We start from the raw sequence: 144,179 nt of genomic DNA, 5'->3' as shown, positions 1-144,179 counted from the left end.
CATAAGACTCAGCTCCTTTATGGTTTGTGGATACCAGCTTCTTCTGTTAACGTTACAATCCTCCGTTTGTGTCTTTGAATAACATAAGGATAATGTTGCTGTACTAAAATAATTGGAACAATTACATACAGTGATAATAAAAGCATAATGTCTGGACCCAATAATTCACAGATTTATCTAAATAAATCCAATATGAATTACGTCTGCATGATAATCCACTGTCAATGAAACTAGCAACACCCTGATCCTGAAAATCACACTTCACAGAACAAACAAAGAGGTGAATAAAATCAAATATACGAACAACAGACACATAAAGAGTGAAGCAGGCTGCAGAGCAAAGAACACACAGATTATCAGAAACATTAGGACAAAAGAACTATGTACAGTAACAAGGAGAAAGGTACTGTCTAATGCAAGGCAAATTCAGGATTGGCTTATTAATAGATATGAAAACAGCTTTGTCTTATTAGTCAGTTAGCTAAGAGAGGAATACTGCACCACTCTTGTCTTTACTATTTTGGTGCAGTTTATCAAAAGTAAATGGAGCCATTGTTTATTGTTAGTATTGCATTATTAGGATGGTCTCTTAAATTCTGTACTAAACTGCAGCAGTCATTCCTAAATTAATCATAATCTGATTCTAAAATTAATCTAACCCAGTACACTGCAGAAACTTCATTGCAGAATAAACCTTCTCGCACACCAATGATCACTCGGGCAAGGTGAGCTTAAAGCCACCGATTAACATAAAACACGTCTGTGAGTAAGCAAAACTCCAAAAGCCCTCAACAGACAAGAGAAGAATATGTGGCTGCCCACAGACTTAGCCGTGGATGAAACAGGAACCTAGACCTTTGGTGATGTGAGATATCAGAGATAACCACTGTGCCTCCCTAAATGATGCTATGTTTAAATCACACACATATTTGTAATGCTGGAATTAAAACTTGATTTATAAAAGACTTTACAGTGCCCCACAATATATTAAAATATCTGCTATACGCGTATCTTAGTAAGTAAGGGTTCTTTTAAAAGTGTGTGAGGGTAAGTCAATAATTATCTGCTTTTTGTGATCATTTTATTTGAGTTGGCTCTACAGCTTTCCTTGCACACATGTTGAAGGATTCTTTGTCTGTGGTCTCAGTGGTAAAGTTTAAAGTGTTTATGAATGAATTTGAAAGAAGGAGTGGGATGTCCATCCACGACAACATTTAGAAAGTATATATCATGATTCCAATGAACTGACAAAGATTTCAGCCCCAGGTACACCTTCACTGTATAGAAAGTGGAGCACTGCTCACTGCTTTTTTTTGGTGCAAATGGACAGTGGAAAAGTCATGTTTATTACTAGAAAACAATAGAAACAGTCTGATCAAGGTCGAAACTTTACCACTGTGACCACAGACACACCATTTTTCAAATATGTTCAGGGAAAGCTGCAGAGCCAACCCAAACAATATTATCACAAAAGTGCTTATAATTATTGACTTTCCTTTGTAATTTTACAATCGCTTACTAATCATATAGCTTTATTCTTGTTTCTTTTTTATGTGTATCTTTTACAGCTATTAACTTCTAAAATAAGGTGGTTACAGAATTCTTTGTATACAACTACAAATGAAAAAGAAGAAACAGAGAAAAAATTCCCTGTGGTCTATCTGATCAATGAAAAATACAAAAAATGTCCACTACATTTACACATATTCATTCGATATTCAGTCTCAACATGGTGATGTGAAGTCCTCTCCTGCATTCCATCAACACCTCAGACCATGACCTTGGGAACAGCTCTAAATCATTTTGAAATCTGCTGATGAAATAATGGTGTTGGGTCTTGTTTCCAACGGTGACAAAACTAAATACAGAGAGTAAATCAGAGCCCTGACACACTGGTCTCAGGAAATCTACCTCTTCCTCAAATTAGTCAAAACTAAAGAGATAATAGTGTACTTCATGAAGCAAGGGGGCGTTTACTCTCTTATCACTATCAACGGATCCACATTGAAGAGGGTGAACAGTTTTAAGTTCCTCAAAGTACACATCATTAAAGACCTAATGTCAATTGTTTACACTGAAAAAATGTTGAAGAAGGTGCAACAATGCCTTTTTTTATCTCAGGGGGTCAAAGCAGTTTAGGATGAGCCAGCACCCCCTCAGGTCATTTAATACCTACATCATAAAAAGCATTCTAAATGGTTACATTACTACCTGGTATGGAAAATGCACTGCCCACAATTGTAAAGCCCTGCAAAGGGTAACATGTTCTTCCTAACAAAGCATTGGAGGGGATGTTTCTCACCCACAAGACATGTTAAGCAGTATCTAAGGAAAGCCAGGAAAATCATTAATAAGCCCATCTATCTATCTATCTATCTATCTATCTATCTATCTATCTATCTATCTATCTATCTATCTATCTATCTATCTATCTATCTATCTATCTATCTATCTATCTATCTATCTATCTATCTATCTATCTATCTATCTATCTATCTATCTATCTATCTGAGCACTACTTACTTCAACTATCTGTTTTGAGAGAGAGAAGGAAAGAAGAGAGGAAAAAATATTTAAATGCATTATTCTAACACCAAATTATGTTCACAGTATCAGATAATGTGAATAGAAACAATTGAAAACGAAAATAAAAATACATAAGAGTAAAATGTAAACAAGCTCTCTCTCTCTATCTGCCCCCCAAAGAAAAAAAATTATTTTCATAAAGGATTTGACAGGTAAGCTATTGTAAACAAAATGCAAACACCTGAGAATAAAGATGACACTTGTTTCATGTGTGACCTTGTGTCCATTTTGCATTTGAAATAAAGGTTTTGCTGACCAGCAAATGTCAACTGCAGGCTTTTGGATTATCTCTCTATTATAAAAAAAAATCCTGGAAAGGAAAAGCAGAGCGACGAGACGTGATCTTCTCGGAAGACACTTAAAAGACCCACGAGACACAAACAATATCAAATAAGAGCACGGTCAGCAAAACACTCAGTCATGTAAAGGCACATAGCACACATAGATCCTGTGCTCTCAGCACACATAAAACGTATAAGGACAATATGTTCTAGATGAAACATCAACGACTAAGCAAAAAAGAAAGAGCAGTGCGGAGTAAAGAGACCCAAAAGCGTTGTCAAGAAAAAAAGGCAGATAAGAGATTATGAAAGCAGTGGAATTCAAAAGGCTCAAACAAACACGATGGTGCGATACACATGCAGAGAAAGGTAAAGAATATGAAAGCAGTAAAATTCAAAAGTATTGTAGTGTCCCAGCCAGGCTGAAGCCTTTTTTGTTTTAAGTGACTGTTAGGTCAGATTGAGGGAGGGCAGAGTACAGCATGGAAGACTGATACTGGGGTATTGATTGATGCGGTAAGGGGGGGCGAGACCAGGGGGATGAGGGTTTGGAACGGGTGCTAGAAAGTTGTGTTTGGGGTTATGAAGTCGGCGATTGTTCAAGTAAAACTTTTGTGACACTTTATTACATCAGTCGCTACAGTATCAAAAAAAAATAGTAAAGATTGAAAGGAAATTAATCATCAGGACCAGGTGTAATTGAAAAAATAGCAGGACAAAGTGAGGTCAGAAATAAAAGGCAAAGAGCAGAAAACAAAGTCTTTTAACCTTCACATCATTCAATGCACAAAATGTAGATTTACACACTAATTGACCATACACTATGAGAATCTGTGGTCCCACAACAGTTAAGGCAACAACAAGTTTAATTTCAAAGAAAACACTATTCGATCAGGTGTATATTTATGATCACAGAGAAGCATTCACAACACGAGCAGCAGAGAAACGAAGTGGCAAAAAGGACAGCGGCTGTACAGGCTTTAAAATGATCAACGCTGCTCCCTCTTCACAACGTGAGCAGCGTTATACGTCCTGCGAGAAAGACATTTAACCAATGTCCGGGGCTGGAAATAAAGGACAAGTATTGTTTTTACAGTGTCATGCGAGACAAGGCAGTGAGCCATCATTTTAAACAAGTCCACGGACATGTAACCTAGCAGTTGTTGGATTGCTTTTGGCAGACACACTTCATGTGCTCACAGCTCTTAAAACAACAACATGCGACAAGCAGAACAGGCAGCTCGCTAGCAGCAGAAAGACAGCAGATGATGTGACGGCATCTCCTTAGCGTGTGTTCAGCCGCCCCCCCCTTCACAACACGAGCAGCGTTATTTGTCTTGCGAGAAAGAGATGTAACCACACCCGGGGCTGGAAATAAAGGACAAGTATTGTTTTTACAAAAGTTTTTAAAGTAAAAATGGAATTAATGCATATGTAACAATTCCCATGAAAATAACAATCTCTTTAAATTGTATATCCGGTAAACCAAACATGGAGGTGGGCGAGCGAAGCGAGCAGGGGGCTGAGCCCCCTAGTATATAATAAGTGCAAAAAAAGCCAGCAGCTCATCACAACTGACATCAGACCACATGTGCACCCTGTTTTTTGGTTTCAGTGTGTGCTGCTGGATTAGTTGCTCTGCCCATCAGTCATAATTACATCTAACATTGCATCAGTGGACTGAAGTTCTGTAAGGGATCATTTGGACCTGATTCATCTGTCTTACGCACTGAAAATCAATGACCAAACATTTTCAAAAAGCACTTGTGTTAACTCATACACATTCAGAAGTGGCATCACAGTTTACCATTTGTGTAAAATCATCACCTACACATGTTTGACTATCACTAGAATTAGAACTTCTAATGATGTCAGAGACCATTGGACCAATGCTATTATAACATGGCAAATCACCTTCTTCTCTGTGCACTTTATATTCACACATCCCATACACAGCTCTACTGCTCCTGCAAATACTGTTCCAAAACCCACCCTCCATCACTAGCTGCTATTCATTTGAAAACAAGTAAACTTGGGGACCTAGAGGTGGAAGAATTGTCTCATGGATAATGGTAAAGGGGTTAAAGAAAAAGAATATATTTTCAGTAATCTGAATTAATTTTGGAGCTCCTGTAGTCAGTGTAAGCTGAATTGTGTTTTATTTTTAATAACATAGAGTAATGCATTTCAATAAATTGGTCTTTATACTGTCTGAGAGTGGCAGTGGGTTGCATATTACTTGGACATGCCATGTATAACTATATTGCGCTTTAATAATGTCAGTGCTACTACTTACCAAATGTAGTGTTTATATATATATATATATATATATATATATATATATATATATATATATATATATATATATATATATATATATATATATATATATATATATTTATATATATATATATATATATCTCTTCAGTTATTAAAATCACATATATAAAGTCATAAAGTTTCATTTCATAATTTTATTTGAGAAAGCTTAAATATAAAGAGTGGTTCTTAAAGACACTTTTTATTGGTTATTGCTTGAACACACAATTAAGAATTTCACTTCACTCTGTACACGTAACAATGCATCTAATATTAATTTATTTGAGTTATACTAGTGGAATACACAGACCTTTGATCCTCAAATAAAAAGGAATTGAAAGGGCAACACGTAGGCACCGTGTCTTTAGGTAGTATCAATTGAGGCTGAAATGGATGACAAAGATAAGAGGTTGATGATACTCTTTGTGTGTGGTCCTCAAATAAAAGCGAATGGAAAATGTGGAAGTACAAAATAAAATAAATGTTTTATTGAGAAAAATAAAAGAGCATGGAAAACACAAAAAAGCAATAAAAAATATGATGAAACAGACCAAAACTGTGTGCACTTTTAACTTGTGGAAGCTACATGATGTCTGTCTGTGTTTGTAGTTTATATTCTTGTTAAGGTAAATTCTATTTGTAAATGCTTAGGCAAATAGACTGAGGAAAGCATCCACAGTATGGGGATCGTACAGGAAATCAGCAATAGCAGTATTCGACATTTTTACAAAGGTGATTTAAAGTTTGTTCAAAGGAAAAAAACAGGTAAAAATTAGTATGAACTTATTATACTCTGGGGGCGGCACGGTGGGGCAGTGGTAGCGCTGCTGCCTCGCAGTAAGGAGACCTGGGTTCGCTTCCCAGGTTTTCCTGTGTGGAATTTGCATGTTCTCCTTGTGTCTGCGTGGATTTCCTTCAGGTGCTCCAGTTTCCTCCCACAGTCCAAAGAAATGCAGGCTAAGTGCATTGGCAATCCTAAATTGTCCCTAATGTGTGTGTGTGTGTCCTGCGGTGGGCTGGCACCCTGCCTGGGATTTATTCCTGCTTTGCACCCTGTGCTGGCTGGGATTGGCTCCAGCAGACCCCTGTGACCCTGTTTTAGGATATAGCGGGTTGGAAAATGACTAACTTATTATACAGTGGGTTTGAACAGATGTCTACCAACAAAAAAAAAAAAAGTAAAAGTTAGTAATTACTTTTACTCACTGAAAAGTACCATTTTCCATGACATAGGTCCATGAAATGTATGACTGTTAGAAAGTTAGAAAGTTAAACTCGTGTGTATGCTTCATTTGAATAGAATATAATTTTCTTTCATAGTCATAGACAATGGTATAGTCTTTTTCCCCTGTAAGTTAGTATGAGATAGAACTTTCTTGCTACTGTGACAGATAGGGGTTGCTGTCGTCCCCTTAAACCCATGGATCAGACGCCAGACACTAGATAGAAGTCCAAATTATGAATTTATTTAGACAATATAGTGCACAAAGCACCCTCCACTCCACAATACTCATAAACAAATACCAATAATAAATCAATAATCCTGCACTCCCAGACACGTTGTTCCCTTCCTCCCAATTCAGCTCGCCCATCTGGGATCTCTCACAGTCTTTTATAGTCCTTGACCTGGAAGTGTTTCTCTCTCTCTCTCTGTCCATGTGACTGGCAACACTTCCGGGTCAGATAAAAACTCTTTTTCTTTAACCCAGAAGTACATCATTTCTTCTGTCCACGTGATTGGGACGTACTTCTGGGCTGTAAGGAAAATAGTCCTTGATCCTCCCTGCAGCGTCCTCTAGCGGCCCCCATGGTATCCAGCAGGGCTGTGAATAAACACTCCATTGTCCATGATTCCTTGCTGGCATTCGGGGCACCTCCATGCTGCAGGGAGGGCTCCATCTGGCAGCCTGGGGGTATTGGCCGGGATGAATGTCCGGCCATATACCACACTATGTATATGTTTAGAACAGGGACTTGAAAGACCCATTTTCAGCTTAGAAATGCAACAGGCATGCAGTTTTTTGACCATTTTGAACTGGTTCAGAAATGTTTTGAAGTGATTTGTAACGATATGAAATGTAGCAAGATTTAAGCTTTGAACAGAACTTTTCTTAACAAGAACTTTTCTTTTTTTTTGCTGTTTCAATTTTCTCTTTTTTGTGTGAAATGTTTTACTTTCAATTTTAACTAAAACTTTTAAGAATGAAGATATTTTGTCTGTGGAATCATTTCAGAGCGTCTGGGTTTTGTTGAATCCCATTTTTTATGTTAGAGCTGCTGAACTTTGGCAATTTTGGGAAAATGCAGCTACAACGATGATGGGATGAAACTCACTGCAAAGATGATGTCACATGTAACATAGTAGTGAATAGCAACACTTCGTAAGCCACTTTTGGATTCATACATTTCTCCAAAAATGGTGTACATGAAGAAAAGGGGAGGATGTGTCTGTTATGAATGCCATTTGGCTAAACACAACTGATGAGAGAAAAAGACATTGTGTAAGATAAAAGCCTTAATTAAATGAGGCAATGAAATGTTTTCAAAAAGTGGTTTAAGAAAGAAAGAAATGTAAGATCTGCTGTCTTTGATGACAACACGTTTTTGCCATTGTAGATGGAGAAGAGAAGAATATATGGAGAGGAGGAGGGGTTATAAAGATTAAATATGTGTGTTGCCTTATCAGATTCGTGAACTTGACTGGTCTAGAAATGGCACACGTTAGAGGTTGCTTTTGAAGAGTTGAATTGTAAGTATTTTTGTGAACTGAGTTTCGCTTTAATTGCTGGTACGTCATTGTAAGTTAAAACTAGGCCAGGGCAGAGTCCAAGTGGTCCCACTGATTCCATGATGTATGACTGAGCATAAGTGTCATGTGCGTTAATGAAATCCTGAACTTGACCAAGGAAAGGAGAAGAGACTTCTATAGTTTTAAGTCATAAAAGTGTTTGCTTAAGAGTCTAATCTAATCAGCGACGTATATCATTTATTAAAGCTATCAGTTATGTATGCAGTGTTTGCTGTTTTTGTCCTCAGCTCATTTGAACACATAGGCAGTGTGGAAGAATAATTTTAGGGTAACATAGCATTCATTTTAAAGAAATAGCATAGAAGCTTACTACATGTCAGAAACCTGTACAGGCACACCAGAAAACCAGATAAAGGTCAAGTGAACCACAAAATGTAAACTGAAATATAAGAACTGCTTTAGTAAAAATACTGAGAAATAATGCACCAGAAGAAAGGTTGATGTAATATACAAAATGTCCTGAAGGATGACTAAGAAATGAAATGAAGAATAATCAGTGGATGTCCTATAAACGAGAATGGACAGTTGTTATATGCACAGAAATTTCAAGGGTGGTGGCTCATCCCAAAAGATATAAGAAGAACCAGAATATAATATAACTGACTTTTATTTGATATAAATCAATTGGGTGTAAACCAATGAACCAACCAAAGTAAAATGTATGCATTGATTGACACTGTATATAAATTCAGTAGTTTATAAAATGAACCTCTATTCTTTGTTTTCTCTGACCATTCTGACCATGCTGTAACAGACTGCTTTTGAAAAATGCTCCCTCTAAGGCATTTTGCTGAGGAGTAATTAAAAGATACAATGAACAGCTTTTCTCCTGCCTGATAACCGAGTTGTCCTTTTAAGGGATGTTTCTTTCTTAATAAGATGTTAAATTTCGATCACAGTGGTTTGTCAGAGGAGATTATGAATAGAGGCTCACATGGACATTAAAGATAATGAGCTGTTGATAGTGTGTATCTGTGTATGTGTCCTACTTCGTTTATTCTTGCACTTCCTGTGGAAGTTCAGTCTGATCTTTTGCTTTGGTATGTGTGGCAGTGTCTTGCCACCTTATTATTTATCGTTTGGCTGTCATTATTAGTTTTGCCTGAATTTTGTGTCCTGCAGTTGACGATTGTGTCATTGCACCTTACTGTTACTTTGTGTATTAGTTTGTTTATCAAAATCTTGCGTTGCATTTTTCATGATAAATGCTGTCATCTGAGACCAACATTAAGCTACAAAGTCCAGGAGTATGGACATTTTTCTGTGACAATTATCCCATACAATTTTATATATACAGATTTTTAGAAACACGGTACACTCATGGTGCACATAATGCTTTCAATACTTCACAGTCTTATAATGGACAGAGTAGGATACAGAATTGGAATGTTGCAGGTCACAGTGTTCTTCTATTAAGCATATAAGCACCATTGTTATTCAAGTGTCTGCTGGAATGTTAGGTCATGGAGTACCTCATAGACGTATAGAATCCTTATTGTCCCATGTGCAGAGTACTGTGAAATTGTTTAATGCATGTGCTAATCAACATGCAACACATCCCCTCTCTCCAGCGCTATTACTTCAAACAAAGAAGATTTCATACAAAGGTGTCTATTACGGTCTTGAGAGAAGAGTGTGAACTAGATCTAACAAGGACACAAAAAGAAGGGGAAGGCCCAAATGCACAACTGCAAAAGAGGAGAAGGACATTGGATTTGGCAGTATGAGGAACAAATGGTATACAGGTCCTCACTTGGCTTTATTCTTAAATACACAACAAGCAAAAGTGTCATCTGCAACAAAGAAAAGACAACACTGGGATGCTGGATTAAGAGGCAGACTTTCAAAGAAAAAGCTAATTCTGAAACTGGCAAATAAAAGGAAAAGGTTAAAATGAACAAAAGAACATAGACATTGGATAGAAGATGACTGTAAATGCACTTTTGCAGATGTCTCTGGTTTGTGGCGAATATTTAAGGAAGAAGGCAACTGAGGACCTGTAAGGCATTTGCTTCTCAAACCGTTATTCAGTTGAGCATCTCGACCTTCCCTTTCTTTTTTCTGCCCTGGTCAGATCCATTTTGTCCTCTTCTCTCAGAACCGTAATATACACCTTTGTATGAAATCTTTAATTTCTTGGTAGTGTGTCCCATTAAATACATTCATTCTGTAAAAAAATAAAAGAAAAAAAAATGTTGGGAGTGGTCTCCTCTTGACTTTCTTGTATACAGTACTCAGATATGGGGATGGATATTTGAGGACTAAACTGCAAGACAATGATTATATTTTTATAGTATGTACATTAAAGAACCATCAACAAAAAATCAAATCAAATTAATAATAGAACAATTATTATAAAAGTAAAGTTGAATAAGCTGCATGAATATATGGTAAAGTGCCATATCCAGTTAATGGAAATATCCCAAGAGCTGGCAGAAATCTACGTTTTATACCTTATACTTGTATGCAAAATTTAGTTGACCTAAGTGAAAGCATACTCAAGTTATCGTGTTTACATACACACACACCCACACGTGTGCACACACACACACACACACATAATTCCAAAAATGTTTTTTGGTCTAAAACATAAAGATTTATCAAAATCTAAAAATGGAATTTTTGGAGGATTCCAATACTTTTCCTATACTTTGTATACAAGAAAGTAAAAATACGCTGATGGTTTTCTTGAGAAAGCTGTTTCATTTTGGCCATTTCTGAACCTGGAACTGAAACTTCAGAAATGCCATTACCTTGCATCCCAAGTGAACATAACAACAGGAGTCAGCCATGCTAAATACAAAAGGTTTCCCTAATAACCAAATAACATTTAAAGGTGAATAATTAAGGATAAGTAAGCAAGTTGACCATTAGGACACTGAAGAAATGGTGGCTAAAAATAGGGCTTTGTAGTCTTTGTAAATACAGTAATCCCTCCTCGATCACGGGGGTTGCATTCCAGAACCCCCCACGATAGGTGAAAATCCGCGAAGTAGAAACCATATGTTTGTATGGTTATTTTTATATATTTTAAGCCCTTAGAAACTCTCCCACACTGTTTAGAAATATTCTCCGCACAGTTATACAGTAAACCCTCGTTTATCGCGGTTAATCCGCTCCAGACAGATAAATGAATTTCCACGAAGTAGGATTCTTTATTTATAAATCTAATATTTTCGCAGTTAGAGCATAGAAAACCTGTTAACGACCTTCTAAATATGTTTTTAAACATTATTAGAGCCCTCTAGACATGAAATAACACCTTTTAGTCAAAAGTTTAAACTGTACTCCATGACACGACAGAGATGACAGTTCTTTCTCACAATTAAAAGAATGCAAACATATCTTCCTCTTCAAAGGAGTGCGTGTCAGGAGCAGAGAATGTCAGAGAGAGAGGAAAGTAAACAATCAAAAATCAATAGGGCTGTTGGGCTTTTAAGTATGCGAAGCACCGCGATAAAGCGGCTGCAATGAAGGGATCAATGTGAAGGTAGTCTTTCAGCATTTTTTAGAGGAACGTCCATATCTTCTAAGCAAACAGCCTCTGTGCAAACAGCCCCTCTGCTCACACCCCCTCCGTCAGGCAGAGAATGTCAGAGAGAGAGAGAGGCAGAGAAAAGCAAACAATCAAAAATCAATATGGGCTATTAGAGCTTTAAAGTGTGCGAAGCACCACGCGGGGAACATATTGTATATCATTGAGGAGTTTTATTTAATACGTAATACGTGCTCTGATTGGGTAGCTTCTCAGCCATCCGCCAATAACGTCCCTTGTATGAAATCAACCGGACAAACAAACTGAGGAAGCATGTACCATAAATTAAAAGACCCATTGTCCGCAGAAATCCGCGAACCAGAAAAAAATCTGTGATATATATTTAGATATGTTTACATTTAAAATCCGGGATGGAGTGAAGCCGCGAAAGTCGAAGTGCGATATAGCGAGGGATCACTGTAATAAATTAAAGATCAGTTATTTTAAGCAGTAACAGCCATTAGCAACACTAGTAATGTCCTGGCTTTATTTTAAATAAATGTAACGGTATCTTGGTAAAAAAGGTATCAATTTCTAGCAAAACTATGAAACGTTCTGGGTGTGTCCAAACTTTTCACTTGTACTTTATGTTGTGTGTGGTGAATAACAAAACCCTCCTTAGCATCTATATGAACATTCTGTGCCTTGTTCACATCTTTTCAATAGCTCCATTTTGCATCTGGGATATGTGATTTGCCAGCACCCTGTTATGTTCTGCTCACTTATAGGAGAATCACCCCGGAGCTCATACTGACTATGTGATGACATCAGCCAATAGATATTGACTAATTGTACCTAATGTGCTACAGATGAACACAAACAAAGCAAAATCCCTTCTTTTGGGATCCACAAATTGACTCAAAAAGCTTAACTTTAAATCATTTGATCTTGATCCATTAGGCTTAAAGGGTACAGAGGTAAAGAATTTAGAGGTAATTATTGACTCTGACCTAAATTTTAAATCACATATTAATCAGATTACTAGGGCAGCATTTTTTCTCTTAAATATAGCAAAAAATTAGACCCATTATAACTTTGCAAGATGCTGAAAATATATTTTTAGTTGACTAGATTACTGTTACACACTTCTCTCAGGACCACCCGAAAAAGACGTCAATCGATTGCAACGAGTGCAGACTGCAGCTGCTTGAATCTTAACTAGGAAAAGAAAATCCTAGCACATCTCTAGTTTTGATATCACTACATTGGTTACCCGTGTCATTTAGAATTGACTTTAAAATACTGCCTATGTTTTACAAAGCCTTAAATAATCTCATTTTATCTTATATTTTAGAATGTAATACCTTACACTCCAAACTGTAACCTTAGATCTTCAAATGATTGTCTGCTTATAATTTCAAGAGATAAACTTAAAAGAAGTGGTGAGGCGGCCTTCTGCTGTTATGCAAATAAAATCTGGAATAGCTTACCGATAGAAATTTGTCAGGCTAATACAGTGGAGCACTTTAAAACACTGCTAAAAACCCATTTATTTAACGTGGCTTTTCTGCCTCACTCCATGCTGGCTGTGCGACATGGCCGCAGAGAGCTTAAACAACTCGGCACATCCTCATAAAAAACGACAAGGGGTGAGCGAGCTTTCTTGAAGGCTTTTACTGGACGTACCTTGTTGTAAACTGAAATGTATACAAAAGAAACATACAGGCATTTATAGGTGTACAATCAAAGACAATAAAGAATGATTTACAGAGCAATACATAGCAGACAGTGTACATTAAACAATAAAGCTTTAAAAGACATTTACAAGGCGAGTGATTTCTACGGTTGGATCAAGACAAAGAGAAGCGCGTAGACAGAGGTTCAAATTGCTGCATACCACAACTAACCAGACCCAGAGGTTTATATACCCTAAGGATACGTTTTGGACGTGACCGAAACAAGAGATAAAGGGGTGCCTACGTGAGAGACATGGGGTGTATTGTATTCAAATGTTTATAATGGGACCTACGTGCTTTATGTGAGTTTCATAGACTTTTATAGCACCACTGTGAGTGTGGGACGTGACTGACAGGTGTGTTAATAAATGACAAGATGAAGGGGGACCACAGTCCAACAAATAACAGTCTCAACTAACAAGATGTGGGGCAGAACAATGGCTTTCTCATAGCTTCATTTTAGTGTAACCCTGATATTCTCTAAATGCATTTAATTATTATTTTTTTTCAACGCTCCAAAATCCATACTAACTCCTACTTTCTCTTCTGTTTATTTTCCGATCTTCTGTGGTGGTGATCTGCACCACCACCTCATCAAAGCACCGTGCTGTCCCTACATTGATGGATTAAAGGCCAGAGGTCCAAATGACCGTCATCATCTAATTCTTCCATGTGAAGCCTGAAAAACATGAGGACTGATTGAGATCATTTATGTTAGGTAGAATGCCTAGAGGGGGCTGGGTGGTCTCATGGCCTTGGATCCCCTGCAGATTTTGTTTTTGTTTTCTCCAGCCGTCTGGAGTTTTTTTTTTTCCCTGTCCTCCCTGGCAATAGGGCCTTACTTTATTCTTTGTTAATTAGTGTTCCCTAATTTTTATATTTATTTGTTTCTTCATCTTGTAAAGCACTTTAAAGTACATCATTTGTATGAAAATATGCAACATAAATAAATGATGTTGTTGTTGTTGGATTCTGTAGCCTTTTCTCACCATATGCTGTCAGCAGCCTTAGAATAATCATGGCAAGCACTTTGATCTTTGAAAATTATTACAGCTTATATGCAGTAAAAAAATACAATGAAAAAAGGTGTGCACGTACTTTTGGTCAGAATATATATTGTCAGACAGTATCAGATTTGTTTTGGCCTTCAAGAAAAATATATTATTCTGTTAACATTTGGCTAAACAGGATAAGATGAGTTTGATAATTTTATACAGTCGACCTTTGATATACGACCGGCCTGAGATGCGAACAATTTGATTTACGACCAACATCTTGCGTTACAACCCGAATGCAGTCACGTGTATCCGCTTGTGTGATTGTAAACAAACAGCCGAGAACGTTCGTATGCGTCAGTCGGGGCCCAGATACATGTGCTTGTGGACGTAATTTCGGTCAGTGCAGTGATTTATCTATATATATATATATATATATATATATATATATATATATATAATTCACTACGACCATGGCAAGCAAGACACATAATTGCTAAGGAAGGAAGAGAAGGTAACGAAGGTAAAGAAAGCGATTGTTAAGGGATGTTAGCTAGCGGGCTGGCGCGGCACATGATGATGTCATCAGGCAGAGTCAGCACAGGCTTGCTTTGGAGTGTATTATTACAGCAGTTCACAACGCGACCAGCTCGACTACTGTCATTATTAACTTGAGAAACAGCGATCACAATCAAAACGAAGAAGGAAATTGTGTGGAAATATGAGAGTGGTGTTCGTGTGACCGATCTCGCTAATATGTACAGCATGTCGAAATGCACCATCTCGACAATTTTACAAGGAAAAGATTTGCATAAGGAGGCTCCTTCTAAACAATAACCACCTTCTGTTTCATGCTCCTCCGCCTCACTTCCTGCAGCCCAAAGATGTCAAATTAAATGGTGAGTACAGTGTGAAATTGTTGTTTCTGGTAGGCTAGGCACTTTTTATAACTTTTTGGTTAGTACATTAGAAAAATTTTTGGTGTTTTTGGTAAATTATGCACATTAAACAACCCTTTTTTATTATGAAAAGGTTAAGTAAGTGTTGCTGTGGGAGGTTCAGAACGCATTATGGGGATTTCCATTATTTCTTATGGGAAAAATAGTCTTGACTTCCAACCAACTTGAGTTACAACCAGCCCTCGCAAACGAATTGCGTTCGTAAGTCAAGGGTCCACTGTACTTTGAATATCTACAAGTAGTATTATGACTACTGACAAACAGAAGCTTAAGAATGTTTTTTTTGTTATTTTAAATGTTTTATACATTCTCTGTGTGCCTTCGATTTTACTATGATAGTAGACATTGTCAAAGAAATAGTAATAGTTGTAGCACTGTCACAATAACAACATCCACCCATCCATTCATTCTTCCATCCATCTGTTTTCAACACCAAGTTTAAAACAGAGATGGTGGTAAGGGTAACTGGAGCCTAATGCAGTAGCACCCATCACAAGACACATGTACACACTCACTCTGACACGAATGCACACACATATCCCAAGTCAGTAAGCTAGTATTCACAGTTTTAATATGAAGGAGAAAAACTAAACACTCAAAAAGAAAACCCACACTAACACAGGGAGAGTAAGCAAATTCCACAATGTTATCATCTCTCTCTTAGTTATCTTTCCATTTACAGGGAGTTATTTTTAGATTGGTATTTTAATTTAATTTGCATGTTATGATAATAACAGTGATGTTCTGACAATGTTTTACTTTTTGTGATTGCTGAAGTTTGTGTTCATTGGCTGTGGATTCTGCTATATTGTTAGTAACAGCTCCATTGTTTGTCACGTGACTATTGAACAATGACACCTGACATTATCATATTGGCATTATGTAGATTTTTAGCACAGATAAGTACATGTACTAGTTCTGGAAAATCTAAGGGAAGTCATATAAGGGAAAGTATGACTTAGCAAGGGTTTCTTGACCTTTTTACTGTTATTTTCAGCAGGTGTTTTGACCCTTATTATTAAGTTCAAATCAAAGCTAGTGAAGTGTACATTGTACAGTAGATGCCACATGAGCTGGACAGATATCCAGGCCAGGAAAGGATGTGGACCTGGAAGGAAGAGATTGATGGACAGCCCCTATAAAAGTAAAGATGTTACTAGGGAATTGTTAGTTCCCCAACCTGCTAGATGGCAGCAGTTCCAGATATCCACACCCAGTGGGAAACCAGCCGGGAAATGTAGTCTGGCAGGGCAGCCAAGCTGAGGTCACAGGGTGCCACAGGAGGGCGTTGCAGAGAAACAAGCTCCCTACTCGAATAAGTGCTTACAGTATGTTCATTTTAAGATGAAATGTAGCCAGAAGAGATTAGATGAGAGGGTAGTCATAAGAAGTCTGAATCAGTACACAGAAATACCATTTGCCAAATCAACAAATTAAAACATTAAACAAAAATCAGACAAAAGCTAAGTTCAAAACACTAAATGAATTCTTTATTAATTGATGTATTTATTTGTTTTATTTTTTTCCTTAATATATTAAAATTCAAACATGTCATTCAGAGCACTGGCATCTTTTAGGAAAATAGCCACACAAAATAGTAGCAGCAATAGAAAGAGAAATGGTGACAAACTCATTTCCATAAGATAATTGTTAAAATACTTCTACCATAAAAATGACAAGTAATTTTACACAAAAAATAACTCCAAATGAAGCAGACGTAGATGTAACCAATTCACAACAGCTAGTGTATGACCCCTCTTTTGTTTTGAACTTCATTGATGTGATTCCTTTACTCAACTTGAAATGATTTAGTTGTCTCTTGAAATAAAATAATCTGACCTGAACTGTTGGACTGTAATGGTTGCAAAGTAATAAACAAACAACCAAACAAACCAAAAAAAAACATACATTTTATTTATAAGATTATTGATTTAAGGGCCTTAAGGGTTTCATAGTGGTTTTTAACTTTTTTAGATTTCATTTCCTTCACATGTTTAATTGAACCCAACAAAGCTCAACAAGTACAGTAAATAAAGCCAATAAAAGATTTTTCACATTCTGAAATGTGTTTTTCAGCTTGAATATTCCACAAAATTTAAAACTTTGAAGCAGAACATGGGAGCAGCTCCAAAGCACTAATTTCAGGTTTGGGACAGAACCTGTCTTAGGAAAAAATAAATTAGTGTATCACACATCGCACTCACTTTAGGTAACCTACTTCTGATCTGTGAGAAGATCACCAAAGACATCAAATGTGCCTAATAGTAGCCTTCTTTACAGCTTTCTTCAGTGCTTCAGTTAGTTACTTGAGCTCAAGATATGCTTATGCAAGTCCACCACACTTACATAACAAGTCAGAGCTGTCAGAGAGGTACATGCCTACTGTTCATGGTTACAAGAAAAAGGACTACTTACAGAATCCAAGAGGAAACAAGCATTACATTAAATGGTACTGAGGGAGCTTTAACCAGATATATGTCATTAGTTATTAACATGAACCTGTGGACCTAGTAACAGTATTTTGAATTAAAAGCACATATACAGTATGAATACTTTCATTAGTGCATGCACAGCCGAGAATTGTACTAACTCTTGTTCAGAAGAAAAAAATGTCAAAATGGATAATGAATGCCTTTCATTAAGAAACACTTAGTTTTTTTCCCAATTAATGATTTTTGGAACTTCCGGTCACTTCAGAATAGTCCTGGTTAAGAGAAACCAAATTTCACAAATTAACATGAAGTAAGAAAAGTAACATTCTAGAATAATGTTTATTTTAAAACCTGACTGCAGAAATGTAATTATATGATTTACTCGGCCTGAAAACCTCCCTGCTTGCCACGATGATTATCAGGATGTGTTTTGGAAACAAAAATCAATCAAATGACTCCATCTCATGTTATGATTCTCGAGGAGAATTATTACCTGTTGCCTTTGTGATTATAAAGGTCCCTTAGGCTAATTTTACACTGAAACACAGAATTTGGTTTGGAATAATTTGCATGGTTTCACTCCTGATAACTTTGGTGGTGGAAATGTGTTTATGTTTATTTATTTAAATATATTTCCTTGTAAAATGAGAATACTAAGAAACAACAAGTGCTTCAGCTTTCTTTATTATAACTAAAAATCCATTGCTGTTGACTACTTTTTGTATATGTACATTTTTACAATTAACACATCCATCTTTCAAACCTGAACAGGGTTATGGGAAAGTATCAGATGCAAGACAAGGTGCCAGTCCATCACAGGGTGAACACACAGATGCACACACACATATGCCAGGTCAGTTTAACATTGGCAGTCGACCTAATCTACATGTCTGTGGATTGTGGGAGGAAACTGGAGATATCTGGAGATACCCATGTGGACATGGCGAGGATATGCAAACGCCATACAAAGAGCATCAGGGAAGTGAACTCTCACCTCCTTGTTGCAAACAGGATTTTTATCTGTTATTTTAATCCTTGTAATATTTTCAGGTTAACATGCATCTATTTCCTTAACTGCTTATCCAGGGAAGGGTCACAGGGAAGCTGGAACATATTTCAGGCAGCACCCAGAAGACCATGCTACATGCTGCCCATCACCAATACATCTATGTATATAAACTGATAAGAGTTGTCTGTCTGTCATGCAAAAATGTGTGAACCAAGGGACCTTGAACCTTGTTCTTGTTTGTATTTGAAATCTTAAGATATTGTTTTTGCAGTGGTATGAAAAAATTGATGTGCTGGCTACCTTGCTAAAGTGATTGAGCCTTGGGTACTTCTGGTGGCAAGCTGCAGCTTGAGCATGTGCAATGGCAGGCAAAAAAAGTAAATCAGCATGTGCGTATATAATACCTGATAGGAAAAACAAAGTGACAATATGATCACAAAACATGGCTGACAGGAAAAGAGCAGACACGTGGACTTGGCTAAGACATCTGCTGGCATGGCACCGTGCCCAAAAACAACTCCAAGAACCACGTTGCACAGGCCTTGTGGCACAGGCTAACACTCCGATCATTAAAGAAAATCATACACAAAACCTAATGGCAAGAAAAAGAACAAGAACTGCTACCTCAGCTTATCATTAAACCAGATGGAAGAGATTTTTCACTGACGACAAATGAGAAACGGTGGGATGACAGCAACAACAACTACAACATTTATTTATATAATATGTTTTCATACAAATGATGTAGCTCAAAGTGCTTTACAAGATGAAGAATGAAAAAAGAAAAAATATAAAAATTAAGCAATACTAATTAACAAAGAATAAAGTAAGGTCCGATGGCCAGGGTGGACAGAAAAAAAAAATAAACTCCAGAGGGCTGGAAAGAAAAAAACTAAATTTGCAGGGGTTACCAAAGACATGAAACCGCCCAGCCCTCCCTAGGCATTCTACCTAACATAAATGATCTAAATCACATACTAAAGTTGCACATACTAAAGTGACAGGTCAGCACGATGAACAACACTAAAATATGAAAGTTTGGTGATTGAAAGTGGCACCAGACCTCATAGTGTTCCTCTTGTTGGCGCAAAAGTTCAAAAATGCATGCGGCGCTACTGGTTTACAGTACATCGAGAATACTCACTCACTAAAGTCGGCAGCATATTTTTTTTAAAGAACAAGGGAGCTTTGTCCCCTGCTTGCTTCGTTTGCCAATCCCCCCAGCCTGCTCTAAAGGAAAGTTTGTTGTTGCGTTTGTGAATTTCACTTTCACCAAACAGCAATTTTTTTAATTCTCGCGGACAGGCCTCTTCATTGAGAAGAAACACTACTTTTCCCTGATGGCAAGCTGAATTAGATGATCTACAAGTCTCCGACTTAAAGTTTAAATTGGAACAATATATTCAGTCTCTTTTCTCTGTTCCTTTATTTCACTGAGTAATATTTTCCATTTGTTTGTGCAAATGCGATTTTTAATATTATTTTTTTGAGGCTTTCAAATTTTAGTGCTTTCATTGTCTCTAACCTTCTCTGCATGTGTATCACGCCAAAGTTTTTGAATTCTTTACAATGTTCTACTTTGTCATCTACTCTTTGTCTTTTATTTCCGGTCCCGTGCGTGGTTAAATCTCTTGGCATAAAGGCTTGTCTCTTGGGATGTGAAAGTATCTCTCTGAAAAAGTCACGTTTTGTCCTAGGATATTTTTATTGTAATAGAGAGAAAAAGGCAAAGAATAAGCACGTAAGAGTTTAATTTACTTTGTACAAATAACAATCATAAATACATGGAGAGAACTTTCAAAATTCATGTAGACCCTGACACTATGAGGCATGATTAACGACTCTGCATAACCTGCAGCAGCCAGCATTAAAGGAGCTTCACGATCAGCAGCACCAAGCCACAAAGGCAGATGGCATGTGTTTGCAAAAATGGTGGAAGCGGCTGCTAAAGCATTTAAATAAGCTTAATTCATAGTGAAAACATATACACCATCTTCTGTTTATCTAATTCAGTTATTATTGCCTGGTGTCATAAATATGAGACAGAGTCATATAAAGGTTTGGGGCAGCCACCCGTATATTCTGGTATCCTGGCTGCAAAAGTAATGTTTTAGAAAATACAGCACTGATGTGCACAAAACCGAGTCCAAAACAGAACTGAGGGACTAGGGAAAAGATGCAGGTTTTTAAAGGGCAAGACGGAAGTGAGATCATATGGATCAGGCTCATGGTCTTCAGCCATTGGTTCAAGTCCGGACGTGACATCACAGGGGCGGGGCCGGCAAGGTCTTCTTTCATAGGCTCGGTCCCGGAAGTGACGTCAAAAGAGCCAGGTGGGATCTCCCGTGAATGGTCTACAGGAAAGGGAGAAAAAGAGTCAGTGCACTCTGCCACATCCCGGTATGCTTCGGAACTGCCCTTACTCAAGCCCTTTAGCTGCCTCCCATGTGTACGTGTGTGACACTGGCTATTTACTTAGCAGAGACAGCAATTCATATCTGCACATCAACAATCAGGGTAAATGCTACTTAACATTGTACAATTTTTGCCAATTGTAGCAGCATCACACAATTAGAAAAGCCATTTTTGGTGTTGTTTTTCAGATTCTCATGAGAAGCGTCACAATTGGTTGCTTTTTTTTATTTTTTTTAATTTTTATTTTTTCTCCAGCCGTCTGGAGTTTTTTTGTTTTTTCTGTCCCCCCTGGCCATTGAACCTTACTCTTATTCGATGTTAATTAATGTTGATTTATTTTGTTTTATAATTGTGTCTTTCATTTTTCTATTCTTTAATATGTAAAGCACTTTGAGCTACTGTTTGTATGAAAATGTGCTATATAAATAAATTTTGTTGTTGTTGTTGCTTCCTTCAGATCCAGCTTGGACACAGATCCAGGAAGCACAGGAAGAGAGAGAATTTAAGCCATACAAGTAAACAAAATTTGTATCAGCTGCTCATCTATGATATGTTTTATGCTAACCAGAAAATCTTATTTTAGACCAAATCAGAAGTACAATGCTGCACTTTCATCAAGTGATGAAGATGATGACAGACTGCCAGCAGCCCTGCAACCTCCAAGATTTTAATTTAAACAAAAAATAAAAGTAAGATGTCTTGTCAGTTTTAACTGTTAAGCACTAAATGGTTAACATGTGATATTTTTAATTTATATTTTTTAAGCTGGATGGTCCATACTATCATTATGATTGATGCAGCTATTCTCAGGACAAACATGGAAAGATACAATAATGGTGTCATCACTATGGAAATGCGATGTATGCTTTCAGCAGTTTCTCACCTGTTTGGCCATAGGCATGGCACTACACATACTGAAGGTATTTTGTCTTTCCTCAATTTACTCTCTGTGCTCTGTAAACATTCTGTTCATTCATTCAAAAGAAAATGTATATGCATGTTGATGTTTGATGAAGATATTTAAATTACACTTTTTACAGCATCCAAACAAATGTACAGCCCCACAGACAGGACAGCCTCTTTAAACATGCAGGTATGTACAGCACCTGTTTTCAGTGAACGTTGTCAAGATTTGGAAATTGGTCAGTTCTGTGGGGCCTGCAGCTCAACTGTCTTTTTTTCCAACAAAATGAATATCCGTATTTAATGAGCAGATTGATAATGTAGTGAAGTAAACATTTGCCCTCCCAGTATTGCATTTTATTTTTCAGGTCTAAGTTGTGCTTTATTCACCACATCAGCAAGAACAGCAGTTCATCTGAAATGTACTTCTACAATGACACATACAAGATTGCATGGGTATTATAACATTTTAATGTGCTGTGACAAAATATATATATTTTTTTAATTGTATTTATATTATTCCATGCTGTGACTAAATATTTTTTTAATTTTTTAAATATTATTTTATAACAAAAACACATCAGAATATCACTACATTTTGATATTTTGATAATTTCTCATTCTCAGGATCACTAGTACTATCATGAACACCATGTAAGTAGCTTGTGACTGATGTAGCCATTCTCAAGACAAAGATAAAATAATAGTGTGATCACTATGGAATGCACTGATGTTTGCATTTGGTAACCTCTCTTTCACCTTACTAGAATTGTCAATCAAAGTTTGTCATATTACTTGCTAAGTTATGTAACGTCATTTTAACAAGTTGCAGTAGCTCTGAACATTGGCGAATCCCAGCAGAACCTTCCTGATCACAATGCACTTGACAGTGAGTATTGTGTACACATAGTAGACAGAGTAGTAGTCTACTTGTACTTTTGTAATTTTGGATATATCCTCTTTTACATTAGAGGTTACTTCAGAACAACCATGACAGTGATGAGGAAGATGCAGGAGGAGCTTACAAACACGATCTTTGACATCATACAGAGACTGGACAATACAGAAAATACCCTGCAGATTACAAATAATGAATATGTTGATGTGGAGCTTCATTTTTCAACACAGGGGAGTCTCTGAAGGATATGGATTCCATGCTTGTTCAGGACCAGGAGCTTTGAGAGAAATTGGTAATTTCACAATCCATTTGTCAGAGATTGTACAATACAATTGTGGGTATTTGAACAGCTGTTCTAAGACATGCATGCTAAAATCTGTTGTTTTCCAACAGGGGCAATATCTGTCTTTTAAAGGAGGCAGGACAGTCAAAGAATCCATCCATCTATCCATTATCCAACCGGCTATATCCTAACCACAGGGTCATGGGGGTCTGCTGGAGCCAATCCCAGGCAACACAGGGCGCAAGGCAGGAAACAAACCCCAGGCAGGGCACACACACCAAGCACATCAAGCACACACTAGGGACAATTTAGAGTCGCCAATACACCTAACCTGCATGTCTTTGGACTGTGGAAGGAAACTGGAATACCCGGAGGAAACCCACGCAGACACGGGGAGAACATGCAAACTCCATGCAGGGAGGACCCGGTAAGCGAACCCAGGTCTCCTAACTGCGAGGCAGCAGTGCTACCACTGCGCCACTGTGCCGCCCAGTCAAAGAATCAATGAGGCAAATGATTCCCTGCCTAATGACAAATGCTGCTGCCCAGTTGTGTAGCCGGACAGGTGTGGGAGAGGAAATCTCTTTCAAGAACCTCAACCTGGAAAGCATCAACCACAGCATGGAGGTTTTTACAGCCTCTAACAAGCATCAATCCTTCTGGATGCCAAAGTCAATATAATTGTAAGTCAGTCTTTATTATTTCACTGGTGCCCATTAATACACTGTGTTTAATAAATAGTGTTTATACTAAATGCTGCTTTACTTGATCCTTGCTCTTATACCATCACACATTAATTATCATTTTTTTTTTGTTTTTGCTATTTTTGTACAGGTGGTATTGTATGTGAAAGGAGAAGATTGTAGATAAAAAGGTGCATCAAAGTGTATAATATTTGATTATCATTATTATTGTTGTTGTTATTATTATTGTTGTATACATTTTGCTCTAATAAAAATATTAAGAGTTGTACTAAGTGTGTTTTCTAGTTAATTGTTTCCTTACATGAGTGGTGGCCAATTAATGAATTGCCAACAACAATATTTGATATTAAGATACAATGAAAATGCATAATGTGGCTAAAGAGCTGTTTGGTTTTGGCTGCTAACGGTCCACTAGTGGCCCACTGGACCTTTGATATCAGGGAGTGTTTATTCCAGGCGTTACCTGTTTACATGTAGCCATAAATGCTCAAACATTTGAATTAAACTTTTTTGTGTACTTAAAATGAATAATAAAAGGTCCAGGCAATAAACTTTGGAAATGTTCCTTGACTGTTATAGTTACATTATGGTGCAACGTTCATACATAATGTTCTATGAAGTCAGAGAAAACTCTACACCTTAACGTCCCACTAACATTAAAAGATAATGTTATTGCAACATACCTAATTTCTATTACAACATTCAGTTGTTTACTGGGTTTAAATTGCAAACTATGAAATCAAGTTTTCGTGAGACTGTAAGAGGCGCTCGTTTTAGGCAGGTGTGAGTGCGGCTTGGAGCACAAGATGGAAAAGAATGGTGTGCAATAGCTGATAAATATGACAAAAGTAAACCTGCCATGTGACAGAAAAAACAAAAATGCCTATATTCTAGGGTCACTGACTAACCGTTCATGATGAGACTTGTATACGTTTATGTATTCAAGCCGTTGGTCTTCTGTGGCTAATAGTTCACCTCTTTGTCTGCACTGCTGCATGCCTGCCATGAGCACACTCACTTCTCAAAGACTTCTGATTGTAGCAACTGCTGTGCCTTCCAAGCCTTCAAAGTAAACTGAATACAACTCCGAGTCCTGCCACATGCAAAAATTCGCTGACGACACTGCTATCATGGGCTGCATCAGGAGTGGGCAGGAGGAGGAGTATAGGAACCTAATCATGGACTTTGTTAAATGGTGTAACTCAAACCACCTACACCTGAACATCAGCAAAACCAAGGAGCTGGTGGTGGATTTTAGGAGGCCCAGGCCCCTCATGGACCCCGTGATCATCAGAGGTGAGTGTGTGCAGAGGGTACAGACCTATAAATACCTGGGAGTGCAGCTGGATGATAAATTGGACTGGACTGCCAATGCTGATGCTCTGTGTAAGAAAGGACAGAGCTGACTATACTTCCTTAGAAGACTGGCGTCTTTCAACATCTGCAATAAGATGCTGCAGATGTTCTATCAGACGGGTGTGTTGAGCGCCATCTTCTACGCGGTGGTGTGCTGGGGAGGCAGCATAAAGAAGAGGGACGCCTCACGCCTGGACAAACTGGTGAAGAAGGCAGGCTCTATTGTAGGCACAGTTAATCATGGAGAATTCACTGTATCCACTGAACAGTGTCATCACCAGACAGACAAGCAGCTTCAGTGACAGACTGCTGTCACTGTCCTGATCCACTGACAGACTGAGGAGATCGTTATCTCCCTCACACTATGCGACTCTATCTATCTATCTATCTATCGACTTCATGAGAAAGTGAGGGCTTAACATTGAAGAGTCATGACATAACTCAAACTATGGAACGGACTCATTCACTTGAACACAGTTAAATGTGAAGCCTGTTTTTAAATGGAAGTTTTGCCACATGATTAAACCGTTTTTTAAATGAATAGTAATTTTTGTATTTCTTTACAGTTCATGTAGATCTTTGAATTGCATATTTCCTTGCTATGTGTTTCATTTAGACTTAAATTTGCTAGCACCGTTTACTCCTGCAGTGTGGCTAATGTCTGCTGGGATAGGGTCGTGCTCTTGATAAAGTGTACAAAATGGATGGAAATTTCAAAAGTAAATATACTATTCATTTCAGGACTCTAGAACTGCTTTGGTGTGTGTCTGTGTGTGTGAGAGAGAGAGACAGACAGAGTGATAGTGGACTCTCATTGATTGTCATCTTGTGTAAAATATCACTCTCTCTCTCGTAAGTGTTGTTGCTGGCTGAGGACTTAGTGATGATTCAGGATACAGTAGTAGGTAGGCCGATTTTGTTTTTAAAGAATTTTAACAAAAGAACCCCTACTGAGAAGCAATGGTGAATCTTTAAAAGATAAGTGTAGCATTTTTAGTTAATTAACTATAAATGTTGTAGCATAATGATAGAATTTAAGTCTTTTCATATTGCATTATGAAGATATTTTTAATATGCTATTGAATTTATTTAAAATCAAAAAGCATTCCATACAAGCAAGTCACATTTTACAAAACTAGGCTCAAATAAAGCCAACAGAGTAAAACTTAAATAGTAGGAAAGATAAATAAATAAATAGAAATAGAATAAAAATAGGAAGAGAATCCACTTCCTCAATTTAACTTCTTATTCTAAAATGTTATTGATTAGATCCTGCCAGGTTTTGAAAAGGTTTTGTAAAGATCCTCTAAGTGAGAATTTGATTTTTTTCTAGTTTCATGTAATATCAGTTACCATTGACTTCAAAGAGGTGGGTTAGGATTCTTCCAGTTGAGTAAGATAAGTATATGTGCTAATAGTGTAGTAAAGGTAATTACCGTTTGTTTGTCCTTCTCCACTTTAAGCCCATCTGGGAGTACACCAAACACAGCTGTTAGTGGATTAGGAGAGATTGTGACACCAAGGCTGTCTAAAATGCATTTAAAGATTTTGGTCCAAAATGATGTTAATTTGGTGCAGGCCCAAAACATGTGGCTCAATGAGGCTGGAACTTGATTGCAACATTTGTAGGTTGCATCTTGCCCTGGAAACATTTTGGACAATTTTAAACAAGACAGATGCGCTTGATATATAATTTTAAGTTGAATGATTGTATGCTTTGCACATATGGAGCTCGAGTGAACTATGTGCATTGCTACCTTCCACTCCTCCTCTGAGATGTTGAGTGAGAGATCCTTTTCCCATTGTACTCTGGGATCTTTGAAAGGGAGGAACTTTAAAAAGTTTTTATATATTATTGAAATGCTATCTGAGTCCACAAGACTGATCAATATTTTTTTCAGAATAGAGGTCGGTGGGAGGTGAGTTAAATTGGGCAGGTTTTGTTTAATAAAGTTTCTAATTTGAAGATATGTGTTGCTGGAAAGTTAAATTTGGAGTGTAATTGTAGGATGCAAAGATGTTGTCTATGTACAGATCTCTAAGTGATTTAATCCCTAATATTTTTCAAGAATATTAAAAACTGCGTATGTTTGAGAGGGTGGAAAAAGGTGGTTCTCCTGCAGAGGTGCCACAGAAAAAAGCTTCTCTGTCTTAAAGTACTTCCTACATTGGATCCATATTCTAAGTGAATGAAGCACAATTGGGTTATTAGTATATTGCCAATGACTTGTATTTATTGGGGTACAAAGTAAGGAATATAATGAAGTTTTATAGGATTTTATTTCTATTGCAGACCAAGCCTGTGTATGTTCATATATTTGTGTCAATGTCCATGTTTTTATAACTTGTATATTTACCATTCAGTAATTAAAAGTTAGGTAGAGCCATGCCACTTTCTGCCTTAGGTCTTTGTAGGGTTGTCCTTTGGATACGTAGATGTTTTGATTGCCAGATAAATTTGGTTATGATTGAATCTAACTTCTAAAAAAATTATTTATTGATGTATATTGGAATGTTTCAAAAGAGAAAAAGAAGCTTAGGAAGGATATTCATCTTGACAATGTTAATTTTTCCAGCTAAAGTGAGAAGAAGGGTAGACCATCTCTGCAAGTCTTGATTAATATTTTCTATGCAGACAGCAAAATTTTGTTGATAAAGCACTTTATGTTTACTTGTGATGTTTACCCCTGGGTATTTAAACTGATCTGCGGTGATAAAAGGGAGGGTGTGTAATCTAATAGTGTTTGCATGACAGCTCATTGGAAAGAGCACACTTTTATTCAAATTGATTCTGAGAGCAGAATATGAGTGAATATTTTACATTAAACAGGCGTCAAAGATTGGAAGCTAAGTGTCTGCCTTTAATAGATCCAGTTTGGTCTTGTGATATTAGCAAAAGAAGCACTTTCTCAATCCTTCTAGCTAGGACTTTGGAGAGTATCTTAACATCATTATTCAGAAGTGAGATTGCCCTGTATGATGCACATTGTAATAAGTCCTTATTTCACTTAGGAAAGAAAGTAATTAATGCTTGGTGAAAAGTTAGAGATAAAATTTTATTGTCTCTAGCTTTTGTAAATGTTGCTAATGAAATGGGAGCTAACTTTGAGAATTGAAAATTAAAAAATTGAGAATTGTTTATTAAATTCGGCAGGGTAGCCATCAGGGCCTGTTGCTTTCCCACTCTGAAGTGAGTTTATAGCATCTAGTAATTTTGATAGTGCCAGAGATTTATCCTATTCCTCTGCACTAAGGGTATCTAGTTGTGGTATGTGTAATGCATCCAAAAACATATTAGGTTGTGTCTTTTCTTCTTTAAACAGAGTAAAATATAAGGACTTATAACAGTCTCTAAATGTTTGCATTATATTTTTATGGTGAATGATTTTGTCTCTGTGTTGGTAATTGCTGGGTTAGCATTGTGAACTTCCTGCTTGTGGATTTGTTGAGCTAAGATCTTATTAGCTTTCTCTCCGTGTTCATAGTAATGATGCCTTGATTTAAAAATTAGTTGTTCTGTTATGGTGTTATTTCAGTGCCACTATTCTGAGCGCACGTAAAAAAATATTGCAAGTGCAAGTGTTGCATTTTGAGGAGAAATTTATTTTGAGCGTACAAAAGCTGAATTTGAGTGAACAAAATTCATTGCTGCGTGCAAAAAATGTATTTCAGTGTTTGCGCTTATCCATATACACACACACAATAGCACCCCCTCTCGCTCAGTTTTTCATTTGCTTGCTGCATGTGTTGCTAGCGCTCACAACATTCTCTGCTGCGAGCGCTCAACTCTCTGTACACCGTTATAAGTGTGCCACAAAACCAACCAATCACAGACTTGGTTTCAAAAATTCTGATTGGCTCTTACGGTCTCCAATCAGCTCGCTAGCTGCTGCATTCCAGAAACAGTCCGAAATGTAGCTAAATCCAGCTAAACTCAATTAAACCCCAATTTGCGGATAATATCTTTAATTATTTTATTTTAAAATTGGGGAAACACTGAAATACATTTTTGCACGCAGCAATGAATTTTGTTCACTCAAATTCAGCTTTTGTACGCTCAAAATAAATTTCTCCTCAAAATGCAACACTTGCACTTGCAATATTTTTTATGTGCGCTACAATATTTTTTTACGTGTGCTCAGAATAGTGGCACTGAAATAACGCCATATTCTGTTTCTTTAGTTGTCAAGAGGCTGAGTTCTATATGCAGAGCGTGTCTTTTCCTAAGAAGTGCCTCATTTGGATACTTGGCATGTTCTTGATCTATTCTTGTAATTTCACTGATTAGCTCAAAAGATGAAAGATGAAATAATCTGTCCCCTTAAGAAAGCTTTCAGAGTTTCCCAGAGTATTCCTGCAGAGACCTCTGAGGATATATTTGTCTCTAAAAAATATCAATCTGCTTGGATATAAATTCTGTACAGTTCTCGTCTGCTAATAAAAATTGGGTGAAGATGCCAGCTGTAAGATGAGTATGTGGGGCATAGTGATTTTAGCGACATTGATCAAAGGGGCATGGTTGGAGATAACAATAGCGTCGTACTTACAAAATTTAATCGTAGACAAAAAAATTGTTATCTATTAAGAAATAATCAATTCTTAAGTAACAGTGATGTACTGGTGAATAGAAGGAATATGCTCTTGACTTTGAGTTTAGAACTCTCCAGGGGTCTGATAAATTGTGATCAGTTACAAACTGTGTAATTGTTTTTGCAGTGTTAGATGCCATATCCCCTGTGGCAGGAGACCTATCTATGTCTGGATTTAAAACATCATTAAACTCCCCAGACAATATAATTTTATGAGTGTTCACATTGGGAATGGATGCAAATATGTTTTGGATGAAGTCCCCATCATTCACATTGGGTGCGTAGGTGTTTAACAAAATCAGTTATAGTTAAATAAATTACCCATGATGATCACATATCTCCCTTTGGAATCAAATACTACACCTGATACTACAAATGAGATTGTTCTATGTTTATGAATTACCACACCTCTAGTTTTCTTTGCAAAGCTGGTATGGATTATTTGTTCAGTCCAGTCTCTGTGCAGCCAAAACTGATCCTTGCTTAATAAGTGGGTCTCCTGCAAATATACTATTTTATCATTAAGACCTGTTAGGTGAGAGAATTCTTTCTCTTTAATTCTTGATTGAGACCTTTAACATTCCAGTTCACAAAGTTAACTGTTTGGTCATGGAGACATTGGTTCTCAACTTTTGTTGTCATTTTGTAGTCTTAATTTAAGATAAAACAGCTTTGACCTTAATTTCCAGTTTTTGCCATGAAGCCTATTGTTACGTTGGCACTTATAATTATAAGGATTAAAAGTGTAGATTAGAAATAGATTGCTCTCTTTTTCTTCCCCCTAGTCCTCCTGCCCCCACATTTTGCCTCTCCATGTGAAGCTAGACCACACTTCACAAAGTCCCAGTCCACTGACATACTTAGAGACAGAGTACGTCCAAAACAAATCAAGCCCCTCAGCAGCGGCATATGAGGATTAAAATAGAGATATGTATTCACAATAAAGTCCAAATACTATAAGCAAAAAATATAATCTTAAATAGCCCATAAAGAGTAAACCCAGAGAATGATGTTAAACAGTCGCCCTAGATAAGCATAGTAAGCACTAATATAATAAGACAAGGATATGATGTTAAACAGTTCCCTTAAAAAAAAATAAAAAAAATTACTCATACATACATATATGCATATAATTGTAATTAAAACATAAACAGAGACTGGCCGAGAAGGAAATAGGATGAATAATTATGATATGAGTATCATTGCAAGCGAATCAAACAGCAGGTAAGATCTTCTTTGACATGTCAGGTCGGGATGCACCTCACAATTGTATTTCAAAAAGTTTTGGGATCAATTTTCTTAGATTTTTTTCTGCTTCCTCTTCAGAAGTAAAAATGCAGAGTTTGCCTTGAATGTTCACTTTCAGTTTGGCAGGATACAAGAGGCTGTATCTGATCTCAGCTTTCCGTAAGCACTGTTTAATGTTGTAAAATACAGCACATTTAGAAGCTGTTGAGGGAGAGAAATCAGGGAAAATACGAATGTAGTTATTTTCAAATATAATCTCTTGTTTCTATCTGAGAAGTAGCAATGTAATTTAAAATGTAATTTTTCAAAATGCGCGATGACAGCCCTAGGTTTTGAGGTATTTGATCCACATTTGCGGTAAGCTACTGCTATCTTAGTGTCTGATTTGAAGTCCTCTTCGATTATTTTAGAGAATAGTTCAGGTATGAATTTCACTGGGTTTGAACTTTTACGATTCTCAGGGAGACCATCAATTCTAAGGTTTTTCCTTCTGCTTCCATCTTCTAGTGCAGCTAGTCTGTCTCCAAGCACTTTGCATTCAGAATTTGTAGTCGTTGCTTTTCCATTAGTGGTATATACCAGTTGTTCAGGTATTTCAATACGAGTTGAGAACATTTGCTTAATGTCTTCAAACTGAGCACCAAATACTTTAAGTTTATTTTCAGATGTAGATGCATTTTCCTGTATTTTTTCCTCAACTTTTTCTAGCATACAGGGCAATCTTGGTTCACGACCATAATTCGTTCCAAAACTCTGGTCGTAACTCAATTTGGTCGTGAACCAAAGTAATTTCCCCTATAGGATTGTATGTCAATAAAATGAATCCGTTCCAGACCGGAAAAAAATGAACATTTGAAAAATACGTAATTTAACAAACCACCAAGAAAGTAACATTGCAACAAATCACACTACGAACCGCTTGCTAAAAACACTTTTTTTTAATGAGTTTTAAACACAGGGAAAAAAATGAACATTTAAAAATATCATAATTTAATAAACCATGTCTTACCACACTATGAATGGCACTTCTTTTGCAAAACTTTTCAAACCATCCTCTACTGGCTTTAAATTCCTCACTTTCGTCACTCGTAGAAGGATAGTTTTGCAGCAAATCACTATGAATCTTCCTGGCTTTCTTTCATAACATCGCCTCTTTTACACTGTACCCTGCAAGTTGCTTCGTGTTCAGCCACATTAGCAACAGTTTTTCCACATCTTCCAGCACTTGAGGCCTCTGCCTGGCTAACACTGTAACTCCTTTTGCAACATGAGCTGCTTCAATGGCCTCTTTCTGCTTTTGAATAGTCGAAATCATAGATTTTGACTTCTTGTACTCAGAGGCAAGATCAGTAACACGAACAGCACGCTCATACTTTTCAATAATTTCTTTCTTTACTTTGATTTCAGTTTTCTTCAAACCTTTCTTCTCACCAATCTTCACTTGCTTAGAAGCCACAGTTAACTGCAAAAGCACATGAAATAATGTAGAGCAGAAAGAGTTCACATGGAAAGCACGCACGTCTGACTGAGAACAATGCACAGGGAGAGGCTGAACACGTGCTTAAATACAGTAATCGGCACGTATGAACCAGAAGGGAAACAAAATAGAGCACAAAGAGTTCACAGTGAAAGCATGCACGCACATACAAGCATGCACGTCTGACTGAGAACAATGCAGCACATGCGGAAATCATCGGCACGCACAAACCGAAAGGGAAACTGACTTGTTCGTATACCAAGTGTGTGGTCGTGAACAGATACAAAAGTTTGGCGAACTTTATGGTCGTAAACTGATTTGTACGTGTTCCGAGACATTCGTGAACCGAGGTTCCACTGTACCTTTAAAGGTTGCCACAAAGTGATTACTTAAACATTTTTCCTGATCTTTAATATCCTGAAGCAGCCTTCTCGTTTGTCTTGTGTATGTCCTTTATTTTTTTTCTTATGTCCTTTATATCACATTTCCTTATATAATTTCTTTCTTTCTTTACAGTATATCATTCCTGCACTTCTTTATGTCTTGAGTGGTGGCCATTGCGGTGATCTTTACCTATCATTTCGGTCTTCTTCATGCTCTGAGGGTAAAGTGGCAAGCTCAGTTGGAGTTGACTTTGCTGACTCATAAGGAGTAGTTGACAACGTGGAAGGTAAGGCCATTATCAGTTTCAATGCGTCTTCTGGAATCGATGAGTTATCCTGGCCTAACTCGCTTGCATATTCACTCCCACTTTTGCTTTTGGCTGGAGACAATGCAGCAGCGTAAGGAAATCTGTGCTTTCTCCTATCTGTTCTATGTCAGTCTCTGGCAGGCCGTACCTTGAGCTTGGACTTGATGCCTGTGCAAGCTTGGATGAAGCCTTAGCTGTCTTTTCTATCTGAGCCTTTTTGTTGCCGCTCATGTTTGTATATGCCTGCATATACTGTAATTGAACCCCCTCGGGTTCAGTAAATAGATACCTCGGGATGATAAAAAAAATAGAGACAAAATCACACTGCTCCTAACTGAGTTCCGCTTCAGACATCCGTTTCCTGTAATGGACAAGACCAAATAATGAGTCCATGTTTAAAAGACTTCCTACTGACATTGAACTCCTAACTGAACATACAAAGCTGTATTAGTACATTTATAAGTGGAATTGCGGATGGGACAGTTTTTGCATTTTTGGATCACTTTATTTTCTCTGTATATTAAGGCTCATAAACATTTCGTTTTTATATTTGGTTGCTTTCTTTATATTCACTCTTTCATTACAAGTAGGGAGGAGGTGACATTAAATAATGTTTTTTCTATAAAACCCAAAAGCTGTCAACATGTAGAAAGCAATAAAGGTTATTATTACTTTTGTTTTTCTTACTGGATGATCTTAATGCATATATTGCATATATACCATAAATTTCACTGTAATTCAGGATCTTAGATTGTACTGTGGTCATTTCTTGCTGAAAATCTAGTGAACAAAGAATAATGGTCATATATGGAACACAATGATCAGGGGCCTCATGTATGAACAGTGCGTACGCACAAAAATGTTGTGTAAGAACGTTTCCGCATTCAAATTGTGATTTATAAAACCTAAACTTGGTGTAAAGCCACCCACATTTCCACGGTACTTCATACCCTGGCATACGCAAATTCTCCGCTCAGTTTTGCAGACTGGCAAATCAGATCCACATCCCTGACGCGGCTTTATAAATACACTGAAATTAACCGCATATTATTTATTAGTTTAATGCATCTGATTGTAATTAACCAGTAACAATATAATGGCCCACAGAATGGTCAAACTATTCTAAATACAATAGCTGCTTTAGTGTTGTTACTCTCATTGCACCTTCTTCTTCTTTCAGCTGCTCCTGTTAGGGGTTGCCACAGCGGATCATCTTTTTCCATATTACTCTCACTGCACCACTCGGAATATTTATATCACTGTATCTGAGTGTGAATCCCAGCTGTACAGCAGCTGATTGGAAAGAGAATTATCGGTATACAGCATCAAGCACACGCTGCCTCAGCTATGCTGTTTATTGAACTGCTTTCACACTGCAAATGTTTTAAAGCCTTTCCTGTATGGACCTCGCGGTTCAGAAACAGTTTCATCCCAAGAACTATAAACACAGTCAATCAGTCCATCAAGTGCTCCTTGAAGAACTGTTTGTACTTATAAGTACAATCACCCCACTGTAAACTTGCACTACAGTTATAATATTGCACAACCTGAGCCACTTTATAAAGCGCGTATTTACATATGATGACGATATAATTTTAAAGATGAAATGCAGCAAAATATGTTTATTATATTATACAGATAAAACTTTAACTTCATTTAAATAATCTATATTGGAGCCAATCCCATCCAACACAGGGCGCAAGGTAGGAAACAAATCCCGGGCAGGGAGACAGCCCACTGCAGTAATCTATATTGTTAATAATTAAACATGCCAGGAAACAGTGCCGCAGAGCTAGCTAGGAGCTTGTGCTCCGTTCACGGATTATTCCTGCCTCGCACTGTATTCTTGCTTGTGCTGACACAACACTGGAAGGATAGATGGATAAAATAATTAAACATGTACTACGAAGATATTTCAATGTTCCTTAAAAGTTTTGAAGAATTGGCATTCTAAGCTTACAGATGACTTAACGTCTATTAGAGAGCTGATTGTGTGGCGATTGGGTATTTGGAGAAAGAAAAGTAAGGACATGAATTGGGGGTTAGTACGTTTAAAAGAGACAGTACTGCTGCAATAAAGTATTTCATCGAAGGTCGCGCAAGGCGCAGCAAGCATCTTGCATGAGACATGAACAATCACTGCGCCACCATGTTCCCACGTTTAATAACATGCTGTAACTCCTATCATCATGAAAACGATATCACGTGTACATCTCAGTATTTTAATTATTCAGACAGCTGTAATATCACGAATTTAATGGATTCTGTGTCCTGTCGGTGGAAGAGAAAGCCTGTTTAAGAAGCACGTAGTGATTCACACACAGAGCACAAAGAAGATCAAATACAAAACAAAGCATTTAATGTGTTGCTTTAATTACAATGGGATTTGAGAAACTAGTAAATTAAACGATTTTAAGATTAAGTTTATGATGTTCTACTTTAATGACAAAATAAACTACGTGATTAAAGTGGAAATTTAGAGATTAAAGTTCACATTTTGTGCTTTTTTCCCCACTGTGTGCCTATTTTTTTTCTCTGTACCCTAATAAGCTTTCATAAGACACTCAGACGGTGGGCTATGACTCACCTTTTCACAGCGACTTTGATATCTGACAAGTTCTTTTTTATTTCGGGCATTGTGCAACTTTGTGAAATTGAACTTTTGAGTTTCTCCGACACTCTTTCACTCCATCAACTTCCTTTTCTTGTTTATACCACTGTTTAAACCAACAAATAGTACGTTTTACCTTGCCTCCACTTGGTATTCACTGAAATTCTGATATTTTCCCCCATGCTTTTCCTATTGTCTTTTCACAGAAGGCTGAGCTTAAGGGATATTTATATTGATTTGCATATTCAAAGAGGCATAATTCTGGGAGGAGTTGTGGCAGGACAGCAGGCGCGTTCACGTGCATTACTTTTCACGCTGACTGGGATTTATGCAGCGGAAGAACGTGGAAGTTTGCGTACGCACAGATTTATGCATCTGGATTTTTCTGTGCGTACGCACATTCCCGCTTTTGTGCTTACGCCACATATATTACATTACATAATAGTGTGAGTTCTACACACGGCGTTACACATGAGGCCTCATTTCTGGTGGCTTCCTGAAAGACTGACACAATACAGGCACTTTATGGAGGAAAAACACTTTTTTCCTTCCTTTTGTTTTTTTGAACTATTTTGTATTTCTTGTAATTAAATAGAAATTCCTTTATTTACTCTTTCGTCTTGTTATGGGGTCTTATATTACAAAAATAAGGTATATGTGCAGTAGAAGAGGTGCTGCCTGTTTTCTGATAATCTGATATAATCATCCATCTTGGACATACATTTTTGACAAGTTTGTGAACATTGTAATGGCCCAAAAAACACAGCAATAAAAGTAGACACTAGTCACTACTTAAAATGTAACAAATCCTGTCCTTTAAAATTCCTCTACCCCCCTTTTGAGTTACTCTCCACCAAAATATCTGTGCATGTCACCTATGGATAGACTGAAAGACAAAGTGCCTGCCCTCTACCATTAATGCATAGATTGTGTGTTCTCTTCCACAAATACTCCTGATATTCTACAAGCATTGCATCTTATCTAATGGGATGGAGACTAAAAAAGAAGCTGTTCTGATTCTTCCTAATTGTATGCAATGATGTTCTTTCTAGGAGATGTGGAGTTGTTTCTCCAGCCTTGACTCAAAGGAAGTAAATAAATATATAGTATATGATAGAAAATATGTTGCAGAATTGTAAGACCTTTACCCTCCTCTGTGGAAACAGCTATCTGTTTGAGATAAATAAATGACAGCTCGTTGCATTTGTTTATTGATCAAATAGGTTGAAATACAACCATAGTTTATACCGCAAGCACATCTTGGTTCCACCTAAACAGGTTAGGCAAGCTTCAGGTTTTTAGTAAACAAGACATCTATTTATTATAACATACAATCTTGTTTATTATAATGCTGCGACAATTTTGCAGATTTTAAAATATATACAATACCAGTCAAAAGTTTTAGAATACCTCTGTTTTTTCAGTTTTGATGGAAATGCATGCAGTTTAATGTTTTGAGATTTCAAGAAATCAAGGCATAGAACACATAAACAATGGTAAATTAAAAAAAAAAGTTGATAAATCATTAGGTTTGCAAAATTCTATTCACATTTTTGATTCATCTAAGTAGTCACCCTCTGCTAATATAACAGCCACACTGTGGTAACCCTTTTGATTCAGAATGCCAGTCACTTTGTGCAAGTCACCAACTTTGCATTCAGCAAATGAACCCCAGACCATCACACTTCCTCCTCCATGTTTGACAGTGGGAGTCACACATTGAGGAACCATCCCTTCACCGACTTGACTGCATACAAATACCCTGCGTGATGAACTAAAGATTTCAAATTTTGATTCACCATTCCATAAGACTTTCCTCCAGGCAGCAGTAATCCAATATTTCAAGGCACTGTTTGTCCTTTAAGGAACGGCTTTCTTACTGCCACTTGCCCTGTCAAACCTGCAGCACAAAGTCTTCTCTTCACAGTAGAAACTGAGACTTGCTTTTTTCGACCACTGCTAATCTGTGCTTGAAGCTGTTGTGCTGTGAGGTGTCTATCACACAAGCTGGTGACCCTCAGAAACTTCAATTCTGATTGGGTTGTGCTTTGGGTCTACCATATCTCTTCCTATCAGAGTTTATCTCACTTTCCAATTGCCTTTGGACTATGTAGGACACCAAACTCACTTACATTTCAATTTTTTTTTTGCAATTTCTCTAAATGAAAGTCCTACAGTTCTAAGGGTAATAATGCTTTGTTTAATTAAATTTCTTAGATGCTGTTCTCTTCCCATTATCACATGGAATATTGTCTAAGTAGTACCTCACAATGTGTAGTAACACAGTCTGTTAAAGTCTGCTTTATGAAAGACAGAGGATGTGCTGCTGCTCTGTATGTAAAAAAACAGGTGAATAACCTTTTGTCCATAAGACAATAAATGAGTGAACTTGGATCAAAATCTCTCAGGACAGAATGAGTGACAAATTCTCTCAAAAACTCCAAATGTTACCTTTTGGTAAGTGGGACAAAATTCCATATGCTTTAAAAAAAAAAAAAAAAATCCAAAGCTGCATACTTCATCACCCACATCATTAGGTACCACTCAAACATAGACCATGATGTAAGTAGGATAAGGTCAGGTAGTGAATAATTATAAATGAAAAGCAAACTAATGCAAACAGGAATAAACCAAAGCTCTTTTGAAGGGGATGCTTTTCAGGCTGTTGAGTGGCAATTGAATGAAAAATGTTTCTGATAATTATTCCATTTACATAATTATCTTGTGCTTAACATGAAAGAGTTTCTTTCAAGCTATCCTTAAATTTACAATACATACATATACTGTATATATTGATTGAACATATTATGGAAAATCTTTAACAACAGCAAAACTCTTAGTCAGTGTTTTTCTTTCAGACTTGTGCTTTCCACAGTTTTTGTTTCATAGAAATGTTATTTCATTTAAACTAATATTTTACATTGGTGCTTAAATAATTTTCTAATAGATGTATTTATCTTAGTTCTTTTTCCACTATGGATACTGAAAGGAAAAGAGAATGTTTATTCAATTTTTACTGTGGTAAAAAATGAAAAATGAAATCACTAACAGTATAATACTGATTAATATACAATATTAATGTTCGCTTTCCGACAGATTATTTCATGCATCTCCAGAAATCTGTTCATGGAAGTGCTAACATTTGAAGGTAAGTAACGCTTACACAAGGATTTCACAAGACATAGAAAAAGGTTTGGAGGCAGCCGCCCATATACTTGAAATAGGAAGTTCAAATGGTACAGGTCTTAACAGACTTTAGTCCAAAACAGAACAGTACAGATGTGCAAATATGGCAGTTTTAAAGCCTGGCAGGGGAAGTGATGTCATCGGGGCCAGAACCGGAAGTGAGGTTATTGGCTGCAGAACCAGAATTGATGTCATCAGGCCTGGAACCGGAAGTGATGTCATCGAGTCCAGGTGAAATTTCCCAAAGCTGGTCTGCTGAAGAAAAATAGGAAGTATTTGTACACCCTGCCACCCCTTGGTCTGGCATGGAATTATCCCTTTGTTGCTGCCGTTCATGCTCACATGTGTGACACAGCCCCTCCCTCAGCTCAAACCCATCAGGTCAGGTGTTCCTCACCGAGGGGTCATGAACCCGAGAACCACCTCTTGACCCACAGGTTTGACTCTGTGTACAGCCATCCACTGTATAGGTGCATGGTCTGTAACCAAGGTTAACTCACAACCCAGGAGGTATTACCACAGCTGTGTTAACGCACTCTTCTTTGTGAGATTAGTCAAGGGCGCCGATCTCTCAGAAAACCAGGGTACTAAGCTGAGAAAGACTTGGACTGCTGCTTGATCTTCAGATGGGGCTAATTCAAAATGGCATCTACTTTAGTACACTGTGGTCTCACTGTACCCCAGCCCACCAGGTAGCCTAAATATTTTGCTTTGAGAACTATTCAATGGATTTAGATCAGATTTTTGTCTATAATTTGCTTGAACACTCCGTTAATTTTGTGACTTTCTTATCATGCTAAGTACTATAGCTCATTTGTAGTACTGATTTATTAGCGCAAATCCAACAGAGACACATCAGGCTGCGGGGACAGGGGTGGGGCCCGCCTCACTCACGCGTCTACCTCAGGGTGTAACCTTAACTCCGCTTCGTCAACGAATGAGAGAACTAATTAACGGATTTAGATCTTTTTTTTTATATATAATTTGCTTGAATATTCCGATTGATTTTGAGACTTCATTCATTGCTTTAAGAGTCATAGTTCGCTTGCAGGAGCGATATTCGCGCTAGTCTGAGACAGAGGCCGTAGGCCGAGGAGAAGGGGAAGAGTGACATTAGGAGTAGAGAAGTGGGCTGGGCCCTCCTTACTGTCCTGTTTCACTAATACGCAGGCGATATATATATATATATATATATATATATATATATATATATATATATATATATATATATATATATATATATATATATTGTGGAACGTGGCCTGAACACAGACAGACATCGTTTTGGCACCTAACACACTTATTTATTATATAAAATGTTTACAAGTCACATCAGTGCACAACCCAGTGCCTCCAGCACCGATCCCCCAGTCCAGGCCTCTCTTTGCAGTGCCTTCCTTCTGGCCGCCTCCACTCCTCTCTCTCTTGTCTCTCGTCCACTTTCACCCGACTCTTGACTCCGAATGAAGGGAGGCGGCCCCTTTTATAGCAGCCGGGATGGGTTCCAGCTGCTCCCCGACACTCCTCAGCGGACACTCCCCTGTGTGGCGGAAGTGCCAGCTGCGGCCACAGCCCTCCGGGTGTCCCCAGTCTTCTTCCCCCTAGCACTTTCTGGTGTGGCAGAAGTGCTGAGGTCCTGGGCTCTTCAGGAACTGGACCGCCCCCTGGTGGTGACCACGGGCCCCTACAGGGTTGATCTTCCAAGCTCTGCACCCATCATCCTCATTGCAACCAGGGCAATCGCCCCCTCGTGGTCTGGAGGAGGCATAAGCCCTCATCCGGTCCTCCTGGGCGTATATATATGCAGCTGAAGATCCACAAAGGGGGAGAAAATGAATCACGTATCATAAAGTAGTTTTTATTCCTGAGCTTTCAACCCCTACCAGGGGTCTTCATCAGAGGATAATGCTTAGACTTACAAGAATCGAAGGCAATATATAGCAACAACAACAACATTTATTTATATAGCACATTTTCATACAAACAGTAGCTCAAAGTGCTTTACATATTAAAGAATAGAAAAATGAAAGACATAATTATAAAACAAAATAAATCAACATTAACATCGAATAAGAGTAAGGTTCAATGGCCAGGGGGGACAGAAAAAACATTGTGGATAGGGGTGGCAAGGTCCATGTGTGTGTGTGTGTGTGTGTGTGTGTGTGTGTGTGTGTGTGTGTGTGTGGGGTATTGGGTGTAAAATCTTGTTTATTATGAATAAGTTCTTCTTAAGTTTGCATATGCTGGATTCATGTCCAAGTGTCTGTTGATGGCATTCTCATTTGATAACCAGGATTCGGCCAGCTCTCTAGCACTTTTAGTATTGGCTTTAAATTTTACTTGTACATCGTCCCAATTAAATGTATGTCCTGTTGATTTAGTATGTGTATAGATCAATGATAGTGAGTCCTTTCTTCTGACGGTGTTGCGGTGTTCCTGTATATGTGTTGCGATTCTTTTTGAAGTTTGTCCAATGTATACCGCTGAGCACGAACTGCATGGAATGCTGTACACTGCGTTTCGTGTTTCTGCAGTTGATTTCTTGTTTTTAGCATTAAAGAGGACCGTGCGCAGATTGCTCGTGGGTTTGTGTGCTATTCTGATGCCTGACTTGGCCAGGATGCGTGCTGCACCTTCAGACACATTGTGGTGATAAGGTAATGAGTGCCAGATGGGGTGGTGGTTCTGATTCAAGTCAAGTCTCAAAGACAGAATGAATCCCAAAATTAGTTGGAATGCTAAACCGGCCAACTCTATTTAATTTCAAAAGTACCAGGGGCCTCATGTATAACGCCGTGCGTAGAACTCGCACTATAACATGGCGTTAGCACAAAAGCTGAAATGTGCTTACGCACAGAAAAATCCAGATGCAGGAATCTGTGCGTATCCAACTTCCACGTTCTTCCGTTACATAAATCCCGATCAGCGTGAAAACTAACGCTCGTGCCCACGCATTATGTAACGCCCCAAATCCTCCCATAATTATGCCTATTTAAATATGCAAATCAATATAAATCGCCCTTAAGCGCAGCCTTCTGTGAAAAGACAATGGGAAAAGCACGGGGAAAATATAAGAATTTCAGCGAATACCAAATGGAGGCAAAGGAAAAACATACTATTTGTTCAAAAAACCGTGGTATAATCAACAAAAGGAAGTTGATCGAGTGACATAGCGTGTTGGAGAAACTTGAAAGCTCACATTCACAAAATCACACAGTGCCGGAAATAAAAAAGAAGTCACATATCAAAGTTGCCGTGCAAAGAAGAGTTGTAAGCCCACTGTCTGAGTGTCATATGAAAGTTTATTAGGTACAGAGAAAAAGGCACACGGTGGGGAAAAGCACGAAATGTCAACTTCAATCTCGACATTTCCACTTTAATCACGTAGTTTATTTTGTCATTTAGTAGAACATCATAAACTTCATCTTAAAATCGTTTAATTAACCAGTTTCTCAAATCACATCGTAATTAAAGTAGCACGTCAAATGCTTTGTTTTGTATTTCATCTTCTACTCGTATGTGCTTTATGTGTGTGAATCACTACTTGCTTCTTAAACTGGTTCTCTTCCTCCAACTGGACACAGAATCAATTACATTCATGATATTACAGCTCTCTGAATAACTAAAATACTGAGATGTATACGTGATGTCATTTTCATGATGATAGGAGTTAAAGCACATTATTAAACATGTGTTTCACTTCGATGAAATAATTTATTGCAGCAGTACTCAGGGGCGGCTCTAGGCTTGTGGTGGCACTGGGCAGAGGAAGAATCGGTGGCTCCTTCCGCCAATGTCAGTAAGGTAGCTTATTACGGTGGATGGCCACGTCCGTTGCGGACACTGCATAGCAGCCTCGTGCTCGTGACACAAGCATTTAACTTTTGCCAAAATTTGTCGCTGCGTTTTAGCTGTGTTGTTATTTTCTCTTTCTGTTTTATATTCAATATATATTGGCGTAGCTGTCACTGCAGTCAGTGCTTTTCTTTCCCCAAGTAACCGATCGCCACACAATCAGCTCTGTAATAGACGTTAAGCCATCTGTAAGCTTAGCCCGATTCTTCAAAACGCTTAAAAACATTGAAATATCTTCGTAGTACATGTTTAATTATTCTATCCTTCACGACACTCCCAGTGAAGAATATAGATTATTTAAATGAAGTTAAAGTTTTATGTGTATAATTTAACAAACATATTTTGCTGCATTTCACCTTAAAAATGATATCGTCATCATATGTAAATACATGCTTTATAAAGTGGCTCAGGTTGTGAGATATTATAACTGTAGTGCAAGTTTACAGTGAGGTGATTGTACTTATAAGTACAAACCGTTCTACAAGGAGCAATTGATTGAGTGCATTTAAAGTTCTTGGGATTAAACTGTTTCTGAACCGCGAGGTCCGTACAGGAAAGGCTTTAAAACGTTTTGCAGTGGCTGAGACAGCGTGTCCTTAAAGCTGTATACCGATAATTCTTCCGATCAGCTGCTGCTGTGATTCACACTCAGATACAGTGATATAAATACTCCAAGTCGTGCAGTGAGAGTAATAATGAAAAAGATGATCCGCTGTGGCAACTCCTAACGGGAGGAGCTGAAAGAAGAAGAAGAAGAAGAAGAAGGAGAAGTGAGAAGTAACAACGCTAAAGCAGTTATGGTATTTGGAATACTATGGCTGTTCCCTGGACCATTATATTGTTACAAGTTAATTACAATCAGATGCATTACACTAATAAACAATATGCGGTTAGTTTCTGTGTATTTATAAAGCCGCGTCCTGAAAATAATGAGTAATCACACAAGAACAGTACCATTGCTTTGAACGCTGGGTGCCGCCAGTTTGCAAAACCGAGCGGAGAACTTGCGTACGACAAGGCATGAGGTACCGTGGAAAAGTGCGTGGCTTTACACCAAGTTTAGATTTTATACATCGCGATTTGAACGTGGAAAAGTTCTTATGCAACATTTCTGTGCGTACGCACCGTTTATACATGAGGCCCCAGGTGTGCTGTGGTGCTCATATGTAAAAAATGCTGGCAGACACCTCCATTTCGCCCACTGGTGGTCATTCTGAATGTCAACTGGATGATAATTTGCATACAAGACCATAAGATCACCCCCCACCCTACCCAGAAGGGGGTGGGTTAGGACTGATTTCGCCCTACAGTATTTTTAGTCGACCAATGAGGAACATGTGTACCAAGTTTCATGAAAATTGCTCCAGCCGTTCGGACGTGATGCTGGAACATACATACACACACACATGCATTGACTTTTATATATAGACTAGCAAAATACCCGCGCTTCGCAGCTGAGAAGTAGTGTGTTAAAGAAGTTATGAAAAAGAAAAGGAAACATTTTAAAAATAACGTAACATGATTGTCAATGTAATTGTTTTTTGACTGTTATGAGTGTTGCTGTCATCAAGGATTTGATTATCATTATTTCTTTCAATCAGGTTCGTATTTGTAGGATGTGTTGTGTTCAAGTTACATTCCGTGTTTGTCAACCGTTGTAAAGATAACAGGTTTCATTCATCGAAGTGTTCACTACCCAAATCGGTACTCATGAATCTAAGATGTTTAACAGGCATTCCTGGTATTAAGTTGTGGATTTGCCTGCCAATATTTAGCAGCAGTGTGTCTATGAACTTAATTTAAACTTAAGCTATACACCTTGCTTTCCTATCGATATGTCTACAAAGGCTTGTTCAGATTCAGAGGGTTGTTCCTTTCTTACTGCATCAATAAACAGCTCATCTTCCTCTTTATCTGAGACATCACACAGTGCATGCACAGGTTTACCTTTCCCAGTCCTGCAAACTTCAGCGAAGTGGTTCAATTTACCACATTTTTTACACTGTCTTCCTTTAGCTGAACGTTGACTTTTTCCACCATGTGCTTTGTTTCCGCAGTAGCTGCACTTATGAATATGCTTGTATGCGTCACTCGCTTTATATTTTTTTGCTGCCATCTGAATTGTGTAATGCGTTTATTGTTCAGCACTCTTTGGAGCTCTTGCTTGTTCTCTGCGTACTGCGTTCACAGTCAGTTCACGTGAGCCGCTCAGAGTACATGCATTGAAGGTTCTCAGCTGTGCTTGTGCTATCTTGTGTGATCTTGCGATGTCCACGGCTTTATTTAATGTTAGATAAGACCCGGCACTTAAAAGTTTCTGTTGCACTTTCGCTGAGTTTGTGCCAAAGATTATTCTATCCCTGACCATCTCATCTTCGTTTGCATAAGCACAGTCCTTCACCAGCAATTTTAACTCCTTTACAAAGTGATCAAAAGTCTCGTTCATTCCCTGCGTCTTCTCATTAAACTTCTATCTCGCGAATATCGTATTCGTCTTAGGCATGACAAACGCCAGCGGCAGCGTGTCTATGAACTTAATTTAAACTTAAGCTTTACACCTTGCTTTCCTATTTGTTTGCATAAGCACAGTCCTTCACCAGCAATTTTAACTCCATTACAGCAATTTTAACTCCATTAAAAAGTGATTAAAAGTCTTGTTTATACCCTGTGTCTTCTCATTAAACTTGTATCTCGTGAATATTGTATTTGTCTTAGGCATGACAAACGCCAGTGGCAGCGTGTCTGTGAACTTAATTTAAACTTAAGGTTTACATCGTGCTTTGTTTCCGCAGTAGCTGCACTTATGAATATGCTTGTATGCGTCACTCGCTTCATATTTTTTTGCTGCCTTCTCAATTGTGTAATGCGTTTTTTGTTCAGCACTCTTTGGAGCTCTTGCTTGTTCTCTGCGTACTGCGTTCACAGTCAGTTCACGTGAGCCGCTCAGAGTACATGCATTGAAGGTTCTCAGCTGTGCTTGTGCTATCTTGTGTGATCTTGCGATGTCCACGGCTTTATTTAATGTTAGATAAGACCCGGCACTTAAAAGTTACTCTTGCACTTTCGCTGAGTTTTTGCCAAACACTAGTCTATCCCTGACCATCTCATCTTTGTTTGCATAAGCTCAGTCCTTCACCCGCAAATATTTTGAGGCAGCATGTCTATTGGATAGCTGCTGACGGACGGCCTTATATGGGCAGGCACTCAATTACGTGGGAGGCGTGATGATGAGGGACACAACTCCGCCTTACATGGCGACCGAGCTGCAGGCTATGGCCGTATATATGTACGTAAGTAGGTTCCAGTTATGACCGTTACGCGTAGAATTTCGAAATGAAACCTGCCTAACTTTTGTAAATAAGCTGTAAGGAATGAGCCTGCCAAATTTCAACCTTCCATCTACACGGGAAGTTGGAGAATTAATGATGAGTCAGTGAGTGAGTGAGTCAGTCAGTCAGTGAGGGCTTTGCCTTTTATTAGTATAAATTAGGTCCACTTTCAAGCTGACAAAATTAGTTACAATTAGCATATTCCTAAAATATTTTTTTTACAATGATATGGTGGTTTAAAGCCAGGAACACTTTTCTGTAAAATGGGCAAACAAAAATAAAAACTGATGTGCAATGCACATTAACTAAAATGATCTGTGAGGCTTGCTGGACAAGGATGTGAACATTAATGTAGTGCTTAACACCAAGTCCTTCACTGTAGATTCCATTTACCGTAAGCTTAAACATTTTCTTGTCCTTGCCTTCTATAGGGAGCCTTTCTGAATGAATGGATCAATGGAGAGCATTCTTTGTTATAAAAATGAAATTTGTTTCTGGTCAGTAGTCATTTTTGCAAGCTGAGATATGAATACTTGTAGACATTGATGAAAATATAGTACAAAGCTGTGATTTTCAGTCATTTTAAACACAGTTTCAATGATTTCTAATAATCTATTTGTGTGTAATGTAGTATTTTTTACATCCTGTCATAAGAAGCATATATACTGTATATCTCTTCAACTTCATGAATGAATAACATGATTGAACAACTTAAAAAAACATTGAATCTAAATAAATAAATTAAAGTGAATGGTATGTTGCATAAAAAATTCAGATTATCAGATCTGATTATATAATTATATTGCATAATACAGTAGTGCTCACGGTGTAGTGCAACTGATCTTTAGAGGGAACATTGCTCTCGAATGTCCCTCCATCTTCACTAAATAGCTATGCAGCCTAATGAGCACAACAGTTGTCAGCTTTTTAGACAGAACATGCTTTTAACATGGACACACAACAATGAATTGGAGGAAAATGGGAGAATAGTGTCTGGTGTCACACACGTGCGAGTAGGGGGACGTTGTGTGGACCAAGTAAAGGTATTTCCACACCAGGCCAGGGGTGGGCAGGGTGCACTAAACCTTCTCCTGTTATCTCTTCAGACCAGCCACGGGAAAACCTATCTGAACCAAGAACGTCACTTCCAGTTCCGGCGCCCAGACTGATGCCAGGAAAACATCACTTCTGGTCACCCTACATCACTTCCTGTCTGATCACTTAAAACCGCCATCTTTTCCATCCTTCATCAGTTCTGTCTTGGACTCTCTACAGTCAACTTCATTATTGAATGAAAAACAAACCTTTGCAGCTAGGAATTTTATACGGGTGGCTGCCCCAAACCTTTTTACGTGTGTCAAGTCTCTTCCTTTTTACACTGGGAACACTTTGAGTCTCAAACTGACGGTAACGAGAGGAAGTATATAATTCAAAAGGTGGTGAACTGGTGTATGGATCTCATTTAAAGTGAAAGAACCCGGCAAATGCAACAATACTCTGAAACTGCTTTCATAATAAACAGACTTCCCAGACTGTCTTAAGACTGCTGTAGTTAAACCCCTGCTCAAGAAAAATAATCTTGACCCCTCTGCTTTTGAAAATTTTAGACCCATCTCTAACCTGCCCTTCTTAAGTAAAATTCTAGAGAAGACAGTCATTATGCAGTTAAATGACCACCTCAATAAACCTGCTATGCTTGATAAATTTCAGTCAGGTTTTAGAACAAATCACAGCACAGAAACTGCACTCGTTAAAGTAGTAAATGATTTGCAGGTAAATGCAGACAGAGGCCATTTATCTGTTCTCATCCTTTTAGATCTGAGTGCTGCATTTGACACCATTGATCACAATATTCTTAGAAATCGCCTTAGTCAATGGGTGGGCCTCTCTGGCAGTGTCTTAAATTGGTTTGAATCCTATCTGGCAGGTAGAAAATTCTTTGTTAGTTGTGGTAATTACAACTCAAAGACACGTGATATCCAATATGGTGTTCCACAAGGCTCTATCCTGGGTCCGCTGCTCTTCTCAATCTACATGCTTCCGTTAGGTCAGATTATCTCAGGGCACAACGTGAGTTACCACAGCTATGCTGATGACACACAGCTGTACTTATCAATAGCACCTGATGACTCTGATTCTATTGATTCACTAACACAATGTCTTACTGGTATTTCTGAATGGATGAATAGTAATTTTCTCAAACTAAATAAAGAGAAAACTGAAATTTTAGTAATTTGCAATAATGGATTCAATGAGGTTATCAGAAATAAACTTGATGCATTAGGATTAAAAGTTAAGACGGAAGTAAAAAACTTAGGGGTAACTGTTGACTGTAATCTGAATTTTAAATCGATATTCATCAGACCACTGGGACAGCATTTTTTTACTTAAGAAACATAGCAAATGTTAGACTTTTATATCATTGAAAGATGCTAAGAAATTAATTCACGCGTTTGTTTTCAGTCGACTAGATTACTGTAACGCACTCCTCTCAGGACTACCCAAAAAAGACATAAATCACTTGCAACGAGTGCAGAATGCAGCTGCTAGAATCCTAACTAGGAAAAGAAAATCCGAGAAGTTTTGATGTCACTACACTGGTTACCTGTGTCATTCAGAATTGACTTTAAAATACTGCTTATGGTTTATAAAGCCTTAAATAATCTCGCTCCATCTTATATATCGGAATGCCTGACACCTTATATTCCAAATCGTAACCTTAGATCTTCAAATGAGTGTCTCCTTAGAATTCCAAGAACAAAACTTAAAAGAAGTGGTGAGGCGGCCTTCAGTTGTTATGTACTTAAAATCTGAAATAGCCTGCCAATAGGAATTCTCTAGGCTAATACAGTAGAGCACTTTAAAACACTACTGAAAACACATTACTTTAACATGGTCTTCTCATAACTTCACTTTAACTTAATACTAATACTCTGTATGTTCAATTCTTCATAATAACTATTCATGGTGGCTCTAAAATCTGTACTGACCCCAACTCTCTCTTCTGTTTCTCCAGCCGTCTGGAGTTTTTTTTTTTGGAGTCTACCCTGGCCATCGGACCGTACTTATTCTATGTTAATTAATGTTGACTTATTTTATTTTTTACTGTGTCTTTTATTTTTCTGTTCTTCATTTTGTAAAGCACTTTGAGCTACATTTTTTGTATGAAAATGTGCTATATAATAAATGTTGTTGTTGTTGTCTAGGATGCTTTCTGCTCACTGTAATTCATGACCCTAGTTATCTTTACAGTGTGAAAAAAATGGATACTAGAGCTAAACAATGTGTGTTTATTTATATTACTTAGTCATTTAATGAAAAAAAACTCAATCAGTTAACAAAAGAAATCCTAAAGAACTTGCTGCTCAACAGCAGTAAACGTAGAAGCTAAATCTAGTTTATCATATCCATGTAAACTAACAAAGAGTATATTAAAATGTCACCAGCATCCACCGCATTATAATGAATTTTATATTTCAATTCAGTCTGCTGTAATGTAAGAAAGCTCAAAAATATTGCTTGTATAGATAAGCTTGTCAGGCAGATACAGCTTGGCGACACTCATTATTTGCTTCTCTCTTCATGGTACAAAAACTCTTAAATCTAGGCCCCTGACAATCAGTGTTAAATCATATTTAATAAAAGTCTTGTAGGTAAATATTATTTTTTGTGCTATGCTTGCTATGTCAAATAGACAACACCAAAGTGATCATTCCAAATATGCCTTAAGGACAACAGAGCACCTGGTGGAAACCATCAGTAACACACTAAAAACAGCTCTGAATGTAAGATGTCCTCCAGGGTAGCTTCAAACAGTGAGGTCATATCTTCCTTGAACTGCTAATTTAGATTACAGAGTGGTTTTAATGTGACAGGTTGTCTTAGAAAAATAAATAAATAAGAATGCCTCAAAAATATTGTTGAGATTGTTGGTGTTTTAATAGACAGCAGGCCCCAAACTCTTATTGCTATCAAGGCATGCATAGAAGGATGGATCTGTTTGAAAGCAGAAGTACATCTAACCTAGAATAAAACATTTCACTTATGTTTCAGGGCCAGGGGCTGCTGTGATAAGTTGCATGTTCCAAGACACGATAAGAGAAATTTGAAAACATGAATAACTTTTGATCAAAATAAAATGTTTAGATTATCATTATTATAGTACATTCACTGATAATGCACCTCCTGGTGGGTATTGTTTTACTATTTTAATTCGATTTGTCTTGATTGTAGTTATAATTCAGGGGTGGACAAATTGTAAATAAATATGGTAGTCTGCTCCGCTACCAGTGTTGTAAACCTGCTGGCCCAGGTGATAGAAGCATTGTTGGAATATTCAAGACATCACATATGATCAACAAGGTGCTGAATATTTTAGGTCATTTTCTCAACAATAGCTTGAAAAGAGTTACCTGTTGCATCACTTGTACATTTCATGAAATGACTCAGCGCTGTAACAGCATTGGTTAGATCTTTCATGCTAGCTAGTAAACAGTCTGATGTTACTGTGCTTTCTCAACATTTCAGTCCTAAAATTAGTTTTGCCTGAAAGCAAAAGATCTCTTTGCATATAGCACAATATATTCTATGACATGGTTGAAATGCTGTCTCCTTCCTGCAGCCATTGCTGTTTTGTGGAATATCTTCTGTATTTAATCTGCTAAAAAATTTCTTCCAGTAAATGTAGAGAAAAGCCAAGCAAAATGACACCTTTTATTAAAAGGATTACAATATGCAAGCTTTCGAGGCAACTCAGGCCCTTTCTTCAGGCAAGATGTAATACATAAGTGTCACCTACAACCCACATCTTGAAACACTTCGAAAAATTATAAAAGAACTTCAGCCAATGTTAAACAACGACCAAACACTGAAAAATGTATTTCCTGAACGTCCCCTCCTGGCATACAGACAACCACCAAACCTTCAGCAACTAATTGTCCGATGCTCCCTAAATGAACTGACAGCAAATGTCACATCTCCCTGCCTACAGAAAAGATGTAAAACTTGTGTTCACATTTACTATACAGACCGTGTAGTTTTACCACACTGCCGACTTGAACATCACATAAAGGGATCACTTTCCTGCAGATCATCTAATGTGGTCTACCTAATTCTCTGCATGAAATGTCCTGACACTGCACTCTATGTGGGAGAAACTGGACACACACTCCACCAGAGAATGAATTTACACAGAGTCCACATTAAGTGTGGCAACAGAGATGTTCCTGTAGCGGCCCACTTCAACAGCCATGGACACTGTGAGAGGGACTTTAAAGTCACAGTGCTTATGGGCAACTTCAAAACACAGCAAGAGAGAAAAGAATGGGAAGTTAGACTCATGTTAAAATACATTACGACATGGCTTGAATAAAGACAAGAGTTTTATAGCCAGATATGAGGATTGTTTGCATCTCTCAGACTGACACAGACAACCTGACTACAGACCCACATTGTTTTGAAAAACTGATTAGAAACTTCAAAAGACTTTTTTGGACAGTTACCTTATCCAAAGATCTTGACCATACATTCTTCTTCTCTCTCTTGTTAAATTAACCCTAGCCTTAATGAATCTATAAACTTTTTACATTTAAGATTTCTTATTTAAAGGTTTTCCAATGTTGTTTCTTGTCCTAGTGTGTGGATATAAACACAGGGAACTCCAGTTTCTGTATTCCATCTTGCCTGAAGAAGGGGCCTGAGTTGCCTCGAAAGCTTGCATATTGTAATCCTTTTAGTTAGCCAATAAAAGGTGTCATTTTGCTTGGCTTTTCTCTACATTCATAATTCCTAACATGGTACAACAGGGGACTGGGCGGTCTCATGGTCTGGAATCCCTACAGATTTCATTTTTTCTCCAGCCGTCTGGAGTTTTTTTTGTTTTTTCTGTCCCCCCTGGCCATTGAACCTTACTCTTATTCGATGTTAATTAATGTTGATTAATTTTGTTTTCTTATTGTGTCTTTTATTTTTCTATTCTTTATCATGTAAAGCACTTTGAGCTACTGTGTGTATGAAAATGTGCTATAGAAATAAATGTTGTTGTTGTTGTAGTATTCCAGTAAATGAAAAGTTATTTTTTATTTATTTTTATCATAATTGTGGTTGTAATTATAGTTACTTCCACATCCTAACTGGTATTGAAGCAGTAAAAAAGTAGTTCTCCTTGTCCTCTCCTCGTTTATTTCAAATAAATAACAAAGTAGTAGTTAATTATCACCTTATTTATATTGTAGCATTGTTTAGATGCCTCCTTTTGTTTTGATGTCGCACCTTTCACCTTTGCAAAGACGATGTTCCCAAGAGGACTGAGGGGGCAGCAAAGTCGATCCTCTGAAACTATATTAAACCGTTAAGTTATACTGTATACTGTAACACTTTTTCATAGCATAATGGACTACTTTCGGTATCTGACTTGAAATTTTACCTTTATTCTCTCATCTTTGGATATTAAGCAACCAGTCAGTAAATGAAGAAGTTCTTTGAGCTGCCTTTTAGAGGTCTTTTAATTTTTTTTTCTTATTCTTCCTTGGCATCCTGTCGTGAGTGTAGCAATTAAAAATGACTAATTCATCTCACACTTAATGCAGACGTTTTATTCCTCCCTTTTTCACATGGAGGTTATGACCATTGATGCAAGTGCCTTTATCATATAAAAGTAAAACAGAAGTAAAATTAAAGTAATGCTTACTCATGGTTAGCCACGATTAAAAAAATCCATTCTTGCTACAAATCTAGAAAACAGAAGCTGCAGGTTCATAGACTTTCTTAAGTTTATCAAAGGGGTTTTGCCCCCTGCTCGCTTAGCTCAACAACCGCTGTGCTTGTGCTACACACTAGCCTGTTTGTGCTACTGCCGCTCGCATATGGGGATGCAGATGTACAATTTACTATTTTACATTTCAGCGAGTAATTAACCCTATTAAAAATATTAAAACGTAATAATTTGAATGTAAATTATGTTTCATGTTTCATGTTGTGTTAGAGTTATTGGTTGCATAATATGATTTTGTTTTGCTTGGCTTTGAAATTAACACAAAACAAAAACTTACACTTTCACTATAAAACGTAAGTAAAAGCAATTTTTTGAATTAAAATTTTATCAAAATTGAATTGAATTGTGATTCTGTGTTTGGACTTTCATCGTGAAGGCGCCACATATAACTGCACGTGATTGAATTTCGTTTCTTTCTCTCTATTAAATCAAATTACTTTTTTGAATGTTTGGCTCTGAGATTTGTAAATTGTCTTAGCAAAAGCTATTCTAACGGGAAACTGTTAACGTTTTAATACGAATGGCATATCAAGATCTCTTTTGGTGTCTAATGTTATCCCCTGAAGATGTACTACATTACCTATTTTGGATACGTCCTTCTTTCTACAGTAATTTGTGCAGTGGAAGACTGGACGGTGTTAACGGTTTTAGATGTTTTCATCTTCTGCACGATCACCACCAACTGTTTCAGCATAGTCTATTGATACGCATTTAACCAATTTGCTGTGTAACCGACTGTCATTTTTTGCATTAATTCGTTTAACTTCATCGTTTCTCTGTGCTAGGATTGCCCGTGAACTCATTTTTACTATTGATCACCCTTCGTGATGAAATCTCTCTATTATAGTACAAAAATTCTGTGATGAGATGAGATTTGGACATAATACGTCTTCTTTAATTGGGAACTTAAAGTGAGGAAAACATTAAAAGTTATAAGTGCTGAGAGGACAACTGTTTCTGTCAAAAGCATTCACACGAATGAAAAATGAGTGTGCCATGTGCGCGGTTTTCTATGGTTGAGAGGAGGGCATGACTTGAAAAAATCTCATGGTCAAAGTCTCAACTTGCAGGACTTGAAAAAATCTTCCAAAAAGTCTCGTCTCGTTGCAGGACTTTTTTTATTATAATAGACACATATGCAAAACTGGTGTTCACTTTTCACTACGTTTGTGAGAAATACCTTTTATACACCAATCATTTTGTGGTTAGTTTTCTAACATATTGTAAAATAGATGATAATAGTATGGAGTATATTTGATGAAAATAATATTTTGCATTAAAGAACTTAACCTTTGCGCTAGAAACACCGATTTCACATAAATGAAGCGACTTGTTTGCTCTTGTTCAAAATTGGTCTCTACTATTTTTTCAGTGAGTACAATTTATCCAATTGGTTAAATTCAGGGTGTTCAGAGTGCACATATTAGCTGCACAATCCAATCAAATTCAGTCCAGTCTAACAGCATTCACCTATCATTGGTTTAACTGTGTGTGTATTGCCCAATCCCCAGCTCATCTGTTGCGAAGATGATGGAAGTAGTGAGATTGCAATGATGTAAAATTAAAAAAGAAAAGCTGTGCAGTTCAGCAGCAAAATATATGTGTATATTATGGATCACCAGGGAGTATATAGCCACTCTAACGCTGACAAAGACAGGAAGGACATAAATTGTCACACAACACACCTTTATTTATAGGTGGGGATGCGCTTTCTTCACTCCCCACAAGAGCACAATGTCCACAAGACAAAGCAGTCTTTACCTTCTCTCTTCACTCCACCTCCACTCCTCTTTCAGCAAGCTTAGTCCACCTTCTTCTGGTTCCTCGAATTGAGTGAGGCAACAACCTTTAATTCTACTTCTGGGAGTGCTCCAGGTGGCTCATCAGTGTTACCAGGAATCACTCCCAGGTGTGGTGGAAGTCCATTGAAGGGCTCTGCAGCTCCCACTGGTGACCCCCACATAACCCAACAAGGCTGTGCCAAACTTTGAGTCCCAGCATGCCCTGCAGGAATACGTGGTGCCACAGCCACCCAGAAGGGTTGCCCTCTAGTGTCCCAGGGGAGGTAGTGCCTCAAAAATGCTCTCTCCCCCAGTCCTTCCATCCAGCTGGCGTAATGGCCAAGGCTGCCCGTCACTATATATATATATATATATATATATATATATATATATATATATATATATATTTCAAAGTATCAAAGTGCTTTTGAAATTTTTGGGTATTTAGTTTTTCAATTGGGGGTGTACACCTAAATACTGATGTCCTCTCTTAGTGGCTGCAACTCCAGATGTATTATTTTGTCAAATGTCAGTTTTTTAATTGAACAGAAAATAGTGTTGTTGTTGATGAGTGAGTCAGTCGGTCAACTTTGCATCATATATAGTATATATATATATATATATATATATATATATATATATATATATATATATATATATATATATATATATATATATAATTAAGTTAGTTAGCCACTCTTTCATCTTCTTCTGTGCTGCGTCCCCACCAGGTTTCTTCCCCTTGCCCCTCTGTCTCTTGCCTCCTCCATCACCATATCTTTCCACCTCTTTCTTGGCTTTCCTATTTTTCTCAATCCTACTGGAAATCATCTTTCCACTCTTCTTGCTGTCCTCTTCTGTCAAAAGTTCTTGAGTGTGATGTACCTTCCCAACTCACCAGTTACTTAACTTCTAATAGATGGAACCCTTTCAGTTTAGTTTCAGAGCTCAGCACAGTTGTGAAACTGCCCTACTTCAGGTAACCAATGATTTGCTTATGGCAGCAGTGTGATGATGCGGGTTCACTCACAGCATGCTCTCATCGTCCGTCTGGGAGCCCTTGAACCGAACACCGTCGGCAATGTCACCGATGAGCTCGGCAGTGAGGCACAACAAATGGAGCAAGGGGATGGTGTAAAAAAGTGGCAAGTGCTTTTATTAAAAACAACCAAGAAAACAAAGCCCACATTAAATAAGTGCAGTGCATTCAAATCATTAAATAAATAATCCATAAAAACAGAAGTGAAAAGTGGAGGTTAAAATCCATTAGAAAAAACTCTTTTAAACGTGGGTAAAACAATGCTGGAAGCAGACTCCTTTAAAAACCAAAGCCCAGTGTCTTCATTTATCTGGCGGCTCTCCTGCTTCTTCCATCTGGGCCCCGCAACAGGAGAGTTGCCTTCTCAGCAGCTGACCTTTCTACTGTCTGGCTGTCTCCCTGGCTCTGTATGGCTCTCTTACCAGACCAAGACCTGGGGTCCTCAATGGCCAGGTCTCTCATGCTGAGGCACACCTTCCCACGACTCCTGCTGCCATCTCTGCCTTACGCGGCCAGCCATGCTTCATACCCGGTCACTCCAGCTCCTTGTTCACTTAGCTGGAGCGACCGCTTCCTTCTGCCCCACAGAGTGTCGGCCAAACACCACTGCTAGGGCTCACTGTTCAGCTGCTTGCCTACCTGCCTGCGATCACACGCTTGCTCACACCGGTTCTCTCTCCATACTGCTTCCTGCAGCCTCCGGCTCTTTATCTTTTACCTTCTGCCTTCTTTCTTTCTCATTACTTTTTTTCCCCCAAACTGCCTTGCGCTTCTATTTATTAAAAGGAAGTGGCAGCTGTAGCAATCAGCAGCTCCTGGGAACAATTATGGATGTGGACGGTTTCTCACCTGTGCACTTAGGTAAGGAATGCCCACACCACAAATGCCCCTGGAACTGCTTCAGCCACTCAACCCCCACGCCCCCTTGCTAAGCTGCAAGCGCGGTGATTATTTATTTAAAACTGGCCTCTTGACGTGAGCTGTGGACCCACTATACCACAAGCAGACACTGGACAAACCAGCGTATTAATTCTGCTAGACCTCAGTGCAGCTTTTGACATCATCAGACATGACATTCTACTATCCAGAATGGAGAACAACTCTCTCTTCCGTGGTTTAAGTGCTATCTGACTGACAGGTAGGAGTTTGTTAGTCTTGGCAACAGCAGAACCAGCTCAGCGCCAGTCACACAAGGTGTTCCTCAGGGCTCGGTCCTCTGCTTTCAAGCGCATATATGCCACCCCTTGGTCATATCATTCAATGCTATGGACTGGGTTAACTTTTTTATGCAGATGATACTCAACTCTATTTCAATGTAAAAAATGAAACTTCATCAGAGTTTTCTCAGCTCACAACTTGCCTCAGTGAAATTAAAACCTGGATGGAGCAGAACTCTTTGAAATTAAATTGCAACAAAACTGAACTCCAGCAAATTGGCACTAAAGTGCAATCTAAGAAGATGAACTCCTTCTCAGTCACTCTTGACGGTATGGAAGCATATTAGGGCAATGGAGAAGAAAAAAAATGCAGACTCAGTGAAGAATAAAAAGTGTATGTTGTAACAAAGGCGCTTTATTGCGCCCGACCTGACACAGATGGACACTGAGGCACGTATGAAATAACTAAACGTTTTTATTTTTCTTCACCCGTGAGCGCACGTCTTCCCCATGACCCACAGGCAATATACAGTCCAAAAGCACAACAAACCCCAATCAAAACACTGTTCCTTTACCACCACTCCTCCTCAAGCTTCATCTCCTTCCTCCCAACTCTGGCTCCTTGAGTGGTGGTGGCTGGCCCTTTTTATAACCCACCCGGAAGTGTTCCAGGTGCTTGACCACCTGGTCCTGATTGCACCTCCGTGTGGGGCTGAAGAATTGTCCAGCCAGGCTGCTGATTCCATGCAGCTCCCCCTAGGAGCCATCCGAGCCCCCAACCAGGCTGTGGAGGACTCCATCTCCCATGGAGCCATGCGACAGGCTGGGGGATCAGTGTCCGCCAGGGAGGCTGCCACCAAGCGTCCCGGGGGAGGTACTGAGCACAGATGCAGCAGGGGCGTCTCTGCCAGGCATTGGACCCGGCTGTCCGCCACAATGTCTAGGTTTATTCTCAACATTTCCACTTTAAACCCTTGTTTTTTATCTCTCTAGTTTAAGTTTGCCATGTCGTTGGAAACTTCATCTTAACATCAATATTTCATTTAATAGATATTCTCAAGCTCCGTCATAACTAATGTAGTACATTAAATGCTTTATATTAACTGTTCCTCGACCCAGTTGTTAATCACTATGCACTTCTTAAACTGACTTCCTCTTGCACTGAGGAGGCGCAGGCAGCGATCGCCGCACATAATACTCTACATTCACTTCATGATATTCCTGCTCTCTGAACATTTACAATGCTAAGATAAATACTTGATATCATTTTCATGATGAAATGTATTAAAGTATTTATTAAACATGCAGGGGTGCGGTGTTGCACACTGCACGAAGATGCTGTCCATACACAAATATTAAATACTAGTAACGGCGCACTGCACAAATACACTTGACTTGAGCATTCCTAGTTTTCATCCTCTTTCTCTGTATGTTTAACATTCATTTGCTCAGGTTGATGCACTTGCTGCTTTCTGAGCAGCTCTTCTTTTCTCCATCCTAGCAGCACGCTTCTTCTCTTCTTTCGTCGTCATCTGTTCACGTTAAAACTGATTAAGTCAGTGTTTGTGTTGCAATTACTTAGCATGTTTTCTTTAATTTTTCACTTAAGCTGGCATTTAAGTCTTCAATCTGCCTCAAGAATGATTTAAGATATGAAGACGTAGGGGAAGTGACGGCAAAGGTGGTCGGGATGAGAACGGCACCACACAGCTACCCTGCTGGCCGCTGCTGAGAGTTGTTTCTACAATAAAATAAAATAAAAATAAAAAGAAGAATAACCTTGGAGGTCAATCATCACCCCAAACCACATTTCAGGTCAGTTGTTCAAATGGTTTGCGAGTTACAGGTGATTTAAAATCCTGGACAGACAAACAGACAGCCACAGTAGCGTATTATATATAAAGATAAAAATAAACACATGAATAAGCTAAATGTTTACAGCATCTTTTTCAGGTTTATTTACTCAAGAAAAGTGACATTTACAAAAGAATGATCTGTATTTAATGCTTAATGTCAATTATCCCAACACATTTCTGAAATCTCAGCATTTTATATTATCATTAATATTAAGAAAACTGAAAGTAAAGTTTCCATAAAAAAACGAAAGCATCACCAAATATAAGCAAAATAACACGGGTAGTACTTGCAGATAGTTTTGGCTTCAAGAAGTACTGCACTTTGTTTTGTATATTGCTTTTATTTAATACAGACAGAAATCTAAATCTAACAAATTATGATTTTTATTTTTTACATGCTTAAACTTGTATAGATATATAAAATATTTACAGATATTGATTTGTAGCTGTCACATAATACACTACATCCCCACTTTATGTCTTGCGCTATCACAATCATTAGGTGTTGGTTTTGTCCTTTTCAAGAAAAGCACTGTATATAGTATGGTGCAAATGGTGTATTTGTCTTGAATATATATAATTCTATAAGTGCTCATTTTTTTCTTGAAGCTTTGTGATATCATTCTCCAAACTTTTTACATCCATCAGCTTTTTATAGGACGCAACTTTTTTTCTGCTTGGAAGTTTGCTCATTTCTTGAATTGAACAATTTGATAGATAGCACTTTATGTGTTGCTATTGGTGTAAGCAGGTGATGTTTTTTATGATTTACTACAAATTTAAATAAAGATCAAGACAAAATGTTTATTAATACTCCAGCCAATCAGAAGTGACTTAGATTTAACCTAATTATTTGAAACAGGCTTGTATAATATACAAGTTCTGTTTGCTTTGAGGGATGTTAATTATTCATTTGGACTTGAGCAAATACTAAAACTGCAGACACCCACTTACTTAAATGAGTATTTCCAAATGATTCAGTCACCAGAACTAGTGAAATTAACGTTTAAAAGTGACAAAATACACTCCACAAGAACAAGGATAATGGATATCAACGGAAAGTCTGGAACAATTTATATAAAAGATGACTTTTTATCCCAAGTAGGTGCTGTGGTGTGTTCTTCTGTGCGAATGCCATGGGCCAAAGGTCCACCGAGTTAATAACTTCAAGAATTGACTAAGCATAGTCACTCTTCAAGACAACCATTTTCAAAGAAGCAGTCAAGTTGCTCCATCTGAGTGTCATTTACATCCCATCTAGCTAGGAGGTTTGAGATAATGACAGTCAACTTCCATGTTGGTGCACATGGAGAAGATGTAGTGGTGAGCACTCCTTCTAAGACACTGTCATGTTCAGGTTTAGTAAAAGAATACTGGCTTGAAAAAAACCTGAAACAGGATACACCGTAGCTGCCTGCAGTCACCCAACAACAACGATTTCAGTTTTAGAATAGACTTCCGTATGTTTGATTTGCATTTGCCAATCTTTAGAATATCCATTCTACCTCAGTTTCCAAGAAAGCCTTAATGAACTCAATGCAATTTCTTCTGTGCCAAATGTAATATTAGTACAAAAAACGGACAGTTCTGAAATGTTTCAAATATCAGAAATTGCTTTCTTGAAAAGAAAATGAAAGAGCTTGGAAAGGAATGCAGTAAAAACCAGAAAGGGACTCTCCTCAGTGAAAGTGTTTTTGGTTCTCACAGCAAGAGGCATTTAAAGAGTACAGTATGGGTTCAACATTGTTCTTGATGGCCATATATAAAGTGCTGCTCTGCATTTCCCCAAAGCCCTTTTTATATACTGTATATAGTCTATAGTGACATCTAAAGACTATTAATAAACTCCAAAGTCTGAATTTCTCCTTACTAACACCCATTACATCATCTCGAGAAGTAAGAATTTTCTATAAGTGAGGCCTTTACTATATGCTTACAACTTCTTCCTACATGTAACTTTGCTGAAGGACCAAACAACTTTTACTGCTTACGACAAAAAATTGTGGATGGCTTTACAGGAAAGTTTGTTTTGCACTATAAAAAAAAATAACGGTCTCATTCAAAGATCGGCTTTACAGACCACTGTCTTGACTGTTACCTTACTTCCTTCGCAAAAACTCCATAAACACTTATTCTTGTCCTGCTCACGTACAAAAATATTCTGTTCATGGCAATGTTAGTTGTTTCCAGTATTAATATTTCTCTGTGTAGGGGCATCTGTTCATGTTTGGATGGCTGATCTTCCTGAGTTATACCCCAGTATTGTTTCATGGAACAATTAACTCAGAATTAATAACCGAAGTGGGCACTGGGGTGTAACTAGCAAAGTGCTGTGCCATTGTGGATAGTAGTAGCTGATAGTTATTACAGTGCTGAATTGCCAGTTTTCTGTGGACAACTTGTCATTATAATTATGGGGGGAGGATGCATGTAATAATAAAGCACAAGATACGAAAATTTGAATGGATAATATGAGTAGTAGATAAATAAAAATGATGCATTTCAGGGGCACCACCTCAAAGGAAAGCATCAGTCAATGTACTACTGTACAAAAATTAGAATTCATTGCTTCAGCATACCTGTAACAAACAAAGGTAGTCACAGATATTATGAGGCTGGCCTGTTCCAGAACAGAAAAAACACTTAAGATACATTTACTACAGCTGTACAGTCAACATCTTTTATGAACATAAATTGAAAAATGTTTGTTTATTATACTAAAGTAACAATTTTAAACAAGGCTATGATCATTCTGAACCTCTGCATCATTTACAAAGCAGCTGAGCTCTGTCTGTGTGCAGTTTATATACTCCACTGTCTGGCTGGGTTTCTCACCAGGTAGTTTGGCTTTCCTCACACGTCTCCAAGTTAATTGGTGTCTTTAAAATGGCCCCATAGTTTGGGTTTAAGTGTTAACTGTGCTCTGGCATGGATCGATGCCTTATCCAGGACTTATTCCTGCCTTGCCCCTAATGTGGCAGCGATAAGCCCCTGTTTTCCATGACCCTGCACTTGATTAAGTGTGTGCAATGGACAGATATATTTTACAAAATCACTAACAGAAAGTATCCATTAATTCTAATTGTCAGGTTCCATACATGTATATGTCAGATGTCAGCATTTAACATTTGGTATCAAAGTTGTTTATTAGTACTATCTGGACGATATGTTTTAAAAACGTATCAAAAAATAAATAGTAGGCTTAATCTTAAACAATAGCCTGGCACATTGCTTTTTTATTGGATTAGCAACTTAAACTATCTATATGAGCTAGAGAATTACAAAATAAAACATATGTCACCTAAATCAGGTAGTAAAACCTGGGGACAGTCCCGATATACAGTAGGCATATCAATGCATTAGAGGAGATATAATGTGTGGTCATAGCTGAATGTGTATACTGCATGCTGAGCTCCAGTTAGCTAAACAGGGTGATTACGTTTAATGGCCACCATTCTTTTATGTGTTATAGTCTACTTGAACATTAATGTACAGCTTAATTAAAAGCAAATGTGTGCTTTATAAAGCCAAGCAACTACAAGTGACAAAAGCTATTTTCCTTTAGCACAATAAAATAAAAAAATCCCACCATTTTAAACACTACCAGTGAAAATCTTAATACCTCATCTGTTTTATATAATAATTGTCATTACTGACCCACTGGCCCTTATGTTGTGCAATAAAACATGTAATCGTTCTTAAAAATACCTCAGTTTTAAAAAGAATTAAACATGCAAAAGGATAAAAAAATCCAGAAATAAAAAGTAAAATAATGAAACCAGCCACTTAATGTATTTCCATGTAATTTTCCAATTAATTTACCTAACCTAAATGTAATCATCCGTGTTGCTCTAAAACAGTTTACTGTTTAAAACATAAACATAATTACTGTTTAAATATGATTTTAAAATTTGAATTACATTTTTAATTTTAACAATAATTTTTAAACATAATTATTATGATGAAGTCACTCCAAGTAGAATTTCAAATTGTGTATAATAATTATAATTACAGGCTGACAGTAAATATAAGAATTTCACCAACATGCTGGCTACCTGTCCATGTTCAGAAACTCCAAGTAATTTATCTAGAAGAAAATCTCTGACCTAATGAAAAACTAAAGAAAATGATCTGTGTCTTCACTAAATGCAATAGCAGTATAAATGAACTGTAAAGTGCTAGTCTTAACTGTAAGCTTTTGCTAAAAGACAGACAAAGACTGATCTCTTGAAGGAAAACCAGCTTTATGATCAATAAATATGTTACCTATGTAAGTCACATTAAAAAACTTAATTTCACATTGAAAGACTGTGTTTTTTGTTCATTTCACATTTTTTTTTAATATTCCATTAAATTTATTTTCATGACAATCATGCTTCATGAGCTTGACTTGTTGTACTGTTTTGCTGGCTCTTGCGGCCTAATAATATCTGCTGTCGATATTTCACATAATGGTTGTGGGAATCTGGAACAAACTGATACGTTGCAGAAACCTCTAAAAAGCAACTACGTGAGATAGTGGGACAACTTAGTTATCCTAACAAGGCTGACGGACTTGAATGGTCTCCTGTCATTTGTCAAACATCTGTTTCTAATGGACTGTGCCATTTCCATGGAGGTTAAGCAGAGCTCTATGAACTCCATAAGTATTACTTTTATTTAGGCTCCCCATTCTCTCTCATACATATTATGTGTTGGCAAATTCACCTTCTAGCCTGCAGATAAAATTACTAATCCTCATTGTGTGGAAGTCAGATCTGAAATTCACTGCTTAGGAGCAGGTTGAATAAATATAAGTTGTAATTTCCCTTAATTAAAAATTCAACAAGACAGTATTAAAATATTAGCACTCCTACAGTGCATTTAGCATGACGTTAATGGACACCACTGCATAGTTAAATATGTCACCTGACCATTACTATACAATTTATATATCAGAAGTTTTAAAAAGACAAAGAGAAGTCTTCTTTTAACAGAAGAAGTCAACAATAAAATCATTAAACTATAATGCTTCATTTGCAATCTAGAATAAAATGAGAGCCTAAATAGACATCATTAATGTAATGTCAGTTAATAACTTTAGGCCCAGGACAAGAGTGATCTGAGATGTATTGTTATAAAGAGAGCAACTAACGTAGGTCTTACTATATTTCCCTTAATGCTAAAGTACTGAGCACAGCAGCTTAGCAGTAAATTGCAATTCCTGCAAAATGAGAAACGTACTTCACAAAAGAGTCCCCAAGTACATTAACAACTTGCAGCCCATAATACATTATAAGCGAGTCTTTCTTGTAAGAAAGTAATTCTATAAAAGCAAGAAGGGCATGTGAGCACAGAAAAACGTTTTGCTCCACATCTGCAATAGCAAGTGTAGATACATCTGAATGTGGATTTCACTGGGAAGCTTTTAAGCCTTCTTTGGTTCAGAAGTCAAAATGCTTGCTAGAGCCATGAATTTCGGTCCAAGTTCATCCAAGTCATCGGGTGTCAAATCAGGATCTTTTATGGAAATGGCATCCAAATCACCAACAGCTGATTCGTCCTCCTCTGAGTATTGATGGGGCTGGTACTCCTCGTAACAATTGCTGTTATCATTATATACTTTCTACAGAGAAAAAACATAAGAGTTGATAAACTGGTGTTTAGCTAACATTCTTCCCGTGGTATGTGAACACAAGACCTTGCAGCCTCAGCCCTCTCTGTAAAACATGAAGAGTGAGCTATGAAGCCTGCTGATCCTAAGAAATATTGGATTAATATTGGAGGCTTCAATCAAAATAAGATGAGAGGGAGAAGCAATTCTGTGTTCACTGAAAGAATGGCAACAATAACATAAACCAATCAGTACATCAGAGGAAAGTAATCCATGACGAAACTGCAAGATGTATAAGATTTGGCTGGTAAAACTGAAACCAAAGGGTATGAGCTGACTTACAAAAACGTTTAGTGAAGTCAGTCACTCAACTCTACAAGAGAACCTCTTTATGTGTTAAAGATCTCCTAATCCATAGGTCAGTTATTCAGTGGTATGCTTACAATTTGCAAAACACCTGCAATTTTATCCTAAAATACTACTAAGTAAATACACTGGTTAAGAGCCCAGTCTGAAAGGGTTTCCTAAATGTGGACTGTTCTGATTTTCAATATTTACTTAGCAAAACTTTAGCAAAAATGCATGCATTTTTCATTATTTGTGCATACAAATGGATAAATGACACATGGATTATGCAAAATGAGTAACTTGAGATTCTTTTCATGCACGTTTTTAATATACAATGTATCATAAACTTGATGATCTCCATTTTTCATGAAAACATGAGATTACATTTTTTTCTTAGACATTTCCATGAAAACCATGGGTTAATTTACAAGATGGAGACTTGTAAACTGTCTTTCAGCATTCTGCCATTTATGACTTTTCCACCTATAAAAAGTCCCTTATACTGCATTGCTCTTTTGGATATTCTTAAAATTTTTCTTGTATCCAGATGTTGCTTTTTCTTTTTGATTCTGCCTTCCCAGCATTTACAGGACCTACCGCCTGTTTTATTACTATGAGGAATTAGTAAACTCTACTGTGTTAGAAAAAAGGTTAAAGGCTATTTCGATGCAGAAAAGGAAAGCAGGTTAAAGACACAATATTTCAGTTGTAGAGCCATTCATTTTGGTATGATTGGCATGTTCACATCTGCATAAATGAACTGGTCAATGGGCAATAATTGCAATAGAGTTTGAAAAACATGCACCAAATGAATTAGGTGTGAAAACGCCTTAAGACGCTTAGAGACCTTTATATAGACAATGTATTTGCATCTCATGAACTATTACACTACATATTTAACTTTTTAGTTGCACAAAGGTTGTGTTAAAAGAAACCTACCCAATTTTCCACACCTCAAACCCATATCTATCATCTGGTTGGTCTTGATGAAGACTCAAGGCAGCATTTCAACAATATAAAAATATTTCAAAGAATCTAACCTTCAATAATCCTAAGGTAATATTGAAGAATGAATGACACTTCAGTTAGCATCTCAGAAAAGGAGTGGACCTCAGTCATACATAGTAGAAACTCTAGTTCTATATGCTCCCAGCATTCCATAATTCAACAAACAAAAAATCTTTCATTGATCATATTGTGTTAGATGGCTGGCAGCTCAACTCGGCCGGGACGCCCTGAAGGTGGAAGGATGGGGAAAGGCACCAGCTTTTGGACACTGCCTCCCCCAAAACGCTAGATGGCAGCATCCCTGGTATATAAAGGTGCCCCAGATTCCCGCAGGACATCCTGGGACTTGGAGTGCATGTTGGGTACTGTGGGTGCTGCCAGGAGGAGCTGCAATAGGACCAAATGAGTCATGCCTCATTCACAGGCTGGAAGTACTCACGAGGACGGGAGCTCTGACGTACTTCCGGGCTGAAGAAAAGCCAGTTCTCCACCTGACCTGGAAGTGCTAGCAATTCACGTGGATGATGGGCAGAAGCACTTCCGGGTCAAGGACTATATAAAGGACTGCTGTAGACACAGCAAGCGAGCTGGAGTTGGGAGGAGTAGGACAGAATTGCTGGGAGTTGTGGAGGAAAGAGTATTGTAGTGATTTATTTATGTATGGTGGCTGTAGTGAAGAAGAAAAAATAATTAAAGGATCTTCTTTGTGCTTTTTTCCCTGTGTCTGAATGTCTGTCTGTTGAGTTTAACGGGGCGACAGCAACCCCTAACGTTTCACAACATATATCTTGCTTAAAATTGTCTAAAATGTACCTATGGTAAGATCCCACTTGTGACTGCTGTCGTTAAGCCTCAGTATCACTAGACCATGTGCTTTGAGAATGCAGAACATTAATATAATTTGGACAAAATCTTTACATATTTCTCAGGCAGTCTTGATGTCACAATCACTCCAACTGAAGAAGTATAACTGAGTTGGTAAAGGAAGTTCTGTATTATTTCAATTGTTTCATTACTATGTCCATTTTTTTTTAACATGGTAAGAATTCATTAAGAAAGTTTTCAAATAGTTGACAGTTATTGACACTCTTATGCTATTACTTGTATTATATTTTAAAACTTACTTTTCTGCTAGTGTCTTTCTTTGTTTCTCTTTCTTTTTTGTATCTTTTTTCCTTTATATTTCTGTTCTTTGTTTTTTCTGGACTAATTTTGAAGTTAATTATTGTATGGGTTATGTTATTACTATTTGTTTGGTTGAGTAGCATGCTGTTGTAATGTTCTGCTTTTCAAAGATAACATTTACATTGTAAATGCATGCATTAAAACATATATGATGCTTTTCAGCAGAAGAAAACAGCCATTTTATCAGGCCTGATGGAAAAAATGAGTAGAGCACAATACAGAAAAAGACTGAATGAAAGCCTGTATTACTTTACAATATAACTGAAATGGGGGATACATTTTGGTGTCATCAGGGTAGTGATCCAGAGCACCTATTTGATTTATTAACTATATTAGTATTAATAGTAGTAATAAATAATAACAATAAGCATCCTCATAATATGCTCACCTTTTCTAAAAAAATACGGTTGGTAGCCCACAGGGTGTTCACATCATGATTGTGCTGATATGCAAAAGTCCTGTTTTTTTCTTTTATAGTCTGTTTGAAAACAGAAAAAAGATCACAATACATATATAATTTCAAGTTGCATACTTTTTGGTCAAGATCTGGATTGATACTGCACAACAAGAAGTATATCGAAATAATAATAATTCATCCTTCCATGGCCTTAGTGAGATACAGAAACTTACATTGCTCTTTTCCAGATTTAAACAGATTAAATTTGGTTCCTCTTGATTTTCAAGATAAACTGGCAAGGATTTAAGAGGAGCTCTGGTTCATTTGCTAACTAATGCTAATGTTCATAAAGGAGCATTCTATCTTCTGTACTTCGAGATTATTTCTAATGAACTCGTACTTTAGACAGGAAGAATGGTCAAAAAATATTAACCACTCAAAAAGTAATAAATGGCTAATTCTAGTTTACTTTAAGGATAATCTAAGTTAACTATATCTATAGTAATAAATGTAAGTTTTAGTTTCTACTCTGCTCTCCTGAAAGAAAATAATTGTGAGTTACTTGCCTGTGTGGCATTTAAAAGGTATCCACTAAAATGATTGTCATAGATGTTCTGAAAGACAAGAAAAACAAAACAAAGCAAGAACTGTATCATCCATCAGCACCTTCTTAAAATATCATCTCTCTAAAACTAAAATAAATTCAAGTCACTAAACAAATATACTTAAAATGCACATTACCCATTATTCACTTGAAATATGCACAGCTGTTAAAAAATTGTATTCTTTAGTAATTATGATCAAAGTTTTTCTCCACCTAAATAAGTAGCAAGTAGACACGGTCTTGCTCAAAATCCAGACTCTTGACAGGCTTCAGTGTGCATATGTTAGCGAATGAATTTGGTGAATTAATGTGTGTTCTATGAAGAACTGGGTATCTTTTGTACTATTAATTAAAATTAAGTTATGAACAGTATTTTTATTCATATCCTTTATTGTGGTGCAAGACAGTGGTGACATGGTGCATGTTGGTTGGAAATGCAAGTTAAGAATTTCCCTGTACTCTGCACATGTGATAATACTACTGCTACAACTAGTCACTATGCATCTGTTTTAGGTGTTTAATTTGAAATAAATAAATAAGTAAATAAAAAACACATATTTTGTTTTCCATTTACTAGTCATTTTACCGTGAAAAACAGCCTGGCCAAAACAAAAAGGGAAAAAATCTTCCCTTCTTTCAATGCGTTATATTTTGTCCTAAGCACTAGCTAAGGCCAAAGTTAATGAATATGTGTGCACATTTATAGATGAATTTTCAGTTTGTATATTGTCTCCTAATTCCCTTGTAAACCTTAACTGTAGCTCTATAACATATTTTAAATTTTATCACAGATTGTGACAGACTGCACCTTTCCATAGTACATGGCTGATCTGTTCAGTGTGAGCACAGAACAAAGCTGAAGCCAGCCCTGTAGGTGACACTTATTTCAATGTCCACTGCAGAATGTCATCTCTGTTGGGCAGATCAGGTTGTGAGTCAAAATGAATTGATCTTTATTTCATCCTGAGCACTAACTCAAATGCTTTGTTGAGTAATTTATAATATCCCAATTCAAAGGGAATTGGGCGCACTGAGGAGTAGGTCTTTGTTCCTCAGTAAAACCAAGTTACATTAGTTGAGGGAAGTTCAGAGAAGTCTGTTTAAAAATGCAGAGGAGAGTCTTCAGTGTGAACCTCAGCCACAGGAGTGCCCAAAAGTTATAGATATATTTTTATATAGCACCAATAACAATATGTACCAACACAAACTATTTTAATCCACTAACAATATAAAAGTACATATCCAGTAGAGTACACAAAATGAACAAGACTGAGAATATCATTGGGTCTCTGTTGTTGAAATTCACTCATAATTCAACCAATCAAGTTTAAATTCAGCTTAACCATAAACCAAAAAGTGCCTGAAGAAAAAGTAAAAATCACACACTATAGAAAAAAGAGCCTTTCTTTCTCATTCCCAAAAAAAGTACAAATCCTCTGAACTAAGAAGAAAAAAATCAACTTAGTAATTCCTAAATAAGTCTTATTCTTTTTAAATCGGCTCTTAAAACATGTGAAATCTTGAGTCTCTGATGGCCATTTGCCTCCCTTGTGGTGTTGTAGGCTAACTTTGAGGCTGATTGGTTAAAGGCAAATGACAGTCAAAGATGTTGTTCCAGGAATAATGGAAACTTGATGATAACAAATTCAAGAACAAATTTAACAAGGATCCTCCAAGTATACACTGACAATTTATAATCATTGGTAATAAAAATCTAGAAATGTACCTGATTTACTTGATAATTCCGTTGAATATTAGAGCTTTGAAGATGAGTTTGTTGCTTCGACTCTTTGTAGGCGATAATGTGGTTTTCATTAATTTTGCCATTCTAAACAAATCAAAAATATATACACACAATAAATTATGTTATCCATTATTTTATAAAGAAACATTTACAAGCAGTACACAGAAAATTTTAATATCTTTATAACAAGAAAGCAGGCAGTTTTCAAAATAGAGCAGGTGAGCATTCAGGCATACATTTTATACGTTGTAGCCTGAAGACCAACATGTCATCAATTAAGCCACACTGTGCTACACTTCAATATACTAGTCCAATGTTACAGGAGAACAGCAGTTTGGATGCTAGTGACTGCTTTGGCTCACTTAAGAAGGTTGGCAAATAGATTTATTTTTTTATGTTTTGAATGGTTACTTGAAAACTATATGTGTCCTAAACAGTGTTGGTGCTGAACATCTACACAGTATTAAGTTCAAAACCTGGCATTGCCTTGGTGGAGCCTTTATACCTTGAACATGTCGTAGTTAGGTTGATAGGCGACTACAATTTGGCCTGGCAAATGTGGCTTTGAGTAAATTTACCTGGAGAATACCTTGAGCAAAATCCGCACAAACAGTAGACGGTTGTGCAAAATCTACACAGAATGTGACTGGATGAGAATGAGTAGTGCTATGTAACTAACAGAGTACTTTTCTGTTTACAATATTTATTTATTTTTTAATACCAGGGCTAATATTAGTATTTCACTGGAGCTTCTTACTCTTGAATATGCTACATACAACTGCCCATCAGTGCCATAGATCAATTTCTGCTTTTCCTACTGATTGACTTTAGCTTTGATGATGGTCATTGGAAACACAATTTTATTGGAAACTGTTATTTTGAATTGAAACAAGTAATTAGTAGAAATAATGGCAATTTTGTGTATAAATATAATTTCACCCTGTAGCACATCTTGTAAAAATAGTAACTTCAATTAGATTTGAATCTAACATTTTGATCTGTAATTTTGTATAGTTACAAAGTTTTGGAAGGTTTATATCAGAAGCAATATACATTGAATTGTGCCTTAATTTATGTTAGTATTACACACAACTTTGATGTTTACAGGCTGGACATTAATATTGCCCATGAAATGAATTAAATGTTGTAAGCATTACAGTATACAAAAAAGAATGGATGTGAAGAAATATGGTAAACCATATACAATGTCCAACTGTAAGTTCTGTCCGCGGTGGTCCCTTTTACTGAGCTGAAGAAGTGTTTAACAAAGGATTTGAAGAAGGACCGGCAAGCATACCAGCAGCTCTCCATTTGTGCTTTGCAGACCACAGTTTAGTGGCACATGTGGTCTGACCTCCAAGAGGACACCTTACTTCTGTGCAATACTGCATGTATTTCACCACCAAGTGTCTGTTATTCATCCACCCCGTGTTCAAACCATATGTATATAAGCGTGCTCATCAATCCAATTCAGCTTGAATTTGTATGGATTTTATACAGCATCTATCTATCTGCTTCCTGAGAGACAAACTATGAGCAGGAATAATACTTCCGTGAAGAGTGGTCTAAGAATGATGGGGCTGGTAGACACAGTCACTGTCACGTGTGTCTGTGTAAATTGAGTAGGCACTGCCTTTTTATTCAGCAGTAAGTATACACTTTCTTGTACACCTACACAAAGCTTTCAGACATTTGTTGTCTGGTCTTTAATTTGTATTGTATTTAATTTATGCTAAAATGGAAATGAAAAAAAAGTACCTTCTCATTAACAACTGGCAGCAGTTTATCCATCTAAAAGAAAACAAAATGAAAGAATTAATTTGCCCATTAAATGAATTGCATGTTTTAAGCATTATACAAAAAAGAACGGATGTGAAGAAATATGGTAAACCATATACAATGTCCAACTCTATGTTCTGTCCGCGGTGGACCCTTTTACTGAGCTGAAGAAGTGTTTAACAAAGGATTTGAAGAAGGACCGGCAAGCTTACCAGCAGCTCTCCATTTGTGCTTTGCAGACCACAGTGTAGTGGCACATGTGGTCTGACCTCCAAGAGGACACCCTACTTCGGTGAAATACTGCATGTATTTCACCACTAAGTATCTGTTATTCATCCACCCCATGTTCAAACCATATGTATATAAGCATGCTCATCAATCCAATTCAGCTTGAATTTGTATCTATTTTATACAGCATCGTGAAGAATTAAAAAAAAAAGGGGGAACAGAACGGGAGTACTGCGTAAAATGAATGATGCAACTTGCTAAGCACTTCCTGCAAGAGCCTCATCAAACTTTCACCCAATTTGCTTCTGGCAGTGATGTCTATTTGCATAAAGTGGTAGTCCAATCTCTCTGCACTGTTACAGCCTCAGCCAGGTCAGTGGCACTGTTGTGCTGGCAGCGTTCATTTGCTGAAATACTGATGCACTGAAACATCCTTTCTTAGCGGATACAGCTGTACAGTAGATGTACTATCCTGCCAAATGTCAGCTTTTTAACTGAAAGGAAAATAGTGTTGTTGTTGATGAATGAGTGAGTAAGTCAGCCTGTCATTTTTGCATCATATAAACAAACTTAAGACAGAAGAAGTGATCTGTCACTTCCTTGGACAGTGTAGTTCTCTGCCATTAAGTCTGAATGGAAAGCAAACAGAGAATGGTGGTCCAGTGTCTTGTAGCTGGGGAATAGACTGTGCATGTAAAATGGGGTGTAATCCTTAATAAATATAAGAGAATCAGGTACGATGGTCCCAGGGGCCTCCTGGAGCTTGTCAAAGTAAACCCATATCTATCTATCTATCTATCTATCTATCTATCTATCTATCTATCTATCTATCTATCTATCTATCTATCTATCTATCTATCTGTCTATCTGTCTGTCTGTCTGTCTGTCTGTCTGTCTGTCTGTCTGCTTGCTTCCTGAGACACAAACTCCTATGAGGAATGTACTTCCGTGAAGAGTGGTCTAAGAATGATGGGGCTGGTAGACACAGTCACTGTCACGTGTGTCTGTGTAAATTGAGTAGGCACTGCCTTTTTATTCAGTAGTAAGTATACACTTTCTTGTACACCTACACAAAACTTTCAGACATTTGTTATTTGGTCTTTATTTTGTATTGTTTTTAATTTATCCTAAAATGGAATACCTTTCCATTTTGGAAAACTTCATTGGAGTGCTGAGGTTGTGTTTAGAACCCTCCACAATGTTAATAAGATAACTTCGGTAATATTTTCTATTTTTGTAAATACAGTAAAATCATATACAATGCAAGCAGCAGTGAGTATAAGCATCAGAAGAAAAAAGCTTTAGAAGAAAAAAAATTTTTTTCTAAAAAAAAAAGTACCTTCTCATTAACACCTGGCAGCAGTTTATCCAGCTAAAAGAAAACAAAATGAAAGAATTAATCTTAGATTTTATGATGATTTTATTGATTACAGAAATTAATTACATTTAGTAAAAATCTTCCTTGTGAAAGATTCATTCAGACATGTTTCAGTTTAAAACAGAGATACTAATTTTATTTTCTACAACATTTCATGTACTTTTCTGGAAAAACTAATGTACTTAAGTGCACAGCAAACAAAAAAGTACCAGAAATCTTGGATTTCACTTCATGTTGAAAGGTATTTACTCTCTCCTTGCAGTGACATTCTGCTGTGACAGGTTCAGAAGGTTTGGAGAGATAAAACATTGCACTACCACCTACATTAAAATAATTTGCGTAAATAAAAATAATAACAATAATCTGAAACTCTATATTGTTGGTTTTGTTTCATGGAAGGAAGCTCAAAGATTAAGCACCTACTGTATCTTGTTCTTATGTTCCACTGGCAGTGGATGTAATTTTAGAGGTAGCTGATTTTAAGTAACAATTGCACAATTACAATGAGACAGAATATGAAAAACCTCTGGAAATTATATTAATGATTTGCAACCGGGAAAAGAAATGCATCTTAGAAGAATATTTTAGAAGGTCCTTCTTCAAATAATCAGTTACAAATAATAGATGATTCAGACAATCTATAACTAAAATGTACATTGTTCTGGTAACAATTTACATGACACTGTGTCTGATTAATTTTGCTTACAATGGTATGGCTTTCATATAAAGATTGACTTCTGTTTCTGGTTTCATTGCTAAATGAAATAATCTGTCTATCACTAAAAAATAATCAGAATCAACCTCATAATAAGCTAGTACCACACTTTCAGAAGTAAAGCAAGTGGTGCTTGAAGCTTACATTTAATTTGAAGATACAACTTATCTCATAATGGCTTCAATGTGCTCCAAGAAGTAGAGCCTAACCTTTCTTCTGAAAATATTGGTTTGGTATTAGAGATTGCACCATCTAACTGCTTCAATAAACTGACATTTAGAAGCTGTCAAACAGTAAATTCTCTCTGTCTTCTGTCAGAATAACTTGAAATTTACTACCCCAAGATGAATAAACATGGTTGTGGCAAACAAGAAAAAAATATATAAATATATATGTCCACTGAATGTTCTTGTGACTTTTAATTAACACACATTAAGCAAGGAAGGGGTTAACTTTGTATTCCTTTTTGCGATATACCTAAACATCAGTCTGAGGACAAACTGGTTTTCGCTGGATTCAAACTGCTTTCTACATGTCTCTAAGTTTATGACACCTCAGGCTTTAAAGTTTTCATATATATATTTATGTACAGCACATAACAGTTGTGGTTAATGACAATCGTTTAAACTTCCAATCTGCCTCATTTCTTCTTATCACTAAATGCACTGGTCTAAGGTTTATACTGTAAATGAAACATTTGCATAGTTTGTATTCACATTCCCAAAACTAGCACACAGTACATTGTTTCATAGGAAAATAAAGCACAGGTTTTGAAAAGAATTAGATCATTTACCATAGGATCAGTTCCCTTTTGCTCATGATTATAATTTATCATGTAGCAGTTGTTTTCTTCACTTATTTTTTCTGCCTCTGGAGCGTGGAATTTGCAGACAAAGAGAGCAAGTAAGGCCGCTGAAAAGAGAAAGAAATGACAGGAATACTTAAAAGGTAAACCAACCGCAAAAGTGAACTTTCTGGCTGAGATTTCATCTGAAAATAGCTCTGGTAATCTGGCACGCTGAGCCTGGCCATAATAGCTTGAGGTTCACTATTTCCCAGTGTCAAAGTATGAGATAAGAATATTAAATTATATGAAATTTCTCTGATTCTGGAATTTGCATAACAGAAGAAATACAGACATTATGTTTTGCATCCACACAACCAAAATATAGATGATGGAACAAAGTGCAGGTGTCTAAAACAAATGCAAAAATGGCTAAAGATCTGAGGTCTGTGAGCAAATATTTTAGATTTATGTTAGAATATTTTGGGTTCAGTTACTGTATGTATACATTTATCAATATAGCTTCCTTCTTTGAGATAGATAATTTAATTTCTTTAAAAAATTACAAATTCTTAGACAATAAAAGCAAACAATTCTGCACAGGGCTGTGTAGCATAATGGGAACATAGGTTAAGTTACATTGTGTGCACTTCTTATGAAGCAATTTCATAATTATTTATTTACAATTGTGGTATACACAGTATTAGTTTTCTACATTGTAATGAGTTCAAAATTGAAGCATATTTTATAAATGTAAAAAAACAACTAGCTCGCTTTTGATTTTATAATGGAGCTTATGGATAGAGGGGTTTTATTATTTAAAAAAAGCCTTAAGCCTTATTGAATATATATCAATTTTATCACGCCAAAAATGTTATTGAGTTACTGTTATTGATCTGTGTCTTGAGGTTACACACATATTGTAAAACAGCATTTTCATGTCATTTCATTAAGGAAACAAACAAGAAGCAAGCAATTGCTGTGAGATTCAGCCCTTTTAAAAAGAAACCAGCTCTGTGCCTCACGTTACAAAGATCATCTTCCTCAGTGGCACATTTCAGTTCCAGGAGAATGGCTCCATCTAGACCAGGGGTGGCCTGGAGTGTCGCAGTGGCTACAGGTTTTCATTCTAATTCTTTTCCTAATCAGTGACCAATTTTCACTGCTAATGAACTTTTCCCCCATCAATTTAATAGCCCTGTTACAAGAGTTCAGCCATCTGAATTGATTAATTTCTTCATTAAATGTCAGCCAAGCAGAAATGAGATATGAAACAAGCTAACAGATGACCAGCTAAACTGGGGCTTCAAACTCCAGCCAATTTCACTCCAATCACTTTCTAAATGTGAAGCCAATTCTTATTGTTAATTAAACCCGTTATTTAATTCCATGGCTTGTTGCTGCTCTCATTCTGCCACAGCATACATTTCGAAAACTGTTGTTTTTCTGTTCTTTCTAAGAGCACCGTCAAAATGTTTTGGTGACCTGAGAGATCAACCTTACCAAGACCATCACCTCTCTTTAATTTCAGATATTGTGTAATGGGCACAGGGGAGCTGGTCATGTGGTGGCTTGTTTTGTGTCTCATTGTTGTTTGGCTGCTAAGTAAAGAAAAGGAAACAAATATGGGGCCAGAGTCAAGTTAATTAAAAGAAGTAATCAGCAGCAAAAACTGGTCACTAATTAAGAAGACAGTAAGAATGAAAACCTGCAGCCACTACAACACTCTAGGCCTGGAGTTCGCCAACCCTGATCCAGACCATAATAATGGAAAAAAGTCATGCGATTCCTAATATTCTTTCACTGCATAGAAGGTTTTTTTCTTTACTTCACAAAGATTCTGCCTCCTGCCGCTATATTGTTTAAACATGCGTGTACTTCAGTGAGAGAGAATATTGAACAGGCATGTAAGCAAGGGATTGAAGGAAAGCAGTATGCATTAGTGCGCTGAACCAGCATTCTTCTGTTTCAGTGCCAGACTACCTGCTGTAAATAGTTCTGTATCCACAAAAGCAGCCTACAAAAACAGTGAGTACCTCTAATCATTTGTTTCCATTGCAAGCACTACACAAAGAATGTAATCAAGTAACAAGAACTACACACATTATAAGCATCCATCCTGATTATCCAGGGCAGGATCATGGTACAGATGGAGCTTGTCCCAGCAATCATCGCACAGACACAAGGCATGTACAATCACTGGGCATGTCGGCAATCAATTGCAGGGCGAATACACAAATTATAGGGCCACATTAGTAATGCCAATCCACATAATCTGAATGTGTTTGGAGTTTGGGTAGAAACTGGAGCACTGCATAGGGTGGGGGGGGCTAACACAAACTCCATGCAGGGAACATCTGGAATGTAAGCCCCAGTCTCCTTTACTAATAGATAGCAGTGCTATTACTGTGTCATCCAATAATAATAATAATAATTATACATCAATCTAGTCATCTTTGTAATCCTCTTATCCAGGTCAGGGTTGTGGGACTATTGGAGCCTATCCCAACAAGCATCAGATGCAAGGCATGAACAGCAGCTGGATTATAATAATGCTCTAATAATAATAATATTAATAACATCCTCATCATAATAGTTGTGCTTGGTATCTTTCATCCATTTAATATATTCATACATTTTTCTGCTACAGGCACAATAAGAATAATAATAATTAAAAACAATCCATCCATCTTGCTAGCCCACTTATCGAGGGCAGGATCACAAAGTGGCAGGAACAACACAAGGCACAAGTTCATTGCAGAGTGAACACACAAACACACGGCCCAATTTATTAACGCCAACTCAACTCACCACCTTCCCATTTGTTGATATGTGTACAAAGTACAATGAAACTCACTTCAATGCCACTGGGTATGCATCTCACCCCATAGGCTTTGTAAAATAACAACACACAAAGTACAGTAGAATGCCCTGGGGATTCAGCTTTATGTTGTCATAACTCCAAATGATCACAAAATGTATCCTTCCTAAGAGAAAGTAGGACTAAGAATCTAGATAAAATAATTATTTCTAGTTTCCATTTGTTATCATAAGGATGCCTCATAAATGCAAAAAGCATACTTTCTTAACTCAAAATCTTTTTTTCATTTGAAAGTCGACTTATCTGGTAAGTTTCTTTTACCTTTTAGTATAGAAATAATGATAGAAAACACTCATGAGAAGCATATTGTTAAACTGACTCATCAGCAGCTTTAAAACTTACAAACATTCTAAGCAATCAGTCCATTTATAGTGCCAGCTATAATAGCGAGGATAATGTAAATAGTAAGGTGGAAAGATTTAATACTAAAGTGAGAGCTGCTGTTGACATAGTTGCACCTGAAAAGACAGTTAAAAAATCTTCTAGCATTGTTATACCATGGTAGACCCAAAGAGTGTCTGATTTAAAGAGAACATGCCGTAGAGCTGAGCGTCAATGGAGGAAGACTAAACTTACTATCCACCACGAAATATTAAAAGTCAAAATAACAGAATACAATCACACTGTCCGTCTTGAGAGACGCTGCTATTTTTCTAAGATTATAAATAACAATGCTAGTAATCCCAGAGTCTTATTCGACGATTGATCGTCTGCTAAACCAACACTGAGAAATTAGTTCACGCGTTTGTTTTCAGTCGACTAGATTACTGTAATGCAATCCTCTCAGGAATACCCAAAAAAACATAAATCGTTTGCAACTAGTGCAGAATGCAGCTGCTTGAATACTAACCAGGAAAAGAAAATCCGAGCACATTTCTCCAGTTTTGATGTCACTACACTGGTTACCTGTGTCATTCAGGATTGACTTTAAAATTCTGCTTATGGTTTATAAAGCCTTAAATAATCTCGCCCCATCTTATATATCGGAATGCCTGACACCTTATATTCCAAATCGTAACCTTAGATCCTCAAATGAGTGTCTCCTTAGAATTCCAAGAACAAAACTTAAATGAAGTGGTGAGGCGGCCTTCTGCTGTTATGCACCTAAAATCTGAAATAGCCTGCCAATAGCAATTCGCCAGGCTAATACAGTGGAGCACTTTAAAACACTGCTGAAAACACATTACTTTAACATGGCCTTCTCATAACTTCACTGTAATTTAATCCTGATACTCTGTATATCCAATTCATTATAATAACTATTCATGGTGGCTCTAAAATCCGTACTGACCCCTACTCTCTCTTCTGTTTCTTTTTCCGGTTTCTTTGTGGTGGCGGCCTGCGCCACCACCACCTACTCAAAGCACCGTGATGTTCCAACAGTGATGGATTAAAAGCCAGAAGTCTGCATGACCATCATCATCATCAAGTCCATCCGTGAGAACCCTAAATACAAAGAGGACTATTTCATTTATGTTAGGTTGAATGCCCAGAGGGGACTGGGCGGTCCCGTGGCCTCTGAACTCCTACAGATTTTATTTTTTTCTACAGCCTTCTGGAGTTTTTTTTTTGTTTTTCTGTCCTCCCTGGTCATCAGACCTTACTCTTTTTCTATGTTAACTAATGTTGTCTTATTTTAATTTCTTATTTAGTCTTTTATTTTTCTTCATTATGTAAAGCACTTTGAGCTACTTTTTTGTATGAAAATGTGCTATATAAATAAATGTTGTTGTTTTAAGGTTTTTTCTTTCTTGGACCTCAGTACCCTAACACGTGAGATATTTTTAAAATGTAATTAAAAATGCTTCAGTTTAGAACATAATTTTAAGTGGCAAAATAAGTGACATGATTGTGAAGAAATAATTTAAACTTGAAAAATACCTAATTTGTCCTTTAAAATTAAGGAAAAATAAAATGCAGTCTTCTTACCCAACAAAAACAATGCTGCTCCTAGAATGATATAAATGGCACTGAACGTAAGCCCAGTATGCATGGACCTTGAGCAAATTGGAATGTCACCTGTGCAGTCACACACAATGACAGTTAAGTTCTGTTTGACAGTTTCACCCTGCTGGTCAGCGATTTCCATTTCAAGAACGTAAGTGCCAAGTACTACTTCACTTCCCTTGATGAGATGCACAGTGTATCCTGTGAGAAAATTTAGAATTAGGAAAGGGGTAATGATCGGATATGCTATTCAAAAAAAAAAGGTTACAGTTGGGAAAACATCACAATGTACTTTTGTGTAAACTATAGCTATTCATGGCTTAATGAAGGCAAATATCTCTTTGTCATGTCTTTGAGTGCAAAGCAGCAGAGTTTAAAGCTAAGGAATATTATTTGCAACCTACCTCTGGTTTGCTTTTTAATCTTATGAAGTCACTTGATTTTATCAAGAATGTTACTCTTAGGTTAAAATGTTCATAAAAAGCATTAAGAAAAGTACACAAAGCGATATATAAAACCGATGATTAATAACAATCTACATGTGAGAGTGCATATAAAATGAAGCTCTAAATATAGACACAATCCCACAGACCAATGGAAAAAGAGATCATTGCAACCTACATTTTTTATCTGTTGAAGAAAACCTCTTTAAAATTAATTCATAATGTTTTCAGTCTTACCATAACTTGAATCAAGTCTCCATTTGTTTTTTAACTGGTCTTTGTTAAGCAAAGTGAATGTAAAAGGTCCAGAGTATGGCTCTTGGTCCTCATCTATTACGGAGATGTTTGCCATGGAGGCTGTTTTCCCCTGGCACATGGTAATGTGAGTGTGGTTAAGACGAGGTAAACAATCGTTGACATCCTGCAGGTTAATAACTAAAGTTCCTGTTCCCGTAGCAGGGGGCTTTCCTAAGTAAGAAAAACAGTGTTAGACAGATATTTACCATCGCTTGTCACATTATTTCCTACAGAAATGTGTTGTATATTGTGAGAAAAAAACACACCCAGAAGTAGCTGCAATTCTTATAATAATCAAAATTTCACTTTGCCACTAGAGGACTTCATCATAGAATTAGTAACTCAACTGCTCTGATTTTGGTTCTCATTACTTGTATATGTCAGCTTTGTACCCTTTAGAACAATTTAGGCACAATTTTCTTTTGTTATTAATGAGTAATTCTTTTTTTAAGTTTTGTGGGTGATATCATTAAGGTGCCATTTTGTGTGTTGTCTTTTGTAATATCTGCTTTGCTGTTGGCAACAGCGTTCACTGCCAGTTACATGGCTGATGACAGCACTATATATGCTGTTATGACTGCCATTTCCATTTAATGATGGTGTCACAGTAATGCAGGCATCCAAGTTTCTGGATTCTAAAACAGACTTTGCACTGCATTTAGTTAATCAAACTCTTGTAGCGAGTCTGAACTTCTGTGTGTGAATTTTGACATCGAATTTGGATTTTTTTTTTTGGTTCAGCAGGTCTTTTGGCTCAGTACCTTGCTATTTTTGGTGATACTTTTTTAATCTTCTGTTCTTGGTGCTTGTTTTATGTATGCCTTAATGTAGTGGTGGTAGAACATGAATGATGTCAGATCATGGTAATCTCAGATTGTTTACTGCCAATCAAGAATTCACTGACAACATTCATCAGTACAGTGAACAACATAATGAATGTAAAAATGACCAATCATTTTTTTTGGGGGGGTGGGTCGTGTGAGATCAAGTGGTCGGCATGATGTATGGTAGCAAATCTTGGCTGAATGGTTGTGAAAGTGGGGAGGCACTGGCAAATATACTGGCAGTTGGCTAATCCCCTGGGCTTTTGGCTGATGACTTGCAGTGATTCATCTCCATTCATGGCCTTCATTACCACATTTTCCAATGAATGCTTGGCACTGTGAACTGTGTGTAAACTGTCTTTGGGCTTCTGCATCTTGGACCTATATCATTGGGACAATGTATTCTGCTTCTTCCACAGGGCTGATGACTCACTGAATAACATGGAGATGATGCACACATTCTCTAAAGACACACCACCCCAGAATTTCAGGGGACATAGTGTGGGGAGATATCTACCAACCAGCTGCATATGCTAATTGTTACAAGCATTCTGAATTTGTGAAGATATGCCGAAGATATTCTGGAGCTCATCATAAAACCATTCTTATCAACATTGTTTGGTACCATTTTAAACAGAAAAAATTCTTATTATACAGTATATGGTTAGTACCTTCAAGGACTGTCTACTCTCAATGCCCATCAGTTTTCAGATGGTGGTACGTTCTGTACTACATGACAATCGGGCTGGGTTCCAGAGCATGAGACACAACACTAATGTGTTGCCCCATTCTGACTTAAAAAAATCATGTCTTTGCTCTAAGCTTGGAATTCTTATTACCTTCTTGTCAATATTTCTCTCCACATATTTCCTTTAACATGTTTTCATGAGCAGCTGCTTATGAGTGTAATTATATTTTGTCTCAAGGTGGACTCAAATTGGCTATTCAAGTAATTTCACTTGATCTAATTTTGTTTTTTTCTTTTCTACGTTAGAATTCAAATGTTTAACCTTTCCTGAATAACTCATTAAAAGTTTCATATCTGAGACTGTTTGTGCTGCAGCCTCATTCTTGGTGAAAATACTTGGATCTGAAAAAGCATTCGACACCTTGGATTTATCTCTTCCATGTGAAATAAGACAGTATTTATATATATTTTTTTTCTAATGAGTAAACTGAAAAGATTGCAATACAGTGTAATTGAGCTGGATATTATGATCCTCTACTGTTAACTGTTGTTTAGCTTTTACTTTCTTTTGTAACTCTTTTTAGCTATTATTATTAGTAGAACTTTGAGCTACATACTCATATATGAAAATATGCCATATAACTAAATGTTGTTGTTGGTGAAATAACACTAACATAATAATTGTGTTTCATAACTTGTTACTGTATTGTGGCATGTCCCTTTTTATTCCTTTTGTCATTTTGTTTTATTGTCTAATATGAATGGGGAGTAGACCAGGACTTAAACCATATCATCATGGAAAATTTTACAATGCCCCAGAATTTTTTATCAAGCGGTGTGGCTTTTTTTGACATGGATGCCAGTCACCTCTACTACTTTTTCTTTTTTTCTACTTTTCTTCATTTGTCTAGGTTCTTCTCCATCATAAGAGTGCTAAGAATTTAAATTAATTTTAAAGTTACACCTTTACTTACCATTATCAATAGCATACAGAATGGCTGTGTATGTATTATTAATAACAAAAGGAGACTCCCGATCCAGTTCTTTGGTTGTCTTGATTTCACCAGTTTTAGGGTTTATAGAAATCCAGTTAGCATCATCTTTTGCAACTGAGTACCTAAAGAATTGAGAAAACAAAAAATACATTTATTTAAAGACTACTACATATACTTTAAAACCTATGCAACTGATAGAATGAAATTGTATTTTTATGCACATTACTTGTACAGTAGTATAATTACTTTTTCAGTGGGTCAGTTTTGGGTATGAAGCTTTTCTCCTTCTTATTTTATAATGGTTTCTTTCCTCCACATATTATCAATTAGGGGTTAAGAATAGGAAAACAGATGAGGAAAACTATAAGGGAAAGAAAAAATGAAATCTCTACAACAGCAAATGCCATCAGAAAAGCCATCCAAACCACGTGCTCTGCGGCTGCTACTGGAAAGAGTAAGAAATGTGTTTAGAAATACCCGCTTTAGAGTTAGTCTTAGTACCTCCTCCCTAGGCCACAGCAGGGGCACACAGGATAGGTACATTGCCAATATGCCTTGAAGATCACTTCAGTTTCTAATTAGAATCAGTAAATGGGCAAGTCTGTCCTTCACCCACTGCTATGGCCCTGAGGTGAGAGGAGTATGGGCTTTGATAAGAACGACAGATTCAGCTTTTTAAGTTTGTTGTGATTTTTTACCTCTTTGTCTTTTTCTTATTTTGTAAAGTAATATTTGGAGTGATAGAAAAGCAGCTTCATATATTACCTTCAAAAGCAGCCCAGTTAATAAGGGCAAATTAGTCAGTTTAGACTGCTTAAGCACCTATCATTAATACCAGATTCAATGGTTTGACTGGGGTTGACAACTGGAATAACTGTGTAGTGAACTCAGACTCACATACTGTACGTTACATTTATGTTGGAAATCATTTCTAATTGTATTACTGGGTTTATTTCATTGGGTGTTTGACTTAGCACAATCAGTATATATTAATTAAAGGTTTGATTAAAGGTGGTTTCTATGAGACTTCAGTTTTTTCACCACTTACATACAGCTCATGTAGACATATGAAGAATTTGGAGTATATTATTTACAGTAGCTTTAACAAAGACACAGAAATAAAACAAAACTCCAGCTGTTTTCAAGGACTTGGTTTATACCATCTTCTTTTGTAATATGCTACCTACCGTGGCTGTTCATTTATCTGTCCAGGATTTTAAATCACCTGTAGCTCGCAAACTGTTTCACCTATTGACTTGAAATTTGGTACACATATACTATGTGACGTCTACTATTCGCTTTCGGGGTGATGATTTTTATTACTCTTTTTATTTTTATTTTATTTTATTGTAGAATCAACTCTCAGCAGCGTGCAGCAGGGCTGCCATGTGGTGCATGCGTATGGGCGCCGTTCTCATTCCTTACTACCTTCGCTAATTCTTGAGGCAGATTGAAGACTTAAATGCCAGCTTAAGTGAAAAATTAAATAAAACGTAATAAGTAATTGCAACACAAAAACTAACTTAATCAGTTTTAAAGCGAAAAGATGCCGAAGAAAGAAGAGAAGCAGCGGGCTGCTAGAGTGGAGAAAAGAAGAGCTGCTCAGGAAGCAGCAAACGCATCAACCTCTGAGCAAACAAATGGCAAATGTACAGAGAAAGAGGATGAAAATTATGAATGCTCAAGTCAAGTGTATTCACTGCACGTTACCGTGTAGTATGCCGTTACTGGTAGTCAAATAATTCTGTTTGTACTGTGCATGGCTCGTCTCAGTTCTTTTCTAAACTCTGGATTCTACATTAGTCTCTCCATAACTCCTGGAGATTACTGTCTTCTTCGTTGACCTTGTATCCAAATCCAAAGGACACATACACTCATATTTAAAATAATTTCTCCTGATGCAGTCAGTAAGTGAAGAAGAGTATTGTGGCTCAATAATACATGTGCTGTATGTGATTTGAATGGATAAAATATTTGTTACAGCCACTAAATAAATTAAAGCTAGAAATTAAACTAGAAACTTACACAAAATCGTTTATAAGTTGATCATCCTCATCTCTAGCTGTAAAAGTGTTTAGGAGAGTCCCAACTGGGGCATTTTCTTCCAGATGAATTTGATTAATAGGTGGTACAAAGTTGGGGGGGTCATTGACATCTTGCACTTCAATTAAAATGTTGTTTCCACCACTGCGAGGTTCTATATAATTATCAAGTTGCCAAAGACTGTTTGGGGTCCTTTCCTTCACCTTACACCAGAAGTAGGGAACTTCATTCTCCACTTTGTAATTGAAATTGATGTTTTTTGCAGTTTCATAATCTAGTGGCTATAGAACACAGAAGAAGAAAATAGCACGGTGACAGTTAAAAAAAAACACATTTACTGTCATTTCATCAAATCTACAGTCTTCTGAGCAAGCAATCCCAGCTTTTCTATCTTTACAAAATTTCATTGCCATATGTAAAGTAGTCCCCCTTTACCTGCGTTAAATTTTTAAAATAAGAGAATGTAAATGTCAAGTCACATTATTATGCTTCACTGTAAAAAATCTAGCCTGAAAACTGTTAACACTTGTTCACAGAATACGTGATGTGGCAGACCACCTTACCCAGCCGGGACGCACCAACCTGGGGGAGAGAGTATTTTCAAGATCATTTCTTCCCAGGACTGCAAGAGGGCAGCCCCCATGGATTCCAAAGGGGCCACGAGTCATGAGCGTGGAAGCTCAACCCTGCTGGGGCCCGTGGCCACCGTCAGGGGGCGCCTGGACACTTGCAGGGCCCCATTTGGCAGCACTTCAGCCACTGCCGGAAGTGCTGCTGGAAGAATCTAATTGGGCACCTGGACTCCTTCCGGATCCCAATAAAAGGATCCAATCACCACCACTCAACGGCCTGTTGGGAGGAAGTGGATGAAGCTCATATGGAGGATTGGAGGCAGAAGGACTGGCTAAAAGAAGGGACTGTGCTTTATCTTGTGCTGTGGAATGCAAATTATAAATAAGCCATGTGCTGTGTGACAATTTATGTCCTGCCTGTCTTTGTCGAGGTTAGGGTGGCTGTATGTGCCCTGCGGCATCACAATATATGTTTGATATGTATAAAGTAATTCATTTGGTCCTGATACAAATAACAGAAAGTGTAAATGTTTACTATAAAACAACAAAGTTGGAAAATCTTCTGCTGTATTTCTTGGAAAACTGCTTGAAAAAAACAGGCATACGATCTCACTGTGAAAAAAGTAAACTGTCTTTCTAACATTATTTCCATTTATCTATAAATACAACTTAGAATGTCTGTGTGTCTCTCTGTATGTTCCCTATACAATCCCAACCCTTTGACTAATCTGGACGAAATTTTGCATAGCTGTTCTCTAGGACCATAAATGACAAGGCAGACCACTTTGGAACCCAATATTGTGACCCTGGGGCTCCCAATGATTTTCTTTTTTTTTTTTTCTCCTTTGTGATACTGTAAATAGAACCTTCAATGGTAACTATGTGCATGTCATTTCTGTATTTGACTTCATTTTAAACAGCATAACAATTACTATCATTAGCAGTACCATTATTGACATAAAATTTGGACTAACGCAATGTTTTCATCATTTAAGTTTACTATAAAAAGAAATTACAATGAACTAAAATTAGAAATGTACCCATACCTTGACAACCATCAACACTCCATCGTTTGTCTTTGGGTCAGTAGTGAAGTTGAAGTTTTTATTTTCATTTCCCCGCTCAATGATGTATTTTGCATTCCAAGCTGGTGTAAACGGCGTGTCTTTGTCATCCACTTTAATTCTTAAAATCTCTATGTTAGTCTCTCGTTCATTGATCTTCACTTTATTATTCTTTCAGAGACAAAACGAATAGAATCAAGTTAGTCAGAAACAGACAACACCCTGACTGTTCATATCAAGAACTCATTCAGAAACACCATCAATGATACAGTGTATTGTACAGTATGTAACTAACCAAGGAGGCTTAAAGATTGCAAAGGCCAATGTCTTTAAAAACCTGAAATTCACATTTTTACATGTTTTCTTTGTCGCGCCAACAATGAACTGATACTAAAGAAAGTACTAGCGCATCAGTATTTATTTGGCCAATATTGGCAGGGAACTACAAATAATAGGAAACAAAAGGGTATTGACCCATTCCTCAAATTTTATTTGGGCTTAGCAGTTAACAATGTTTCTCATCTTGGGGCACAGATGAGTTTCAAATCTATGCAATTTTTCCAACTTTCTATAACAACAGAAAATAAATAATACAATTGTACAGACACTGACTATTGTGACTGTACAACGGTGAAGATCATATGGTTCACTATGCAAGGAAAAATGCAAGGAAGACAGCAGTGAACAATCTGGAATATAACTCTCAGAGGTGGTATGTTATGGGTTCATTCAGCTGAGGGCAATGATGGTTACTTTGGGTAGTTTTAGAGCAATACTTTTGCTATCAATATGAGATTTAAATGACCCCTAAATAAAAAATGCATCATTTTACTGCTGGAAATTCTCCACTATGCTAACACTGAAGTAGGATTAAGTGGTGATAATTACTGTTTGCATGAAGCAGATGTCTACACACCAAATAAATGATGTAATGGCTTGAATTGGTTATTTACATACCTTACCAAAATACTTGTCAATAAATATAAAACAATAAAACTTGCGGCAAGCAGGTAATAATGCCAACCAGCAGCTTTAACCAAATAAAAACAAAAATTCTCTACATAGCAACAAGAACCAAATTATTTTTATATTTAGAATAGCAGAATTTTAAATATGCAATATATACTGCTTTGTTATACTAGTAAGTTTTGTGCTATGATGTAACATACTGGGCCAAAATGTTTCTTTAAAAGAAATAAGAAAGGTCTCTTGTTAAGGTAACCCCAAAAAATGCAAACTCCTTGATTTCTGGTAATTCAACAAGCTTGCAGCAGACTTGAACAACTGCATTCATTTTTTAAACAACTTCAGATTTGTCTTATCTTGAAAGCTAAGTGAAGCAGGCCAGCTGAAGTGGGAATGTGGAAGAATCAGGCTGATCAAGCGCAGCAAAGTTGCCTGTACATGTTACGGTATTAGATCTACACACGTAGATCTCGTTTTTCAACAGCCAGGGTACTACAGTGTAATCCTACTGTATTAAAATACATTCAGCTTCAAGTTATTATATTTAAGCTTGAAGTGTTTAGGATTTGATTCACAGTTAATACATTTTCTACACAATGGTAATTGGTTGCTCAATTTCCAAATTATTACTGCTTTTGATCACTTAATCTTACTTTTAAAAAAAATACATAATTTTGCAGCATTTCAACAAATAAATAATAACATACTGATCCAATGTAACATCTTATCAGATCACAACTTCTGCCTTGGTTAATTGCTGTCATGTAAGTTGTTAACATTTTGCCGGTAAAGGCAGGCATTGTAAATACAACTCGCTAGCAATGCCTGCATTTTTGGTGTGATAGGTGCACCACTATGTCACAAATAGCACAAATACAGTGTTAATTTCTTCTCCCTATTACAAAATTCTTTGTAGGACAAAACTCCATTCTCCCTCCTACCTCTGCCAAAATGGCTTCTGCACCCCCCGACAAAACTTTACTGCTCCCTGTGGCAAAACTCTATCCTCCTTCCTGCTTCTTTTAAAACAGCAATCATTCTTTAACAAAATGCCTGCCTCCTTCCTGCATCTCTCTGCTCCCTCTTACCACAGACACAAAAATGAGAAAAACGAAAGTTGGACGCTTTGGAATTGGTGTGGTAGCCATCAATCATTTTTACAATGACAGCAGTTAACCTGTCCAGTTTTTTTTACTGTCAGCCAATGATAGAAAGGAGGCACACATCTGTCAGTCTTTATTTCAAGCTACACATTCCTATCCATGTTTACAAGGACGGGAACATTTTTTAGATGTGTTCATTCAATTTAAACATTTTTCTCTGAAACTACTGCACATTGCACCTTTATCATGCCTCACATCATTTTGCTTATACAACTTTATTAGTAATCCACATTTTTGCAAATCGTAGATTACTTAAAGTGTAAAACAATAATATTTGCTTCCTAGACTTTAAAAGAATCATTCCATTTAACTCTTTTAAAAGTAGACAATTTCACTTTTTATGACAGTGACACATTTTTATACTATTTTAATCATTTAGGAAAAACTGATCGAATCAATTGTCACATATGCACACCAGACGATTTCTTTCTGGGCTCACCTGAGATATGCATTACCATTCCAGGAGGAGCCGGAGTGCTGACGCTAAATGTTTTGTGGTGCGAGTAAGAACTGGTGACGTGACTGTGCACGACATGCAATGATTTCGCTTGGAGCCACATGGGAGGAAATAGGGAACTTTGGTGACCAAAGCAAGGAAGAGGTGTTTCGGAACATGAAATTGGCCTTAGGGAGCAATATTCCCTTACTCTATGCTCCAAAAAACTTAAAAAACCCACTGAATCTTATTTCTAAATTATTTTTCAATCACATGCAAAACAAATGTTAGAGGCAAGTTTACAAAACTGTATATAAAATGAAAAGCTGGTGTTTCATTCATCACTAAATGTCACTGACTGGGAAATTACTGAATCAATTTAACAATGTGTGAAGGAGCAGATTTTCTCTAGAATTACTAGGGTTATATGCATGAAAGATAACAAGACAAAAAGTTGAAAGATAAAAAGTAAAGCTTCCTACTGGAATACGAAGAATCTCTGTTGGCTTATTATTGTTTTCGTCGATAATATCAATGATGACTGTTGTAGAGCTGGAAAGCTGAACTTTTTCACCATGGTCCTTAGCTTCAACTATAAGTGTGTACTTGTCTGCTGCCTGGAGATTAGATATACAGCACATTTGTGAAATGGACAGGAAAGCAAAATGTGTAAACAGAAAACAGAATATATTAATCTAACTGTACATTCATTATATCATTAATTCCAACACCCATATTTAGGAGTATAATACAGTGCAAACACATATATACGTTTTTATGTATTACAGTGGCATCTCAGTTGGTTATGCAAAAAAAAAAGAAGTTGCAATTATTTTGATCACAGCTAAACAACTTATAAAAGCAGCTTTTAATTATTATAATTATATTTCAGATCATAAAATTAGAAGAAGCTGTTTTAGAAAATACTTGCCAAATAAATTTGTTTGGATATTTAAACTAAAGAAAAAGTATTGTATAATTTCAGTTATCTGGAAGCCAGTGTACGGTGAAGCATAAAGTGATATTAAAACAGTAGGCTTTACACTAATCTTTGCAAAGTTATACATGATTTGAAATGTATGTACAGTACTTTAAAGTCCATCTGTTATCATACATTGATGAGTAGAAACGAGGTGCAGAATTACCTACAATAAAATTCAGAAATTTGTATTCTCAGGCAACTGTAAAATCAATTAAGGTAATCATCATGTTGGCTACATTACTGTTAAATTGTGACTATTGCTTTTGAAAGAAACATTTTAATATATGTATGTTTGCTAATAATATTTATCTTCAATTCAATTATTTATTCCTGATTAGTCCTTTATTTTTTTTTTTTTTTCATTTGATGGGTTTTTCTTGCAAGGTGAATGAACTATTAAATGTGTAAGACATAAAATATTTTTACACTTATAGAAACTATAAGTGGTCTGGTTAGTGCAGCTCATGGTGAATAAGAGTTGTGCAAGAAAATGCGTCATTGCAACTTTCTTTCTTCCAAAGGGTTGTAAAGAGCTTGAGCCAATGTGGACATTATTGTTTTGTGAAAGTAAGTTACCGTTTATAAAAGAGCATGAAGCCATTGCTCAGTTATACAAGATAAGTGTGACCACAAACATGGATTTTCTTGTAAAACTGGGGCCCATCACAACTGATGAAAGGGGAAAATAAAACTCTCTTCTGACATGCAATGACAATCTCGATAAAAAGACATAAATATATCTCATGGGAAATGGGGAATATAAAAAACATAATAATATTCCAAGGTAGCTTTGAGGCCGTTTATGAACTGAATTGGGAATGCATTATCAACTCCAAATCACTTCCTGCAAATGAATCTTGAAGAACATTAGACGAACATTAGACTCTTGAAGAAGTGGGCCATAAATTTAAAAACTCAATCCCATGAGACATTAGTTTCCTGTTTATGATATGCCCCAATTATTCTGGAAGTTGTCCTCCATGTTTTGAGCATTCATCTCGATAACTAATATGTCTGCTATGTGATACTAGTAATGCTAGATTTTTTTTTCTTTTTTGACATGTCCATTGTTTGCTATTGTACAACATTGGTCACTATTAACTTCTGTTATATTCTAAACGTTTCCTACTCCATTGTTCATGAAAACAAGATTCAAATTTTTTTCTCAGCCATCGTACAAACTATAATATTAACATATAAAAAATATTGTTTTTAGGTGAAGTATTCCTTTAAAGCATTATTCTGTTAATAAATTCAGGCACTCAGTGTAAAGATGCACCAAATGATGTATTTGAAGCTAAATGTTATTTGCTGAAAAAAAAAAAACTAAATGTAATTTTGTTGGACATCCAATTTTGAACATCCCACTGTTCCTGCTTTTCCCACTTACAAGACAGTCTAACCTAGAAACTGAGGATACTAGGCCACTTGATTTTGAATTTCCACCTTGGTCACTGTTACAATACCCTTCATATCTTCCTGATAAATGTATTTATTGTAATATAAAATACCTACATGACTTTAAAAATTAAACAATGAACCAAATCTGAAATCAGCACTTGCTGTATTAAAACGAATTTCCCAGGTAATGGGCCATACCCTGCACCCCTAAATGAAAAAGATATTACTGCCAAGGAATCATTAAGATTAATTGATTAGCAGAATACACTTACTTCATAATCAAGGCATCCTCGGAAGGAGATGATTCCTGTATTAGAGTCTATAAAGAACTGGGCATTATTGCTTTCTGGACGCTGAGAAATGATAGAATAATGAAATTCTCTGTTTTTGCCTTCATCAATGTCCTCAGCTTGTACCATAGCAACCTGTTTGCCTAAAAAAAAAGTCAATAATACAGATCAAAGAATACTTAAGATTACAGATGTCACTCAGTCATTGTCCAACCTGTTATATCCTAACACAGGGTCAGGGGGTCTGCTGGAGCCAATCCCAGCCAACACAGGGCACAAGGCAGGAACCAATCCCAGGCAGGGCGCCAACCCACCGCAGGGCACACACACTTAAAAATTAAATTACTTAGACATTACAAAGATTACATTCCAAAATAACCAAGCACAGTCTGAAAAGTCTAAAAATGTCTTTCAATACACAGAATTGCAACAGGAAATGTAATGTCTGCTTTTCAATTTAAAGTATTAGGATGATCATGCAGATACACAATCAACGTATTGTATATTTTTAAATGTTTTCACCATTATACAAGTATACCTGTTCACATTAGATAGAAAGTTGGAATTACTGATCAAAGGCACAATTTAAAATAGACTGAGCAATGGACAAAATTGGAAGTTTTCACTGGCTGTACTGAAGTTTTAAGGGCTTTTCCAAAATAGAAATGTACCGCCACACTTTTATTTTGTCACTGAATAAAGTAAGAATATTTTCAATTTTCAGCCTCAAAGAACACTGCAAGCTAGTGTGCTCTTTAGGAAGTAAGGAGGCCATATCAGAAATACAGTGTTAAATAAAGTGATAAGAGAAAGACCAGCATTACAAAACGTTAGTTTAAAGGACCAGAAGAATTAACAGGTAAAACTAGTACGATAGAAATAAAGATACTGACAGAGGGACAGTGTGTGTGTGTGTGTGTGTGTGTGTGAAAGAGAGAGAGATAAGACTATTTGGTTCTTAAGGGCTCCCTCAGAATTATTTATGTTACAGCTAATTGTTACAATAACAACAACAGCAACATTCATATGATATAGCATAATTTCAAACACAAAAGTAGCTTAAGGTGTATTACAATAGTAATAGTTAAATCAAAAGAGTTACAAAAGACTAAAATGAGAAAGTAAATGTCCAACTTAAGTACACAAATGCAATGGTCAGATGGTTAGGGATAAGACTAAAACAAAACCTCTAGCTACAGAGGATGCTGGAGAACCTAAACCTTTGGGATCCAAAGACTGCCACATCCCTTCAGGGAATTCTACCCTACATAAATTTGTCAATATTTATTGCAGTTTTTCTTGATTGCTTGCACAATATTATCAAACGTATTAATCTAAAAATCCCAAACCATACCTTCATCTACCAAAATACAAATCCATTTCCCATAACTATAAAGCTATTCCCTATTTTGACACATGATTCGGATTCATTCCAGTTTTTGTGCAAAACTCTTTGACACAAATTCCTTCATGTATCATCGGCCTCACTATGTGCTCATTTAGAAAGCACTGGCTACAACATCATTAACTCAGATCAGTACAGCTGGTACGCATTTAGCACAAAATTCCTCAGGTGCAAACACTAAATGTTCTTCACACAGCAGTCATAGCCTTAGATAAGTAGATAAAAGGGTCACGGGTCAGTTCACTTGTCTTTGAACAATGGATCAACCCCCACAAGAAGAGAGAGGTAGAGGAAGAGGACACAGGAGGGGAGGTGGAAGAGGGTGAGGAAGAACAAGGAGGCAAATGGTCTCAAATGAGATTTGTGCCACTGTTGTTGACCATGTACGTCCTTGTGCATGGGATGTCAATGGCAGAAGCTGGTTGCCTCTACAATATGAAACTTCAGAGAAGAAAATAGGCAGGTCATTTACATATTGCTCTCTACTGTAACTTTGGAGTACTGTGCACTGTTACGTACAACACCTTCATGTACTCCAGCTGTTTGCTCTCTTGGATGGTATGCTGTCTGAAATGCACTGAGTTACTGCACCATTTGCCATTGTTACTGCACGTTCCTATTGTAAAATGTATGTTTTTACAGTTAGCACTTGCAACATTTTGTTATCTAGAACTGAGAGACAACCACCGAAGAACAAGAGACAGGCCAATGGCCTATATGGTTTAAGCCAACAACTCAATTTGAGAGTGGGAGGTAGTCTCTCTTGAGGGATAATTGGGCATAAGTAACATTACTTGTTGCAGTAACAGGTTTTTATAGCCATGTTTTCAAAATATCTCAGCATGATGTAAGGCTATGTTGTAGTGTATATATTTTTGAGGATTTTTGTGTGATGTCTGAAGGCAAACTTTGGTTTGGATGTACGATGACATGGTTTTGAGTAGAGAGTTTGGTTTTGAACTGGAAGTTTGAAGTTTGGGGAGTTGAGTGTGAAGTTATGAAATTGTGTTTTGGGAAATGGAGCTTATTTTCAAGAAATGTGTCTAAGCAATTGAGAAAAACTAATTTTAACAATACAAGGATAGTCCTTTGTTTAGCAAAAGAAAAAAAAACTTACAAAAACATTATGTAAATAAAATGCTGCATAATTCAACTCCAAGGGAAAAGCAAGTAAAAATATGTGGGTAAATAATCAAATGAGAAAATGAAGGAAAGCACCAAAAAGCTTTTCAGATTATTAAATGGCAAACATTATCTTACCTTGCTTATCACTTTCCTTTAATGAAACATTATAAACTTTGCGCCGAAACTCAGGAGCATTGTCATTAATGTCTAAGATTTTAATCTCCACTCCAAGTCTTGTATCAACTTTCTTATTTGAAGTGTTTCTTGCTTCAAATGTAAGCTAGCACAAAAATAACAGATTAAACCATTAATGAAGAATTATGGGTGAGACGTTACTATGTATTTGACATATCTAAACTGACTTAGCAGGAGTGTCAAAGTTGGTGCATGCATGACTAGGCTCTGCAATGTCCTGATGCCCTGTTTATGGCTGGCTCCTGGCAGGTGGCTGAGTTTTGATGCCACTGAGACAGAACCTAGAACTCCAGGATATTAAACTAAATAATATACAGATATGAATCTGAATATGTATGAACCTCTAAGAATATTTTCAGTCAAAACAGAAGTAAACATATAAAGTAATTAGTGTGTTCTTAAATATAAACAGGCTTAACATTTCACTTTGCCAGTGTTCTGTTAAAAACTAATCTAGATCCTAGTATAATATTGTGGAAACTAGCAAAAAAACAAAGTTTATACTTACATCTAATCTGGGATACTGTTCACGATCAATTTTCCTCTTTACTTTAATTGTCCCATCATATTCATCAATGGCAACCAGTCCAATTGGATCCTGATCCACACCTTGTCCCCTGAGACTGAACTCAACTGCATACTTCCGATCAAGTTTAATCTAATTGGGGAGTAAAGAACCACAAAAAAATATATATATATACAGTATATATATACATTAAAAAAGTAGAAGAAATACCAACACCCTTCCACAGAGACTTTTTACTTTTGTATAACTGTAAGAGTATTATTCTAGAGTCTTTCTTATGTTTGTGATCCAGAAGAAGATCAGCACTTGAGAGTGATGGCTGATGTTAACTCACTAATGATGTCCAACCCTAGTCCAGTATGGCATCATGGTAGGAAGGTCAGACTCGTATTGAATGGTGGAGTCCCCAGAGCTAAATTGACAGGGATTATTCTTTAATCAAAGAATCATGGGAAACAATGTTATAAGAGAAACATTGTATTGCCTCCTGCTGCTTATTATATTGAAGTCCCTGTAAATAGGGCTGAAGATTTGCAGCGATACGTGGGGCCACCACAGGCAGTAGTAGGGGGATGACACTAGGAGTTTTATAGGATGTAGGCCACTCATGGAAACACATCTGGGCTGAGACTTGAAAAGACCTCCTGGCTACAGGACAGATGAGCTTTGACTTCAGATTAAAGAGGTTACAAAGGCTCAGTAGGCAAGACAAATAGAGACGTCCAGTGGTCTAACAAGGAAAAAGGAAGTGAGAAAGGAAACTATTGTGTTCTTTACTAGAAAGCGTCAGTGCCTTATGAACTCCACAAGTTAGTCAGTGGGCCAATATCCTGCATATAGCTAGGCACAGAGGGGTACAAGTTTTATTTATTTTGCTTATTTGTTACTTTGTGCTCTCCCTGAGGTCAGCCTCCACTTTTTATTTTTATTTAGTTAATGAAATACCTTATTTATTTATTTTTACTCTTTGAGTCTCCTTGGTTATTACTTGTTTCAGTGTTTAACCTGTAATACACCTTAAAGATTAAACTGAAAATTTCTAATAGGCTTTACTGTCTAAGATCTTGGAAACCATGTATGTAGTCCATGCATAACCAAAATCATAAAGCTTATTCTGCTCAAACATACCTGCTTTGAGCCTGATGATAAACCAATACAGTGGTGTGAAAAACTATTTGCCCCCTTCCTGATTTCTTATTCTTTTGCATGTTTGTCACACAAAATGTTTCTGATCATCAAACACATTTAACCATTAGTCAAATATAACACAAGTAAACACAAAATTCAGTTTTTAAATGATGGTTTTTATTATTTAGGGAGAAAAAATCCAAACCTACATGGCCCTGTGTGAAAAAGTAATTGCCCCCTGAACCTAATACTGGTTGGGCCACTCTTAGCAGCAATAACTGCAATCAAGCGTTTGCAATAACTTGCAATGAGTCTTTTATAGCGCTCTGGAGGAATTTTGGCCTACTCATCTTTGCAGAATTGTTGTAATTCAGCTTTATTTGAGGGTTTTCTAGCATGAACCGCCTTTTTAAGGTCATGCCATAGCATCTCAATTGGATTCAGGTCAGGACTTTGACTAGGCCACTCCAAAGTCTTCATTTTGTTTTTCTTCAGCCATTCAGAGGTGGATTTGCTGGTGTGTTTTGGGTCATTGTCCTGTTGCAGCACCCAAGATCGCTTCAGCTTGAGTTGACGAACAGATGGCCGGACATTCTCCTTCAGGATTTTTGGTAGACAGTAGAATTCATGGTTCCATCTATCACAGCAAGCCTTCCAGGTCCTGAAGCAGCAAAACAACCCCAGACCATCACACTACCACCACCATATTTTACTGTTGGTATGATGTTCTTTTTCTGAAATGCTGTGTTCCTTTTACGCCAGATGTATTGGGACATTTGCCTTCCAAAAAGTTCAACTTTTGTCTCATCAATCCACAAGGTATTTTCCCAAAAGTCTTGGCAATCATTGAGATGTTTCTTAGCAAAATTGAGACGAGCCCTAATGTTCTTTTTGCTTAACAGTGGTTTGCGTCTTGGAAATCTGCCACGCAGGCCGTTTTTGCCCAGTCTCTTTCTTATGGTGGAGTCATGAACACTGACCTTAATTGAGGCAAATGAGGCCTGCAGTTCTTTAGACGTTGTCCTGGGGTCTTTTGTGACCTCTCGGATGAGTCGTCTCTGCGCTCTTGGGGTAATTTTGTTCGGCCAGCCACTCCTGGGAAGGTTCATCACTGTTCCATGTTTTTGCCATTTGTGGATAATGGCTCTCACTGTGGTTCGCTGGAGTCCCAAAGCTTTAGAAATGGCTTTATAACCTTTACCAGATCTCTTTAGATCTCAATTACTTCTGTTCTCATTTGTTCCTGAATTTCATTAGATCTTGGCATGATGTCTAGCTTTTGATGTTCTTTTGGTCTACTTCTCTGTGTCAGGCAGCTCCTATTTAAGTGATTTCTTGATTGAAACAGGTGTGGCAGTAATCAGGCCTGGGGGTGGCTACGGAAATTGAACTCAGGTGTGATACACCACAGTTAGGTTATTTTTTAACAAGGGGGCAATTACTTTTTCACACAGGGCCATGTAGGTTTGGATTTTTTTTCTTTCTAAATAATAAAAACCATCATTTAAAAACTGCATTTTGTGTTTACTTGTGTTATATTTGACTAATGGTTAAATGTGTTTGATGATCAGAAACATTTTGTGTGACAAACATGCAAAAGGATAAGAAATCAGGAAGGGGGCAAATAGTTTTTCACACCACTGTAATTACTGCTAATGGCCAACTAACACCAACAAGGGTGAGCTATCTTACTGGACTGCTCTGCAAATTAAAGCTCAGTGTTGTCTCAGTATCAATTCCTAAATTACAATATGGCCAAGCATCACCTAGAGTTTCAACCAGTCATACCACCTTCCTGGGTTGTCTGTCTTCTGTGTTATTATTATATCATTTTATTTCAAACTTACTTACAGTATATCAGCTACAGTTTTGAATAACAATTTATTGCAAGCAACTGATTAACTTTAATATTTATTGCAACATGACCCCAAAACAGCTAACAAATAAGCAATCTAAAGAAATGGCAAAGCCCCCATGCTCCGATTGGTACTTGAAATTAAATATTGTGAATGGGTCATCCAGGGAATTCACTCAAACCTGAAAAGATCTGAAAGCACCAAACAGATAAGCCATTTTCATTTCATGCTGCTTTAGTTGCTATACCAGCATAAAGAAAGTGAAATGGCTGACAGTCAGCAAACTGCACAAAAACTCCAAACATGCACGCTTGGAGGAAACCAACTAGAACAAAGACATTCCAGAAATTCAGGTATTTAAGGCTGCATAATAAGTGACGGTTGAGATACGCCATCAGCAAAAGAAATGACAGTTTAAGGGAACAAACAATTTAGTTATACCAACAGAGCAGGTGGCTGTTTCACTAAAAGAATTTTAAAATGTTCTTTATGAGAAACTTGTTTCTGCGTGTTAGATTTATTGCCTAATTAAACACAGAAAAGACAGCATCATATTATGATACTGTTAAAGCAAAGCTTGTATAAATTGTCTCTTGCAAGTCTGAGAAAAAAAAATGGAATAATAAAGAAACAAGGCCAAGGAAAAAATATATGAGCTATAAATAAAATGTCTGCACTTTATATAACTCTGTAATTAACAGTCTCTATTTGCTAATAAAAGTGAGATTCACATAATAATAAATAAACAAGAACTGTTTATTTTATATAGCACTCATCTTTGTGAAGCCCACCCTACATTTACCAAATAAATACAAATGGGGCATGAACAGTAGTAGTAATAGTTTCCTCAGGGTCACGCACACAAGTAAAACCTATGGTTTAAACCTCCCACCTCCAGCAAACAGGTAAATCTATTATAAAGTCAACTGCATGAATTTAATTTTGAGTGAGATGTGGAGAGACAGACCAATGGCTTAGTGATGTAGTGACCAAGCCACTGGACTGTATACCATAAAAAATGACTTCACTCTCTAGCTCTTTCTCACTGTTTGACTCTTAGCAAGTGACTAAACTGACTGTGCTCTATTTCTACCATATACTGTATATCAAGTATATTATAGCTGTGTTCATGTAAGGTACCCTATGATAATGTTTCTTGTAGTGTGTAGTTTGTGATTTGTGTCAGCTATGAATTATTAATCTATTTATATGTGTGGCACAATCCGTCCTTTTTAAAACTTTACATCCAGACAGTTGTAATCTTTTCCCTGTATGTAATAACTTCCCCACCATTTGTTATGTATTTAAATGATCTTGCCATGTATTTTCTTTTCTTTATGCTTCGAGCTGTATCCTTGTGTTTTGTGCTCTGCGCCTTTTGCACCAGAGCTCATTAAATGCTGTAATGTAAAGAGCATTCAATTAACTTGCAGCCATCCAAAGGCCACACAGTGTATTGTCCCATTTTGAGCTTGTCTTAATCAAAGCAGCATGTCAAGAAAGGCATCCCACAATCAAATTATTTATCTTAGCCCACCAGATTGGAACATGTTCTTCCAATGGGAACTTGTTCACAGTGAGTAAGAATTTATTTATGGTTCAGAAAGACTATGGCTAGTACTGATAATTATGATTAACTTACGTTCGCTATCTCAGCAGTAGTTTTTAAATTTTCTTTTCAGCATGACAGCTGTGAAATTCTCTCAAAAGGTCTGGAATTCTTCTAATAGATCCATCCATTACTTACACTGTTTAATGTAGTAAAAGGTGACAAGAGAGGGGTTGGGAGCATGTACCACACCACCAGGATTGGGACCCAAGTGCAGTGGGTGACAACTCGGCAGCACACTGGAACAATGTGAGGTTTTTCACAGTGGCAGAAATGCCAATCCTGCCACCAACTCCCAAGTTTTCCCTGCAGGCGGAAGGACCTGCTTGCAGGGCTGGATGCAGATTAACATCATACCCCGGACTAAGCAATTGCAGGTTAAGGGCCTTGCTCAAGGGTCCAACAGAGCAGAGTCACTTCTGTCGTTTATGGGATTTGAACTGGCATCCTTCCAATTGCCAGCACAGATCCTTAGCCTCAGAGCCACCACTCTTCTAGGGTGAAGGCTGTCCCAAAAACATTAAACGCTATGCAGGAATCAAACCTTGGGTGGGCTGCCTGCCAGTCCTTTGCAGTGGAAAGGTTCTGTTCTGTTAACTAAATGCAGCAAGTCACTTATAGTCATTTAAAGTAGATCATGTAGAATATAAGTTATATTCAGTATATCAGTTTTGCTTTTAAATTAATCTTAAGATTAAAAAGATTAGTCTTTTTGAAACAGAGTAGCAGAAAAGGCTGTTAAACAAAAAAAAAGTTTCTCATCCTAAAAATGTAGCTTTCATTGTATGGGTTTCCTAACTTCCACATTTCATTAATTATGTAATTCTATGCAAAATTGGCTCAGAAATGTTTGAAATTGTAACAAGCACACATGCAATTGAATTTGCTTGCTGCTGACCCAATGATGCAGGAGCAATTGGCTCACTCCCTGCCTTTTACAGGAAATTTGCAAGTATCTTTTACTAATGAAGTATCATTTACTATAATTACAAAGTAATATTCTTAACCCCATCATTGGGAACCAAATGTAAGGATCTGATAATTAAGAACCAGTATGATGTAAAACAAGGTTAGCCTTGAGCTCTAAGTCCTGTTGGGGACACAATGCTTGAAGCGAGCCTGCAATCTGCTCAATGTTTAGTAATGCTTTGCCGTGACATGAGATAATTAATTACTGTCAACACCTTATATTTTTAATGCTGCAAACACTCTAAACACCCTCCGGCATGTTGGCACTATAAGAGTATTTTCTGGCTGCTGTACAGAAAGTACATTTTTAAAAAGGTTTGTTGCCTTTATCAAGCTCACCTATAAAGACAAGATCAGGCACGGTCAGCAAATTTCCAAAATAATCCTCACTGCTAGAAAATGTCCTTTCCTTGTACATCAGCTGTTTTGAAATATGGCATAGCTGTTGTACAAACGCTGTACTAAGAACTTTTCCAAAAGATGGACAAACCTTTCCAAGGCTTCACTCAATTCTCATTGAGGGTTTCCATATTTTATCGTTCATAGAGAGAAGTAAATAGACTCACTAGCATCAAGTACTTTTGGCTAATGAATTATTCAGCAGAAGTGTGTCAAGAAGTACAGGGTGGGCCATTTATATGGATACATCTTAATAAAATGGGAATGGTTGGTGATATTAACTTCCTGTTTGTGGCACATTAGTGCGAGGGGGGAAACTTTTCAAAAAAATCAAGCACACCATTGTTTTTCTTGTGAAATTCCCAATAAGTTTGATGTGTCACATGACCCTCTTCCTATTGAAAAAACAAAAGTTGGATCCAAAATGGCCGACTTCAAAATGGCCACCATGGTCACCACCCATCTTGAAAAGTTTCCCCACTCACATATACTAATGTACCACAAACAGGAAGTTAATATCACCAACCATTCCCATTTTATTAAGGTGTATCCATATAAATGGCCCACCCTGTACTACCGGGGCTCCTTGATACCAACAGCAATATGTCTACATAATGCCTCACTGGGACTGTTCCTTTTATCTTTGGCCAAGTTAGAAGCTCCCTTTCTTTTTAGTTATCCATGTGTGTATTTGTTTGTTATATTATTTATGGAGTTTATGTAAAAAGCCAGATTTCCCCCTTGGGACAAATACAGATCAATCAACCTATCTATCTTTATTTGTCTCCAGAAGAAAATTAAGAGTTATGTACAACAGAAATACGTACTGATTTTTAAAAACCAGATGACCCTGTGCCATGAATATGCATTTGGGAATGTTTACTTTCACATTTCCTTAGATTATTTTATTAATTATGCCATCATTATTCCAACACAGTTTTGTTAAATGTTTTGATTTGGGCTCCAATACTTTCACAACTTTATTCCCTGGCCATATTGTGTTTGCACTAAATCTCATTTTCAAGCAAGTGATCTGACTACTGTCACTTTCTGTTTTAGACAACTGAACTTATCTCTCAATATTTTAATAAAGCAACTATTTAATAATAACACACAGAGATATACAGTAAAGACTTTCTGGTTGGTTGCTGAATACAGTATTATTTACTTTGATTGGCTATGTTAGAAAACATAAGAGTTTACTTGGGCCCAAAAACTCAGCAGCTCAAACTTTATTACAGGGCCACATCCCTGTCCATGATATGCAGGTTTCATTTAAGTGAAGAACTCCACTTGATAGTGTGTCCTGGAGCCTCCCCAAAATTAGATGAACACAGGAAATAATTTGCATAACAAATTATATAAATCACAGCCCCTCCCTGCTTATTTGTTAGATAGCTAATTTCTAAGATATTTAAAATTCTTATCCAGAAATGGTGCTCTGGTAGGCTCTGGTAATTCTAGTGTTAAGGACATCTTTCCAGCTGGTCCACTGGTTCTACACTGAATACACATCATTCTATTTACCTCAGAATTTTCTATTCCAATCTCAAGTCCTGTAAATCAAGTTCCATGAAACTTCACCTTTCTAATGATGATATTTAAAAGGTGCTCTGTTAGAAATTATATTAAGGTACTTTTTGCCATCTTCACACAGGTTTATGATAATGTAAAACACAAACAAGACATAAGGAACACTTAAGTCCTCCACTAACATAATTCCATTTTGCAACACCCACTCCCACCGATTAATAAAACAGTACTCAACATATCTTTAAAGGCATCTATTCAAGGAAATCTAAAAAGTGAACCATCACCCGGAATGCAAACATGTGGGTTTTGATCTCGTAAGGAAATATGCTCTTAATTATTGTGAAATACTGATTGAATCCTGATTCATCTTATAGTCATGATACCTTTCTTTCTGTGCAGATGTAAAACATGGTGCTCAGAAAGCATTTCAGACTACTGAAGGCATACTATCAGGACTATGTAATAGATTTAATATTATGGAGAAGGACATCATAATAATATCAGGGTCTACAATCAGACAGACGCAACACATACTGTGGATTTGATTTTTCACTAGTCAAGAAAAGTAAGGGAAGACCTACAAAAATATCCTGAATGCTAACGCTTGTATATACAATAAAGACACCATCTTTTGGGAAGTCTTTCTTCTGGATTGTTACAGAAAGAATTGATTGGAAAGATTCTTGTACTTTGATATTAAGGTAATGTTGTTCTAATATAAAATCAAATTGAGATTAAAATAAAAGTAGTCACTGTGTTACAATTCATTCTACCAATCGTGAATCATCCATTTTATATGGCTATACCTGCCCAACTGGTAAATAGTCTATGGATCTTAAAATACGGTCTACTCAGCCATTTTAGACTCGCTGACAATGGTGAAGAATGGCTAGTCTTCTGCCAATATAGGTGCTTGTGAGGAGAGCACAATAATGCCAGGGACTTATAATATTTATAAATATTATAAATTATATTATATCTATTATAAATATTAATAATCTATCTATCTATCTATTTTAATGCGCACAAGTATTTTTCCTGGCCTACAACTAGACAACAAAAGCTAAAGCTGCTATTTCTGGAGGTAATATTCCCCGGTCACATAATGCACAGTGTTTTTAGGTCAAAGTAATCCCCGCTCTACTAGATGAAAATCTGCTTAATTCTCAAACACAATAAAATGCCACAAATGACTATGCATGAAATGACAAAGCTCAAAAAAGTGTATAATACGTCATTACTAGTTATGAACATTCATGCCTTGAATCAGTAACGTGTACCTTGCCTATTAAACGTGACTGGCATGTGATTTCTATTTTTGGGGAATTTTTTATAACTGTGGTTTCTATTTTTCTGATAAATTACATCAGACATCTTAACTAGGACTGAAAGTGTCCTGTGAAGCTGTTTTTAGATTGAAAAGATGTTACATTTTAAACTTTTGTCCACAAAATTGTACACATCAAAAAGTCACAGTCCTCTGCTAATCCTTATAAAGCCCGGGTAAGAATTCCAAGGAAAATGAAATGTGTTTTTCCTTCACTTTTGATTATGTGTGGTTTGCTTTTCACTTCTATCTATACTACCATATCCGAATGCAGGAGGGAACTACAACTCTGGGAGCAGGAATGCAACAACTAGAGAGCTCTTCCTTACTCATAAGCATGTAAACTTTATCACTGTTTACTGTAACAATACTTACAAAATTATGCAAATTATTCAGATTTCCATTAAAAGATGAGTATTCGATGCATTATGTAAAGAACATAATGTTCCATAGGATGCTTTACTGTTTACTTGTTGTGTTTAAGGAAGACATGTCTTTCTCAGAAGACAATGAATCCACTGGATTAAAGCTACACAATGAGCTGATGAAGTTGAGCTGCAGTGTGGTTCAAATGAAGTCATGAACATCTCCATGACTAAAACTGTTGGATGATTATGTGTTGTGATAAAATGTCAACACCAATTAATCACACTGATGAGCTAATTTGGAGATGAAGCAATAAAATATAAAATGTATACATGATATCTATTAAAGTCTTTGGAGTAATGCATCTTGGTGTCTACTCTATTAACAGCTTAAATAAATGTTTTTTATGTATTCATTATGTGCATATTTTAATTCAATTTACCAAATTAGATTAGATTTGATATACTTTACTATTCCCCCAAAGGGAAATTAAGAATCAAATTCTTCAATGAAAACAACAACTTTAACAAAGTAGCTCATCTTAACAGTCAATGTGATTCTTTCAAAGGAAGTGTTGTTTAAAATGTTTCATAAAATAGAAAAGAATTTGCATGGTCACTGCTCCTTAACTAAAAAAAAATAAATAAAAACGTCATCTCTAGCAGGCTTCAGCAGGCTTGTACACGCTCCCTGCCATGAGTCACTTCAGATGCGGGATACGGTTTGAATGTGGAGAAAATGTTGACATCAAAGGTCAAGATAAAAACATACAAATGGCTAACACTGGACACAAAGCAATAACACATAATGGCACTAATCAAGTTCATTGACCAGTATATCACAGCAACTAGTCTGATTCCAAGGTGAACCTTTTCAGTTTAAGCAAACGGAGATTAATAAATGGCATGATTAAAGTGTTCAAAATTATGAAAGGAATTAGTACAGTGGATCCAGGCTGTTCCTTTAAAATGAGTTCAACAAAAACATAGGGATGTTTAGAAACTTGTTGAAAGTAAATTCCGTACAAATGTTAGAAGATTTACACACACATGGAATAATTTAGCAGTTAGACTGGATGTTGGAGGAATTAGGTGGATAGGACTGGCAAGTTTTGTTGAGCTGGATTGCCTGTCATGTTCTGCAATGCAGCCTTGTCTGGTGGTGTTCTCCACTTCATGTTAGAATGTGAGGGAACCCAAGGAAATGTCTCCAGTAGTTCTCAGAACGTGAACTGAGAAGACTGCCAACAGATAAAACAGAGTTTTCCTAAGCTAGGAGAATGATTGAGCAGTTTTAGCCTCTGACCTACTATCCTTTGATTGTTTGTTAGATTGCCAGTTCACTATTAAAGTTTAGGATGCAAAAGGAATTTCAAATAGGAGACAATCAAATTTACACAGAGTCCCATTAAGAAGAAGAAATCTAGTTGAGTGAGACTTTCTAGAGAGATCTAAAAAAAAATGATAAAAGATTACAATCAGCAAGTGACATAAGCAAGATGTCACTGGTGATAACAAATGTCAATGATACAGCTTCTCTATACTAAGAAAGGGTCTAATTTGTTGGAATTAGTATCACTGCCATAGGGGTGGACTCGTGTTAATATTGCAATCAATAAAGTACAAGGTCTGCAAGACCAATCGTAGGTGTGAGAAATTTAAATGGTTCCAGTGGCTTTGCAGCATGAAGTGAAAGAAAGGCTATAGGGGAGTTACAAAACTGAAAAAGCATTGTTTGTATCCTCATGTACTGTATATGGACTGAAACACAGTTGCTGGACTAACAGTTTATACTAGTGACGGCAATTCGAAATCCATTATCACAGTTGATTTATTTGTCTTTGTTCCTTAAAATGACTGCCTTGGCCCACTATCACCTTATCACTCATTGTCCAAGTGAGATAAAAAATTACTACTGCCATTCAAAATAAAACTGGCTAGAATGTACATGTGGTTTATTAAAACTGGAAAAGAAAATCTTAGAAAGCATTAAATTGAAATATACTATATGGCCTTTTATTGTCACATTAAATTTCACCTTCAATAAACATGAGTGCATGATGTTTAGCACGTAAACTCTGCACAAATGGCTACATTGGACTCCTCACAGTGCATTCAACAGTGCTGACATTCATGGAGTTAGAGCAGGTTTAATTAAGCCTGCGTTTGTGGGTGACAATCTGCCTCTTATTTAACATTCTCGTACTCTAATTCAACTTAAAATCTGGTAGCAGTGAAGACTCAGAAATGTACCTGATGGTCGTGTTCACATACTAAATGTCTCCTAATTTTCCATACTTTTTGAAAATCCTACATATAATTAACATAATATAAAAAACTGAAAAATGCACAGTTTATGGAATGAATTTTGGAAGTTTCTTATATAATTATTTATTGAACAATGTTGAAAAATAGGATATGGATTTCATACACCTGTATATCTTGATTTGTTGCCATTTAAAAAAAAATTAATGTTTTATATTGATTAACAATTTTTTTTTTAATATGCAGGGTTTCTGGTCAAAGATGTTCACGTGTTACTTCATATTCTTTACTTGGTATTGAATTATCCTACGTTCTTTTTCTCTTTACATTTCAACTCTGTTTAAACTGGCAAGTTTTTTAGAGTTAGTGTCTTGAATACTCTTTACCTGGGGCTCATAATTTTGCAGTCTTCCAGTATCTTTTAATTTTAGAGTGTAAACACTGCCAAGGGTTTATTATTGATTATTCATTAATTATTTGTTAAATACAGTGGGATGCAAAAGTTTGGGCAACCTTGTTAATAGTCATTATTTTCCTGTATAAATCATTGGTTGTTACGATAAAAAATGTCAGTTAAATATATCATATAGGAGACACACACAGTGATATTTGAGAAGTGAAATGAAGTTTATTGGATTTACAGAAAGTGTGCAATAATTGTTCAAACAAAATCAGGCAGGTGCCTAAATTTGGGCACCGTTGTCATTTTATTGATTCCAAAACTTTTAGAACTAATTATTGGAACTCAAATTGGCTTGGTAAGCTCAGTGACCCCTGACCTACATACACAGGTGAATCCTATAATGAGAAAGAGTATTTAAGGGGGTCAATTGTAAGTTTCCCTCCTCCTTTAATTTTCTCTGAAGAGTAGCAACATGGGGGTCACAAAACAACTCTCAAATGACCTGAAGACAAAGATTGTTCACCATCATGGTTTAGGGGAAGGATACAGAAAGCTGTCCCAGAGATTTAAGCTGTCTGTTTCCACAGTTAGGAACATCTTGAGGAAATGGAAGACCACAGGCTCAGTTCAAGTTAAGGCTCGAAGTGGCAGACCAAGAAAGATTTCGGATAGACAGAAGCGACGAATGGTGAGAACAGTCAGAGTCAACCCACAGACCAGCACCAAAGACCTACAACATCATCTTGCAGCAGATGGAGTCACTGTGCATCGTTCAACCATTCGGCACTTTACACAAGGAGATGCTGTATGCGAGAGTGATGCAGAGGAAGCCTTTTCTCCGCCCACAGCACAAACAGAGCCGCTTGAGGTCTGCTCAAGCACATTTGGACAAGCCAGCTTCATTTTGGAATAAGGTGCTGTGGACTGATGAAACTAAAATTGAGTTATTTGGGCATAACAAGAGGCGTTATGCATGGAGGAAAAAGAACACAGAATTCCAAGAAAAACACCTGCTACCTACAGTAAAATATGGTGGTGGTTCCATCATGCTGTGGGGCTGTGTGGCCAGTGCAGGGACTGGGAATCTTGTCAAAGTTGAGGGATGCATGGATTCCACTCAGTATCAGCAGATTCTGGAGACCAATGTCCAGGAATCAGTGACAAAGCTGAAGCTGCGCCGGGGCTGGATCTTTCAACAAGACAACGACCCGAAACACTGCTCAAAATCCACTAAGGCATTCATGCAGAGGAACAACGTTCTGGAATGGCCACCTCAGTCCCCAGACCTGAATATAATTGAAAATCTGTGGTGTGAGTTAAAGAGAGCTGTCCATGCTCAGAAGCCATTAAACCTGAATGAACTAGAGATGTTTTGTAAAGAGGAATGGTCCAAAATACCTTCAACCATAATCCAGACTCTCATTGGAACCTACAGGAAGCGTTTAGAGGCTGTAATTTCTGCAAAAGGCGGATCTACTAAATATTGATTTAATTTCTTTTTTGTGGTGCCCAAATTTATGCACCTGCCTGATTTTGTTTGAACAATTATTGCACACTTTCTGTAAATCCAATAAACTTCATTTCACTTCTCAAATGTCACTGTGTGCGTCTCCTATATGATATATTTAACTGACATTTTTTATCATAACAACCAACGATTTACACAGGAAAATAATGACTATTAACAAGGTTGCCCAAACTTTTGCATCCCACTGTAAGTTTAGCATTTTCAGTCATTTTATTTATTCTAAAATATTTACTTAACATTGTTAACCTGCAGTGCATATTTATTTGACAGCTATAAAAATGCTGGTGAAAGGCATGGTGGAGCAGTGGTTAGCCCTGCTGATACACAGCTTCATGGCACTGGGTTCAAATTTACCTTATTATAAATTTTGTTTCTCTTTCCTAAATTCCACTTTCGTAAACAGTCAATATAAATTGGTTTACTACTCTATTTTAAACCATTGTGCGTGCGAGTATGCATTCGATTTTTTTCTATTTTCTGTGATTAGCATTGGTGATCAGCAGGTCCAGTAGACGGGGTACTACTCCCAGCCCAGCCACTGTCTTCTTAATGTTTTAGAGGCTCTCCTGTTTCTTTTATATTCTAAATGTGTGTAAGTTAACTTAGCTTGTTTAATATGATTGATTGGATGTATGAGAGTTTGCCGTGCAAAACACAGACACAATATATATGGTTGTTTCCTGCTTTATGTTTAATTTTGCCAGTATAGGCTCTGACACCCCAGTTTCCTGTAGTGGATTAAGCAATTTTTATAAATGTTCAGATATCTAGATGCATATAAGCATAAGAAACATATACAGAAGGAAGCAATTTACCCTATATAGATAGACAGATAGATAGATACAAGTACATAGAATTTAGTTTAGTGCACCAAATGTTATGGATAAAAATGGAGCAAGTAATAAAAGCATTTAAGCACAAAACAATACCTTATTTAAAAAGATGTATAACAAAGAATAACATAGCATTCTCAAATTAACTAAATCTAAATCATTGTTGCAGGGGTCCAGCACCAAATCAGGCAGCACTGGGTACAAGGCAGGAACCAGACAAGGAAAGGGCATCAGTCTGTAAAGAGGTGTAGTTATTTTAAAGTGGAAATTCAAATAGAAATTGCTCCCAAAGCAGTCTGAATAAAATATAATAATGGCTAATGGGCTCAATTAAATCAAACTATGATCCAAGCCTGAAACGTAATACATGGATAATTTACCGGGTACTAAAGCGGGCAGGCAGTGTAGTGCAGCGAGTAAGGCTTTGGACTTCAAACACTGAGGTTGTGGGTTCAAATCCTGCTGCTGACATTATGTGAACCTGAGCAAGTCACTTCAGTTGGCTGTGCTCCAACTGGAAAAAGAAACGTAACCAATTGTATCTCAAATGTTGTAAGTTGCTTTTAATAAAGGTGTCAGCCAAGTAACAAATGTAACATGGTTTTTAGAAAGCTTAGTTCTGCTATTTTTAATTGCATCCAGCAGGCAAAGAAAAAAATTTGCCAAAGGGAAACAGGCTTGTCTTCATCTTGTTGCTGCTTGCTTTACCTCCTCTAATTTCATCACCCATTCCGACAGCTTATGAAACTATAATTAGTTTGACCCAGTAATGAAAATGTATCATTCTGATAAAAAATTAAATACTATTACTGGCAAATGCAAGATTCTATGTCACAAAAACAACATGCGTAATGGTCTAGGAATCTGTGGAGCATTTTCGTGAATTTTCTAAGAAAGCAAGTCTGTTACAATTCGGAGTTCACTTTTTCTAAAAGAATAAATATGATCTAATAGATTTTTAGGGTAAAAATAGCAAAAATGGTGATATTTAAACAAAGATATACTTAATATAAATGAATGAAGATAAATATGGCACCTTTTGACAAAAAATATTAAATGTGTACAGTGCAAGACACATATATTTACAACATGTCCTGAACATTTTAGAATATTTAGAATGGTGGTTGTTTTAATATACCTTTTATATTAGATAAAATGTTCTCTTTCCAGCTTAGAATTCCTTATTAAATTTATGTTTTATGTCTTACGTTACATGATGAGAGATGTAAATGTTTGTCATGTTTTTAGTGAGAGTTTCAGGCATTTCTTCATTGTAAAGGAATTAAAAAAACTGTAAAGACCCACAGAAATGAGTCTTGCCCCGCATGCGGTCGCAATTCTCCTTCAGCCAGACATGATTTGCTGCTGCGGTGTTCATATTTTGAAGTACTGCATAATGTCTTTGCAGATGAGGTGTGAGTCAAGTGATTTTAAATAAGCCTGTAAACAGGAACAGCTCATTTTTATTCAGCTCACCTTTTCATGTGTTCCATTTTTTGTCAAACTTTGAAACATATTATATACTGAAAATTGTAGAACCTAATTCTACACATCAAAGAAAAATCACACTAACTGAAATGGTTGTCTGTTCTCAATCAAACTGAGAGTTGCTGCACTAAATATTTTTCAAGAATACAATAGAAAATCATAACAAAATAAATGAACATCTTTTCAGTAGATATGACCATGAAACAATAGTCCGATAGTATCTGAGAGATTACATATTGCAGCTTGACTGAACTTTTACATTAGTATTTCGTCAAACTAAAACACTTCGAGGGTTACGTTTTAATAACTGTGGTAATCTTTCTGACTGGCTGTTACTAAATGTTTCCTATTTATTTAGTTTTCTTCTCAGTTAACTGTGGTCCTGTAGTCCTTCATACTGCTTCCACTTTGATTAAAAACACCAGCAATTTTGGCGTTTTAAAGCTAGTGATGAAAAACATTACATTAGGCGCTGTCACAGAATCTTCCGTAACTACTTAGCAGGTTGACATCGGAGAGCTGGGATGACCTTTGTATATGGTTAAATTCACTGCCCTGATTTTCATGCCATTCTTTGACCTATGACCTGTAGATAGAGACAGTGTTGATTCAGCAGCAATCAAGTTATAGATTACTTGTCTTAATAAAAACATTACTGCTCAATATTGCTTTGTGTTTATTGATTTTGCTCTTTAAGGAAATCAACAGGCCTAAAGAATGAAAACAAAAATCATTACACACCATAACAGAAGCAACAGAATCCTCCACTGTGGTGAACAAGCATTTGGGCCTGCAGGCTTTTTTGGTGAAAATGACTAATTTGATAACAGGTAACTTAAGCAGTCATTCTGACTCAAATTGTTGTGAAGTGTGCCCTAATATTCAGCCTGCTTTCAAAGTGAATAAGATCTCTTCTACAAGCCATTGTAGCCAAAATGTTCACAATCTTGTTGTAACATGACAACAACTGTGGCAAGAACAGGTCATTCAGCCCAACAAGCTTACTGTGTAATTTATTTCATGTCCATTCTGTTTTATGTGAAATCTGCCCTTACTTTGTTTAATTCTGCTCAGTATTTTCAAATGTGACATTAAACAGTGTGGGTGGTTAATTGATTAATTATCATAAAAAACAGTTACTGTACTGTTTGAAAAATTGCCTGCTTCCAGCAAAAACTGCATTGATCATTTTCCAAATTAAATATAAACATTCCAAGGTTTATAGAGTTTACAGGAAATAAACAGTAAGGCATAGATCATACAGAATGATACCAGATTTATAAGTCATACCAGTACCGAAAAGAGGAACAAATTAATATAATTTCATATATAAATCATGACATGAAAACAAAATCATGCATTTAGCTAAAGGTGTTACTTACAGATCCCACAGTATAAGGGAATGGGCCTTGGCTCTCTTCCTCAATCATTATGGAATCAATAATCCATGTCCTTCTCGGGCGACTTAAAGACTGTAAAGAGGATTCCTACAAAAAAAGTTCAGTTAGTAAATAAATGCTCAATCAAGTATTTTTCTTATCCAGAGTGTATCAGATTACTCTTTTACATTGTTCATGTATAAGCAAAAAGCTAGCATATAACTCTTCCTCATTTTATTTGCAGTTCTTATGCATAATACAAAAAGGACACAGCGCTGTGTAAACATCACGTTAAAGAGTGGCTGTACTGAAGTCTTTGACTACTGTGCCTGTGTCTGAAACATTTCTTGTAATACTGTATGTGAAAAATGAATAAGCTGCACAAATCTCATGCAAAAACAAAAACATACTTCTGCATTTACCATTAAAATAACATATTTAATACTTTACTTTTATTACATATACTTAAAGATAAATTGACATAAGTGTCTCAATGCTTACTGTACTGACAAAGAAAGACCGTATTAATTTGTACCAAATTTAGCAGCTCAATTACACAGGTCATAGACATGAAAACAATTATTATCCACATCATTAATTTTTATTAAAGAAATTAATAAATTATATGATTATTTACATAGTATAGTTCTACAGAATATGTACACTATACAATTACAATTACTATTATTATTGAAAAAACTGACCATTCACCTTGAATATCAGAGACCTAAGCCAACTACTGAATAAGCGTGCACGTCTGAAACGCAGTTGTGCCTCCTCACGTCACAGGACTTTAGCTGAAATCTGAGCACTTGCAGAAGTCACATTATTGAGTTTATACTCATAATTGAACCACTAACACTATTTAACTTTTCTTATTTTTGTTCTATGACAGAGAATTAAGTTATATGTCATAAAGTTTAGTTAGGGTCACACCTTCTACTGGACAGAGTTTTTCTGCTAAAAGGGTTATGTTGGTTCAGGCAATTTGTTTTCTGTTTTCTTGAGTTATGGTAATTTCCTAATCTCTCATGTTCATTCACAGGCTGTGACTGTTGCTCTTGAACATCTGTATGTTGAAAGTTTGTACAGAGGTTACACTAAAGCTGTCTCTCCTACCCTAATTGCCACTGAAGTGTTCTGAAACCAGCAGTGAATTGGGTGTGCATATGAGTGGTTCAGAGGGATTTGCTGTTTACAGTTTCAGTACACTCACCATTGTTTGGGGTACAGTGAGAACATTGTTTTTACTCTCTCTTTAGCTTAGCAGTAGTAACGTTAAGCTAAAAGTGAACAAAACGATTTGAACCAAGTTCAGCTAGTACCGTATCAATTTCATGTCTGAAATTTGACGTCATCCTGCAGAATTAGAGATGCTCATAGCATCATAACATAAGCAGGAGGTACTTTCGAGTTTGGACATGTGGAGTGGGTGTCATCTTATTCATCTCAACTGTTTATACTTCATTATTTTTAGGGTAATGATATTCAGTTTTTTAGATACTGTCTTGCTTAGGTTCTTTGTTAAAAAAAAAAATAAGAACCAACATACTTGCAAATATTCATTCTAAACCTTTACTTAGTGAAGAACATTGCTGCATATACAGTAAGAATAGGAATAGGAAAAGGAATTTTACATAGTAGAAGAAAAGCATTTGACAAGAACAATCTCTTATTGTATGTGTTTTGCACTTTGTAAAGTAATGTCAATCAAAATATTGTACAGTAGAGCAACAAAACAGAATTATTTATTCTTGTACACATGTGTCACCTGTGGAGGTCAAAAGAAGGATATTAAGAACCTATCAAAAATGGACATTGTGTTAAAAAGTATAGTTAGTTTAGGCTCAGCTGAATTCAATTTCAATTGTATTGTGCTTCTCACTGAGCTCTAATGCAACTTCACTGACAAAAAGCAATAACAGAAATATATAAACTGATAAAATATTTATATAAATTAAATATCCATTCATCCATCCATCCATTATCCAACCCGCTATATCCTAACTACAGGGTCATGGGGGTCTGCTGGAGCCAATCCCAGCCAGCACAGTGAACAAGGCAGGAACAAATCCCTGGGCAGGGTGCCAGTCCACCGCAGGGTTACATTAAATATATATATGCAAATATTTAAATGCACAGTAGATAAGAGATCATCATTATTAGCATATTTCAAAATAATGGGTGAAGAGGGTGAATATTACAGTGGAGGTGAGCTACAGTATGAGATTAAATTTAAGGACAATAAAGTATACTAAGGATCTCACAAGTGAAACAGTATCTTACTTGTGGAGCAAAATATTCGGTGATTCATTCACTTAAATTTTAAACAAGGATGGACTCTATGAAATGAAAGAAACTTCAAATCTGTGTCATGAGGTGAGAAAACTTTATCATAACTCATAAGTTAATGTAGTGTGGGATGCTTTAGATGGCTATTCTAGACAAAAAAAGACTACTAGGCAACACAGGAAACATATATGGGACTAGGGAAAGAAAGAAAGAAAGAAAGAAAGAAAGAAAGAAAGAAAGAAAGAAAGAAAGAAAGAAACAAAGAAACAAACAAAGAAACAAACAAAGAAACAAACAAAGAAGCAATTTGTACCCTATATGTGGGGATGTAACAAAAAACAGAGAAGGAAAAAACAGACGTAACACAGGCAAACACAAAAATCTTAAATAAACATAATTCCTCAATACTTAATTGATTTTTGCAATTAGGCCAGTCATCCATCCATCCATCCATTATCCAACTCGCTATATCCTAACTACAGGGTCACAGGGGTCTGCTGGAGCCAATCCCAGCCAACACAGGGCGCAAGACAGGAAACAAACCCCAGGCAGGGCGCCAGCCCACCGCAGAGCCAGTCAAACTTATTGAACAAAATTAAATAAGCTTAAAAAACAAACACAAAAGAAGATCAAATTATGTGTCCATAAGCACTTGTTTCCAGCTGTGATTAAGGCCACAATTCCATCACCTGACAAATGAAAAAGTAGTTCTAGAAAGCATTTCCTTCATATTTTATTAATTAATAGGCTGACAGGCCCTTCCATGGAAATGTTCATTCTTTTTTATAATACACACCCTAGTTGCAATGTTACTCAGTTACCCTTTATTAGTATTATTACAGGTCAAACAATTGGCATATAGCTATATACATTATGTGAATGCCAAAGACAAAATAAACATGTCAAAAAACCATAATAAATTGCATGCAATTTATTTCCATGTTTCGTAATTCTTTAGCACCCTGGCAACACTCTCAGAGGTGTTACAGTGTTATGAAAGCACCTTAGGTTAACATCCACCTATTGAATAAACACACACAAACAAGTACAGAACACTACAGATGTAGGTTTACAAAGACGCATAACGGGTAGACTACTTGCACTAGCATCTCCATTTAGATAGATAGATAGACAGACAGACAGACAGACAGATAGATAGATAGATAGATAGATAGATAGATAGATAGATAGATAGATAGATAGATAGATAGATAGATAATAATTCCTCTGTCACTTCACATCCTTTAATGATCATTTATTATATAAAGTCACTTACAATCCCAGTGACGTGACTCTATATACAGTATTCTCTATTGGGGTGATGGCAGATCAACAGACCCAGACATGATGACAGCAGTGATTGAACAAGCAACCTTACATTTTTCAGTTTAGCTGCTATCACTCCAAATAATAAGATTGGTAGAATGTCCTAATAATTTAACTTGTGCTAAGATTGCACAGTAACTGGATTGTCAACAGTAACATTTTTGCCAGTTATTTTAAAATTACATAAGCAGTTTGAAATAATTCAAAAAATGATTTAGGTTGGTTATGTGGAAACTATTCATACAACTGTGATAAGCAAGTCAAACATCTTATTTTTTGAAGATTTGTTGCCATCCATCTTTTGCCCAGCCTTTTTAATTTCCAAACCCATGCCGTTCTTTCGGACATTCACAATAAACAGTCATGTAGTTAGGTCTTTTGGCAACATGAAACTGGCTCCGTGTAATTGAATGAAGATACAATTCTACAACAACAACAACATTTGTTTATATATCACACTTTCATACAAAGAATGTAGCTCAAAGTGTTTTATAAGATACCAACAAGCTGCTTCCTCATACGCAGTGTTGTGCGGTTTGAACTGACAACTGTGTCGATTAAATTCCTTACTTAGCGTCTCCACCAAATGAAACTTGCAGGCTAAGTGCTACCATATACTGTATGTGAAGTTTTGCATCTGTCAGAGATTGTTACCATTAGGAGTATATGATGAAAGCAAAGGTGAATAAACAAGAGGAAGGCCATTACTTATTTGTTAACTGAAATTTATGCTCTTAATTTCTGAGTATTAATATACAGTATACAAAAATGTTGTACCATTTTGAGCTCTTAGTTTCATTTTCTCTCTTTTAAATTCAGTAACAATAATAAACATTTTGATTTGTCTTAATAAAAAACATTCAAGTAATTAATTTTTTTGCAGTGAGCTGAATTGCTCATTTTTAGCAATTTTTCCGACTCCTCTAATACAAAGCAAGGCTACTGATTCAAAGCAACAACCAAATAACTTAAGATGAGTAACATCACTGGAACAAACAAATGCTACGAATCATTGAAAGAAATCTGCATTTACCATTTTTAAATATAGTGATTCTGGTCAAAGGCTATATTGATCACAGGTTAATTAGCCCTTACTGTTATAATGTCCTAAATAACTGACACATTTTAATTTAGGTTTAGCAGATATAGTTAATATGTAGCTTTTCTTCATAACACAAGTATTGCAAAAAGTCATTTTAAGATAAGCAGAGTAAAATATACAGTAGACACTTTTACATGAAAGGGGGAAAGCATGTACATGACATTATAATAACTGCATGGAATAGGTCTACAGTATATCATATTCAAATTGGTCACAGATTTTCAAAAATAAACTCTCAACTTAGAAATGCTGTTTAAGCAGGTAGCATTAAAAGTTATTTGAAAGGGTTTTAAGAGCTGAAATATATTTGACTGATGGTGACTCAACTGGTTCTACCTATTTGATAATTAGGACTTGAATAAAACATGTAAATATCCATCCATCCATTTTCTAACCCGCTGAATCCGAATACAGGGTCACGGGGGTCTGCTGGAGCCAATCCCAGCCAACACAGGGCACAAGGCAGGAACCAATCCTGGGCAGGGTGCCAACCCACCGCAGGACACACACAAACACACCCACACACCAAGCACACATTAGGGCCAATTTAGAACCACCAATCCACCTAACCTGCATGTCTTTGGATTGTGGGAGGAAACCGGAGTGCCCGGAGGAAACCCACGCAGACACGGGGAGAACATGCAAACTCCACGCAGGGAGGACCTGGGAAGCGAACCCGGGTCTCCTAACTGCGAGGCAGCAGCGCTACCACTGCGCCACCGTGCCGCCAACATGTAAATATGCCTCTGATTAATTACCTCAAACACATGGTTAGTGTAATTTTGAGTCTGTCTTCTGTCAAACACTAACACTAAGTCTAAAGGCTGATTTATACTTGTGCGTCAAGCCAACCCTGTAGGCTATGATTCTGAAAGTACCTTTTCCTTCTGCATCATCGCAACACACTGCAGGCACATGCATTGATGCTGGGCAAACTATTTGTCCCTCACAGTTTTCCACTTCTTCATACATTTGCCAATGTTTACTGATATTTTGTGCCACAAATTGTCGACCAGTGTTTATAGTACTGTGATGGGTTATCTATCATACAGATGTGTATATGTTTGGTCTTCTTCAGCAAGTCTTTTCTTGATCTGTTCCAGGTTTACTTCTGAATAGCAGAAACAAATTAAAATGTGTTTCACAAAACATGTACTTTCCAAACTGGCCAATCACATTCAAGGGGCTCAATGTAGGGTCTGCACTGATGCAAAGTTTTTGAGGAAGTGTTCATCTGGCTATGCTGTACCTATGGGGGCTACTGTGTACTTATAGAGTAGACTCGACACAGAAGTATAAAAAAGCTTTAATTGTTAAGATTGCAGGGTTGTTTCCATTCTGTTCCATTTTAGTTAAGCCACTTTATGCATTAAAGGTTCCGATAAATGCAGCCATTATTTCCTGAGGAAGAGACACTTACATAAATATAAAAGTAATAATTACTCTTTATTCATCAAAATGTACTTGCAGTTTTATCAAATAAATCATCTTAAATCAGTAAATAACTCAAATGGAAGTTGTACTTTTGAGGAAAGCAAAGTTTGCTCTACTGGGTCAATAAAGTAGAAAAAGGTCCCACGGGAGCTGTCAAAGGTATAAATAGCAGGATCAAAACTTGCTGACACTACAGTTCCATCGAATAGTTTGTCAAATTCTGCTTTAGGACAAACAAATAGCTCTTATGAATGTTGGTTTTGACTTACTGGGATTCATTTTTGCATGTTTCTCCACTAGTTATATTTTTGGGGTTACTGTTTTTCCTTAATGTTATGACAATGACTATTACTCTACACCATTTAGTAAAGAGTTCTTCTTGGTTGACACTATTTAATGATCGTTTTGTAAGGCTGCAGTCATATTATTTTCTTCTATGATGCGAGTCGTTATTTACATGATCACATGGGTCACAATGTGTGCTATCATTGCATGATTGTTATAAGATGGTGGGGTGTTTAGATAAGTATCAAAGCTTTTGGACAAACTCAGAATATTTCACGTTAATTACTAGGTAGGGTTTCAAACTTTTAGTTTGGTTTTAAACCTTTGCCTGTCCTTTTTAATAATTTCCAGTTGCTCCTTTGCACTCTTTTTCATCTCCTGGTTATTTTTTAGTTTTAGTTTTTTCCAAGTAAGCACCAATCTTTGTAAGACATTTTTAATAGTTTTGTCAGTTTATGACAAACATTTTAACTGTCTTTAACCATTCTGTGAAAACAAAAAACTAATCTTACTCTGGGATTTGAAAACCAAACATTTATTTCCCTGCTGAACTTTAAGAATTGATTTAAAATTTCAAAAGTGGTGTCTAATGTTAAGGTGTTTATTGAGATATCTTCCCTTCAGGTAAATGCCTTTTATTATATAGATATCTGTGAAAATGTTTCTAGAGTATTACTAAGGGCAGGCATGTGGGAATTTCCAGCTGAGGACACATTTTTCATTTTATAGCTCCTTCAAACGCACTTAACAAAACTCTACTCATGAAAAAGTTCAAAAAGAAATGATCACGTATTGAACACTTAAAATTAATGCAGCATGTTACAAATTGACTAAAACTTTCTCAAATACAATATTTGCCAAATGTCTAAAAGCATTTCCCTGAAAGCCCTCACCGTCTGGTACACTCATGCCCCTTTCGCAGATTAAGGCCTTTTGATGGCCCCATACTTCTTCACGTCCCTCAAGGTTTCATGGCCTGGTGCACTCTTTACATTGGCTCAGCTCAGCCTGTGCAGTGTAATTTTTAAAGAAGTGATTCACAGAGGGCTATTTCAAACTGCTTCTTCATGCTGTGAATTTTAACAAAGCACATTTCTTGTCAGAGCTTTCAATTAGTAAAACTTGAAGCGTAATTTTTTGGAGGACCTGTTAACTGTTGGAGAGGGTAGTTTGTCTTTTTTTATTAATAACAGTCCATCATCAACACCCTTGGTGTAAGAGCTTTGTTTACTCTCTGAGAACTAAAACATTGCCACCCTTGTCGATAAATGTGTGCCACTTCAAGTACAATGTTCTCAGACTGGATGGTCCTCAGAGAAATCAGGGAATAAAATATATTTTTGAGCTTCATTGCAAGTATATTAAAGGTCCTATTACACATGATTTAATGAGCATAATCATGTGTGAAAGTACATTAATTTTACCATCAAAATAATACGAATACAGAAAAATCAAACAAAAAAGGAAATGAGTGCTGTAAAAGCCTAAGAGTTTTGTTTTGTACTTGGTTAACAATATTTGAACACAAATGTCTGACTTTTTAATGGTAATAGAGTGTAAAGGCCCTAAGCCAACAAGAGCTCACCTAGTCCATTAAGATACTATTGCCTGACTGGTGTAAGGCCCAACTGCAGTGGATGCCATGCTTATATATTTATATATATATATATATATATATATATATATATATATATATATATATATATATATATATATATATATATACTAGCTCGCTTTGCTTGCTTTGCTCACAGGGTCTGTTTTACCGGATAAACAATTTAAAGAGATTTTTATTTTCATGGGAATTGTTACATATGCATTATTTTCACTTTTACTTTAAATCTTTTGTAAAAAAATACTTCTCCTTTATTTTCGGCCCCAAGCATGTTTTTTTCTCATAGGACGTATAACGCTGCTCGCGTTGTGAAGGGGGTCGGCTGAACGCACGCTAAAGAGTTGGATCATTTGTCTTGCTGCTGCTGGCGAGCTCCTTTTTCTGCTTGTCACGCTGTGCGTTGATCATTTAAAATCCTTTACAGCAGCTGTCCTTTGCCATTTCACGTCTCTGCCGCTCGTGTTCTGAACGCACGCTAAGGAGAAGCGGTCGGATCCTCTGCTGGCTTGCTGCTGCTGCTCCTGGCCAGCTGTGTGTTCTGCTTCTCACTTGTCATTGTTTTAAGAGCTGTGAGCACATGATGCGTGTCTGCCAAAAACATTCCAACAACTGCTAGGTTAGATGTCTGTGAACTTGTTTTAAATGTTGTCTCACTGCCTTGTCTTGTGTGACAATAAAGTGTCTCTCGCGGGACGTCAAATTGTCTTCCGAGAAGATCACGTCTCGTCTCCCTATCAAAATTTTTTTTTATAATAGACAGATAAATAAACAGTATATATAGTATATATATATATATATATATATATATATATATATATATCATTCCCAGCCATGTGAATTTTTTTTAAATGCTAAGACCCCCTCACTATTAACAGTCCATCAGCAACTTCAGTAATTAGACTCATTTGTAAACAACACATCTTATTGTTTTAGCTCTACAAAAGCCTTACACATCTTACAGAAAAGATTTGTTTCATGATTTGAATCTAACTTCGTGTGAAACACTTGTTAAACACAGCTGCACAATGTCACAATACATAGGTTTAATGATATTTTAAAAAGTGGCAAAATTAACGCATATCATTTTCAAAGATACTACTTGATTTAACCATTACAGTGGTGAAGCCCAATCCTGTCCCAGCAGCCAGTGTTGCAAGGCAGAAAGCAGCTTTGATAGGATCACCAATGTGTCGAATGACCATCTCACACACATCTACAGTGACACAGAGCCAGCTTATCACCAGTTAACCTAACACACGCCTCTTTGTAGATGTAGGAAGAAACAGAAGAACCCGGACAAAAATACATGTAGACGTAAGAAGGAGGTGCAAACGCCACACAGACAACAACCTGTGTAGGACTCGGACCAAATGCATAATCACCCTAAATGGATAACAACATTTTTAAACTCATCTGATATGTAAAATTGATAACCTTATTTAAAAAAAATGTCTTAATAAACTAAAGTCAATACAAACCAATAATAAACTAAAATAAGTATTAATCTTACTTACAAATATACAGTAAACTTGTGTGGCATCTACCAATTAAAGCAAGTCTCTATGCACACCAACATTTGGGACTTTTTTTGCAAATTTGCTCATTATCTGCATTACAGTGTTGTCTTTTGCATTACCAATCATTGTTTTTTATTGCTGCTTAATTCTCATGAACTTTCTTATCACTCATTAAAGTACTGACAGTAATCCTTCTAAACTTTCCAGTGAAATCAGTAGTAACTGACAGTTTTAAAAGTAAACACTGATAACGTTCTTTCAATGAGCTGATAACAAAGCAATCTGATGTATTTACTGTATGTACACACATACACAATACTTTCTAATTATTTATGTGTGATCTCAAAGGTCATTTCATACTACTAATGTTTCACATTTTCTCTGTAAGGCTTTAAGGGGTATCATCTAACTTTTCACTCAAGAACATAATTTTTACATTTCAGATATTCCCTCCAGCACAAAGCCCTCATCTCATTTAATTAGGATTATCTGTACAGTCATCAAACCTGTACACTTAAAAAGGGTTATTTTATATTGATATGAAATACATGCGCATAACCTGGGGATTTAAAAAAATGTGATTTATTTATGTTTAAACAATGCTCCCAAATAAAAATCCTGCAAACACTTTTCTCTTTAATTAGCTCAGCTATTTCTTACAGGGACACTATTTCACAGACAGACAGGCACTGGTATCAGCAACAAGATATTACTTGGAATTACATTCTTGGCAATGTTTATATATAGTAGATTTTTCTTCCTAAAGATTTAAGCATATTTATGTTTCAGAATATTGAGTTTGTAAGAAGTACATACAAATACTCTGAAATCAATTTTGCTTTTTGTGCCTGGCACTTCCCGACTCTCCGATATGAGAAAACCCCCACATATTATATAACATTCAATGTGTCTTGTTGTCTAGTTATGCAAGATATCAAGCTTTTTCATGTTCCCCCTTTTTTGGCCTTTTAAACTTGAAAAAAACCCTAATTTTCAGGCCACTTTTGGTTCAGATTTCGTGCAGGAAATTACACCTTTATGAGAAAGTGTAAATCAATAGGTGTCTTCATCAAAAACGATCAGAAGCACTTGAAGTTGTGCATGACACCAGAGTTACCCGCCAATGGGACAAAGGGGGTCAAAGTTACTCCATTTCAAAAAACTGTTAAATAATTGGGAATAAGTAATATCAGCATGTGGAGTTTCATCCATCCATTCATCCATTATCCAACCCGCTATATCCTAACTACAGGGTCACAGGGCTCTGATGGAGCCAATCCCAGCCAACACGGGGCACAAGGCAGGAAACAAACCCCGGGCAGGGCGCCAGCCCACCGCAGAGCGTACACACACATACACACCAAGCACACATTATTGTTGACAAAAAATCCTGCTGCTGGCCAAGTGACTGCCAGGATGACAATGGTAAAATTGAGTTGAAAAGCTCTTACTAGATGCATTTTATTCTATATGTTGCTACTGCTACTGGCTACTTATTAAGGTAGAGCTGCACTTGACATATGAGCTAAAGACAACACCAAAACCATAATCGCAGCCTGATAAACCATAAAAGTATTTATACTATATATATATATATATATATCCATCCATCCATTATCCAACCTGCTATATCTTAACTACAGGGTCACAGGGGTCTGCTGGAGCCAATCCCAGCCAACACAGGGCGCAAGGCAGGAAACAAACCCCGGGTAGGGCGCCAGCCCACCGCAGGGCACACACACACACACACACACACACACACACACACACACACACACTAGGGACAATTTAGGATCGCCAATGCACCTAACCTGCATGTCTTGGACTGTGGGAGGAAACCAGAGCACCCGGAGGAAACCCACGCAGACACGGGGAGAACATACAAACCTGGAGTTTCATTTTATGCTATTTTGAGGATGCTAATCATGAATGTATTAATATTTTTGATATTTTAGTCTTTTCAGAAGGTAAAAAATTACAAATCCTAAACATAAGCATGTGGGGCATTGTTTTAGAATATTTCAATGTCAGGACTTAAATTAACTGATTTTTATTAGGAACATGACGTAAAGTGCCATGTGCGAACTACACTGCATCAGGCTTCAGCATGACGAAAGACATATTCTCATATTTCCATTTGTGTGGAAATCTCATATTATAATAAGGAAGATGGTTGAGAAACTGAAGAAACAGCCTGCAGGGCCAGCAAGTTGAAGCCATGAGACACAAAGTATTACTTTACAAAAATAATAATATGCGTCTTCGTAATCAATCCTTATTTTTCTCTTCACATATGAATTGGTCAGTCAATGCATTCACAATAATCTAATAATTGTTTTTATATTTTATTTGTCTTAATGGATGTCACACAAGTCACTATATAAAGTGGTTTAAAAAAGGTTGAACTACACTTTTAAAAATAAAAGTGCCAGAGTGGTTCTTCAGTGTGATGCCATATTGGAACCATTTTTGGTTTCCAAAATAGCCATCCACATGAAGGTTGCAGAAAGAACATTTATTTATTTCCGTAACAGGCTCCATACAGTAAATAACCATTAATAGATACTAATAGATTTGTGAAATACTAATGGGTCATGGTTTTAAAATGACCCTTGTTGCATATACACAGTAACACTGGCTATATTCAGGTTTTATTTATCTGGTGCTGTTCTCATAGGTAGCCTACCGTATATTAAAGACTTTTTTTTACATATTAGGAAGTTTTTCAAAGTACAATAAAACAACTCCATATGCAAAGAACACTTCCCAGAATGAAATGGTGCTTTGTCAAGCAAAAGAACCACACATTCAAGAAGTAGCATAAAGTTCCATTAGAAAACCAGGATTTGTAAGAGTGAAATAAAATAATAACAGCTTTTGACTTGCTACACCAAATATATATCTATTGTCAGATGCTTTATCAGCTGCGCTGTGATACAGGCATCCAAACAAAGCATATCATTATGTGCATAACGTCCATAACTGGCATAACCTTTAAGTATTTTGTATATAATAAACGATGTAGTGAGGTATAAAAAAAAAATTCAGCACTTTTTCAAAATGAATTAATTTAAGAAAGCAAATTACGAGCATAAGAATAAATATTCTTTGGAATCCTACAAAATTTCTTGAAATACGCGAATGATCATATTAAGAAATATATTTTTCCTTTACATAAAAATGTAAAGGAATGCATATTCCTTTAAAATTTTACGATGATAAAAGTTTGTTACTGGCATTTTTAATTTGCAACGAGCTTACGATCGGCCAGCGCACCGCCTGTATGCGAACTCTATGACATTAAGAGTGAAGCTACGAGTTTACGATCTTTTTCATTTGTCTGATTTTACATTACATTTCCCATCCATTCAACAACTTAGCTTCCACAGTTAAAGGTAAAGTTACTTGGGTTAATTTTTTGGATATACTGAATTCCACCTCTCCGCATAGCGAAGTCCAATTCACTTGGGGAGTCCATTCTGGAGCAACGGTAACGGAACAGAAGAGAAAACGAACGGTACCCGCTTAGCAGAATAATCGTATTTTCAATCAAAAATCTAAATCTGAAAATGGGTTTGTTCGTTTCTGATGCTACTTTAAATTATCGGTAGTGTATCTTTCGCCACACGTTTCAGTAGCATTTCCTCAAAAAAGAGTACAGTATTTAAGTGGACGATTATATAGGGCTGCAATAGACGCGATCCCACTTATATATTTGTATAATTTGAATGTAACAACAGTCTCGGACTCGCTCACATTTAACGTAAGACTTTAATAGAAACAATGGTTTACGAATTATCCGAAAATGCAATTAAATATCTATTTAATTTGCGTTTCTTTTTAATTTTATATTCCTGCGTTCTTTGTTAACTTTCTGATTATATTTTTAAATTTAACTATGAAGTCATTTGTTGTATAAGTTCGACTTGATTGTATGGAATATTATTTTCTTAAAATAAAATACATTTTAAAAAGTAGTACGATGTCTTTTTCAACTAGTAGTACTATATTTAGCTCTTCAGTCAATCCAGTATCAACTCCCACTATAGGAGAATGCTCCAGTCGAAGCGGAGGAGCGATTACCAGTTGGGCTCCTCGTGCTAACACCACGCCACAAACAATAGCCTATACTTTTTTCTTTGTTTTTCTGTAGCTGCCTATTTAAGTACTGTAGACATTAATGCAGTTCTGAAAACAAATAACCAGGCAGCAGCCCATCGCAATGTATGCTCTCTCGTCGCCTAACTATGGCAACAATTAATATTTTATATTCGATTTGCTCCGACAAAGGTATGTGTACAGGATCGCAGAGGCAGTCGACTTACCACATAAATCAGAAGCGTAAGGAGGACGAGGCTCTTCATGTCTACTCCTGGTGTGCAGAGTGCCGTATAGGTGTGATTCACTTCGCTCGAAATGGAGAGCAGAACGCGGAGCCCAACTCTATATATAAACTTTTAACTATGAACCTGTAAGACAGGTTTGCCGGAGTGACCGATCCTCTTCCACGGAGTTACCTGTACCAGGAAATGCTAGGCGTGCATGTTAAAGAGGTGGGTGGTGGATGAACAATATTTCATTTTCAACTCCGTCTCTGTCAGGTAAGACGACTGGCTAGGGTAAGGGTGCAGCTGAAACCTGTCAGCAACAGTCCCAAATATTTCGGAGTTGCCCTTGGGCAAAAAAAGAAATCTCCGCAGGGAGGAATGTAACACCAATAACCGAAAAACCAACATAACAGAGCCCCATTACATTCTCTGAAATGAGATCTGTTCTAAAAGCAGTTGGGTTTAACATGTGACGTTTTGTTTCTGTTTAAACAGCAGAGTTTAAAGTAGTTTACACATCGGCCATCAGGTACTTAACACTGACCTCGTGCTGAAATGCAATGAGTATAGGTAGAAAATGCTTGGGGGTCGAATCTCCATGGAGGTCAAGCCACAAGGACACCTTAGACCCAAACCAGACCCCCACCCCACCCATTCTTTGTAAGAAGTGAACTGATACTCTAGGCAGCTCATCTTCTTTTAGTCAGACTTTGTTTTTTTTTTTTTTAAAAGCTCTGATTCTTTATAACTGCTGTGCACCACCACCCCCACTCAAAAGACTTAAACTGTCAAGTTTTATGTTCCCATAAAAAGACATAAAATGCTGTCATAAAGTATCTGCGCACACAGGCACGAAGGGAGAATAGGTCTGTTTTCTGAACGATATTTGCAATTTTTTATTTCCCACGCCTTGCTAAAAAATAACCACTTTCTTTTTTTTAGGAAATGTATTATATTGGTGGACTAGCAGATTATCCCAGATGGTGTCCAAGTGCAATAAGAGAGTGAGTGGAATCAACCAGGATCAGAAGGCACAAAATAAGTCCGGAAAAAATTGTAGTCTTTAAATAGAATGGGGTCAGAACATCAAAAGACAGCGCGTTGCTGCACCCACCACTTGATGAGCCACTCAGGATCTCAAATTAGGACCCGAGCGCAGCCGTGCAATGGGTGACACCTCAGCACCACACTAGTTTGAATGGAATGGAACAGTGTGGAGTTTATTTTACAGTAGTTGGAGTGCCAATCCCTGCAAGTTGGAGGACCTGCTTGCAAGTCTGGATGCAGGGTAACATTATACATAACAAGATATAAAATGATTTTGGCAGAAAAAAAGATAAACAATGAAAAAAGTAGACAAAAACAAGACAGACTTCATCCTTGTATACCAAAACTAAGATTTCTTACACTAGTGACCCTTAATTGGATTAGGTGATGGAGAATGTTATTTGACATTAGTTCTGCCTTTCTGCTACTTCTTCTTACTTCTTTTCAGGTGTGGATACGTTGAACTTTTAGCGTTTTTCTGTTCCCCCAGCTTCTTCTGGGTATTCTGTCACTGTATATATGAAAGTACTTTACGACATATTACAAAGACTGTCATGCATGTACCTCACATCTCTTCCTCATTTAAACTATAAATCGTTGTGTGTTTTTTTTCTTCTTTATTTTGTTTTCTGTCTGAATCATTAAAAACAGAGTATTAGGTGGTTTCTTTGCAAAACTCTGGCAGAAGTACTAAGTTCAGTCTTCTTCTTTTTGAAGGATGCTTTCTTTGGGCATACAAAATGAATCTTACAGTTTTAACATAAGTAGCATAAGATTTCTTCCTTCTTCAGATATAAACGCCCTGCTGTTTTTTCTTACAGTATTTGTTTGAGTAGGCAACACAGTGTTGTAGTAATTTGTTCCACTTTCTCATGGCTTCCGGGTTCTAATTCTGGCCTGGTCATTTTCTGTGCTGTGTTTTCCTCTCACATCCTGAAACTGTGTGTTTTAGGCCACTTTTTAGACAACTTGGTGACGATAAATTCACCTTAATATGAGTACGGGTGTGCACATAAATGAGGGACTGAATCTTTATTCAAAATATGCTGTGGCACCCATGACCCTTAACTGGATTAAGTAGGACAGAAAATGAACAGAAGGAGTTTAAGAAGCTGCTTTTCCCATCCTCCTGTTATACAGCATTCTTCTTGTAATAATGTTTTGTATTTCTTGGTATATGCATGATGAAAGTTCAAGATTTTGTTGTCTTCTCTTTGGAACATTGATTCAATACCCAGGCGAGGTTCTAATCCAAAAAGAAGAAAAAATAGACAATAGTTTGTAGAGTGACGCACTGCTAAAATTTATAAGCGTAAACAGCCCTTCCAGTTTGGTTGCTGTGTCTTATTTAATTACCAGAGCATATATTAGACTGGACCACAGTCATTCTGGGACATCAGTGGCCAAAGAGTGGGTCTAAAGGTGCTACTGGGACAAATGAACACAACACAGAAGGCTGCAGCTGTCACTATGAGGGAAAGGTAGCACACAAGATGAAAACAACCAGTGATCCACAGATTGAACAGCCAGGTGAGGCAAAATAAGCAAAAACAAAACAATGAAACTCTTTTTATACAGCCTTTTTCAATCAAGGGTTCAAATCTCATCACCGATTTAAAAAAAAAATCTGCTTTAAGATGCCAAATAATTGTCTTCTTTCTCTTTCTGTTCTCACACCTTAAACAAAAGGTGTTTTTTGTTTTTTTTGATTCTTTGCCAAAAAACAAATGTTAAAAAAATCATTTTTCCTTTTAATAAACACATTATTTTATTGAACATATAGCAGCCTTGAGCAACAGCAAAATGACTGTGCTTGCATTTACCCAAAATGACCCCCTTTTTATCACATGCCAATGTAAAAGTGATACATGAATTCATGCCCACCACCATGTAGGTCCGTGTTATCCATGCTGACCACAACATGACCTCATAGAGAAAGTTTGAACCAGAAACCCCAAAATTAGGACTTAAACATTGACATGTTGACATATATTAGCACTCAGCTCATGGAGTTCTTGAAGACGCATTCAACAGTGTGGTAGGCATTTGATACTGGAAGCATTTGAGCTATCCAGCCTTAAAAATGGCATCAATAGGACACTCAGCAAAACTGTCACAAATGTACAAAATAAATCCACCAACATTGTCATTTTTAGGAATGCATTAATCTAAATAGGTGGAAATTACTGAAAAAGCTGATTGTGATATTTTTGCTTCTGTCTGTCTCATCTGAATCAGTATCTCTACTCTGTGACAGCAGACAGTCAGTCTTTTCTCATCAATTGTCAATACTGTTTTGACTTTGAATCACTACTTTGCCATTTTGTGCTAATCATGTGGGTGCCACCATTTTGTACCTATCCTAACATGATCATGGCCCTATTGTTGTTGACAACAATTCCTGTTGATGGCCAAGTGACTGCAAGGGTCACAATGGTAAAAATGATTTGAAAAGTTCTTACTAGATGCATTTCAGTCTATATGTTGCTACTGGCTACTTATTAAGGTAGCGCTGTACTTGACACATGAGCTAAAGTCAAGACCATAACCATAATCACAGGCAAAACCTTAAAAGTATTTATACTGTGCATGTGTGTGTGTGTATATATATATATATATATATATATATATATATATATATCTATACTAATAAAAGGCAAAGCCCTAACTCACTCACTGACTCACTCACTGACTCATCACTAATTCTCCAACTTCCCGTGTGGGTGGAAGGCTGAAATTTGGCAGGTTCATTCCTTACAGCTTCCTTACAAAAGTTGGGCAAGTTTTATATCGAAATTCTACGCGTAATGGTCATAACTGGAAGCAGTTTTCTCCATTTACTGTAATGGAGATGAGCTTCAACGCCGTGGGGCGGTGTTTCGTGTGACATCATCACGCCTTCACGTAATCACGCAGTACATAGAAAACCAGGAAGACCTCAAAAAAACGCTCAAGAAAACATGCATTATATAATTGAGAAGGCAGCGAAACAATAAGAAGCGAGCGAGTGACATATACAACCATATTCATGAGTTCTGCTACTGAAACAAAGCACGATGTAAACCTACACTTTAAATTAAGTTCATAGACAGGCTGCGCTGGCGTTTGTAATTTAGTGCCTGCCCATATAAGGCCGTCCGTCAGCGGCAATCCAATAGCAAACTGCCACGGGTAAATATTCACGGGTGAAGGACTGTGCTTATGGAGAGGAAGATGAGATGGTCAGGGTGGTGTTTGACACAAACTCAGCGAAACTGCGAGAGAAAGTTTTAAGTGCCAGGACTAAGGTAACATTAAATAAAGCTATGGACATAGCACGAGATGGCACCAGCACAGCTGGGAACCTTCGATGCAAGTACACCGAGTGGCTCACGTGAACTGACGCAGTGCACAGATAAAAAGCAACAGTTCCAAAGAGCACTGAACAAAACCGAATTACACAATTGAAAAGGCAGCAAAAATATGAAGCGCCTGATAAGCATATTCATAAATGCAGCTACTGTGGAAACAAAGCACACGGTGGAAAAGTCAATGTCCCGCTAAAGGAAGACAGTGTAAAAACCCGTGCATGCAGTGTGTCAGGTCTCAGATAAAGAAGAAGACGAGCTGTTTATTGATGCAGTAAGAAACGAATCGATGAATGAAACCTGTCATCTTTACAACGATTGACAAACACGGAATGTAACTTGAACACAACACATCCTACAAATACGAACCTGATTGAAAGAAATAATGATAATCAAATCCTTGATGACAGCAACACTCAGTAACACTCACAAAACAAATACTGTATATTGACAGTCATGTTACGTTATTTTTAAAATGTTCCCTTTTCTTTTTCTACCTTTTTTAACACACTACTTCTCCGCTGCGATCGCTGGGTATATATATATGTATATATATATATATTCCGCTCTACATACTCGAATAATGGATACTTTATTCGCCATCAATGATTGTTTTGGTAAAGCCATACTCAGTGTATTCATTAGATGAACGGTAAAAAAGTAAGAGCGAGGAGAGGATGACTCATTGAGGCATGCAGGCTGTAGTCTTGCGTCAACTCTATCTGAATTGCGCGATCGCATTTGAAAAAAATATATCTTTTCAAGTTCTATTTAGTCCATATGTGTCAAACTCAAGGTCCGTGGGCCACATCCGGACCGGCGTAATTATATCCGCCCGAGATCATTTTATATACTGTATTATTGTTATTAAAGCCCGGTATATGAAGCGCTGGTAACACAATAAACTACAGATCCCATAATGCAGCGCTTCAGCTGCCTAGCCGAACACTTACCGCTTACTAGAGTTATTGCGCACTGAGTTTGCACGGCGCTTTGCTGACTTTGAAGAACAAAAAAAGTCCGTCTACATGCGGCTCGAACCTTGTGCATGTTTGGTAGCACATATCTGTGTGAGAAGCTCTTCTCAGTGATAAAGAATAACAAAACAGCACACAGGAGTCGCCTCACTGATGAGCACCTGCAATCCATCCTGAGAATCTCCACAACACAGAACCTCACACCAAACAGAAACGAACTTGTGGCCAAAAAAGATGCCAGGCGTCCAGCTCTAAAATGACATATGAGCAAAGACAACTGAATGATTTGATTTTTATTGCACGTAAGAGCGGGAGTCAACCGTTTTAACAAACAGCGTATTGCACTGATACGAAATAGTTGTGTGTGTATATACTGTATGTAGATATGTATGTATATGTATATATATGTATATATATGTTTATATATGTGTGTGTGTATGTATGTATGTATATATATATATATGTATTTGTGTGTATATGTGTGTGTATGTATATATATATATATATATATATATATATATATATGACAACAACACTCATCACTCACAACAGTGACAACACAATTACATTGACAATCAGGTTACGTTATTTTCAAAATGTTTCCTTTTCTTTTCATTGCTTCTTTAACACACTACTTCTCCGCATGCTGGTATTTTGGTATATATATATATATATATATATATATATATATATATATATATATATATATATATATATATATATATACATACAGTAATCCCTCCTTGATCGTGAGGGTTGCGTTCCAGAACCCCTCGCGATAGGTGAAAATCCGCGAAGTAGAAACCATATGTCTGTATGGTTATTTTTTATATATTTTAAGCCCTTAGAAACTCTCCCACACTGTTTATAAATATTCTCCGCAGTTATACAGTAAACTCTCATTTATCGCGGTTAATCCGCTCCAGACAGGTAAATGAATTTCCACGAGGTAGGATTCTTTATTTATAAATCTAATATTGTCGCATTTAGAACACTGAAAACATGTTTACAACCTTCTAAATACGTTTTTTAACATTATTAGAGCCCTCTAGACATGAAATAACACCCTCTAGTCAAAAGTGTAAACTGTGCTCCATGACAAGACAGAGATGACAGTTCTTTCTCACAATTAAAAGAATGCAAACATATCTTCCTCTTCAAGGTGCGCGTCAGGAGCGGAGAATGTCAGAGAGAGAGTAAAGTAAACAATCAAAAATCAATAGGGCTGTTGGGCTTTTAAGTATGCAAACACCGCGATAAAGCAGCCGCAATGAAGGGATCAATGTGAAGGTAGCCTTTCAGCATTTTTTACAGGAGCGTCCGTATCTTCTAAGCAAACAGCCACTGTGCAAACAGCCCCTCTGCTCACACCCCGTCCGTCAGGAGCAGAGAATGTCAGAGAAAGGCAGAGAAAAGCAAAAAATCAAAAATCAATACGGGCTGTTATAGAGCTCTGAAGTGTGCGAAGCACCCCGTGGGAAGCATATCTTATATCATTGAGGAGTTTTATTTAATAAGTAATACGTGCTCTGATTGGGTAGCTTCTCAGCCATCCGCCAATAGCGTCCCTTGTATGAAATCAACTGGGCAAACAAACTGAGGAAGCGTGTACCATAAATTTAAAGACCCATTGTCTGCAGAAATCCATGAACCAGCGAAAAATCCATGATATATATTTAGATATGCTTAAATTTAAAATCCGCGATGGAGTGAAGCCGCAAAAGTGGAAGCGCGATATAGCGAGGGATCATATGTGTATATATATGTTTATATATGTGTGTGTGTGTATGTATATATATATATATATATATATATATATATGCCAGCAACACTCATGACAATGACAACACAATTACATTGACAATCATGTTACGTTATTTTCAAAATGTTTCCATTTCTTTTTCATTACTTCTTTAACACATTACTTCTCCGCTGCGAAGCTCGGGTATTTTGCTATATATATATATATATATATATATATATATATATATATACTCACCTAAACGATTACTAGGTACACCATACTAATACGGTGTTTGACCCCCTTTCGCCTTCAGAACTGCCTTAATTCTACGTGGCATTGATTCAGCAAGGTGCTGAAAGCATTCTTTCGAAATGTTGGCCCATATTGATAGGATAGTATCGTGCAGTTGATGGAGATTTGTGGGATGCACATCCAGGGCATGAAGCTCCCATTCCACCACATCTCAAAGATGCTCTATTGGGTTGAGATCTAGTGACTGTGGGGGCCATTTTTGTACAGTGAACTCATTGTCATGTTCAAGAAACCAATTTGAAATAATTCGAGTTTTGTGACATGGTGAATTGTCCTGCTGGAAGTAGCCATCAGAGGATGGGTACATGGTGGAAGTAGCCATCAGAGGATGGGTACATGGTGGTCATGAAGGGATGGACATGGTCAGAAACAATGCTCAGGTAGCCCGTGGCATTTAAACGATGTCCAGTTGGCACTAAGGGGCCTAAAGTGTGCCAAGAAAACATCCCCCACACCATTACACCACCACCACCAGCCTGCACAGTGGTAACAAGGCATGATGGATCCATGTTCTCATTCTGTTTACACCAAATTCTGACTCTACCATTTGAATGTTTCAAAAGAAATCGGGACTCATCAGACCAGGCAACATTTTTCCGGTCTTCAACTGTCCAATTTTGGTGAGCTTGTGCAAATTGTAGCCTCTTTTTCCTATTTGTTGTGGAGATGAGTGGTACCCAGTGGGGTCTTCTGCTGTTGTAGCCCATCCGCCTGAAGGTTGTGCGTGTTGTGGCTTCACAAATGCTTTGCTGCATACCTTGGTTGTAAAGAGTGGTTATTTCAGTCAAAGTTGCTCTTCTATCAGCTTGAATCAGTTGGCCCATTCTCCTCTGACCTCTAGCATCAACAAGGCATTTTCGCCCACAGGACTGCCGCATACTGGATGTTTTTCCCTTTTCACACCATTCTTTGTAAACCCTAGAAATGGTTGTGTGTGAAAATCCCGGTAACTGAGCAGATTGTGAAATACTCAGACCGGCCCGTCTGGCACCAACAACCATGCCACACTCAAAATTGCTTAAATCACCTTTCTTTCCCATTCTGACATTCAGTTTGGAGTTCAGGAGATGGTCTTGACCAGGACCACACCCCTAAATGCATTGAAGCAACTGCCATGTGATTGGTTGATTAGATAATTGCATTAATGAGAAATTGAACAGGTGTTCCTAATAATCCTTTAGGTGAGTGTATATAGATATGACAACAACACTCATATCAATGACAAAACAATTACATTAACAATCATGTTACATTATTTTTAAAATTTTTCCTTTTCTTTTTCATAACTTCTTTAACACACTACTTCTCCGCTGTGAAGCGCAGGTATTCTGCTAGTATACTAATAAAAGGCAAAGCCCTCACTCACTCACTCGCTCACTCATCACTAATTCTCCAACTTCCCGTGTAGGTAGAAGGCTGAAATTTGGCAGGCTTATTCCTTACAGCTTACTTACAAAAGTTAATCAGGTTTGATTTTGAAATTCTACGCGTAACGGTCATAACGGTCAACAACGTCCGCCATGTTGAACTTTCTTATTCATGGCCCCATCTTCACGAAATTTGGTAGGCGGCTTCCCTGCGCTAACCAAAACCGATGTACGTACTTATTTCGGTGGTATGACTCCACTGTCGGCCGCCATATTGAACTTTCCAACATCACTAATTCTCCAACTTCCCGTGTAGGTAGAAGGTTAAAATTTGGCAGGCTCATTCCTTACAGCTTACTTACAAAAGTTAAGCAGGTTTCATTTCGAAATTCTACGCGTAGCGGTCATAACGGTCAACAACGTCCGCAATGTTGGACTTTCTTATTCATGGCCCCATCTTCACAAAATTTGGTAGGCGGCTTCCCTGCGCTAACCGAAACCAATGTACGTACTTATTTCGGTGGTATGACGCCACTGTCAGCCACCATATTGAACTTTCCAACGGTCTTTGTAACTTATGGGCCCATCTTCAAGAAATTTGGTACGCGGGTTCTCAACGCTAACTGAATCCTACTTACGTACATATATACGTCCATAGCCTGTAGCTCGGTCCCCCATCCCAACGCCTCCCACATTGTTGGCTGCCTGCCTATATAAGGCCGTCCGTCGCTCCAGTCTCTACATTCCCTTCCTTGCTTCGCCACGGGATTCACGTCTCCCTGCTGATAACTACAGCTTTTTTATTTAATCCACGGCTTCTCCGCTGTTTTGTTCATTTATTACGATTATAGTTATTGTGTAGGTATTTTAGACTTACTTTACATACTTCAGGTACCCATTTCCTTTATCATTCCAACCGTACCCCCATTAACATGTCTATCGAGGTGATCACCATCGATCAAAGAACTGACACTTACCGAGTGGTTTCCATGCCCGGAGATGGCACCTACCTTTTCCATTCTCTTTGTTACATATTGCACGGCCATACCACGCTCACTCTTGATATTCGGAGGAACATTGTGTCTTATGTATTGAATGACTGGGACAGGTTCAAGGTGTGGACTGATGATGTTACAGGAGATAATTATACTACACAGGAGCACTATAAGAGTGAAATGCTTAAGCTCTTCACCTATGCATCTGCATGTGAGTTGATGGCTGCCGGTGAATTGTTCAGTTGTCGCTTTCAAGTGTATCAAAATGGACAAATATTTTACACCTTTCGACAACTGCCAATGCCTCTTAAACATCTTAGATTGACAGGTGACGATTTCAGTAGTGGACACTTTGATGTTTATGAATGTTTAAACTCTCAAAAGCTGGATGTGAAGTTATCGATGAAACCGGTTGAATACTTACAATGCTTGACAGATGCCGAATGTCTCTTCAACACAAGTCCTACAAATACTGTCGTAATTGAAACAAACCATGAAACTCAAACCGATTATGACAGCAGCAATCCAAGCTGTGAGATTTGAAACAAGATTACTGTTCACATGGCCAACTTATCCTTAACAAATAATTATTGGTATATTTTCCCTCAGTTTAAAAAGGTTTAATTTTCTTCTTAATGAAAATTTTAAGGCAGTACTTTGCTGCTGAGAAGCGCGGGTATTTTGCTAGTATATATATACTGTATACTTTTATATATACTTTATACTATATATACTTTTTCCACATTTTGTTATGTTACAGCCTTATTGCAAAATGGATTAAATTCATTTTTTTCCTCAGAATTGTATACACATCACCCCATAATGACAATATGAAAAAAGTTTACTTGAGGATTTTGCAAATTTATTAAAAACTAGCAAAATACCTGCACTTTGCAGCGGCAAATTAAAATTTTTAGTAAGAAGAAAATTAAACCTTTTTAAACTGAGGGAAAATATACCAATAATTATTTGTTAAGGATCTCTTTGTATACCACATTGTGAGTTCGGCCCTCCGGTTGTAATATGACCAAGCTGTGTGCTGAGCTTACTCTTGAGCATGCAACGTACAGTTGGCCATGTGAAAAGTAATCTTGTCTCAAATCTCACAGCTTGGATTGCTGCTGTCATAATCGGTTTGAGTTTCATGGTTTGTTTCAATTCCGACAGTATTTGTAGGACTTGTGTTGAAGAGACATTCGGCATCTGTCAAGCGTTGTAAGCATACAACCGGTTTCATCGATAACTTCACATCCAGCTTTTGAGAGTTTAAACATTCATAAACATCAAAGTGTCCACTACTGAAATCATCACCTGTGAATCTAAGATGTTTAAGAGGCACTGGCAGTTGTCCAAAGGTGACAACTTGAAAGCGACAACCGAACAATTCAGCGGCAGCCATCAACTCACATGCAGATCCATAGGTGAAGGGCTTAAGCATTTCACTCTTCTAGTGCTCCTGTGTAGCATAATTATCTCCTGTACCATCATCAGTCCACACCTTGAACCTGTATATTTATTTATTAGTTTATTAGTATAGATATATCCCACTTAGTCCTGAACAGGGTCACTGGAGCCTATGCCAGTTAGCAAAGGGCACAAGGGAAGGAACAAACTTTGGACAGGGCACCAATCCATTGCAGGACAAAAACACAGATACCAAGCACACACTAGAGACAATTTAGTAACACCAGTTCACCTAATCCGCATGTCTTCAGGCTGTGGGTGGAAACCCTTGCAGACTCTGGGAGAACATGCAACCTCCATTCAGGGAGGACCCGGGACATGAACCCTGGTCTCCTTATTGTGAGGCAGCAGTGCTACCACTGCACCAATGTATATTAAGTATGTGTACATTTTTTTTAATTTAGATACCTGAAATAAATTAACTAGCCTAATATACTGTAACTGCATAATTTTATGTAATCAAAATATGATAATCTTTTTTAAACAATGACCCATGAGTCATATTCACTATGTCCATACCAGGTTATATAGAGAATGCAGTATAACACTCTGCTGAATGCAAAATGTCAGAAAGGTTTTCAAATAACAAACTGACTACAGTATAAAGAACTTTTTAGCAACCCAGGAGCAAGCATGTTGAGAGTCTTTGATTAATTCATAGCTAGCAGTTGTAAAAGAATGAGCCTCAACAGAGTGGAAAGGTTTGGGGCAGCCACCCTTATATTGTCCCTGGCTGCAAAAGGGTTTTTAAATAAGCACTGATGTGCATGAATGGAGTTCTAGATTGAACCGATCAGGTTGAGCAAAGATGGTGGCTTTATAGGCTGTAAAGCAGAAGTGATGTCAGTCTGGGCACCGGAACCGGAAGTGATGTTGAATCAGGCAGGTTTTCCCGTCTTTGGCCTGCAGAAATAACAGAGGTAGGTTTAGTGCACCCTGCCACCCCCTGGCCTGGTGGGTAATTATCTCCACTTGGTCCATTCAGCTCCCTCTTACTCGCACGTGTGTGACACAGTAAACAACAGAAGATGATATTTTCTAAGTTTTAATACAAGTTTTATTGTAAGCCAGTTTGATACATGCTTACATTTCGACTTTAAACTAGATAAGTCTTTAGTAATGCATTGGAGTCTAGTATTATTGTCATGTTCTCACATTGATTGTTTAAATAGTTCTTGCTGCATCTGTATCTTCTATGTTACTCTGTTTAAAGGATTATTATTATTATTATTATTATTTTAGTAGTATTATTGCTGTTGTTTTATAAAAAATGAAACACCACAAATATAGCTTTCAAGCAAAAAATTACATTAACCTCATCATTATTCTAAATAGCAAAATATTCACAGTAAACTGAAAGTTTTTCAGCAAGTATTCAAATCTCCACCTAATTCTACATTAAAGACGAGGTTTATCAAAAGCTTAGTTTTTAATGCTTCATTTTATTTAAAAACATTACTGTGGTTCTCTGCTGCCTAATCTTTCGATACTAGTGACCAATTTCAAATGCAAACAATAAGTGATGTATTCAACAATACAGCCAAAATTTATTAAAATTACTTATACTTTATCAACGCAAGCTCCCAACCTCCTCATCCTATGATCTTTTGCCCCGTCCTCATTTATGACAAACTGACATCCATTCATTGAAGCATTCAATCTTTTGAATTGTCTGTTAACATCCCAGCATTACAGCATTTGACCTACAGCAGGGTTTCAACTTAGACGTTTGTGCAGGTATTGAAAATCAAACCCAAACACACCCCTGCTTGCTGCAGTTCAATGCAAACTCACCTGTGCCTCTGGCAGACACCCTCACAAGCATGGCCGATTGTGTTCAAACCAACTTGTACCTTTGGCAGTTTGTATCCAAACCCTCCTATACCCGTGGCTGTTTGTACCCACACATTAATTAGCATTACACTCTATTTTCCATTTCCTGATGCTGTACAGCTGTTTCTAGTTATTTAATTATAAACAAAATTTGAGTCTTTAGTAAAGTATTTTCTGTTACTTCAACTGGCTGAGAAGGCTTAATTTTTGTCTTTCCATAGGGAAGATGTAGAAACTTTGGTACTTATTTTCATACCGTGTTAGTAGTGTGTGCAAGCCTGTGCTACTGCACAACAATTAGAAAAATCAAACAAAGGAAATGGTAAAAATAAAATTCTCTAATTTAACTTAATCTATACTTTAATTAAAATAAAAACAGATCATCTTGCCTTCTATCCCTGGAACTCTACTTTACAGCTTGTATTTTATCAATAGTTGAATGCTTGGTTCCAGTCTGTCAACAAATTTACTGTTGTGATGTTTCTGCAGATGATGCCCCACAACTGTCATTATACGTCATACTGTCTTACAATTTCCAATTTAAAATGTTGTTACACTATGAACACTTACCAAAACTAGTTAAAGCATTGTCCAGTGTAGTTCCACATTTTACTCAAGATCTTGCTCTGATTCCTTTAAAATGACAAGTGGAAGTATTTTGTATTTAGCAGTACCTAGACACTATAATGTTTTATCTTTCAATATAAAGTGGCATTGCATGATTATAGAAATAAACCATAGGAAGATTATTTAACTAAATGTTCAAATTCACAAACTCACAAACTTAACTGATGAAACTCTTTTTTTCTTTCTCACTATGTACTACATATATAAAAAACCTCGCTATCCATGTGTGTATCTGATCCCTTTAAGCAATCTGACTGGCTAATTTGGCTTTGGTTTCTCACTAAAACGGAATCGAGAGAGGAAGTGCCAGGCGAGACAGGTTGAAACACATAAGGATACTGAAGAAAGGTGTAGGAGGAACACTTAAGAGTATGCATAATCCATCCATCCATCCATCCTCTTCCGCTTATTCAGGGTCGGTTCGCAGGGGCAGCAGCTTAAGCAGAGAGGCCCAGACTTCCCTCTCCCCGGCCACTTCTTGCAGCTCTTTCGGGAGAATCCCAAGGCAAGGGAGACATAGTCTCTCCAGCGTGTCCTGGGTCTTCTCCGGGGCCTCCTCCCGGTTGGACGTGCCCGGAACACCTCACCAGGGAGGCGTCCAGGGGGCACCCTGATCAGATGCCCGAGCCACCTCATCTGACTCCTCTCGATGTGGAGGAGTAGCGGCTCTACTCTGAGCCCCTCCTGGATGACAGAGCTTCTCATCCTATCTTTAAGGGAGTACGCATAAGGCAAAAGATATCAAATACCAAACATTTTTAAATGTAGTGTATCACCTTTGTTCATGTAGCACAGCTTGTGTGTGTGTTTGTGTATGTGTATATATATATTGTCACACACGTGCAAGTAGGAGGCAGCTAAAGGGCCTGAGTAATTGTAATAAAACATCCGACCAGGGGGCAGCGGAGTGCGCTGACTGTCTTTCTCAGTTCCCTACAGACCTTTCCCGGGAAATCCTGCAAGGTTCCGGAGCCTCAGAAGACGTCACTTCCGAAGCCGGCCCCTTTGATGATATCACTTCTGAAACCAGCCCCTTTGATGACGTCATTTCTGGTTCCGGGCCCTGTGATGACCTCAGTTCCTCTCCGGACCTTTAAAGTCTCCATCTTAGGCTACTATAGCCAGTTCTGTTTTGGACGCTGTGATATGCACATCGTGTATTTGATTCAGAAAACCCTGTTGCAGCTGGGAAAAACAATATATGGGTGGCTGCCCCAAACCTTTATTATGTCTTGGACTCGTTTATATGACAATATATATATATATTGTCACAAACTCCGCTCTGAGTCATAGCAACATTTGGGGCAGCCACCTGTATATTTAGTATCCTGGCTGCAAAGTTGCGAAAATGTAAACAGCACTGATGAGTCCAAAACAGAACTGCAGGAATAGGTAAAAGGTGGAGGCTTTTAAAGGGGAAGACAGGAAGTGAGGTTTAAGGGGTCCAGCTCATAAGGGTATTCAACCATAGGCTCGAGCTCAGGCGTGACATCACAGGGGCCGGAGCCAGCAAGGTCTTCCATATATATATCTTCTTCTTCTCCTTTTTCTTTCAGCTGCTCCCTTTTAGGGGTTGCCACAACGGATCATCTTTTTCCATCTCTTGCTATCTTCTGCATTTTACTCTGTTACTCGCCATTTCCACAAACCTTCTCTTATGACTTCCTCTTTTCCTCTTACCTAGCAGCTTTATCCTCAGCATTCTTTTCCCAAAATAATCAGCATCTCTCCTCTGCATATGTCCAAACCAATGCAATCTCACCTCTCTAAGCTTTGTCTCCAAGCTGTCCAACCTGAACTGACCATCTAATGTACTCATTTCTAATCCTGTCAATTCTCGTCACATACAATGTAAATCTTAACATCTTTAACTCTGCCACCTCCAGCTCTGTCTCCTGTTTTTTGGTTAGTGCCATCATCTCCAACTCATATAACATAGCTGGTCTCACTACCATCCTGTAGATCTTCCCTTTCACTCTTTCTGATACCCCTCTGTCACAAATTACTCCAGACACTCTTCTCCATCCATTCCACCCTGCCTGCACTCTCTTTTTTACCTCTCTTCTACAATTCCTGTTACTCTGCAATGTTGATCCCAAGTTTTTAAAATCATCCACCATTGCCAACTCTACTCCCTGCATCCTCACTATTCCACTGACCTCCCTCTCATTTATCCACATGTATTCTGTCTTGTTCCAACTGATCTTCATTCCTCTCCTCTCTAGAGCATATCTCCACCTCTCCAGGGTCTTTCCCAGCTCAGTCACACTGTCTATCTAGTCGGTACAGGTCCATTCCTCCCTCTTTAGTGTTCAACCTCTCATACAACTCATCATACGCCTTTTCTTTAGCTTTCGCTACATCTCTTTTCACCTTATGCCATATCTCCATGTACTCTTGTCTACTTTCTGCATCTCTCTGACTATCACACTTCTTCTTTGCCAAACTCTTCCTCTGTATATTCTCCTGTATCTCACCATTCCACCACCAGGTTTCCTTTTCCCCGTTCCTCTATTCAGTTGTCACGCCATGCCCCTTCTTGCTGTAGCCCTTACTACCTCTGCTGTAGTTACCCAGCTATCTGGAACTTTTCACTGCCACCCAATGCCTGTCTTACCTCCTCCCTGGACTCAACCTTGCAGTCTTCCTTTTTCAACTGTGCCATGGCTTTTCTCTTTGTCTTGATTTCCAATGTCATCCTACAGACCATCATCCTATGCAGCTTAACTACACTTTCTCCTGCCACCACTTTGCAGTCTTCAATTTCCTTCAGATTGATCTTCCTGCATAGGATATAATCTACCTGTGTGCATCTTCCTCCACTCTTGTATGCCACCCTGTGTTCCTCCCTTTTCTTAAAATATGTATTCACCACAGCCATGTTCATTCTTTTCGCAAAATGCACTATCATCTGACCTTCTTCATTCCTCTCCTTGACACCATATGTAACCATCATCTCCTCATCCCCTCTCTTTCCTTAACCAACATGTCAATTGAAATCCGCTCCAATCACCCCTCTTTTTCTCCCTTTTGTACATTGTCCATTACTTCATCCAAATCACTCCAGAAATCTTCTTTCTCATCCATCGCACACCCAACTAGCGGGGCATATGCACTAACAACATTCATCATCACACCTTCAATTTCCAGCTTCGTAATCATCACTCTGTCTGATACTCTTTCACCTCCAAAACATTCTTGACATACTGTTCCTTCAGAATAACCCCTAACCCATTTCACCTCCCATACACAGCATGATATAACAATGTGAATCCACCTCCAAACCACCTGGCCTTACTCCGCTTCCATTTAGTCTTTTGCACGCACAATATATCAACCTTCATTTTCTCCATCACATCAGTTAACATATCCCTTACCAGTCATACTGATAAACATTCATAAGTTTCTACCTTCAGTCCCACTCTCTTTACCTTCCTCTTCTCTTCCTGCCTCTAGAGGCATCTCTCCCCCCTCTTCTTCTCCTTCTTCGGCCAACAGTAGCCCAATTTCCGCCAGCACCCTGTTGGCTAACAGTACCAGCCGTTGTTAACCTGGGCCTCGACTGATCCGGTATGGTATGGAAATGTGTATTGTTGTCCACGTATTGATCTGCCAATTTTTACAATGGATGCCCTTCCTGACATAACCCTCACCATTTTTCCGGGCTTGGGACCGGCACAAAGAAGCACACTGGTTTGTGCATCCCCTGTGGCTGACGCAGGGGGACGTGACCGCTCTTCAGAAACTCCCTCTTAAACAGTATTTCAATGGGAAACAAACACAATCTTATACCTCCTTTTTGCGGGATCAGCTGCAGGCTTGCTCCTCGTGCTGGGCTTTGAACATTTAAAAGACCGTGCCACGGCCTTCCTAAGGTCTCACTCTCCTGTCCTCTCTTCCCCCAGACACCCTCTGTGCCTGTCAATGCTTCAGAGCTGCTGTACCCCCTTGAAAAGGAAGACTTTATGTTCTTTTGATCAGGGGTTGGGGCCGAGGCGTCACATTTGAGAGCTGTTCCCTGTGTGGCCAGACCACTTCTGAAAGGGTCTTGTGTTTATATCTGCCAGAACTGCAATAAAGTTTCTACTCCTTTTGATCTCCTGTACCAGGTGGGGTGTTGCACAGATGGATCCTCAGAACATTCCCCTTCCAGCGGACCTGGAGGATCTGCCACGTCTTCCCACTATTCCTCCCAGAGACCTGCTTGAGAAGATGGGTCCTACGGACAATCCGGAGGGTTTCCTCCTCAGCACACTTCCACTTTGATGCATTGGAACAGATGAAATTGTGCTGCCATCATCACCCCATATTTGTTTGGGGATGCCCTGCAGGTCTTGCAAAACCTCCCTCTTGAGAGACTTGGTGGTTATGATTTCATGAAGTAGCAAATTCTTCTTCATACATCTACAAGCTCTCCTGCCAAGAGGTATTTGGTCCAGCTTTGACAGTGACCCTCTTTGCCCTATCCAAACACAGTTACAGGACCTGCTTCATCTAATCCGAAGCTGGTCCTGAGGAGACACCATCAAGTGCATAGTGCATTGACTCACTGATCAGCTTGGCTCATAGATTGGAAGGTGCCTAGGCTTCTAGGAAGCAGGGTTGAAACTCTTTTCTGGCTCCTAATCCCCTTCAGCCCACCAGCAATCTTCCCCCGGACAATCACTGCTCCTTTTGCCTTAGTCACAGCCCCAGGCCCGAGATTTTTTTTCTCCTCGGGGCAGCCTT

The 144,179-nt window shown here is 37.3% G+C and overlaps 1 protein-coding gene and 2 long non-coding RNA genes across 4 annotated transcripts; 2 read left to right on the top strand and 1 right to left on the bottom strand.

Annotated features, from left to right (window-relative positions):
* The first annotated feature begins 21,487 nt into the window (after positions 1-21,487).
* On the top strand, positions 21,488-22,370 carry LOC120515208. The gene is made up of 3 exons (XR_005630617.1): positions 21,488-21,936; positions 22,057-22,109; positions 22,288-22,370. It is a non-coding gene; the product is annotated as an uncharacterized LOC120515208 (long non-coding RNA).
* Positions 22,371-22,463: 93 nt separating this feature from the next.
* Positions 22,464-23,322, top strand: LOC120515156. The gene is made up of 3 exons (XR_005630602.1): positions 22,464-22,808; positions 22,891-23,109; positions 23,211-23,322. It is a non-coding gene; the product is annotated as an uncharacterized LOC120515156 (long non-coding RNA).
* Positions 23,323-58,827: 35,505 nt separating this feature from the next.
* LOC120514202 (cadherin-like protein 26) lies at positions 58,828-125,961 on the bottom strand. 2 transcript variants are annotated; one of them, XM_039734434.1, is made up of 18 exons: positions 125,736-125,957; positions 111,843-111,947; positions 94,740-94,889; positions 94,172-94,316; positions 91,489-91,649; positions 89,316-89,450; positions 86,251-86,439; positions 84,615-84,913; positions 82,569-82,711; positions 80,023-80,253; positions 79,325-79,543; positions 74,524-74,642; positions 72,977-73,009; positions 71,389-71,421; positions 69,613-69,714; positions 67,849-67,896; positions 67,274-67,363; positions 58,828-64,356 (listed from the first exon to the last, which is right to left on the bottom strand). In XM_039734434.1, exons 1-18 carry the CDS (start codon positions 125,772-125,774, stop codon positions 64,159-64,161), a joined length of 2,439 nt encoding a protein of 812 aa, XP_039590368.1. In that variant the 5' UTR covers positions 125,775-125,957; the 3' UTR covers positions 58,828-64,158. The 2 variants fall into 2 exon arrangements, with proteins under 2 accessions (XP_039590368.1, XP_039590369.1); XM_039734435.1 differs by lacking the exon at positions 71,389-71,421 and having other exon boundaries at positions 125,736-125,961.
* Between the last annotated feature and the right edge of the window lie 18,218 nt (positions 125,962-144,179).

The sequence above is a fragment of the Polypterus senegalus genome, chromosome 14 (genome assembly GCF_016835505.1).
Source record: "Polypterus senegalus isolate Bchr_013 chromosome 14, ASM1683550v1, whole genome shotgun sequence".
In the NCBI taxonomy this organism is placed as follows: Eukaryota; Metazoa; Chordata; class Cladistia; order Polypteriformes; family Polypteridae; genus Polypterus; species Polypterus senegalus.
Note: the sequence above shows the minus strand (reverse complement) of the source record. Positions and strands in the feature narration are given on the sequence as shown.

Bases quoted from the DNA above. Each gene is read 5' to 3' on its own strand.
- LOC120514202 (XM_039734434.1), bottom strand. From the start codon at position 125,774: ATGAAGAGCCTCGTCCTCCTTACGCTTCTGATTTATGTG. The intron at 86,440-89,315 runs GTAGGAAGCTTT...TGTCTCTGAAAG, and splicing joins CAGAGATTCTTCGTATTCCA to AATAATAAAGTGAAGATCAA. The intron at 79,544-80,022 runs GTAAGACTGAAA...ATTTTCTCACAG, and splicing joins GAGACTTGATTCAAGTTATG to GATACACTGTGCATCTCATC.